The 144179-nt window shown below is 46.8% G+C and overlaps 2 protein-coding genes and 1 pseudogene across 3 annotated transcripts; 1 reads left to right on the top strand and 2 right to left on the bottom strand.

Annotated features, from left to right (window-relative positions):
* The first annotated feature begins 39594 nt into the window (after positions 1-39594).
* CCDC167 (coiled-coil domain containing 167) lies at positions 39595-55166 on the top strand. Of its 2 annotated transcripts, none has more exons than XM_027525380.1 (4): positions 39595-39689; positions 53119-53213; positions 53405-53457; positions 54816-55166. In XM_027525380.1, the coding sequence occupies exons 1-4, from the start codon at positions 39648-39650 to the stop codon at positions 54917-54919; spliced, it is 294 nt and encodes a 97-aa protein (XP_027381181.1). In that variant the 5' UTR covers positions 39595-39647; the 3' UTR covers positions 54920-55166. The 2 variants fall into 2 exon arrangements, with proteins under 2 accessions (XP_027381181.1, XP_027381182.1); XM_027525381.1 differs by having other exon boundaries at positions 39680-39744.
* A 1105-nt stretch (positions 55167-56271) lies between these two features.
* CMTR1 (cap methyltransferase 1) lies at positions 56272-109994 on the bottom strand. Its single transcript, XM_027525379.1, has 24 exons — positions 109689-109994; positions 107574-107711; positions 96903-97054; positions 95251-95409; positions 92357-92449; positions 90637-90708; positions 89459-89553; positions 89265-89337; positions 84201-84399; positions 83324-83442; positions 81306-81402; positions 80862-80994; positions 80022-80201; positions 66349-66405; positions 65522-65579; positions 65005-65073; positions 63909-64040; positions 62875-62997; positions 62098-62189; positions 61200-61268; positions 59848-59895; positions 58899-59011; positions 58252-58360; positions 56272-57630 (listed from the first exon to the last, which is right to left on the bottom strand). Exons 2-24 carry the CDS (start codon positions 107704-107706, stop codon positions 57498-57500), a joined length of 2508 nt encoding a protein of 835 aa, XP_027381180.1. The 5' UTR covers positions 107707-107711; positions 109689-109994; the 3' UTR covers positions 56272-57497.
* A 12658-nt stretch (positions 109995-122652) lies between these two features.
* Positions 122653-124549, bottom strand: LOC113882086 (annotated as a pseudogene).
* Between the last annotated feature and the right edge of the window lie 19630 nt (positions 124550-144179).

Here is a 144179-nt window from a genome sequence, read left to right as displayed (position 1 = left end):
GAGGCCGCCTGCCCAACCCGGTCCCTACCCGGGCCAACCCCGGCGTTCAGCGAGGATGAAAACCGGCCTGGGCTGCAGCCGACTCAGCTTCCAGGGACCTAGGAAGGGGCGAAGCCTGCTGTCCCTGCGTCCCCGACACTGGCGGGCACAGCCGTATCGCTGAGTCTGGCCGAGGAGGGTTAATCCTGCCGCTGCAGTTAGCCAGCCTCGGGGAGCCAGCTGCGCGTTCTGGGCGAGCCCTCGGCGGGGGTTCCCTGGACGCTCCGGAGAAGGGCTCTCCTAGGACGGCTAAGAGGGACCAAAGGTTTCTTTCTTTCGGAGCACGAGAAGCCGCAGGCTCGGCACTTCTCCCCACCCACCCACCCCCAACCTCATCGCCAGCTGCCACTGGTCCCTCTCCTGGCCTGTACTGCGGTCAGGAAAGGGTCACGCGGAGCCAGGGTGGCTGCTCCACTCCGCTCCCACCCCAGACCCCGCACCGGGCGAGCGGGGGCGGGGCTGCGGGGACGGGAAAGACCCCGCGGAGCGCTGGCGGCTCTGGTGCACGGCGCGGGCAGCCTCCTGGTAAATAATGCACGCCTCCCAGCGCCGGCTGCAGCAGGTAGTGTATCAAAGTAATATCGCGCCGCGAATTGCAGTGTAATCGCCGTAATTTAGGGCCCCGTGGGTGAGCCCGTTTCGGCAAGGCTGCGCGCCCGGACGGCCAAGGTGACTGGAGCGTCTGCTCCGGCTTTGACCTCTGGATTTCCTACAAGCTAAGTGAGGCCATAAAAAATTCAGAAGCCCAGGCTGTCTCCTAGCAAATGGGGTGTGGGCAGAGAGATTGTATTATCTATCTAGACCCAGCGAGACGGATGCACCCGCCAGGAATAAAGCGATGTCGCCGATCGCGCTTAGGAGGGCCTCCCGGGTGGTCGAGCAAGGCCCAGGCAGTGTGTTGGGGGTGTCCAGCCCAGAACAAGGAGATGGTTTTTCACTAGACTCGGGGTGCCCCTGCCGCGAGCCATCGGATCCGTCCCTCCCGCGGGCTGCGCAGCAACCAGACCCTCCCAGGACCGCCGCGGCGCTAGGGAGTCGTTCCGGCATTAATATTCCTGCCCAGGTCCTCCCAGGGGCCTGCCGCCCGCCTGCCCTCCCCCAGCCCCGTAAGGGGAAGTCTTTGTGGGCTAGAGAGATGATAACAGGAAATGCATTTGCAGGCTCCCTTCTAACTTCTTGATGGGAGCCAGTTGGAAGCGCTCGGAGCTGTGCTGTCCCTCTGAGCTCGGCTCCCGGTGACCTGGAAGGTGATAATCATGAGCTTCTCTCAGGAAAGACAAAGAAATGGAAAAACTCATCGGGCCCTGCAGCTCTGTCACATTGCGTTAGCCGAGAGCCTTGTGTCTGTGGCCCCAACTCGGTGTTGGAGGGGCTGTTTTCCGTTTTCAGGAGCTCTCCACCCCACCCCTTACTCTCGGCGCCCAGGAGTTGTCTCCTCCTCACCCCTCTCGGAATCATTTTCATCTCCCAGTGAAGAGATGTGACAGATGGCAAGCTTTCTGGAACTGACACTCTGCTGATCGTCCCCAACCCCATCCCGCCCCCCTGGTTGTTTCTCTTGCCTGGGCTGTGAACTTGGGAGCCAGGAGGGCCCTAGAAACCAGCGGTTCTGATTAAACAAGCCGTGGGGCATTCTGACAGCAGAACGTTCCACAGCCCAGCAAGAAAGAAGGAGATTTGTGTGTGAGGAAAGATGTCCAGGATATATTGTTCAATAGAAAAAGCAAGTTGCAGCACAGCATATAGCGAAATATCTCATTTGTGTTACATTTTAAATAAAGGCTATATATACTCACAGGCTTGCCTATGCGGAGAAAATGTCTGAGAAGGAAAAAAGACTGTTAATGGCTGTCCCATGGGATAAGGAGGAGAGAGGGACTTTAACCTCTCACTTTGAAATTTTTGTTTTGTTTGATTTTTTTCAAAAATGATTGCATTTACTTTCACAATTTCAATATAAATCTTTTTCCAAAAAAAAAAAGAAAGAAAAGAAAAATAAAAAGAGACCTCCAGTCTAACTTCTTCATTTGAAACAGAGCTTAGGGAGGGAAAGGCACTTTTCCAGGTTGCACTGTGCTCACAGCTTGGCCTCAGGCCCTATCCTCCGTGTCCCTTTACCAGGCTCCTTCCCAGGCGCAGCCTGGCCAGCCAGGCTCAACAGGCCCAGAAGAGAATCGGGGGCCCCCTTTCCAGAGCAGGAAGGGCCCCTAATTGGAGTGTGACCTGATGTGAGGGAGCAGTCTTTGATTCCAGAGACAAGAGTTGGGAGCGGGTTTGGACACCTGGCTGGGTGGCCGGCACTTGTGCATGACCCTGCCCTTCTCCAGGCCCCACAGGCCCAGTCTTACCAGGGGTGGGAATAGAAGGGCTATGCCTGGGGTGACCAACCATTGTGATCTGTCCGGAACTGAGGTGGTTCCCAGGATTTGATCCATGGAGTTCTCCAGGCAAGAATACTGGAGTGAGTAGCCATTCCTTTCTCCAGAGGATCTTCCCAGCCCAGGGATCGAACACAGGTCTCCTGCATTGCAGGCAGATTATTTGCTGTCTGAGCCACCAGGGATGCCCCAAATTAGAACAGTCCTAGGCAAATTGGGAAATAGTAACCCTTCTTGTGCCAGTTGTGTCTATGGCAGCCCACTGACAGTTTGGCAACTCAAGGTTGAAGATTCTAGAAGGCTGTCTCCAGGCAAGGACGGCTCATCCTTGTTCTGACTTCTCTGAAAAGTGTGAAGCTGTAAGGGTTAATTTACTTGTTGGTTATGATTTCCTCTCAGTCCAAGCATGCATAGAAGCGTGTGCACACGCGTGCACACACACACCCGCCCCACCATGCTTCCTTACCTCTCTTAGTCTGTCTAAAGGCACATCAGCCAGGGCCCAGCAATACCCGCCTCTGTCTCTTTGAGCAACATAATCCTCAAGAAATTCTGGAGCCTTTAATTACACACGGGGCTCATCGCAATTTCTCATCTCTCCCTCCCCACCTCAGGAGACAAAAAAGAAATTTCACACCCTAGTGAGCCCAGCTCATCTTTTCCTCTTTGATGCCAGCCTGGGGTTAAAAAGCAGGGACAAGCTACACACGCCTCCTCTGGGTTCTGATTCCTTTGCTGATTTTGAGATTCCAAGCATGCATCCTAAAGATCTAATCTGATTTTGCCATGCCCGCCTTACCAGCCGATGAATGGCCCCCCTGGCTTCCGCACTGCAGCACCCAGTATTCTGCAGAAGGCCAACTTCCACCACCCCTCTCACCTGCTGCTGGCCCCACCTGACAGCCCAGAGGAGAAAGGGCTAAGGTTAAGAAGGTGGTGGTTGGCAGAGGCCGGGGGGGGTGGGGGGGGGCATGGGGTGGGGTGGGTTCAAGTTTCTGTTCTGGTCACATCTAGCTGTGTGACTTTGGACAAATTGCTTCTCCCCTCTGGTTTTCTCATTCATAAAATGGAAGGGGTTGACCTAAGTGGTCTCTAAGGTCCCTTTAAATGCTGTATGTGCATAGTTGTTTAGTTGTGTCTGACTCTGCAACCCCATGGACTGCAGCCCACCAGGCTCCTCTGTCCATGGGGATTCTCCAGGCAAGAGTACTGGAGTGGGTTGCCATGCCCTCTTCCTGGGGATCTTCCCAACCCAGGGATCGAATCCAGGTCTCCCGCATTGCAAGCGGATTCTTTACCGTCTTAGCCACCAAGGGAGCCGAAGGTCCTTTTAGACCTAATAAGCCAGACTTCTTCAGTTTAAATCTTGGCTCCCCCTTCTAGCTGGGGGAACTTGAGCAAGTTACTTAACCTTTCTGTGCCTTGGTGTTTTCATCGACTTCACTGAATTGTTGTTGTTGTTCCGTAGCTAAGTTGTGTCTGACTCTTTGCGACCCCCATGGACTGCAGCACACCAGGCTTCACTGGGTTGCAGTAAGAATTAAATGAGTTCATATTTGAAGAGTGCTTAAAACAGTGCCAAGCACATGTGAAACCCCTTGTGACAGAGAGACTGGTGCCCCTGCCACACGCCCTCAACACTCTCTAGTCCCATGTGTAGCACTTGGACTTGCTCCAGCTCCAAGCACCTGTGTCTCTGTGCCTGACAGCTTTCTCCACCCACTCACCCCCTCCCAGTCTGCTTGCCCTGAGCTCCAGGCAGGCTAGAAGTGCAAGCAGTTTAAGTGCCCAGAGAAACCTTTAACCAGTGATCTTAAGGCATTTGCGTATACATACCCAGGCGAGCTTGGCCCTCGTTGAGATAACCAAGGCTTATTCTACACAGTCTCCCAGACTGGGTGGTAACTGCTCTTCAATGCAACCTTTGTTGGATTTCCACCTTCCCTGTCTCCCTTGTCCAGTGCTTCTCAAGATCACCCACCAAATAAACGACTCTGCACTCAGATCCTGGCCTCAGTTGTTACTCTGTGCTAGTGCAAAGACAGGACCTTCGCTCATTGCAACAAGCTTGTGCAGTGAGTGTGGTCATTCCATGTCACAGATATGGAAACTGAGGCCCACGGAGGCTCCGTGCCCTGCCCAAGATCACACAGTAGGCACGTGGCCCAGCTGGAAATTGAACCCCTTGGCTTATGCATCTCCACCTTCCTCCCTCCTCTCCTTCTGAGGGGCTGAATCCTGTTTCACAGTGGACACCTCATTCCTTCAGAGCCAGGGCGGTGGCAGCTCCTTCACTCCAGGAAGGGAAAAGGGGTGCAGAACCAGGCTGTCTGTGAAACTGCCTCCCTGGCAGACTTGAGAGGCCACCCAAGGACTCTTTTCCAATCACACAGACGCCCACAGACCCCTGGGGTCTGCAGTCCTGGGCAGAGCAATCAGGCTCTTGGTACCACTGCCTCAGTTTAAGTGCAAACATGTAGGGACCCTTGGAGGACAGTGGCCTCCCAAGGTGCCAGGGTGGTACTCAAACATTGCCAGTCCCGAGAGGGCCCTGTCCTTCTGGGCCTCCAACCAAGCCCCTGTCTTGGCCTCTGGAAGTGTGCACTGCCAGCAAGAGCAATGGGCCATATGCCTGAGAAAGAGGGAGCCATGCCTCACAGTCACCCCTGGCAGAGGGCCTCACTTCAGACTTGGGCTCGTTACGGTTCCTGCTGTGCTGAGTCAGGCTTTCTACTTACCAATGGCTTTTATAGGCACACAGCTCCACATTCACAAAAGCCTTCCTTCCTTCTCTGCACCCTTCTTTCCCTCCCTGGAGACAACAGCCGCTGCTGCTGATTTACTGTGGCTCCTTCCAGAGATGTTCTATGGATAGACAGGCACACATATGTAGGCGTTACAGCACATTGTTCTTTTTCCCTCCAAAACAATTTGTCTTGGAGATTCTTCTACAGGGGTATGTGAAGACCTTCCTCATTCCCTTTTACAGTTGTCTAGTATTCCATAAGCATTTACATCTCATAACCAATTTAACCAGTCCCCACTGGATGGTTATTTTGAGTTATCCTTGATCACTTGCTAATACAAACCTTGTACCTGTGTTTAGTTGCACACTTGGAAGTGTATCTATAGGAAAAATAGCTAGATGTGGGATTGCTGGGACGAGAGGTACATATATATACTTGTAATTTCGAAAGATGTTGCCCAACTGACCTCCAGTCACTTAAACTCCCACCAGTTGTGTGCCCTGCAGAGGGCTAACTGTGCCAAGTGTGTACGGACATTGTTGACTTTGCCCTCATGACAGCTGGGGAGGGTGGCATGATTATCCGTGTCTGATGAGAAAATTGAGAGAGATTCAGTTTTGCCCAAGATCACCTCCCCCCCCAAAAAAACACAAAACTTTGAGCAGTATTACCTGCCAGGCTCTAGGCTAAGTGCTTTACATTTGTTATCTTATTTAACCCTCCCAGTAACAGTATGAGGTGGTTACTCTTAGAACCACCATTCATTCAGTTGAACCAAGTGTTGGAGCTCAAAGAGACTGAGAAGCTTTCCCAGTTCCACACAGCCAGTAAGTGGCAGAGTCAGATTCGAAATTTCTCAGTGTGCCTCCAAAGTCTGGGCTTTAGCTGCTCCCAGGAGGCTCTTAGAGACTCCCTGTTTAGTGCCTATCATGTGACACCAACTTTTCTAGGCACTGTGGTGCTCAGTCGTGTCCAGCTCTTTGCAACCCCATGGACTGTAGCCCACCAGGCTCCTCTGTCCATGAGATTTCCCAGGAAAGAGTACAGGAGTGGGTTACCATTTCCTTCTCCAGGGGAATCTTCCTGACCCAGGGATCAAATCCACATCTCTTGCATCTCCTGTTTTAGCAGACGGATTCTTTACCACTAACGCCGCCACGTAGGAGGCTGAGGCACTGTGGGGGCGGGGCAACAGCCAAGTCCCCGAGAGGTGTGAGACATGTTCTTCAGTAGCCAGAGAAAAGATCAGAGGCAGAAAGGATTACAAAACTGTTTTTCAGGGACTTCCCTGGCAGTCCAATGGTTAAGATTCTATGCTTCCACTGCAGGGAGGCATGGGATCCCTGCTAAGAACCCACATGCTGCGAGGTGTGAAAAATAAATTAAAAAAAAAAAAAAGGCCAGGACTAGAAATTGCTCTGCTGACCCCCAGACTGGGGCTCCTCACTCTGAACGCTGCACGGTGCTGCCTCCTGCACACACTTAAACCAAGAGAAGCTGACCAAGCAACTTAGTGTGGCAGTGAGGAGGAGAGGGGGGCTCATTTATTAAGCACCTGCTGCATACGCATAACCATAGGTTCCACAATAACCCTTTCATCTTACAGTCCCCAGCTGAAGCGGGGTGCTAGGAGTCAAAAAGCTTGAGGGTAAGTGGAAGCAGATTTGCAAGAAGCATGAAACCCAAGCAGAGGGCTTTACATGCACTATGGCATGAACTGCTGTGAGTGAATAGGGCTGATTATAGGTTATGAACCAGGACATGATTTCTATCAAATTTATGTTTGAGGACACTGAGCCTGGTGGCAATGCTTGGCACGTGCTGTTCCTCTGGCTGGAATGCCTTTCCTGGGCTTGAAAGGTCTCTGTGACGCATTCCCTGATCCCCGCAGAGTTTGACCAGGTGCATTCACACCCCCTTTGCTAGGTGAGAAATGCCCCAAGGCAGTGGCTGGCTCTGGTCCAGTGTCAGGCACATAGTGGGAGCTCCACAAATGCTTATGGAATGAATGAATGAATGGAGCGATGAAGGCCTGCCTGAGAAAATGGCAGCAGGAAGATAGAGGAAATGTGAAGCCAAGTTGAAGGAAGATGGACAGGGCCTCGTGAGTGGTTAGATCTAAGAATAGCTTGCACTTACATGGTAATTACTGTATAATGGGCCCCATAAGGGAGGCACTATTTTTTATCCCCATTTGACAGATGGGGAAACTAAGGCTAAGTGAGATTATGCAGCCAGTAAGTGCTTGAGGTCACAGCTAGTAGGTAGGAGAGTTGAGCTTTAAACTCAGTCTGGCTGAGGGTGCAAGCTCTATTTTATAGCTCTCTCATTATTGTATACAACTTACAAGAATTAAAGCGCCAATACTTTGGGCACCTGATGCGAAGAGCCAACTCACTGGAAAAGACCCTGATGCTGGGAAAGATTGAAGGCAGGAGGAGCAGGGGACAACAGAGGATGAAATGGTTGGATGAAATTGTCACTGACTCAATGGACATGAGTTTGAGCAAACTCCGGGAAATAGTGGAAGACCAGGAAGCCTGGCATGCTGCAGTCAATGGGGTCGCAAAAAGTCAGATACGACTAAGCGACCGAACAGCAAGGGCTGAAAGAGGTGAGTAAAATCGAAATCACCCATCCTAGTAAACTGGGATGATAATGCTCAGAGACCCCAGGTATTCTGACCTGTAATCAGTTGCTTTATCCCTGCCTGCTCACCTCCTTCTCATTTATTACCTTGAACATTCCGACAGGATCCAAGCTTCCATCCCTACAGATTGAACAGCTTGGACAGAAAGGGCAGAGTCTTCTCCTTTTTGAGACCCAGAGTGCAGAAGTGGGGGCTGGGGGGCCTGGCAGAGTGCCAGCAGGAGTCAGCGCCCCGCCCAGCGGCTCCTTGCCTGCCCCAGTGGCTCTGGGCGGACAGCCAGTCCAGCCCCTGGTGCCATCTCTCTGCTGCGCCTCCTCTCTCACCAAAGTCACACTCCGCACGCTCAGGTTCCTTTGTGGTGGGTGTTTTGATTAATTTTATTCTAATTAATTCAGTAATCTCAAGCTGTTTGCAAAATCTGCACCGAACGCTGCTCCGTGATGGATCTGCAGAAGGGGCTGCAAACACACGATTCATTTCTCCGTTGGAGCTATATATATCTTATGGCTGGGAGAGGGTGGGCTGGGGAAAGAAGCAAGACCGTTCCCTGCCTGCTGGCTCTCAATGTCATTTCCCAAATGCCCTCTCTTCCCTGGGCTGGGCTTGCTGGCTGTGGTCCCGCTTATGCCTCTTCTTTTTGGTGGGGCCTGGGGTGGTTTGCTTAACCTCATCGACTTCAGCACCCTCATCTCAAAATGGAGATGAAACACCTGCCCTGGCTACCTCATAGGCCCTCAGAACCAGCTAGAGTATGGGGACAGGCTTGAGAAGCTGTAGAGAAACCTGAAGGGCTGCTGACGTCTTTAATGGAGAGACAGGAGAGTGTGATGGCTGAGATGCAAACTGGATTTTCTTGATCGACCTCTTATTAGCTGGGTACCTTGGAGAGATGACATCACCTTTCTGTACCTCAGTTTCTACATCTGTAAAATGGGAGGGAGTGAAAATAGCATCCTCCTCATAGGGTTCTTGTAAACAGTAGTGAATATGGGTTTTTAGAACAGTACTTGGCATGGAGTCAAGCGTTAAACAGAATATTATCATGGTTATCTTAGTCATCTTCATACCTTTAAAATCTTCTGCATGCAACCCAAATACTCAGTTATGCAAGAAGCCTTCTCTGACTAGCCATATGGAAACTTGTACCCCAGTCCCAAAGAATGCATCCTTCCCTCATTTCTCTGAATGTGCTGAAGTTTTCACCCATAGTCTCCATATCTTCTTTGGGTGGCTCACTTTTCTTTTAGCTCAATGGAACACCTCAAGTTACAGGGGTCATCTTAGTCCGTAACTCTTACCATGGTGGGATTAAAAGGGCTTGGCCCGTGGCTGTTTCAGAAACCCCATCTAAAGGGATTTAGAGGCAGCAAGATAATTATAAGGGAACTGGCCTTGAAGCTGGGTTTGCTAAGTACACACAGTGATTTTAATGTAAATCTAAATAAATATAGAAAGTTTTTGAAATGGAGGCAATATCAATTGTCTATATAAAGAATGATCCTCTTTTATATGGAGGGAAATTTGGAAATGATAGAGACAAATCCTTCCCCATACATCTTTGAAATCTGTTCTAGTGCTATAAAGAGAAAAACCAACCAATAAAACAACCAAACAACAAGGTAAAGGAATGAGGAGGGAAGAGTGGTCAGGGAAGGTGTCATCTGAGCCAAGCTTGAGAAATGAGAGAAAGCCCATTGTGTGACCTTCTGGGCACCAGCACTTCAGGGTGAGGGCACAGCCTTAAAAAGTCTTTGAGACAGGAATGAGCTTGGGGTATGCGATAGTGGCTGAGGGGGATGGCAGGATAAATCAGAGAGGCAAGGCCACAGGTCCAGACCAATAGGCCTTGTGGGCCAGGGAAAGAAGTTAGATTTCATCCTAAATGCACTGGCAGCCCCTGGAAGACTTTAAGCAAGAAAGTGACACAAACTTATATATATATATATATATGTATATATGTGTGTATATATGTGTACATATATATATATATATATTTTTTTTTTTTTTTCCTGGCTGCAGCATGTGAAATCTTAGTTCCCCAACCAGGGACCAAACCCATGGGCCCTACAGTGGAAGTGCAGAATCTTAACTGCTGGACCACCAGGGAAGTCCCCACAACCTTATTTAGATTTTAAAAGGTCACGGTAGCTGCCTTTCCAGAATTCATCCATCCATCCTTCCATCAATTCATTGACAACATTTACTGCACACCTACTGTGCGCCAGGCACTGGTGGTTCAGAGTTAAGCAGGACATTACCCTCCCCTCATGGAGTTCAGCTGGAGACAAAATGAGCACAGACATGCTTTAAAGGCAGGGTGGCAAGTGGCATGGTAGAGCTGCATACAGGATTATCCCTAGAGGTATGGACTAGGGGTCTGGGATTGGGAACAGGAAAAGCTACTGGTTAGAGCAGTGGTTCTCCAAATTGAGTGGCATCAGAAACCACTGAGCCCTTGTTTAAAACAGATTGCTACTGCACGCAGCCTCCTGCCACTGATTCTGATGCATTCACTCTGGAGTGGGGCCTGGGAATGTGCACTGCTAGCTACTTTCCAGGGGTACTGATGCTGCTGGTCTGGGGACTGCACTTTGAGAACCCACTGGGATAGGAGGCTGTCGGCTCCTGTGACCAAAAAAATGCTAGTTCCAGGAATCCATTTCAGAACTGGAGACTGGACAGCTCCCAGCATCTCCCTTCAGTGCTTATCTTCCGCCCACGCCCGAGACAGGAGAACCCACTGAGGACAGCCATTTACCCACCATCTCCTTCCATCCACTGCCCCCTGGATTCCACTCACAGCCCCTCTTTCCCCTCTCCCTCCTTGGGAGGCATGTCTTCAAACTTTGTCCTGAAACTGAAGGAGCAATTTCACTCTCAGTTGCCTCCATTGATTCCTTTCAGGCTGCAGAAGACCTGTTACCACTCATCCCAGCTCCCAGCCAGCCAACCAACAGCCCTCATCTCCCTCCTTCTCAGCTCAGTGCCTTGGGCTGGGGAATTCCAAGTCCCTCAGCCTTCATCTGCTTGTTGCAGCCTTATTCACCTCACACCCTAGTAATTCTGCCCCCTGCCTTTCTCTGTTCCCTGAACGTCCCCTCCTCTCCCTCACCAGCCCCCACCTCCCTCACCCCTCTGCCCATCCCATCTGTGCTAAATTTGGCAAGCTCTCCCATGGAAACCTAAACTGCCAGGTTCCTGGTAACTTCAGCCCTTAGTCCCTCAAATCGATAAGACTAAGGCTTCTAACATCAATCAGAGCCCCAAATTTCAAAATTTGCAAAAAATTCCTCAGTTGGGGGTTTTCCCAACTATCCTTCAAGACCAGGGTTCTCCTTGGATTTCCAGTAGTCAGCTGACCCTGCTCCCCACTCCCCCCACTCCCCCCACCCCCACCAGATGGTAAACGCCCCAAGAACAAGGAGCTTGGGTTGGCCACTCAACCCTGAGATAATGTGCTCAGCACAGTACTGAGTAAATGCTCAGTAAACAGCCCCGTTATCATTACCCTCGCCATGAGTGTGTTGTTGCTGTTTCTGTTGCCTCCTCCCCTTGTGCCTTGCCAAATGCCTGGCACCATAGGGTCTCAAAGTCTTCCAGCTAAACACGTAGCAGAATGCAGAGTTGTCATTCTCACCTCCCTGGTCTCACCTCCTACTGCCTCATTCATCTGTAACAGCTTCTCCCTCATTTGCCTTTTTTTTTTTTTTTTCTCACTGCCTCTGTGTTCTAAGCTGGAGCCTTTGAATGAGTTTTGTGCAATAACTCCCCACCCCCAACAGCCAGATCTTGGAGGCCTGGGAGATAAGTGTCAGGAGATTTTGGTGGGTAATGTGTTCTGGGAAGTAGAAAACGGCCCCCCTTACAGAGATGCAATTATACAGGTTACACGTCCTTAGCTTCAGACACAGCCACAGAACCCAGGAAACCTGGAGTCAGCTCAGATGGTGCATGGGACCACATTATACAGAATATTCTCCACTTGCTGTAAAGCTGTTGACAAATATACAAGAAACGAGATGGTTTTCTTTTTCTTCTTTTTTTTCCCCTCTTTTAGCCAAACACTGAAGGCCCTCGTGAGTCACAAAAGTTTTGAGAAATTACTCAGGAATGTAGGAGGAACACTCCATATTTTCCCCTGTCAAAGGTTTGGTTTTCTTATTTATTTACTAGTGTGCCACTGGGTAAATTGAACTCTGAACAACATTAAAAGGAAATAAACATATCTCTCAGCTGCTCACGGACTTGGTGCTCGCCAGGGAGTTGGGTTATCAACAAGCCTCCCCAGCCAGGGATAAACTTGCAGCCTGGAGGTGGGGTGGGGGCCTGGGAGCATACAAAGCGGGGGACCTTCCACTGCCCACTGCAGGCATGATGGAGCTCCTTTTCCATCCACCGGCTTGCAAGACCCACAACAAACATCTGCATTCAGTGCCCACAGTAGCTTGGGCAGACAGAATGATTCCCTTTTATCCCCACCTTTCTAGATCTTGTGCTTCTCACCAACGCACTACACCACACACACACACAGACACCAGCAATGACAAACGAGAACCACAGGAGGAATGTCATCTCAGAGTCACATCTGCATGGTTGAAATCAGAGGGTGGGATGCCTGCGAGCATTCTTATGACCTGTTTACAATCACCGAGAATCGATACTTACTTTTGGGAAAGAAAAAAAAAAAAAAATATATATATATATACACATACACACACATATATATTTGTGTTGGATGGATGGATCCCTCTCACTCTGAAAACCATGACAGATGAGTTTTGTTCACCTCTCTATGCATTTTAAAGGTGCCTTTAAACTCATGAAATTAGAATCTGGGTTGCTGGTGGCACCCATCCAGCCCTGACCTGGCCTCCGCTCTTTCTCAGAGGGGTGGGGGCAGCCAACTAGGGCCTCATTCAGAATTCTATCTCGCCTGACTAGTGTGACGGCTTCTCTGTCTCTCTCTCTCTCTGCTCAGTTTCCGTGATAAGAAAAGCTGGGTCCTCTCCCCAGGGGTGCAAGCGAGGCTCGGTGGGTTTACAGGGGTGAAGGCAGCATCCCCACTGTCCTGTGGTCTTCCCAGGCCCCAGTCCCACCACAGCTGTGACTCACGGCTGCTTGGGGTCAGGGCAAGCAGCCCTGCAGGCTCCAGGACTACAGAATATATTCTAACACTCATTCTCCTGCCCAAGAACATGCAGTGGCTCCCATTTACCCACAGCAACTAAGTAGGCAGTGACTGCCTGAAGCTTTGGGTTGAAAAGGACTCTAAGGCCGCTGTCAGTTTCAGCAGGGAGAGTGCAGTGATTGACTAGTAAATATCTGAAGTGAATGGAGGCAGGTTAGAGGCACTCGTGCTGAAGAGCCATCTTCCCTGGCTTACAGAATAAAGTTCAAATACCTCTACTGCTCGTCCACGTCTCTCCATTGTCAGGCTTCTCCAGCACCATTGCTTACTCCCGTCCAATAAGCCTAGTTAAGCCAGGCTTCACAGCACACCTGGCATGTGGGAGCTCGGTCCAGTCCCTGTGGCTCAAGCTGGTGGCCCTGCCCTCCTGCCCCTTCTCCATCTCTTGTGTGTATGAGTTTAATTTTTACTACTTCTTGAGGTTCAGCTCAAATCCTCCTCTCCCATTAAGGCCTCCCTCACAGGGACCACAACCCCGTTCTCCCCCTCCACCCACATTGATCACAGCTGTTCTGCCCCACCCTCCCCCATGTGGCCACCACGAATGGTGATTACAAAAATTACGGGAAAATATCTGTGGCACAGTTCAGTGCAGAAAGCAGGACACAGCACAGCATGAGCAGGAAGAGCAGCATCGTGTAAGAAACGCTGAGCGACCACATCCAGTAGAGGCTGAGGGGACAGGCTCTGAAGCCAGACTCCCTGGGTTTAAACCTGAGCTCTGTCTCTTCTACTGTACGACCTCTACAAGTCATGTAACCTTTCCATGCCTCAGCTTCCCCACCTGTAAAATAGAGATGACTAATAGAGTACCCTTTCAAGCGAGTTAATCTTCAGAAAGCATTAAACACAATGCTTCATACCACCACAGACGCCACTGGGATGCAAGCTCAGAAAGGTACAGACGTTTGTGCCTTTTATTCACTGCTTTAGCCTGGCACCTAGGATAACACCCAGCACACAGGAGGCATCAACAAGAGTGTGTGAATGAGTGAAGGGGGGATGGGGGAACAACACATGCACCAATCAGAGGCTGCCACACATCCACTCTGGGGGAACAACACATGCACCAATCAGAGGCTGCCACACATCCACTCTGGGGGAACAACACATGCACCAATCAGAGGCTGCCACACATCCACTCTGATGGGAGAGGCAAACACACACTGGGACTGTCTACACAAGTCTGTCCACAAGCACTGAGAGCTCACTGGCAGGGGCACAACACAGGGATGAAGGAGGCCAGGGCCCTGTGGCAGAGGTTGCTAGTTATCGTCCTTCCGTCCTTCCCTTCCTCTCTACTCCTGGAACTTCTGGCTGGTCACATAGTCGAACAGAATAAAGACTACATTTCCCAGACTCCCTTGCAGCTAGACAGCCCGGTGACTAAATTCTGAGGTATACAGTGTAAAGGGAGATGTCAAATGATGGCTTCCAGAATTCTCCTTAAGAGATAGCTGATATTCACTCTTGCTCCAGTCGACTGGAAAGTGATGTAATCGCTGGAATAGGAGCAGCCATGTTAGACTGTGAGGAGAACTTGGTCATGAGAGCCGCCGATCATGGAGCCACAGGACAGTGGAAGCCTGAGTCCCAGAGGACCATATGGAGCAGAGCTTTCCTATGAGCCTTGAACTCCAAAAACTCCTAATGCATAGGCCAATATTTGGGAGTTTACTATCACCTGCAGACCATCTCAGTCCTAACTGATACTGACTCCATCACTGGAAACTCAGTCAGCTGGGTGTAGCACAGAAGGAAATAGACCTACTCTGCCAAGTGTGGTGATGATGGCTCTGCACAATATACTGTAGGAAAAGTCTCAGAGGAGGGAGGACCAGGCCCAACTGGGAGGGGGATGTCAGGGAAGGGGATCCAAGAAGGCTTCCTGGAGGGAGTGACACCTACACTGAGATCCATGGAATGGGGAGGAGTTTTCAAGATGGCGGGATGTGGCGGGGGAGGGGTGAATGTGGCGAGAAGGACTTGGACAAGCCAAGGCTGGGAGGAAGGGCGTTCCTGGCTGAGGCACAGCAAGTGCAAAGTCAAAGAGGCCGTGACTGAACAGGGCTGATCTGGTGCAGTCTGAGCACAGCGTGCACAGGAATGGGATAGGAACCATGAAGGAAGGAAGATGAGTTACGGATGTTTTCATCCTTGTGTGGATGAAGGCTTGGAAGCTGGGCACAGATGCCTAGTGTGTAACGTGTATGCATGCGTGCACAGTTGCTTCAGTTGTGTCTGACTCTTTGTGACCACATGGACTGTGGTCACCCCAGGCTCCTGTGCTCACCCCATGCTCCTCTGTCTATGGAACTCTCCAGGCAAGAATACTGGAGTGGGCTGCCATGCCTTCCTCCAGGGGATCTTCCCAACCCAGGGATCGAACCTGCATCTGTTATGGCTTCTTCATTGGCAGGCGGGTTCTTTACAACTAGTGCCACCCGGGTGGCTTAACCTCACACAACTTGTGTGAGACAAGTACTCTCATAATCTCTTTTCGCAGATGCAGAACCCAGGCACAGGGAGATTAAACCTCTTGCCCCAGGCTTCACAGCAGGGAACGATGGGGCTTGGATTGGAGGCTGAGCAGTGGACTTCTCAGCCTGGTGCCCTCCTGAGCCCCTCTGCACTCTCACAGGAACATGGCTTTGCAGAAGATACTCTCAGCCCTTTCCATCTACCTGCCCTGACCCCTTTCCCCCATTTGGTATCGTCTGTGGGCAACATTAGTGCCTGGCTGGCTTACAGCAATACTGTTGCAGTGGGCTCTTGTCTAACACTCAGAAATGAATTGTCCAAAGAGACATAAGTGCTGACAAAGCAAGAAACTTTACTGGGAAGGAGCACCCAGGCGGAGAGCAGGAGGGTAAGGGAGCCCAGGAGACCTGCTCTGCCACACGGTTCACAGTCTCGGGTTTTCTGGTGATGGAGTGAGTTTCCAGGTTGTCTCTGCCCAATCATTCCGATCCAGGTCTTCCCAAGTGGTGTGCCCATCACTTAACCAAGATGGATCCCAGTAACGAAGGACTCTGGGAGGTTGGTAGGACATATGGACTGATGGCTCCTGTCTCCTTTCGACCTTCCTCGAATTCTTCCAGTTGGTGGTAGCTTATTAGTTTTGCATTCCTTAACTGATGCAGGGGGTTACTGTGGTGCCTGGACAGGGCGGGCTGTTTTGGATAGTGGTTCCCCTAACAATACCAGGAGATTTTGATCTTGGTCCTTAGGGAAAGAGAATTGAAGGGGCTCCAGGGAGCAGAGAGAAAGCCCAGAGCAGCCAAAGAAAAGGACACATCTGAAAAGGGGACCCCAGATTCATTCAGGCAGGGTCCTCCTTTCATTTTAGAGGAAAGATTTCCATCAGGAAGCTTCACATCTCTAATCCTGTGTCTATAATAAGGAGATAACCATCATCCATATATTAGTGTGTTTCTCACGTTATCTTGGGGTTTCCCCAGTGGCTCACACAGTAAAGAATCCATCAGCAATGCAGGAGACCCAGGTTCAGTCCCTGGGTTGGGAAGATCCCCTGGAGAAGGGAATGGCAACCCATGCCAGTATTCTTGCCTGGAGAACTCCATGGACTGAGAAGTCTGGAGGGCTACAGTTCATGGGGTCGCAAAGAGCCGGACACGACTGAGCGACTAAGCACCCATGCATGTATGTTATCTTATTTTTACCCTCCCACCAATCCCATGAGTTTGACACACTTACCATCATTTTACAGATGAGACAAGGCACAGAAATGCTAAGTAACTTGCCTGGCTTTGCTCAGCTCATAAATGACAGCACCGAGAACCGCCCCTGGTCCGCATGACGCCCAAGCCCACACCCACAGTGGCCTGACTCTTCCAAGTCCTCAGTCAGAGATCTTTCTCTCCATGACAGAATTCTGTTCAGACGCAGCTGCCTCTTCCCTCAGAAGCTCCCCTCCCCCTCCCATCCTGCTCCCACAATCTGTAGTCAACATATGCCTTGAAAAGGCGACAAAGCCACAGACGTCCTCAGAGGTTTTTTAAAATGTATTATTATGCAAGAGCTGAGCGAATTGTTGCTAGAAACACCCCTTGCCTTACTCAGTCCGGGCACGTTCAGAAAACCCTTCCTAAAACATGAATTTGAGCGCCTTCGGGCACCAAAGACCTTGGACTGGTTCTCCTGCATCCCCTGCCTCTGGGAAGGAGGCCTCTTAAATACTGCTCAGCTGGAGGAGGGCCTTTTCCGAGATGGAGATGTGGGCTTCCTTCCCTTTGGCCACGAGTCTGTAATAACCTCTCCACAGGCAGAGGCCATGCTGCACAACCCCATTGGGCGCCGTCCCCATCGAGCACAGCATGCTTCCGTCCCTGTGGTCAGCCCACCTCTTCAGCAACTGGCCTCAGCCTTCCAGCACCCCACTGCCCATCCCCTCAACCCTTCTGGGACGTTGTGCTGGCCTGAGGCCCACCGGCTCCAGGCCCTGCGACATCTTAAAGTCCAAACTCGAGTCTGACTGATGGCTGGATGCTGGGTAGCCCGCATGTCTGGAGTTCTTCCCAGGAGAAGCCCCAAGTACAGCCCAGTAAATCAATAAACAAATTAATAAGCAAATACTGCTGTCTGCTGAGCCGGACTGGGACTCCTGGGCGAACAGATTTCAAATCAACAACAGACAGCCACAGGGGATGCCGGGAACCGGGGCACCATTTCTTGGTGGAATTTTCAAAGCCCCCCATGGGTCCCAGGACTAGAAGCAAGGTTAGGGGGCAGGGGCCAGCAGGGAGCTGTAGGCTGTTGTCACCGAAAACGCCTTTCCATCCTCAGCGTCATCTTTCATCCTCACTTGCTCCAGTTCGCTCTTTCCTGCCGAGAGCAGGGCTCGGTGCACCGCTGGCAGGAGCTTTGATCTGGGTACCAGGAATGATGATGTGGGTGACAAAGGAGCCCCGAATCACACGAGGCACCAATTAGGGGAGTTGGCCCTTTATCGCTGACTCGCAGCTACACGGCAGTAGCAACCGCGTAGCTGCTTCTGTGCACTTCTGAGTGGGTCTGGCGGGTCGAGGGAGGCCAGTAGGGAACTGATCTCTGTGGATGCCACCTCCATCATCCCCTCAGCTCTGGGCAGCCAGCATCCGATCCTCCAGGCAGGGAGACCCTGGCAGAAACCTCCCTGCCAGCCCCCTCCACCCCTCCACCCCCTCCGGCATGCAGAGGCCCAGGGGCCAGGGTCAGATGCAAACAGAAGTGCCTGGTGGCTGAAAATAGACCCAACCGGACCTTAGGAGAATCTCCAGCCAGGAGGCCTGCGGCGCCTTTTCTGAAAGGGCCTCCTGAATGCCTGCGTCCTCTCTTTTGTGCTCACAAATGCCACCCAATCGCAGCGAGGCCGCTGAAGCTGAATAAGAAGAGAGAGAGAGTGTCTGCCTGGGGCGCTGGCCTCTGGGCTGTCTGCCAGGGCTGTCAGGCTGCCCAGACTTCAATACCAACAGAGTTAAGGGACAAGGAAACAGCTCCGGTAAAGGCTTGGAAGTCGGGGAGGGAAATGACCTCTCTTGTGAGGCAATAGAGTTCAGTTACCCAGGGCTTTCTGGCACGAGGCTGTCGCAAGGCCCCACGCAGGCAGGATCCTCTGGCGGGTGGACGCAGATGGTGCCCCCAGTCAGTGGAGCCGGCCCGTGGCCCTGCCCCGTCTGGCTGCCCAAGGCTCTCACGGCAAAGGAGCCTGGGCCCACCATTTCCTTTCTGGCCATCGGGAAGGGGGTCCTGTCAAGCTGCCACAGCTCTCAGCAAGCACATTTCAGAAACAGGGGATGGTGCCTCCCCTCCCCAAACAGCCCGGGACACCTGGAGAATTCTGATCATGAAATGCACGTGCCGAAAAACCTCTGATGACCTGCTGATGGCCCACAGAACAACATCAGGACTCACAAACATCCCTCCATTCCTTTGCTGCTTCAAACAATCCCCGGGTGCCTCTCTGTGCCAAGCCCCTTTGAGAAGGTGTCCAGCTGGTGACAGTGAGCAGGACAGATATGGTTCCTACCCTCTCTGAGCTGGCAGTGGAAAGGGAAGCCTGGCTCTCAAATTCAAAAGGTGGGCTCATGTGGGCAGGGCGGGGAGATAGATACTCCCTAGAGCAATGGTCCCCTGACTCTGGGATCTAGTGCCTGATGATCTGAGGTGGAGCTGATATAATAACTATAGAAATAAAGTGCACAATAAATCATCCCCAAACCGTCACACATACACAAACAACCAGTTTTCCATGGGAAAATTGTCTTTCACAAAACTGGTCCCTGGTGCTAAAAAGGTTGGGGACTGCTGTTCTAGAGGGAGGGTAGATTTCAACTGGGCCTGGAAGGCCAGCTAGGCTGGGGGCCAGAGTGCATTGCAGAGGGTGGGGAGGGGATATTGGCTGGGGGCATAGGTCGGGAGGACCCAGTCAGCCAGGGACGGAGAAGCGGAGGCCCGCTGACTGGAGGGCGAGGCTGGGGCAGACACGCACCACTCCCTCTTGCAGGCTGGGTGGACGTGCAGAGGGCCCTGCCCCAGGCCCCGACTCCGGCTTCTCAGGCCACTTGCTGTCAAGTGTCACCCCACCGCCAAGCCTCCCACATGACCACCGTCAGCACGTGAGAGGAAGAGAGAAGGGAGTTGGAGACAGTGAGAGAGAGAAAGAGACCAGCTCCAGGGGCACAGGCCGGGTCCACTTCCTTCCCGGCCCCAGGGAATACCTAAGAGAAGCCCCACAGCCTGGCGCCAGAGCTCAGACCCTGGGGCCACACCCCGATTCTGCCCCTTCCTAGCCGTGTGGCCTGCGGTGAATCTCTTCCACTTTTCATCCTCCTTGTGTCACTTCTCCGTTTGGAAAAAGAAGGTAAAAATAGCATCAGTGTTCTGAGGGTTGTTGTGGGGATTAAAGGAGTTAATGCATATTAAGTGGCTGGAGCAGCTCCCAGTTCCCAGCGAGAGCCCTGTAAGCGCGACTCTATTATTACCCGAGAGAACAAGGTGTCGGCCTTTGCCAGAGGGAGGTGCCCGGGCCAGGCCACTTCAGCAGCGTGGGGAACCGGGGACACGAGTGAGAGGAGAAGAAAACCCTGGAACAACAGGCCACTCTGGACTCCTGAGCAAACTGGAGAAAACTGGGGGCCCACTGGGCCCAGATGTATGTGTGCGTGGGTGTGTGTGTGTGACTTACATGCAGGCAAAGGCACTTGTCTCTAAGTGTCCAGCTTGATCAGTTTTTACACATTTCCATCACCCCAGAATGTTCCTTCAGGGACACTGGTCCTCCACACAGGCTGCATCACAGCAGGGAGCCTACACTCCATGGGGGCATGAAATAATCTTTTGGGGCTCTACTTCTATCTCTTGCATCTTATTCTTTTCAATTTGCCCTCTTGTATGTACTCTATAATATACATTAGCTCAGTTGTGTGTGTTTAGAATTTATTAATAAATAAACTTACATTTGCTGGGGTTATGAACTTACTATTTCCTGCTTGTCCCCTCAGCCCACCTTCACCCGGTCCTGAGAATCCCTGCCCTAGGGTGTCAGGGAGGATTTGGCTAATGGGAGACTTAATGGGAAGAAGAAAGTGCAGTCAGGGACTTTATTCCCACGGCTCCCTCCCTGCAGGGCCACCCCAGGTGGCTGTGTCCCTCCACGTCTGGGTGCTCCACTCTCTCCCCTCCCCTGTGGACTGAGGAGTGGTCACAGCTCTGCACCACCCCTTGTAGCTTCTCTACACCCACAGCTTTATAAAGAGGTTCTGGGGCTTTGCAGGTGCCACTAGCGGTAAAGAACCTGCCTGCCAGTGCAGGAGACATAAGAGACTTAGGTTCGATCCCTGGCTTGGGAAGATCCCCTGGAGGAGGGCACGGCAACCCACTCCAGGATTCTTGCCTGGAGAATCCCATGGACAGAGGAGCCTGGCAGGCTACAGTCCATGGGGTCGCAAAGAGTCAGACACGACTGAAGCGACTTAGCACACACGCAGGTAAATAAACTTGCTTGAATTACCCTAAATTAAACAGGACATCTGTTTCCTGCTGGGACCCTGACTGATATACAGACACATCCTCAAAAATGTTTTACCCACAGGGGTGTGTGATCAAGATATTTGGAGATCACTGTTTGCTGCACAGCGTGGTGCCTATTTGTGGATCTGGTCCCATGGAAGCCGTCTTCTCCAGGCTTGGAAGCAGCAGGCATTCAGATAATCTGCTGCGCAGGTGGAGTCGACTGGACTACCACTCATGGCTCACTGGGGGTCCCACCCTCTCAGAGACTGATGGTCGGGGGTGATGGCAGCTCCCTTTTGCTCAACTAGCCTTCTCTCTCAGTTCCCGCCATTTCCTGCTGGGGATTCAGCTGTTTCTCAAGTGGCTGCTACTTGATTAGTTCAGTGTCTTGAGAACAATGAAATGACAGCCTCACCCCGAATGACATGAGGAGAGTTTAATAAAGAGCTTGTTTGCAAAGGTGTGTAGGCAAGGCTTAGGGAAGCTGATAAGGGGTGCTTCAGTACCCAGGGCCGGCGAGTGTGGGGAGCCCCGGAGAGAGCTGCAGTGGAGGGAAGGCTGGTGGGGAACCGTGGGCAGAGGGACATGGCCAGCCCGTGACCTTGAGGGGAGGAAGCTGGGGTAATAGATTCCCCATCCTCACTGCCTCCATTCCTGAAGCCTAGCTGGAAGCCAGTGGGCAAAGGAGCCCTCGCAGGCGTCCAGAGAAGCAGCAGTCATCCGGGCCAGGGAGCCGGGCGCTGTAAACTCACATCCCCGCAGGCAGATCCGGGCAGGCAGCTAGCTAAGCCATGATGTGGCTCACCCCAGGCTCCAGCCTCATCACCGCCAAAGGGAGTCCAGGCAGGTGGTGGAAGGAGGGGTGCTCCTGCTCTCTGATTCCTTACAACCTCAAAGAGAGGAGGCGAGGGAGACAGGAGGCCGTAGATAAAAACACAGTTGCCTCCAGCAAAGCCATTTAGGAAGAGCTCCCGAGACTTTGTTCACCGCAAAACACACAGATCAGGTTCTCGCTTCCTCCGGAGCAGCAGGGGGGCAGTGCGGGGCTGAGTGAAAGAGGAGGGGTTCTCTCCCTCACCCCTGGGAAAACTCAGAATCCTCAGACCCGGCTCTGCCCGTGTCTAACTGTAGCTCCAGGCAGGATCCTGTATTTCTCTGGATCGCAGTGTCCTCCTCTGGAAAGTGGCAATAACAGCACCCACTTCCTGGGGTTTTTGGAGAAGTGAGTGTGACAACACTTGGGGAAGCGTATGTTCCTCACCAGAAGAGACGGGGGATGGCAGGCACGTGCCGTTTTATGGAATACCCAAAAGGAGTACTCGTCTTTAAATGCATCTAGTTGAAATGACAGGACCTTTCCCTCGCCCCCTAAGGGTTTACTGAACATCTTAATGGGCTCACTGCCTTGTGGGCTCCTGGAGAGAAGGAGGGGGTGGGAAATCAAACACCGACGTGAAACAACGGGAGAACTCTGGGCTAGGGTCAGGCAGAGTTTCAAGGTAGTACAAGGAATTCTGAAAGAAATATTGTCCCCCAGTCATGTCCGACTCTTTGTGACCCCATGGACTGTAGCCTCTCAGGTGGCCCTAGTGTTAAAGAACTTGCCGAAGAGACTCAGGTTTGATCCCTGGGTCAGGAAGATCCCCTGGAGGAGGCAATGGCAACCCACTCCAGTCTTCTTGCCTGGAGAATCCCAAGGACAGAGGAGCCTGGTGGCTACAGTCCATACTGTCACTTCAGTCGTGTCCGACTCTTTGTGACCCTTGCACTGTAGCCCGCCAGGCTCCTCTGTCCTTGGGATTCTCCAGGCAAGAAGACTGGAGTGGGTTGCCATTGCCTTCTCCAGGGGATCTTCCTGACCCAGGGACTGAACCCAGGTCTCTCGCGTTGCAGACATGTTCTTTACCATCTGAGCCACCAAGGAATTCTGAGCAGGGGGAAATTGGGCTTGGGAAGGCAGCTCTGGAAAAGTCAGAATTCCAGGTGAGAGGAGTCACCTGGTAGAAGCAGGAGCCTGGAACACTAACAACAGCCAAGAGGGAGGCAGGGCACGGGGTGCTCCCTGTGCTCCTCCTGTTTTTCCATCCTGCCATCCTCAATTATGTCTCCTCATGACATGAGGTGCCTGCAGCAGTTCCAAGCCTCGAATACATTCTCAACAGCTTCCCAAGTAGAACTGAAGGGGTCAGATGGAGAAAAATGTGGGTGGACTTCCCTGGTGGCTCAGATGGTAAAGTATCTGCTTGCAATGTGGGAGACCCGAGTTCAATCCCTGGATTGGAGAGATCTCCTGGAGAAGGAAATGGCAACCCACTCCAGTATTCTTGCCTGGAAAATCCCATGGACGGAGGAGCCCGGTGGGCTGCAGTCCATGGGGTCTCAAAGAGTCGGACATGACTGAGCAACTTCACTTTCACTTTTCAGTGTAAGAAGAGAGGATGACTTTCTTCTCACATAGGTCTCTTACAGAGGAAGAGAATTTCCTAGAAGTCCCTGCATATTACTTCTCATGTCTCATTGCCTTAATGAGGCCACATGCCTACCCCTAAGCCAATTACTAGAAGAGGGAGATGGATGGTCGTCATGGATTTGCACCAATCATGATTCACCTGGTGGCTAAGCACATTGACTCCTGATAGAGCTCTCCCCCACTCCAGTACTCTTGCCTGGAAAATCCCATGGACGGAGGAGCCTGGTAGGCTGCAGTCCAGGAGGTCGCTAAGAGTTGGGCACGACTGAGCGACTTCACTTTCACTTTTCATTTTCATGCATTGGAGAAGGAAATGGCAACCCGCTCCAGTATTCTTGCCTGGAGAATCCCAGGGACAGAGGAGCCTAGTGGGCTGCCATCTATAGGGTTGCACAGAGTCGGACACGACTGAAGCGACTTAGCAGTAGCAGCAGCAGCAGCAAAGGAGAAGGAATGCTGTGGGATAGGCGATGGACAGTGTCTGCCACGTCCATCCCAGCTCCCGCTGCGCCCCTGTTGCAGCACAAAGAAAACACACCACTTCAGGCTCCTTCCACCACCTGCCCGTCCTCCCACTTCATCTATCATCCTTCCAGCCGCACCCTGGAGCCCAGCGCTCAGGGCCACTGCTCCACAGAACTCACCAGCCTTCTTCCAAACTCTGCCACTCTGCTGTTGGCTCTCCTGCAGCAAACGGCAAGGCCATCCATCAGTCTGAGGCAGAAAGGTGAGTGGCTTCCTAGACTCTACCCCCTTACTCTCCGTGTTCCCTCTTCTCCTCGTTTTGCCTGCGCTGGGTCTTCGTTGTTGCGTGTGAGCTTTCTCTAGCCGTAGTGCGCTTCTCATTGCAGTGACATCTCTTGTGGAGCATAGGCTCCAGGGTGTGTGGAGTCCTCGTGTCACATGGGTTTAGTTGCCCCAGGGCATGTGTAATCCTCCCAGACCGGGGCTAGAATCCGTGTCCTTTGCATTGGTAGGAGATTTCTTAATCTCTCAACTACCAGGGAAGTCCCATATTCCCTCTTTAATCACCCCCTTCCTAGGTCTTCAAGATGTCACCCCTTCCCATCCCCGTGTGATTGCTTCGGCTCAGGCCCTGGGGCCCTGCCATCCCTGCTTAACCAGGTCCCTGCTTGCAGTTTCACCTGCTTCCAGACCAGGGCTGGCAGTAAAGTGAGGCAAGCGAGGCACCTGGGGGGCAAGATGTTGTGGGGAAGCCCTGCTCCCACTGTCCTCTACAATGCAACCAGCTGATGCTTCTAAAACACGAATCTGATTGCAATGCCATTTACGCTCAGACCTGCCCAAGAACTCCTCTCTACTTTGGTAAGGAATCAGACTCCTTAGAACGGTCTTCACCCATCTTCTGTTCTCCCCTCTTTTTTTTTTTTTTTTTTCCTTTTATGAGATATTTAAGACCTACACAAAAGGTGTAAATCATAATAAAATGAATACCCTTATATAAGCACCATCATTCAGCTTAAGAAACAAAATATTACCAACACAGTAGAAACCCCCTGGGCACTTCTCCCCAGTCACATCCACCTCCCCAGTTATGGAGATAATCACTAGCCTGCTTTTTTTTTTTTTTTTAAAGTGCGAAGTCTTAACCACTGGACTGCCAGGGAAATCCCTGCTGCTGCTACTGCTAAGTCACTTCAGTCGTGTCAGACTCTGTGCGACCCCATAGACGGCAGCCCACCAGGCTCCCCCATCCCTGAGATTTTCCAGGCAAGAACACTGGAGTGGGTTGCCATTTCCTTCTCCAATGCATGAAAGTGAAAGTGAAGTCGCTCAGTCGTGTCCGACTCTTCGAGACCCCATGGACTGCAGCCTACCAGGCTCCTCTGCCCATGGAATTTTCCAGGCAAGAGTACTGGAGTGGGGTGCCATTGCCTTCTCCAAGGGAAGTCCCTAGTCTGCTTTTTTCTTCTTTTTAATAAATCTACTTTTTAAAATAATTCTACTTATTTATTTACTTTCGGCTGTGCTGGGTCTTCGTTGCTGCGAGGGCTTTTTCTCCAGTTGCGGTGGGCAGAAGCTACTCTCTAGCTGCAGTACACAGGCCTCTCACTGCAGGGGCTTCTCTTGTTGCTGAATAGGCTCTAGGGCACTCAGACTTCAGTACTGTGGTTCCCGGCTGTAGCGCACAGGCTCAGTAGTGGAGGCACATGGGCTTAGTTGCTCCGTGGCATGTGGAATCTTCTGGGATCAGGAATGGAACTCGTGTGTCCTGATTGGCAGGCAGATACTTTACCACTGAGCCACCAGGGAAGCCCCTCAGCCTGCTTTTGATGTTTGCTATTTAAACAGCATATGTTTGAGTAGTGAAGCAATATATAGTATTATTTTGAATATTTTGCATGTTTTAAAACTTTAGGGAAATAGTATCATATGGTTTATGTTCCTCTGCAACTTGTTTTTTTCAAACATTATGTTTGTGAGATTTATCCATGTTGATGTGTGTAGCTCTAGATCAGAGGTCAGAAAACTTTTCTGGAAGAGAAAGATAATAAAATTTTAAACTTTGTGGGCTGAACAATCTGCTGCAACTACTCAGTTCTGCCACTATAATGTGAAAAAAGCCATAGACAATATGTAGATGGGCAAATGTGACTGTGTTCCTATACAACTGTAATTACAAAAACCGTAATTACAAAAACAAACAAATCAAAAAGCAGGCTGGATTGGGTGTATTTTGCTAATCCCTGCTTTAGATCATCATTGCTGTATAATTTTTCATTGTATGATACACTGCAATTTATTGATCTTTTTTCTGCTGATTGATATAAGCAATTGAATTATTTTCCCAACTCTTGCATTCATGACTACATAAAACTATTCATGCACATCCTTTGCCATGTAGAGTGGATGGAGAACCTATCCCTACCCCATTAACTTTGAGTTTGGCCTAATGGAATTTAACCAATAGAATGCTATCGAATGTGATGCAAGCATCATTTTAAATGATTTAATTTGGCCTCTTGCAGTCCTGCCATTTGTCATGAGAAGAGCTTGCTCCCAGCACACTGTTCCTCCTTCAGCCTCAGTCCCCAAATGAGAGACACAGAGAGCCGGGGCAAAGCCGGGCAGACTCACCCCGGCTAACCTGAAATCCTGCGGGCAAGGAGCACTCCCTGGGCTATGACCCGCCCACGATGAAGGAAGGAGAGCCCAACTCGGTGTTCGAGGCCATTCTGGACACTGTGGATCCAAACAGGGACAGCCACATCACCCTGCACGAGTACTTGACCTTCATGATCAGCTGTGAGAACGAGAAGGGAGACTGAGAAGCTTCGAAGGGAAGCCTTCTGTGACCAAGGGAGGAGCTGTACCAGGACCTGACTCGGGAACAAGCCGACTGCTTCGTCTCCCACGTGAAGCCCTCCATGGACAACAAGGGCTGTGAACTCCCCACTGCTTCTGACTATGTCAAGTGAACCCGCTCGCTCCTCATGAATTGATCCTCTGCTCCTAGGTTAGCCTGGCTCTCGCTGCTCACCTTGCTGCTGACTCGCTGCCTGTCATCTCATCTCTGTGCTCTTAAGAAAAATACTCCCAGACAGTGATACTTTCCAACGTAACCTTAACCTGCTTAGCTTGGGACAACATTTGATAGAAAATGGTGCTTTGATAAATTGCTTCTGGTCTAGTCACCAGGTTGCTGTGGGGACCCAATTCCTGTCTTAAAGCCAGCTGCCCCTTTTCAACTGCAGAAAAATCTAAGCGGCTGGCTGGTTCGCCTCTTGTTCTCCCTCTCCCAATTTTCTGTTTTCATGTAAAAAGCAAATGACTTGACTCCTCTCCCAAAAAAGGAAGTAAATGTTTGTTGTAAGTCACTGAGAATTGTTTGTTACACAGTATGATTACAGCAGTGGCTGATTAATACAATGGACATTTAAACTGTTTTCAAATCTTTGCTATTACAACAAAGTACACAATTGTAATATGTCAACTGACGCACCTTCAACTTTTTTAGTTAATGCTGATTTGTTTTCCATAGTTTTGTATCAACTTACACTCCACCAGGGGTGTATCAGAGTTTCCATGATTCCACATCCTTGTCAGTGCTTGGTTTTGTCAGATGTCTGCTAATCTGATGGGTGTGAAATTGTATTCCCTGTCTAACTCTTACTCATCTTTCCTTTTCTCTGAGCCTCCTTCCCTAACTCCCCAGTGTGAACTAAGCCCAACATTCTCAACAAATCCATAGCTCCTTCTGCTGCAAGACACATGGGATCTTAGTTTCTGGACCAGGGATTGAATTGTGCCCCCTGCATTGGAAATGCAGAGTCCTAACCACTGGACCACTAGAGGAGTCTCAGTCCATAGCTCCTTAAGCTTGACTCTCTCACAGTTTTGGAGCATGGCATTGTATTTATCTTTTAGCCTGTCACCACACAGTGATCCTGTGTCCCCCAGCCCCAGTATAGAGCTCACAACATAACCAGTTCAGTTCAGTCACTCAGTCGTGTCTGACTCTTTGCGACCCTACGAATCGCAGCACGCCAGGCCTCCCTGTCCATCACCAACTCCTAGAGTTTACTTAAACTCATGTCCATGGAGTCGGTGATGCCATCCAGCCATCTCATCCTCTGTCGTCCCCTTCTCCTCCTGCCCCCAATCCCTCCCAGCATCAGAGTCTTTTCCAATGAGTCAACTCTTCGCATCAGGTGGCCAAAGTACTGGAGGTACAGCTTCAGCATCAGTCCTTCCAAAGAAATCCCAGGGCTGATCTCCTTTGGAATGGACTGGTTGGATCTCCTTGCAGTCCAAGGGACTCTCAAGAGTCTTCTCCAACACCACAGTTCAAAAGCATCAATGCTTCAGTGCTCAGCCTTCTTCACAGTCCAACTCTCACATCCATACATGACCACTGGAAAAGCCATAGCCTTGACTAGCCGGACCTTTGGTGGCAAAGTAATGTCTCTGCTTTTGAATATGCTATCTAGGTTGGTCATAACTTTCCTTCCAAGGAGTAAGCGTCTGTTAATTTCATGACTGCAATCACCATCTGCAGTGATTTTGGAGCCCAAAAAAATAAAGTCTGACACTGTTTCCACTGTTTCCCCATCTATTTGCCATGAAGTGGTGGGACCAGATGCCATGATCTTCGTTTTCTGAATGTTGAGCTTTAAGCCAACTTTTTCACTCTCCTCTTTCACTTTCATCAAGAGGCTTTTGAGTTCCTCTTCACTTTCTGCCATAAGGGTGGTGTCATCTGCATATCTGAGGTTATTGATATTTCTCCTGGCAATCTTGATTCCAGCTTGTGCTTCTTCCAGCCCAGCGTTTCTCATGATGTACTCTGCATATAGGTTAAATAAACAGGGTGACAATATACAGCCTTGATGAACTCCTTTTCCTATTTGGAACCAGTCTGTTGTTCCATGTCCAGTTCTAACTGTTGCTTCCTGACCTGCATATAGGTTTCTCAAGAGGCAGGTCAGGTGGTCTGGTATTCCCATCTCTTTCAGAATTTTCCACAGTTTATTGTGATCCACACAGTCAAAGGCTTTGGCGTAGTCAATAAAGCAGAAATATATGTTTTTCTGGAACTCTCTTGCTTTTTTGATGATCCAGCGGATGTTGGCAATTTGATCTCTGGTTCCTCTGCCTTTTCTAAAACCAACTTGAACATCTGGAAGTTCATGGTTCACGTATTGCTGAAGCCTGGCTTGGAGAATTTTGAGCATTACTTTACTAGCGTGTGAGATGAGTGCAATTGTGCGGTAGTTTGAGCATTCTTTGGCATTGCCTTTCTTTGGGATTGGAATGAAAACTGCCCTTTTCCAGTCCTGTGGCCACTGCTGAGTTTTCCAAATTTGCTGGCATATTGAGTGCAGCACTTTCACAGCATTATCTTCCAGGATTTGAAATAGCTCAACTGGAATTCCATCACCTCCACTAGCTTTGTTCGTAGTGATGCTTTCTAAGGCCCACTTGACTTCACATTCCAGGGTATCTGGCTCTAGGTGAGTGATCACACCATCATTGATTATCTGGGTCATGAAGATCTTTTTTGTAGAGTTCTTCTGTGTATTCTTGCCACCTCTTCTTAATATCTTCTGCTTCTGTTAGGTCCATACAATTTCTGTCCTTTATTGAGACCATCTTTGCATGAAATGTTGTCTTGGTATCTCTAATTTTCATGAAGAGATCTCTAGTCTTTCCCATTCTGTTGTTTTCCTCTATTTCTTTGCATTGATCTCTGAAGAAGGCTTTCTTATCTCTCCTTGCTATTCTTTGGAACTCTGCATTCAGATGCTTATATCTTTCGTTTTCTCCTTTGCTTTTTGCTTCTCTTCTTTTCACAGCTATTTGTAAGGCCTCCTCAGACAGCCATTTTGCTTTTTTCATTTCTTTTCCATGGGGATGGTCTTGATCCCTGTCTCCTGTACAATGGCACAAACCTCCGTCCATAGTTCATCAGGCACTCTATCAGATCTAGTCCCTTAAATCTATTTCTCACTTCCACTGTATAATCATAAGGGATTTGATTTAGGTCATACCTGAATGGTCTAGTGGTTTTCCCTACTTTCTTCAATTTAAGTCTGAATTTGGCAATAAAGAGTTCATGATCTGAGCCACAGTCAGCTCCCGGTCTTGTTTTTGCTCACTGTATACAGCTTCTCCATCTTTGGCTGCAAAGAATATAATCAATCTGATTTCAGTGTTGACCATCTGGTGATGTCCATATGTAGAGTCTTCTCTTGTGTTGTTGGAAGAGGGTGTTTGCTATGACCAGTGCATTTTCTTGGCAAAACTCTATTAGCCTTTGCCCTGCTTCATTCCATACTCCAAGGCCAAATTTGCCTGTTACTCCAGGTGTTTCTTGACTTCCTACTTTTGCATTCCAGTCCCCTATAATGTAAAGGACATCTTTTTTGGGTGTTAGTTCTAAAAGGTCTTGTAGGTCTTCAGCTTCTTCAGCGTTACTGGTTGGGGCATAGTCTTGGATTACCGTGATATTGAATGGTTTGCCTTGGAAATGAACAGAGATCATTCTGTCATTTTTGAGATTGCATCCAAATACTGCATTTCGGACTCTTTTGTTGACCATCATGGCCACTCCATTTCTTCTAAGGGATTCCTGCCCACAGTAGTAGATATAATGGTCGTCTGAGTTAAATTCACCCATTCCAGTCCATTTTAGTTCGCTGATTCCTAGAATGTTGATGTTCACTCTTGCCATCTCCTGTTTGACCACTTCCAATTTGCCTTGATTCATGGACCTAACATTCCAGGTTCCTATGCAATATTGCTCTTTACAGCATTGGACCTTGCTTCTATCACCAGTCACATCCACAACTCGGTATTGTTTTTGCTTTGGCTCCATCCCTTCATTCTTTCTGGAGTTATTTTTCCACTGATCTCCAGTAGCATATTGGGCACTTACCGACCTGGGGAGTTCCTCTTTCAGTATCCTATCATTTTGCCTTTTCATACTGTTCATGGGGTTCTCAAGGCAAGAATACTGAAGTGGTTTGCCATTCCCTTCTGCAATAGGCACTTTATAAATAATTGTTGAATGAAGGTTTGATGAGAAACTTTAATCAGTCTGGTCAGCTCCTGTCCCAGGGGAGAGTATGAGCTGAGATAACAACTCATCACAGGTACAACACACACATCAAGGTGTGTAAAAGGTCAGAAACCAATTACTCTTCATGTGGTATCTGACTTGGGCTTTGAATGCTACTTGTTTTTATGCTAAAAATGTGATCCGACCAAGGTGGATCTCAAGGGAATAGCAGTAGCTAGAGAAGTGAGTGAAAGCTAAACCCTAAGGGTCTAGGAATGTTTTGTGAGCAAATGGAATCTAAAAAAACAGGTTGCTTGCATAGTAAATAACTAACATTTCTTGCACACTATTCCAAGTACTCTATACATATATGGAATCCTATGATAACCCCATGAGGGTGAATATCAGAGAAGGAAACTGAGAAAAGTGATTTGCCCAAGGTACACAGCTAATGAGTGGAGACCAGGATTGATTTGAACTCAGACAGTCTGGCCTCAGTGCCTGAACTTTTAATCACCATCCTCTCCTGCTGTTCTGGAAACCTTCACACACACCCCCAAGGCAATTGCTCTAGAGATCAAGGGACTAGACTTATCCCAGAAACCCCTTCTCTGAACCGTGAGAACGCCTTTGGATGGTATGGTTTTGTGTGGCATACCCAAAAGCCAGAGTTCTGAGAACTCCTTGGGAAGCATCTCCGTTGCCATTCAGTGTGACAGAAAGAACACAGGTCTGGGAGCCAGGAGACAGGTTTTAATCCAAGTTCAGCCACAGTCTTAGTTCACGTTATTTTTTGTTGCAAGAAGAAAAAAAAAAACCAATAATTTCAAAATTTCCCAAACAAAGAGGGAAGATATAAAAAATGGGCAGTGCTGATAGAACACCCACGGGTTGATCCAAGAGACAGACCGTGGATATGACCATGCATTCATTCTGTCCCTTTCTCTCTGGGCTGAGAACAGCATCACATTTCAGGGTCAGATTTCTGGGAGGTGAAATCTGATTGGCCCAGCTTCTGTCAGGTATCTGATTGTTATCTTTTCTGGCCCAATCCACTGTGACAAGGAAGGTGAAACCACATAAACTTCAGAAAAGAGGGGCTGCTATGAACTAGGCAGATAGCTCTAGGTGTCTAACAAAATTACTAACTCACTGTAGACCTTAGGGAAGCCATCTTCCTTCCTGGGACTCAGTTTTTCTCACTTGTAAAATGAGAGATTTGATCTGTATCTTGTTCACCATGACATCTACTATGCCTCACACATAGTAGATGTTTAACAAATGTTTGTTGAATAAATGAATGGACTCGAATGACCTCTACGTTACTTTCTGATTCTTGTAGTGTCTGTCTTGTAGAATTCTTATATGTGAGATATGCAGGTGCTGGGAGCTGCCAGGGAGGAAGAAGAGGAAGAGGAGTGCAGATAAGCACGTGCTGAAGGTGACCAGGGAAGCCAACTTAAGCAATCTTTTCTCTGGGCATCTTTCCAGTGCCAATCCTCTGTCCTCAGCAAGCTGTCTTCTGGACAGAATTTGGCTTCTTTAAAGGACCTTGTCCCTGGAGAGATAGTGCCCTTTACAAGCTGCTAAACTGGCTTCCTGAGAATAGCCAGCACAGAGCCATTTGGTAACAAAATCCAAAGGCGAGAACCCTGGATTTGACTCCAAGAGCTAGAATCCAGACTCTTCCACTTATTTTTTTTTAATATTTATTTATTTATTTGGCTGTGAAGAGTCTTAGTTTCAGCACACAAAATCTTCATTGCATCATGCAAAATCTTTCGCTGTGGCACACAGACTCTCTAGTTGTGGCATGTGGGCTCAGTAGCTGTGGTATGGCGGCTTAGTTGCTCCACAGCATGTGGCATCTTAGTTCCCTAACCAGGAATTAAATATGCATCCCCTGCACTGCAAGGTGGATTCTTAGCCACTGGATCACCAGGGAAGTCCTCAGACTCTTCCACTTATTAGGTGATATGAATGGATCACTTAACCCCTCCAAACATCAGAGTCTTCATCAGCCAAACAGATATGAGAATATTTGTTCTGCTTCATTCATAGGAGTTCTCAAGGCATAGTACATGTAAAATTGTCCAAAATACTTGAACCACATTTATGGTATGCTAATGAGGTATGAGGGCTACCCTGGTAGTTCAGCTGATAAAGAATCCGCCTGCAATGCAGGAGACCTAGGTTTGATACCTGAGTTGGGAAGATCCCCTAGAAGAGGGCATGGTAACCCACTCCAGGATTCTTGCCTGGAGAATCCCCATGGACAGAGGAGCCTGGCCAGCCATAGACCACGGGGTCACAAACAGTCGGACATGACTGAGCGACCAAGCACAGCACAATGAGGTATGAGGCACAGCATTATGTGCTGAAATGGATTATGTTATATAATCTTCCCAAGAATTTTATGAGATACCTACTATTTATTTTATCCTCATTTTACAGATGAGGCAACTGAGACTCAGAGGTTAAGTAACTTGTTCAAGGTCATACAGTTGGTGAGCAGCCGAGTCAGTTGCCATGCCTTGAACCACCAGTCTCTACTGCCTCTGTCTATGTTCCAGTGATAGACGCCTGACAGTGTGCTGGTAATTATTATTCTTACTTCCCAGGGCCCAGGCTCCCTCGCAGAAGCTAAACACTGAAATTTAAACATTGAGTATCCAGATGTATGAACATCCAGAGAAGCAGAACTTCAGGGTTCTCCCAGAAAAAGCAAACAAAAACACTCAGTCTACAAATTATGTGAAATACGAAATTTCTGGGCAGTAAGTGAGAGAAACACAGCTCAAACTGGCGTACTCAAAAGGGAGGATGTGTTGGCCTCCATCCTTGTTGGCCTCCATCCTGGGAGAGGCAAGAGCAAGGCAACTGGAACCTCAGGTCCAAACACCCACAAGGCACCGTCTCTCTCACAGTCTCTCACTAGCTGCTGCTTTGTGCACTCTGCCTGCCTCACCTCATACTCCACAGGAACTTCTTTCATGGAAGGCAGCACAACTAGGGGCAGTTCCAGGGTCACAGCTCTGCAACCAAAACTGAGACGAGGTTTCATTTCCCAGCTAGAGATTAAAAACCTCAGTGAAGCTCTCCTATTGGCCAAACCTGAGTCATGAGCTCTCTCCTCTGAACCAATCACTGTGGCCAAGAGCATATGATTCTATGACTGGCTACCCTGCTCAGGGAGCTACATGGCCCCCCATGTGACCAGTGGGAGTGGACTTGTTATCAAAAGGAGGGGGGCGGTAGAGATGGCAGCACAGATATGGAGTCTGGAGGAATCTCTGAAGCCAACGGTCACCCCAATTTGTGTCCCTTCCAACTTTTCCTCTTTCTCAATCCACACCTACTAGTAAAAAGTCACCTAGTGGGCTATCAGTTCCATATTCCCATCTCCTTCTTCAGAAGGGTTCAGGCCATCTTCTTTAGGGATGGAGGAGAGGGTCTGTCCTCTCCTACAGGCCATTTATCCATGGATGTACCTCAGATTCCTTGTCTGCAAAGGGAGGGTGACCGAGCCTGCCCAACCTTCCTTACAGAGCTGTGTGAGGACCACAGAGCTAATGGATGTGAAAATTTGCCTTAGAAAGAACAAAGTGCCATATTTACAAACACAGGATGTATTTATTGATTTATTTATTTTCCTTTGTATCCTAAAAAAGGATTTGAGGTAGTTTACCAAAATGTACACAATACAGTGGGATAAAAATAGATAAAGTGATAGAACAAAGGGAAAGCAAGGGTAGAAAAAGAAAATAAAGCCAAGGAGAATGCTAGTACATGAAAATCTATGCTCAAAATCCCTGAACAAGTTCAGATCTGAGCTTCGTCGTGAGCGAAATAGTGGATGTATAATCAGTTACCAAAGGTACAGTAGCCATGAGGTAAAATCCTATTAGCATGCCAGGAAGGGCACATAGCCTATCTTGATGCTAATATCTGATAGAAATCTCTTCTTATCAAGAAAACATTATGGAATTCCCTGGTAATCCCGTGGTTAAGAATCCACCTGCCGGAGTGACGCGCACTTCCGGAGTCTCCCGGCAACTTTAGTAAGCGTGGTCCGCTTACTAAAGCCAAAGAAAGAAAAAAAAAAAAAAGAATCCACCTGCCAATGCAGAGGACACAGGTTAGATCCCTGGTCAGGGAAGATTCAACCTGCTGAAGGGCAACTAACCCCTTTGCCACAACTGCTGAAGCCTGCTCACCCTGGAGCCTGCGCACCACAACTAGAGGAAGCCTGCGTTCAGCAACGAAGACCCGGCCTAGCCAAAAATAAATAAATTAGTTTTTAAAAATATTATGGAAGGACTGGTCTCCATATTCAACAAATATTTAGATTCCTGTCCTTTTATTTTCGAGATGCCCCCTGACATCTGCTTCAGGGTGTCAGGTGGGTTCATCATCTATTTATGATTTGGTTTAATTGAGCTAACATCACTGGATACCAACTAGGTAGAAAGCAAAAACCTTTTTTTTCATCTATTTTGCTTTTTTTTTCTATTTATGGGAAAATGAGGTTAGGTGCAGGAGTGGTACATGAGTTCCCCCTTAAAGTGTGGGACAAAACAGTTCGAGCATCTTGGCTTAGCTGAAACGTATAAAAATCACTAAGACATAAAACTGATCCAAGCAGGCTATAAAGACACGGCTCCCTTTGCCTCAGAACCTGGGCTATAATCTCCTGTCCTGGAACAAAATTCAAACATAAATCAGCCTCCACTGTATTTTTAACCACCTACGAAATTCTTCATTTCCTGCCTGTGATACTTCTGACAATGAAAGATTTCAATCTCCCCCACTCCCGCTCTGAGAAGGTGCCCTTAGGGCAGTGGTAGGGGTCCAGGCCTGGGCCCTCTGGGTCCAGCAAGCCCACGATGGGGCTGGGATGGAAGAATAGACTTAGGGGTCTCCATGACAAATTTGCCAGGGCTGGGGCTAGCCAAACAGTGCTTTTGTGCAGGGTTGAAAAGGGCACCCCCTGCGCAGGAAATCCTTGGGTTCCCACCTGGAGTGCCCTCTCCCATCTTCAACTTACCCAATCTCGTTTATCCTCCAAGACCCATAGCCTCCACAAAGCCACCCCGAATATGCATGGCATTCTTTTTTTACCCTGAGCTCCTAATGTATCAACAGTAAGTACCAAACAGCTGGCTTTTAATTATATGTTGTCTGGCATTCACTATTTCATGTTGTCAGTCTGTCTCTCTAACTAGATTGATGATATCTTGAGGGTAATGATTGCTTCTTATTTTACACGTCCACCTTACAATCAACGAGGGTGCCTTTTATCTGGGCACTTTACAAATAACAAGGCCGTTAAAAACATAATCCTACGGTGTCTAAGCTATCTAGTCTCCCCAGTGTGCCCATTTCATAGACAAGAAAATTGAGAGCCAAAGAAGAGGCTTGACTTGCCCAAGGTCAGAAAGTGAGAACCTGACCTGGCCAAGAGTGAATCCAGTTCTCCTGTTTGCCAGTGTGCTGCTTGATTTCCCTTAAAAATTAGCTACAAAATTCCCAAATAGACAGTTCAGGACGCTCACTGGAGAACAAAGACAGACAGACAGCTGGCCAACGGTAATCCATCTGCATATGGACAGAATTTCCGGCACAAAGCCAGGCCAAGCTGCATTAGGCTAGACAAACAGCCCCCATGGGAATCAAAGCTGGTCTTTGAACGTACCATGGGGTGAAAGGATCTCAGTGGGTTACCTGGGGTTCTTTCAATCTCCCCAGCACCCGTCTGCAATGTCTGGGCATGTGAAACCCACAGTTGATCTCAGTAGGAAGGATGAGTAGAGAGGTGAAGAGGGTGTCTCCTCTCTGAATAGAGTGTATGTGAGTGGCTGCATTTTGCAGTAAATGACACATCCTTAGTAACAGGAAATAAACCAATATTGGCCCAAAACTCCTAACAGCAGATGGTTTACAATAATATCAAAGTTGACAGAAACTAGTATCAAAATAATAGCAAAAAATACGAATGGCAACAACTGCTAAGCAAAACCCCATAATGAAAAGCTGGAAGCAGGTGCCTTAGTCTTGCTATCTCTCCTGGTCACTCACAAACCACAGTATCAACCACTTAGTATTTCTCACAACAACCCTATAAGTCTGGCATGACGAGCTTATTTTATAGTCATGGGAATCAAGGCTCAGCGAGTTTAAGTGTTTTGCCCCAAATCACACCACAGCTAAGTGGCAGAGCTGGGACTGGAATCCAAGTCAGCCTCACTCCAAAATTCCCCCTTTTACTACAACCCACGTAGGCTCTCATTCCAGCTTCAATTCAGGCATTTTGTCCCATTAGCAGGTACGTGGGACAGGCTCTGGTTTGGAAAATCCAAGGCTCACTGGGGAGAAGGATGACAGCTCACCCATCAGTTCACCGGGAGTGGGGAAGAGAGACAAGGGACTGACATGAAGCATACCCACGGCTTTTTCTTGGTGCCAAACAAACGCAGAAGGAATCACTTTTAAAAGAACACAGTGTTTTTCCTTCTCTTCTCACCTCCCCTGGGCCTGTGCCTATGATAATTGGGAAGCAGAGAGTCTGGTTTTTCTGGGATCAGAACCAAAGCTATGAAGAGTGTTCTGACAGTAAATGCTGTTGATTGACAGTTGATGGACAGTGTTCTAGAGTAAGTTTTTCCTGGGCTGAGTGTTAAGCTAAGAACTGCACTAAACAACTGCTCAACAGCCTGCTTCCTGTTCAGATAGAATTTACTACACTTTCCTGCTGTGGGCCTCAGTCAGGCAGCCAGATGAGATGGTATCTCAGGTTCCCTCCAGCTCCATCATTCAGTGACTCTATCAAGAAGAGAAAACAGATCTGAAAAGACTTTTCCCCCCAAACACTGTCAAGGTTATTATTCACACACAGAAACACAGACTCGAACAGAGAGATAACTGGTCAGAAAATAAGAAGCTGCAATGCTGTTCTCATACTCTTTGACCCAATAATTCCACTTGTGTGAATTTATCTTAAAGAAATAATTCAAAAGGACAGAGCTATGTACACTAAGATAATTGCTTTAGCATAATTTGGTGGTAACATCCTATAAAATAATACAAGAATAAGATGCGTTCACTTGGTGGCAATATACCCCACTGCAAATGTTGATTTCAAAACATGGGGAAATGGGACTTCCCTGGTGGTTCACTGGTTAAGAATCCCCCTGCCAATGCAGGGGACACAGTGGGGCAAGTAGGGGGAGGGGCGGGTTTGATTCCTGGTCCAGGAAGATTCCACATGCCATGGGGCAACTAAACCCACGTGCCACAATTACTGAAGCCTACACACCCTGAAGCCTGTGCTCTGTAACAGGAGAAACCAATGCAATGAGAAGCCTGTGCACTATAACTAGAGAAATCCTGTGCTCAGCAACAAAGACCCAGTCTAGCCAAAAATGAATATAAATTAAAAAAAAATTTTTTTTAAGCTTTAAAAAAAGCACATGGGAAAATGTCTATTTCAAATATCCATTAATGAGTCATGAAATAAACTTAATAGGTCTCCTGCCACTAGCTTTTTTCAGTTGAACAGACTGGATTAGAAGACATTTGAGTGCATCATAGGTGGTAAAGGTGTTTATTAGGGAACATTAGTTTCGGTTATATGGGTAACTGGGTTACCAGACAAAATTGGATCCCAGTCAAAGCATTTCAAAGGACATGGGTCTGCAGCATACTCTATGGACAAGACTGAAAGTGAAAAGTGAAAGTCAGCCGCTCGAGTCCAACTCTTTGTAATCCCAAGAACTGTAGCCTGCCAGGCTCCTCCGTCCATGAAAGTCTCCAGGCAAGGGTGCTGGAGTAGGTTGCCAATTCCTTCTCCAGGGGACCTTCCAGGCCCAGGGATTGAACCCGGGTCTCCTGCACTGCAGGCAAATTCTTTACCGTTTGACCCACCAGGGGGAGGTATGATAGGACTACAACAGCGTAAAATATAATGTCTGAGACCAAGCCCGGACCAGAATACACGGAAACAAAGGCAGGAACTGCACTGAGTGGTAGGATAAAGGAAGCTGCTTTTCACTTAAAAGTCTTCTGTGACGTTTGTAGGCTGTTACAATAAAACAAGAAAAATAAGAACAAGACGAAAAGGATGAATAACAACAGACCATTGTCAGTTCCCAAAGGGCCAAGGGGCTCAAGATGGGGCTTCGAGGTGAGGCAGTGCTTCAGTATGGTCTTGAAGGTCCATAGTGAAGAAATGACAGAATTGAAGGGATGGGAACTGACTTCCTCAAACAGCGCAAAGTGGTCCCTAAAAGCTTGAAGGACACAGATGACGACGTGGTGAAAAAATAGCGTCTCTTGTGCTGTAAAGTGGCTTTGGGTAAGTAAGGAAAGGCATAGCTCCACCCCTGGGCGGGGCATTGTTCCTTCCGGACCAATCCAGGTACTCTCTCCCCACCGCCTTCGACGCTAAGGCCGCAAAGAAAGGTTGCCCCTCACAAACATGGCCGCACCAAGCTGGCCACGCCCCTCAGTTAGATGGCGACCGCCGTTAGTCCCGCCTCCCGCCACCTCGGCGGCCAATGAGGGAGAAGCACGAGACTTTGCACATGCGTGGCGCCACCAGTGGGCGCGTCCAATAATGACTCCGGGAACCCGTCGAGTAACATGACTAAAAAGAAGCGGGAGAATCTGGGCGTTGCTTTAGAGGTGAGGGGAGAAACGGGGGCTGCAGCATGTCGTGAACTTCTCCCCGCGGCGGATGGTGGGTCGGCCGGGCTACTGGTTGGAGGAAGGAGTAAGAGGAGGAGATGAGGGCGACGTGGGTTTGGGAGAGGGACGCGAGGGTGAGAGACGGCCCGCTGGGAGAATCGAAGGTTGCAGGGCCCGAGGGGTCACGAGAGGTGGGAACAGAAGGTGAGGGGACTTCCAGAGGGGAAGAGACTCGCGGGTAAGGGGAGCCCCAAAGAGGGCGCGGTACGGAAATTTGGAGGCCCTGAGAGGAAACGTTTAAGTGAAAGGGGGAACCCAAAGGGGGCGGGTACTCGGAAGTAAGGGGGATCCCCAAGGGGTAGAAATCTGTAGATGAGGGGACCCCCGAAGGTCAGGGACCCCATACTGTTTAGTATATCACTGGTGGCCTGAGATGGGGAATTTTTCTTCTGGGGTACTGAAGCATGGAGCTTGAAAAGTACTTTGTGAGAATCTGTAGAGGATTCGGGAATGGTGTTCTCAAAGAGCTTAAAAAAACTGCATAAGTAAGGGAAAGAAAATTGATGCCTATTGAGCAAGTGCTATTTGTTACTTTATTTGCATTCCTGGTTAATCCTCACTACAAGCCTGTGAGATTTTTACAGATGGGGAAACAAGTTTCAAGTAGAGCCGGAGTGGAAATGGTTGAGGTGCCCAAATTCAAGCACAGGTGGTTTGCCTTCTGCTGCATCTTGTTTCTCCCGGTTTATGGTTCCCTTAGATCAGCCTTTCAGCAGTTGCAGGAAATATACTGGGCACTTGTCTTCTTGAACTTAGTCCCAGTTCAGTGGTTCTCAGTCTTAAGAATGCATTGAGGATCATCTGCCTTGTTAAAAATGGGGAGTTGAATTCTCCCCCATCCCAGGTAATTCAGTAGAACTTGGGTGTGTATTCTTAACAAAGTATCTGTATTTTTAACAAGCTCCACCCATGCTTAATGCAGGAGGTTTTAGTACCACCACTTGAGAAATATTGGCCTACTCGGTAGGGAACAAGGTTGATGGAATCTTCTTGCATTGGGATGACCAAAAATTTCATTCGAGTGTTTCTGTAAGATGTGGAAAAACACGAACAAACTTTGGGAAGACAGTTCAATCCCTGAGTCGGGAAGATCCGCTGGAGAAGGAAATGATGACTCACTCCAGTATACTTGCCTAGATAATTCCACGGACAGAGGAGCCTGGCGGGATACAGTCCATGGGGTCAGACACAACTGAGTAACTAACACACAATAAAATCAAATATAGATGCTAAAATGAGATGGCACTCTGAAATGGGAAAAGCCTAGACTTTATAGCCTATATTAGGACATGATAAGCTGCTGTAACAGAAATCCCAAAATTCGGGGTTTTGTTTGTTTATAAAGGATCAGATAGTAAATGTTTTCGGCTTTGTGGGCCATATAGTCTCTATTGCAACTACAGTTAACCCTCGTTGTTCACAGATTATGTATTGTGCATTTGTCTCCTTGCTAAAATGTGCTTGTAACCCCCAAATCAATACTTGAAACGGTTCAGTAGTAATTACCAAACTGACTGAAAGCATTGGGATTTGATTCACCTGAGGCACACATGTCCAGTTACAGTCAAACAAGGCAATAGTGTGTCTTTATTTTTCAACTCTTCTGTGAGCTATGAACTAGTGTCCTTTTTCTGGTCTATTTAGTGCCAAGTTTCCTGCATTGTTGTGCTTTTGGTTGGTGATTTTGCAGTTTAAAATGGCCCTCAAGTGTAGGCCTGAAGTGCTGTTCAGTTTTCCAAAGTGCAAGAAGGCTGAGCCATGCCTTATGGAGAAAATGTGTGTGTGAGAGTAGCTTTCTCAGGCATCATTATATAATGTGCTGTTGGATGTGCGTTCAATGTTAATTAAACAACAGTATATATTAAATAAGGTCTCTTTAGACACAAGCACACAGGGTTTTGTATTGATCAGCTGATAAAAGTGTTGTGACCGGAGGCTCTCTGGAACCTAACTTGGTTCAGTATTTGCTAATTTTTTGTTGGCAACTTTATAGAACATAACTACCAAAATAATGAGACTCAGCTATACTAAAAAATAACCAAAAACTATACTTAGCACAAAAAGCAGCCATAGGCAGTATGTAAACTAATGAGTGTTCCAATAAAACTTTATTTACAAAAGCAAGTCATACATCCAATAAAACTTTTATTTACAGAAACAAGTCGTGGACTGTATTTGACCCACAGGCCATTGTTTGCCAACTCCCGGTCTAGGGTACCAGGACAGTAGTGGTTCTGCCATATTCCTTTGGTCTTGTGGTTCTGCTGTCCCCCAGAGCCTTGTTGTCACCTCATGAATGAAGCTAGGTTGCACCACACTGAAGTGTTCACTGACAGGAAAGATAAGAGTGGAGGAAGTACACTCAGTGTCTTAAGAGTACTGGGCCCAAAGTGCCCTCTCCCCATTGGCAAAGATTGCAGCTAAGATGCAAGGCCTGTAAGGGGTGGCTCGTAAATACATTCATCACCTAGGAGACCATGTGCCCAACTAGGGCTCCATTTCTGTGGAAGAAGAAGTAAGTGTATTTTACTGGACAGCCTGTCTCCTCAGCAGACTGCATCTTACCTCACAAGGTAGTTTTGAGGATTAAATGAGAGAGTGTTTGTAAAGGAGCATGTGTGACACACAATGGATAGTCAATAAACAAGGCTTTCTCATTGGTAGCCATCCTTCCATTGTAAGTAAGTTTGGACTTTATAGTTTCCTCATTGGTAACATGAAGGATTGAACATCACCAGGGCTTGCAGACTCAGTGACTATGGTCCACATATAGATCATAGATGTTCATAGATATCTTTTGTTTGTCTGATACGGGTTTTATTTATTTGTGATAATACCTTTCCTTTTTTCATATTTTTATTTACTTTCTTTGTTTTGGCTGCTTACTTGTGACAGCTGGGATCTTACTTTGGGTCTTTCTTTTGACAAGTGGGTTTTTTTTTTTAAATTCCAGCATGTGGGATCTAGTTCCCTGACCAAGATGGAACCTGGGCTCCCTGTATTGGGAGCATGAATTCTTAGCCACTGGACCACCAGGGAAGTCCCTGATGTGAGTTTTAAAAGTGTTTTGAATATGGTGATGTGCCTGCTCTCCTAGTGCCTTATACCAATCAGTTTTGCCTGTTTTTTTTATTAACCTGTCAATGTCAATATAAGTATTTACACTGGTCATCTTGATGATTAGGTTACTTTTGTTTGGATATTCTAAGGTTTGAGCTCTGCAACTGTGTGCGTGAGAAAAAACTTGGCTTCTGGCTGTCTCTTCACCTTGCTCCTCCTTTGCCCCCTGCAGATCTGAGTATTGAATGTGCTCTGGTGTTCAGGAGCAGCAGATATTGTCCTGTTATTAAAAGTCATGTGCTCCGAGCCAATGAAGTGGTGATTTAATAAAAAATGTTTGTTAATCTGGCGAGTACGGTAAAACCCCCACAAGTGAGTGATTTCAGCACCTGCAGACAGTCTCCACTTGCTGTAATGAAGCAGTTACTGAGCAGGCAGCGCTCCCCCTGAGGGCTGGCTCGGGCCAGCTGGACTGGACAGTCACCTCCCAGGACATTAAGGCATCTCTCACCCTCCCCCACTTGTGGCTCCTTTCAAAGCCTTTTTATCCAACTCATGTGCCACCTTGTGAGATCTCAGATTTGGGGAAAAACTGGCTACCAAGTTTTATTCTGAATAACAAGAGAGAATTATAATTCAGATGAGAAATCGCCACCTCTGGTACTGATTTTCAAATTGTGTGGGAGGAGGGAAAGATTGTATTTCCTTCTAAACTGATAGAAGGATTCTGCCTGAGGGAAAGCTTGCGTTTCAGTCTCAATGGATAGGATTTTGGCTCACATAAAACCTGTTAGTTTTTTAATTTCTGATAGTAATGACCTGTTATTTGGTCATTGTACTTTCCCGCCACAACTGGACCATTCACCTTGGTGTCTTTAAATGTTTCAATAGTCTTAACAGATGTGCAGTGTCTTGGCTGACATTTAGAGAGTTGGATCTGGTGCCCAGTACAAAAAATCTATCAGTTTGGAAAACTTTTAAGCTACAAGTTACAGAAAACTGACCTCAGTGACCTAAAAAAACAAGAATACACTTTTTTTCCCCCATCACAAGAAATTTGGAGGGAGGTAGCTACTGACCTTAGTTCAAAAGGTTAGCTATGTCAGGGCTGGTGTTTCTGCTTTTTCTTAGCTGTTTCCTCTGTTCACAAGATAGCTGCCACAGCCCCAGTCATCATATTCAACTTTAAGTCAGGGAGGAAAAGAAAAAGGAACTATAACACTCTTTGTCCTTTTTGTCAGTGAAGCATAAGCTCTCTTGGGAGTCTCCCAGCTGACTTCTGGATCATCTCTTTGCTTAGAACTGGAACATGACGACTTCTGGCTGCATTGAGGCTGGAAAAGTATCTTTGAGCTTTTCTAACTTCTATGGTGGCACACAAAGGAGGAGGGGCTGGGAATCAATGTTGTGTTGACCAACTAACAGTATCTACTAGAGGGAATAAAAGTGAGTGGTAGTCATTTAAAATTCACTGGAATTCTTATCAGAGAAAGAGGCCAGGATCAGTGATGGTGAAAGACAGGTGGTAGGATGAGAGGAAAAATTGACCAAGGCAGGATGAGCACCAGGAGGAGAGGAGCCTGGACACTTGTGTTTGTGTGATGTCAGCCCCCGCTGTGAACTCCCTGAGGGCAGTGAGAGGCAGCAGCACTGAGTGTGGCTGAAGACCGTCTCGGTTCCGAAACAGGCTGTGTACAAGGCTGGTGCGAACCTACCAGCTTTCTAAGACAAAGGTTAGAAGCAGCCTAGTGGGCCATCAATAAATATTTACTGAATCGGCCTTGAGAGGCTAGAGGAGGCATTGAACCCTCACCTCTTGACTTCTGGGCCCAGTTGACTGGTTCATCGGTCAGAGGTCAGGAGCCCACAGTGGAGCAGGCATCTGGACACCGCCTTGCTGGCTGCCGCCCAGCCAGGGGCTTGGAGAAAGGCTTGAGGCCTGTGGACACAGTTCAAGGGCGACTGACCATTAAATAAGCCTCACCTGCTGCCAGGCACAAGCGACAGGTTGCCATTGGGCAGGTGATTTCTCTTGGGCAGCCTGTGTCTGGCTCCACTCCACTTGACGGGGGTCAGGAGACTAAAACCTCATTACCTAACGCGGCTGGATGTCAGCGTGTGTGGAAGTGGCTGTTTGCCAGCATCTTAATTAATGAATTCATAAGGCGCGGGGTAGATGCCAATTCTTAAAAAGGGCTCTGAGCCTTTCAGCGATGAAGAGGCTTTTGCTAATTTATCAAAAACTATATATTGGGGGCAAGAAGAGAAAACAAAGCTCAGGTGTTCTGGCCCAGGGACGACTGAAGGCTCCAGGCGCAGACTGACATGGCTCTGCTTGTGAGCTGCTCAAAGGCCAGGGGGTCTCAGAAGGCTTCAGAGCTCGTGAGGGCTTCAGCCGGGCCCCCAAGTTCCTGACCTGGGGCAGGGAGTGACTCTCCAGAGAAATGACCAGCCCCTTAGCTCTCTGCTTTTCCTGAAACTTGTTCATTGATTACAAACTGGATGGGTTTGCTGTCGTCTGCCCAGCCTAGCAGAGAAACTTCTGGTGATTTGGGAGCCGTGATGGAGGTTTCTGTTTTCTACCCTCAGAAAACAAAAGAGCCTCCTCCACGGAAAACATCCCTTAGGGGCTATCAGGGTAATCCGTCCTCTGGGGTTTGAGGCTGGTCCCCTGGAAAATCAGGGCCCGTGACCCCCACGTGAGTTGGCTGTGTGGCTTCCAGGCCCCAGATGGAAAGCCGGAGACCATCTGTGCTGGCGGGCTGGCTTCTCTCCCCATCATAATAAACGTCCTGGGGCTTCCCTGACGTGTAAGAATGAGTGGGTTTCCAAAAATCCAGTTCCTGGACTGCTGGGGCTGGAGATGAAACAGTTGACCCCACTCTTCAGGCTGTGGATTGTTAACAAGTAAGAAGAAAGGCTATGGGGAAAGAAGAGGTTTTCAGGCCCAACTAGCCCACCTTTTTCCTTCTCAGACACGTATTTGTTCTGTGCGCTTTGTCAGGGTGCTTTGGCAGCATAGGTCGTTTGGGGGAGGGTGCCTCGGATGTCTGAAGCTCAGAGTTGGAAGGTAATAATTGCCTTCAGTGTGAGGACATGCTGGGCTCCCATCTCACTGTCTCCAGGCAAACAGATTTCAGTCAGGTTCTTCCCTCACAGCAAGTATCTGTTATGTGGACAGAAACCAAGCAAAGCCCTTGTACAAGATTATTCAGAACAGAGAATCTGTTAAAGCCAGATCAACAAGCTTAGATGGGCTTCAACTGGGATGTGTAATGATTTTGTTCCACAGAACCCTTCTTTGTCATGAATGTTTTCATGAGGGATTTTGGTGAAAGAGCTTGAAGTGGTGGAAAGAGCATGAGCTCTGAAGCAGAAAAACACCGATTCAGACCCCAATTCTGCCACTTCCCAGTGCTGTGACCTAGATGGGTTTGCATAAACACACAGGAGTTTGCTCCTCTGTAAAAAGGGGAAGGTCCCTTTCTTGCAGAGTTGATGCAGACATTGGGGAGCATGTGGGAAGCTGCCTACAGACTGGCCCAGGGTGTAAGTGGAGGTTTCGCCTAAGAGCTGAAAGTGGCTCCAGGCTGGTGGCTCTGTGTGTCCCCCTGGGCTGGTGGCTCACAGCGCTGACTCCCACCACCACCCCCTCGGGTACCGGCTGTGTGACCCTGGACAGGTTACTTCATCCCCGTGGCCCAGGTTTCCTCATCTGCAGGATGTGGGTACTGACACTTCTCCTCACCGCCCAGGGTTATTGTGAGCGTCCTGTGAGGGAGCCATGTGAGGCGTTTAGAGCAGTGCCTGCCCCCAAAGTGCTGGCTGCTGCCAGTATTACTGTGGACCTTGGGCTTCCAGAGGCTGCTCTGACTGGCGCGCTGCCATCCAGACACATGTAAGTCCATGATTTGGCTTGGGCTCAGGTCCCTCGACACCGTGCTCGTTACTGGGTCTTGGTACAGGAAGGATCTGGCCAGGCCGGGGTAGGATATGTCCCGTGACCACTGCTTGACCCCTTAACTCATTCTCAGCCCCTGTCACTCATAGCCCAGAAGCTCCCAAGAGCAAGGCCGGCAAGACTGGAAACGACTTCCTAAAATCGGAAAGCACAGTGGCTTGCCTGGCAGCGCCAAGCCCCAAGTGTGCCTCTGCCCTTTTCCAGAAGAAAGTCTGGCCCTAGACAGCGGCTCCTTAGGAAGTGGGCGGGGGCCACCTCCCGGGCTGTCGGCATGTTTCTGGGAGCACCATTCAGCACCTTCAGTAGGAGAATCTTCAGTGGGAGAGCCACAGCCTGCAGCTTGTGCTTGTTAGCAGACCTGGAAATGGCCGCCCGTGGGCTTGGCCTGACCAGGATGCTGAGTGCTTATCCTTCCCTGCCCCCAAAGGGGCCCCTTCAGTACCAGGAGGCTCCACACTCCTGAAAAGATGCCCCCTGGGGATTCTGGGAGAATTTTACAGTTTCTCTTAACACAGTAGTTTTATGGCATATAGGACCCCAGGGAGACTTCCCTAAAGCTGTGAGGATAGGGTGTTATTCCCCAAGTCAGGTGGCAGAGGCGGTTTTGCTTAATACTGAACTGCCTGCAGGGAGCCCAGAGCTGCTTCTGACGGAGGGGCCCTGGCCCCGATGCCAGCCAGCAGGAGCAGTGGCCTCACTCGGCTGGGGCCGGGGCCTGTTCTGACCTTAGCGTCTGCCTTCAGAACTCCGAGATCTGCTGCAGGAAACACCCCCGCCTCTGGGGAGAATCCTTGGTCTTACACTTTTCCCCACTGAGCCTGCTCCTCTGCCCACTCTCTGAGCCACTGCCCAGCCTCCAGTCCCCTAGCCCCAGCTTGGGTAAGAAGGGCAGCAGTTCCCGTTCTGATTGGAGGAATCCCTCGTGGGCCTTTCTGGTTAAAGTATTGAGTTGGCCAGAAAGTTCGTCCAGATCTTTTCATAAGATGGTACAGAAAAACCTGAGCAAACTCTTTGGCCAACACAGTATAGACTTTCTGGCTCCCGTCTCCAGGACCTCCCCCGGGGCCCTCAGTTCCCCACTCCTTGAAAGATGCTCCCTGCCTGTCTCCTCCTCCTTCCTCCCCACACGGCTCAGACTGGCAGTCTCCATGGGTAGGTTTTAGCCACTGCTGGTCTTGGGGTCAAGAGCACACTTTACTGTCAGGACAGGCTGCCTGTTCACCACCTGTTTCCCGGCCCCCTGAGCTGCTTGCACACAAGTGTAGACAACACCTAGCGGGTGCTTGTGTGGCGTGCCAGAAGGCAAGCAGTGGTGCGGGGCTCACACCACGGCCTCACTGATTGCTCGGGCCCCTGTGCGGCCATGCTCTGCCTACGGCCTGAGACACACTCTTCATGCCCCTGTATTAAAACACACTTGGTCTTCTGAGTTTAAACGTAATGCATGGACACTTCTCTCGTCCGTGTTACTGTCCGCCAGGGGCATCCACTCTCTGCTCCCACACAGCCTGAGTGAGGGCCTGCCTCAGTGCCCACCGTAGCTGTTCCTGTACCTGTGAGAGTCACAGCCAGCAGACTGCTCCAGGGAAGTCCCAGAACTGAACCAGTGGGGCAGCCACGCTCCTCCTGCCGAATGCCTGCTCTCTAGCCTGTTGGGCAGGAGTCCCGGGAGCCTCCCTGGCCTCCAGAGTGTTATCTTCCCTTCCCGTCGGAGTTGGTCGGATCTCTGATGGAGCCTCTTTCTACCTGAAGTCCTGGGCTTTGCGTTCCTGCTCCCAGTTTAGCTGAGCACCTGGCCCCAGAGAGCCGCAGCTTCAGGAAACCTGGGCGCCAGCTGCCAGCCCCCAGCCCCCACCTGCTGTTCTGCATCTTCTCAGATGCCCGCTGGGGCTCAGACCACGCTTGAGTCTGTTCTGCCCCTAGCCGCTGCTCTTGGCCTCTTGACCTCTGCTTCCACCAGGCCCAAACTTTACAACGTGGCACTGGCTCCAGACCAGCCCAGGTTCATCCAGGGCCGGGTCATAAAATCCCCAGTGCACCGCATCCCAAGCCGGCTGGGGAGGCCGGTCTGGAGGCATGGCTGTTCTGAGGGCCGCCCTGCGGGCCCTGCTGACCCTCCGTGGACGGGACGGCCGTACCTGAGCCGAGGGGCCCCCTCCGGCTGCTGCCAGCCAGTGACCAACGGGGAGTTCACTCCATTTCACACCCCTGTTTCTTGCTCCTCTTACTCTTGCCACAAATTAACTCAATTTTCTTTTTATTCCCTAAAGATCTAGTTGAAAACCATTCTCTAATAATGATAGCAAACACTTGTTAAACCTTCACTGTGTGTGTGAGACACTGTTCTAATATTAATACCTTACGTGTATTGCTTTGTATCATCTTCACAACTCTTGGAAATAGGAAGCATTATTACCTTTGTTTTATACTCGAGTAAACTGAGGCACAGAATTAAGGAAGTCACCTAGACGTAGCAGGTGACTGGCGAGTCGCCAGAGTACAGCCCGTACTCCCTGTTACCACACTTCTCAGGAACTACAGCCCATACTCCCTGTTACCACACTTCGCAGGAACTATAGCTTCAGGCCTCCGCGCACTTGGTCTTCCAACTGCTTGCCCAGCTCTGACCCTTATGCTTCCAGAATCTTCTTGACATTTGTCTCCTTATTCTGGTCCTAACCCGTGTTTTCTGTCCTGGTCCTGGCTGTCCTGTCCTCTGTTGCCTTCAGCCTGGTGGCAGAGAGGAGGCTGATCAAAGACTATAGATTTGTTTGGGGGAATCTGCGAAGCGTGTTACCTACGTGCTTGTCACTGTTGTCTGAAAAGCCAACTAGAGGCTTATTTTAGGTCTTGTTTCCTGGGTGCCCGCCCGTATTTCAGGTTCCATCTTGCTGGGCTGGCTCTGCTCTGTGGCCATGACTCCCTGACCCCGGTCACAACGTAAAAGACGCATCTTGACCCTCCCTCCACGCCTGATTGGCAGCCAGGAGCCACCAGAAAATGTACTTACTTTTGGCTCTACTTCCTGGGTCTTCGTTGCAGTGAGCAAGGGCTACTCTTTGTTGCGATGTGCTGGCTTCTTATTGCAGTGGCTCAGTTGCCTCATGTCATGTGGAATCTTCCCAGACCAGGGATCAAACGCATGTCCCTGCATTGGCAGGCAGATTCTTAATCACTGAACCAGCAGTGAAGTCCCCAGGTCACTAGAACTTTTGCACCCATTATTATGGCTGCTTGAGAACCGGCTTCTGCTTCAGCAAGTGCTGCAGGGTGTTGGACTGCGGGGGGCACCTTCTGAGGATGGGTCTGGGGCCTGCTGAAGAGCCTCCCGCTGGCCCCAGACTGCCCTCGCTCTGCCCACAGCAGGCAGCTGGGTTTAAAGGAGAATTTGATGTTTAGAAGGGAATCAGAGAGAGCTGCAGCAGGCCATAAATATTCATGGAGGGAGGTTAGAACTTGAGTCCCTAAAACCTTGATTTGTGTTAGTCTGTTTATGCTCATTAAAAAGTGGTAAGTGAAAGTGGGGTATTCATGGAACTGCAGATAAATTGGGCTCGTTGAGATAAAGGCCTCCAGCCGCCAGCTCCACAGGCCCTGCCTAGAGCGTCACAGCAGACTGGTGTGCCCACTTGTGGTTTGCCAACCTCAATTTAAAGATTTTGCTTAGCATGATAAGTTCCTGGCCCCCGGTAGCCTTGTAGAGGTATTTAGGGATGGAAAGCCCCGAAATTCCTCCACAAAATGACATGCACACCAGGGCCTGGCCAAAGGGTGGCAGGGAGAAATCTAACCTAGCGCTAATACTTGCATGGGGTGGTCCACAAAGTATATAATCTACGTGCATGTACCACTGCTTCTCTAGCTTCTTTCCGCTTCTGTGGGCATGAGGGGAGGGTTTCAGACTCCAGGTGCTAAATGAGACCTAGCCCCGCTCATTCCTCCATGGCTACAAACACAGGGACTGCAGCAGGGCAGGCTTTGTAGTGGCCACAGAGGAGACAGATGGCCACCACGCCTTCTAGGGTAGGAGGTATACAGTCAGCCTTCCTTAGAGGCCAGGCATCACACACATAAGTGGAGTGGGTTGATCTAGGCTAGGTGTGACCCTGGGCTGCAGATTTATATCATCTACCCAAGGGGCTCCCACAGTTTGGCAAGATGAGGTTTGGACACCCACAGCTGGATGACATAATATGCGCTTGGCTTCATGAGAGAAGGATTGGCTCATCTGCCCAGGGAAGGAGGCAGTACCTCTCCAGCCAAGGGCCGCAGAAAAGGCCTCATGGAGGAGAGAGCACAGCAAGAATTAAGCTTTGTGTGGGACCCAGCATAGCATTTGGTGCCTTGATTTTGGTTTCTGCACCAGGAAATGGAAACCACAAGTCTTAGGGCCTGAGGGGCGGCTGTGTGTGTCAAGGGTGCTGCTGTGAAGGGCGGGCCTCACGGCGGCCTGTCACCTGTTCCTCTTGGCTCCGTCCCCACTAACCTTCACATCAGGCTGTTTCCGTTCCCCGAGCCTGGCTCCCCGGCGCTGGTTTCCCTACAGCGCGTGTTCAAGACGGCCTTTGGCCTCCCCAGGCAAAGGCCCATCTCCTGGCTAGGGCTGTTCCCAGGACAGCCCTCCCTTTGGTACCCACTAGCAGGAAATACGGAGAAGGCAGTGGCAACCACTCCAGTACTCTTGCCTGGAAAATCCCATGGACTGAGGAGCCTGGTAGGCTGCAGTCCATGGGGTCACTAAGAGTCGGACACACGGTGCGACTTCACTTTCACTCTTCACTTTCATGCACTGGAGAAGGAAATGGCAACCCACTCCAGTGTTCTTGCCTGGAGAATCCCAGGGACGGGGGAGCCTGGTGGGCTGCTGTCTATGGGGTCGCACAGAGTCGGACACGACTGAAGCGACTTAGCAGTAGCAGCAGCAGCAGGAAATGACACAATTAACCAAGCAATTAACTCAAGGCTCTGCAGTGGCTCCCTCCCACAGAGCCTTGCTTCCAGAGCTGGAGTTGGTGGCAGCTGGGGCTGCAGGGAAGGGGGTAGGTGGTGTGTCATTTGGGCTGAGCGTTGGGACAAGGGAAAGAGGCTGACCCAGAAGGACCAGGGTGGATACGGGCCAGGAGGAGGGGCTGAAGGCCCAGAGTCTTCAAGGGCAACTGACACTGTCCCCAGAACACTAGGGATGCTGGAATTGGTCTGCACGGTCATTGATTTCCATCTGTACAGGGGCCACTCCAGAAAGGACTGGAGCAGAGAGCTGGCTGAGACCTTTAAGGAGAGGGGCGTTCTACTTTGACTTCTCAGTAAAGTCCTCCTATCTAGGGGACCCAGTCTCCCATTTGTGAAATCAAAGTGGTATTTGCTATCCCTCCCCCGGTTGTGGTAACAGTGAGTGAGGTCATACGGAAAATCAAGCATGAGCTGGACCCAGGGCACTGTTCAGTCAGCTGCTGTGAGGGACACAGGGCCCCCTGAACTCCCACTGACTGCAGTCTAGGCTCCACCAGCAGGGCAAGAAGCAGCAGGCCCAGACCCAAAGAGGTGGCCGATAAGACACCTGGACACAGATGGACACAGGTGAACTTTGAAAGCCAAATGCGTGACACCAGGACCTTGGACGATCCAGTCTAGTACTTCATAAAGCATGTCCCCATAATTCAGATTATTTCCCCAAGAACACATCTCTGAAACTATAATCAAAATAAATGGGAGAACGGGCACCTTTGGCATGTAGCCTTTCAGGAGCTTAGCTATTTTACCACACGTTACAGCTACCTTGATGCTGGTCAATGCTTTTGCACAAAAACCAAGTCAGAAACTTTTAATCTGTACTTTTAGTAATTTTTATTGAATCTCATGGGAAAATGTGTATTATTACAACTTGGGTTATTTTAAAATGAAGTGTACCAATGTGAAGAAATGCCTCTGCTTTTTGGCCCCTAGACGTCTAATCACGCATGGAGTGCTTTGGAAAGGCAGAGGCTGCCCGTATCACCTCATTCATTCTAGGATCTGCCTGTGTAGCAGAACTTGCCACATTCAGGGCTCTGGTTGTTCCTGCTGTGGGGCCCAGCTGGGGACACAGCTGACTGAGGGGCTGCTCCTGTCTGCCCCATCCCATGTTTGGCCCGGTGGGTCAGGGCAGCTCAGAAACCCTGAGCAACATTCACAGGGCTCAGGCTGTACCATGTGGACACAGAGGACAGCAAAGCGTGGATTCGGGGTGTGGATGCTGTCCTAAGACTCCTAGAGACTCCTTCCTCCTCATCCCAGGATCCCAGCTGTCTTGAAAACTGGAAGAGTCTGCCACCCATCTCTACCTGCTGGGTGTGCTGTGTCTTTCAGATCGATGGGCTGGAGAAGAAGCTGTCACAATGTCGGAGAGACCTGGAAGTCGTGAACTCCAGGCTCTGTGGGGTGGAGCTGAGCTCAGAGGCCAGGTGATGCCCCTCCCCACGGCCCCCACCCCTTCGTATCTGTCCCTGGGTCCTGACCTTCAAATTCCACCCCTCACCTCCCCCTGCCTCCAGAGACCTGGGCCCTTTTTCCTCTTGTCCACCCTGCCCTGGCGCACCCGCTGCCCCTTGGGTGGGAAAAAAGCTTGAGCTATTTTGACCTTCCCCCCTCACAGGAGGTCTCTGGAGAAGGAGAAAAGCAGCCTGATGAACAAAGCCTCCAACTATGGTAAGAAAGCTTCCCATTGCCAGCCCCACCCTCCAGTCCCAGGATCAGGAACAGGCAGACAGCCTGGGGAGCCCACAAAGTGATGGGGGTCAAGGGTGCACTTCAGGAGGGGGCCAGCCCTCAGGAGGCCACAGGACTCCACTGAAGGCCCAGCAGCCTAGGAGAGGAGCAGGGTTGCTCTTCTGTTCCAAGGGGGACGGAGAGGCCAGAGGATCTGTTCTCCCCCTTGGGATCAAGGGGGTGGTTGGAGCCAGGCTGAGATCCCTCCCACTCCCCTGACTTGGGAGGCCTGTTCTGGCCCTCTCCTTGCAGACCTCCATTCCCTCCCAGGAAAACCTTGCGATGGGAACGATGGTAATAGGGTCTTTGGGGTCCAGGATGGACAATGAACCTCCCACGTGGGTGCCGTGAAGGGCTGCTGTGGGTGAAGCGATGCTGCCATCTTCTGGGTGCCGGGCGCCGAGCCAGGGGGAGCCCACACCGGGCCCAGAGCTGGAGGGTGGCCGCTGCCCCCCACCACCCCGCTGCCGCCCTGCCCAGTGGCCTGGGAGGTAAAGGGTCTGCAGAGGCTCCTCGGGCTCTGTTGTAGTCACCCTGGGGGGCCAGAGCTGGCCCAGAATCAGCCCTAGAGTAGTTTATACGGCAGGGAACCTCCCTGAGGAATTTGAACGAACACCGTAAGCACGGTGCGTGTCACATACCCCTGCCCGGGTCCTGTCTGGCCTGCCCAAGGCTGGTTTGCACATATCCCCACTCCCTCACAGAGGGAGAGATGAGACCTCAGTTCCCCCCTCAAAGCTGGCAGTTTTCACACAAAATTGTAGCATTTATCACTCAGTTGAGCCCTCACAGAGTACCAGCCACCTCTGTGTCATGAAAGGACACAGCATGGCTGTGGATCAGCTGGGCTGGCATCCTCCAGAGGCAGCCTGACCACCCCGTGAGCACAGACGGCCTCCGCTCACCATCACTAGTTCCTGCTTAGCTGGGCATCCAGCAGAGGGCAGACTGGAGCACTGCTTGTGTGGCCCCACCTTTTGTCTGCTCCCCAAGGGGGGCCCAGCTGCCCTCAGTCTCTGCTTGACCAGATAAGACACCCCGGAGGAAGGGGCGCCACGGGGCCACCCAGGGACGAGCCGGAGGACCCTCCTGGGGAGGCCACGCCACCACCTCACTGGGCTCTCAGGCGTAGCCCTTTTGGTGCCTCTCCCACACATGCTGTCTTCGGCTGCATTTGGAGAGAAACAGTTGAGCAGCATTGGGGCTTGGGGCTTTTTTGGGCCCAGCAGCTACAGCCACAAGGTTTTGAGGATCTGTGCTGATCGAGGACACCTGTCCACCACCTTTTTTCCTCCCAGAGAAGGAGCTGAAGTTGCTTCGGCAAGAGAACCGCAAGAACATGCTGCTGTCTGTGGCCATCTTCCTCCTGCTGACCGTCATCTACGCCTACTGGGCCCTGTGAGGCTGCGATTTCTCCGGTCAGCCCTGGCTTCCCCTCAGCTCCGTGATCATAGCTAAGCAGGCCCTTCGAGCCTGAAGAGGACCAAAGTACAAGGCTGTTTCTCCCTGACCCAGACATTGGAGCAGGGCTTCATGTTGGCCTGGCCCCTCTCACCTCCCATTCCCGCTGTGGGCTTGGGGCTCCAGAAGGACTTCGTGCTGGCTTAGCCCAGGGGAAAGGCAATAAAAGAACCTGTGTGCCGAGAAAATGTCATGACCCGATGGCAGTAGGGTGGCATTCAGGATTCAAGGGAGGAAAGGGGCTGTGAAGGTAAGCCCCCAACCCAGGTGGGGAATAAGGCGGTGACAAAGCACCTGCTCAGGCAGAACCTCAGTGGGAGCCACATCGAGAGCTTGGGCTGCTGGGCTGAGGCCGACCTGGCACCACTTGTCCCTGTGCCCTCCAGACACGGTCTGGCACCCCAGTTGGTGCCTGCCTGTGATCACAGCAGAAAAAGTGCAGCCTGGGGACTCGTGCTTGTGTGGTGGTCCCACTGGAGGGCAGAGTTAATCCAGTATCTTCAAGAGGCAGCAGGCCTGGTGAGGTGTGGCAGAGCCAGTGGGCAGCCAGGGCCACAGTCACGACCAGACAGGCTCAGGGTGAGTGGCCAGGAAACCTGGCAGAGTTTGCAGGAGGGGCAAACGCAGACCACCCCGCCCCTGCTCACAGCCTCTCCAGCATAGGCGCCGGAGGCTGGAGCAAGGCCAAGCAGGGCAAGCAGAAGGATGCAGGGGCTTGGGAGCCGAGATCACACCAGTTAAGTCAGAAAAGCCGGGAAAGGCACTGCCTGGGTGCTCAGGCCGTGGAACGTGAAGGACCCACCCAAGCAGTGTGTAGGCAGAAGGCTCTAGGGGAGGACCTGCTGGGTGACAGGACGGAGAATGCGCCTACAGCAGAGAGGGAAAGGCACCCGCGGCCTCCAGTGCAGATGCAGAGCCATGGCTCCCTCCCCATCTAGTGGCACTAATTGGTCTGACGCCTCTGTTATTTTAGTCGCACAGACTGATCCCGGGTTGTCACGGTGCCACTGGGAGTAGCTGAGTGATTCACATGAGGGGGAGGGGCCTCCTGGGCTGCGGGGTCTCTCATTCTCCAACCCCTGCTTCTCACAGGAGCCACAGCATTTTCTGACTCTTCCTTGGGCCCCTCTTGGGCAGCAAGCAGCAGCCCTGGGAGCCCTGAGCTCGGACACGGCGCTGATTAAACCAGCCCCTTCTCCCCACTTCACTGAGGCGAGCTTCCTCCCCTTCAGCTCCCAGCCCCAGACCACAAAGCACAGAGGACACACAGCAGCCCCAGCACAGAACCACACAGGCGTTAAAAATATGTCTTTAATGATCCAAGGTTCTGCAAGACACACGGATACCCAGAATTGGGTGGAAATACAGCATCTCAGCGGTGCTGCTGACAACCTGGGGGGAGGGGCTGGATGCGGGCTGGAGACCCCTGAGGTGGAGTCGATTCCAACCTCATGGGAAGCCTCCGTGCCCTCTATCTCCATGGAAACCAGTTTAGTACACGGATGGGGCCCTAGGGAGCCCCTGTGAGCATCTCCGAGAGGTATTTCCCATTAAAAACCACCACAGGTTCCCTCCCCCACCCAAAGCTACTGCCCAGCTTCCCCCTCCGCCCGCCAAGATATAGAGGACGTGGAGTGACCACATAAGGACAAACAAAAGCAACTGTGCCTCCTGTTGGGGAAGAAAACAAAGGAGCGGGGAGGGTGGCAAGGTGTCTGGGGCAACCAGGAGTGCCATGATCACCAGAGGACTGGGTGCCACCCAGCCCTGGAGGACCCTGTTACAGGGGGCCGCCACTGCTGGCCACAGAAAACGCAGCTCTTCAAGACTGCTTCCTCCCCTTCTAGAGCTGCCCAGGGTTTACACTGAGAGGGCTGGGGCACAGACAGACTCCACAACCCCAGGAAGCAGTCACACCCACTCCCAGACATGCCACCTGCATCCTATGTAGTATCAGACGGGGTCCACATGCTTCCCTTCCCGGCCTGCAGGATGGTCAGAGGTGTGGGCTGGGAAGACCAGGGCAGGGCAGGGGAGGAGGCAGTCTTCTCCAACTTGGCATCAAAACAGAACAAGTTCAAGAAAACAAAACTTTGATTTATATAGCAGCTGCTCCAGCCAGCTCACAACAGTGGGCCTCCCCTCTCGGAGTTTGCCCAATAAAAAGCTGGGCAAGGCAGGGGCACAGGCGCCCTCGGACAATGCACAGAACTCAGAAAAGTGAGTGTGTGCTACAAGAGAACAGCTGAGCCCTGCTGCCCCTGACACGTCCCCCGCTGGCCCCAGGTGCCCTGGGCCCTGACCTTGACCTGCTGCAGGAGCTGACGGAGTCCTGTCCTGGCAGGGGAGACAGTTCCCAGGCAGTGCTCCAGGGAGGAAAGTTCAGAGTGTCCCACAGAAGGAACATGTGTCCTCTAAAGGCTCCAACTGAGCTCTTCAGAGGAGCAGGAGGGGCCACCGCCCTCAAGGCCAGGCTCCGAACGACAGGGCGCTGGGCAGGGTGGGCGCGCCCCAGGCCCTCAGGCGCTGTGCGTCTGGATGAAGGAGAGGACGTCCTCCTTGGACAGCTTGTCTGGGTCCTGGGGCTTCTGGGATTCGTGCACACGGATGCCATCCCCCCACTCCCAGAAGAGCCGGCCATAGTAGCAGATGCTGGGGGGAGACAGGAGGTCAGAGGCTGCACCCAGGGGAACAGGACCAAGAGACCCCCACCAACCTGACACCTGTGACGGGAACGATTCCGTCTGGCAGCCAAAACATACCCAGTAACCCCGCTCCTCCCGCCTTCCGGAGCCCGCTTTTCCAACAACACATAGCTTCTACTGCTAACGGCATCCTACTGGATCCTCCCATTACTGATACTCGGGGCTTATCTGTCTCTGCTGCTCTAACTGAACAGTATTAGTGTGGTGACACTAATTACAGGTGCATTAGAGCTACTGCTGCTGTTGAAACCTATGACCAAGAGTCTGGCAAACAGACACTGGGTCTGAGAGCAAGGCTGTGGGCCTTGCCACATGCCTGTGCCAGGGTCGGCCCTTCACACTCAGGATGCCCACCCAACCTTCACAGCCAGTCCTGACATCACCCGCCTCTCCCTGGGCTCACCGCCCAGTCCCAGACACACCCTGCAGAGACCACCATCCCACCCACGGGGGAGGCCCCTGCCTGGGCAGCAGTGAGTCTCAGGGCGCAGGTGTGCCCCAAGAGCTGGCATCCTGGTAGGAGTTCCTGGGGCTGCTGAGGGGGCAGGCCTGGAGGAGGCCTACTTACTGAAATGGAGCAATGGCATCTGCAGGGAGGTCAAAGGTAGAGTTCTTGGTTTTCTTGTTATAGAAGAACTTCCTCTTGAAGCTTTTGCTGAATCCCATCGTCCATGGCTCTGATGGGAGGAAGGGGACAAAGGCTCAGAAAGGACACACAAGACCCTTGAGGGATGAGTCAGCCTTCCTCCCTGGCTCCTCCATGCCCTCTCCCCCAGACAGCAGCAGAGAACAGCCTGGGAGGACACAGCCCTCATCATCAGCCCAGAGCGGCTCCTGGAGGACGCCGAAGACGACGACTACTCAGCAGCCCCACCTCCCACCAGGGCTGGCAGAGGGGACAGGATTCTGTTAGCCAGAGGGAAGAAGACTCAACAGGAGATATAAATGGCCAGTCTGTCTTTCTGGATCTGCCACTGCCCGTGAGGAAGGCCCTTCTCCTGCCATAAGGACACCATATGTACAAGTTGGGCCCCACTCTCCAGCCCCAGCCCAACCCCCAGGACCACCAAAGACGCACGAGCTCAGGGAAGGCAGTCCCCCTCAATACACCTGGCTCTGCCCACCTCAGTAGGAAGCCCTGAGCTCCGGCCCAGGCGAGGTGTGGGCCAGTCGCCCTGGCTGAGGGAGGGGGTCAGGGAGGGGCTCATCACCCACCATTCACCGTCCTGACGATGTAGAGGCCGGTGGGCACGAAGTGCCGGTCGTCCCGCCCTGTGTAGCTGAGCTTCGGTGTGCCACTGGAGCCCTTAATGATCTTCATTTCTAGCCTTGATTTTCCCAAGCAGGCGTGCAAACAGGAAGTGTGTGAGAGAGTCAGTCCTGATGTTAATCTCTGACTAATGTCAAAACCAGCCAACCCAATACTTGAATCTCGGCTCAACATAAAAGAGACTGAGGCAGAGACATGAGTTGCTCCAGGTCACACAGTGGGGTGCTGGGTTTAGAACTCAGCCTCTGAACTCCCAACTGAGCAGGGGAGGCAGGGGAATGGCACATGCCTCTGCTATGTTGCTGCTGTTTGCGGGGTGTCAGGGTGACACCAGCTGGGGTGAGATGTGAAACCCCAAGTGCCACGGGGCCTTCGGCTCACCAGCCATGGTGTCAGCGTAGCCACTAAAGAGTTAATTTGGGAGCAGTGAGACCAGGTCTGGCTCCAGTGGCCCGGTGGGCACACCCAGGAAGAGACCCCCAGATCCAAGCCCCCCGCACAACGGCTGAGAGCACGAGGAGGCACCTAGCCCCTCCAAACCCCAGGCTCAACCCCTCTCGGCACCAGGGGCTTGGATTTACAGTGCTGAGGCAGCTTGCACTCTGCCTCTCGTGGGGACACTCGTAACTGTTACAGCATCAATGAGCCCGTATTTCTGCCTGACTCGCACCCGCCCTACCCCCCTCCTGACGGTGCTGAATCAGCTCAGCCAGGGGCCTCTGGCTGCCAGGCAGCCATGCAGACAAAGGAGGGGGAGTTAGAGGAGCCGTGGGGCCACTCGGCACCGCGCCCCCAACTCATCTCTACAGAAAAGCAGAGGAGGAGTCCTGGACGCTGCCACGCACCCCACCCCAACTCCTCCCAAATCCTGAGCTCCCTGGCTGAGCCACGCACCTAACAAAAATCTTCTCCATCTCCTCCAGCCGGTACACCTCCTTCACCCTGTGGAGAGAGGTGCAGAGATGACGAGGGCTTCCCGGGGCACCTGTCTGGGCAGCAGGAGGAGGCAGGAGGCTGCTCCTGCAGGCCCTGCACCACCCAGACCACCAAGAACAAGGACCGCAGCCTGGCATTGCCTCCACAGACAAGCCCTAGGGTTCACAGCTGCCAAGCACCCTGAGCCTGGCCCAGGGCAACTGGGGAGCAGAGCCATGGCTGAGGAGGGCGAGAGGGAGGGAGAGGAAGGTCTGGAAGCGATGTCCCTGTCAGTGTTCCAGCCCCACGTCCCCAGCACTAGAGGCCAGGACACTAAGGGTCAGGCTCTTGTCCAGGTCTGTCTGCATGGACTTTAGGCCTTCGGGTAGCAGAGTTACTTCCAAATCGTCCTAACAGGCCTACTTCCATCACAGGTGAGGAGACCCTTTACCCAGCCCCCCAGCCCTGAGGGCCGTTGAGCACACCTCTGGAGCCATTACTGGGTAAGGTGCCCAGAGACTGAGCAACCAGACCCCACACAACACAGACAGGGTCCCTGAAGCGGCTTCTCAGGACCTGGCAGACAGGACATTTTAAAGCATGAGAGGAAATTGCTTTTTTAGACTTTCAGAAGATTTCTATAAAGTGCATTCTTACTACTGGATTTAATTCTAAGTAAATTTGTATTAAAAAGAATAATGAAAATTATTTTTTCAGTCTGTAGACACACGAAACCCCAAAGATAATAACATCAGACCTCAGCCCAGACTGGAAAAGTCTGTTCTCCGTCTATCTGCTGACTGTTCTTATCCTCCTTGCCTCCCACAAGGTCTGCACCTTTCATATCACCTCACATGGCAACAATCCGTGGCCTTCTTCCCATGCACCAAGGATCCCATTACCTCAAACCACCCTTCTCTTTATCACATTCAAAAACTCCCATTCCCTCAGCACCCTCTTCTTACCTGAAAAAAGTGAAAAGGCCAGGATTGATATGCTAATGATACCCAAGCATGGATGTGTGGTTCACAGGTGCATCAGCGCCCTCAGAAGCACGTGTATCTGAAATGAGGACACCTGAACCCCAAGCAATGACTCTCTCTGCTGGAGGTTGGCCTGCTGTGACAGGCGGGACAGGGAGATACTCCAGGGCAAGCAGGCACCTCTCCAGGACCCCCAAGCACATCACTCATCAGGGTGGTCTGACCTCTAACACTGGCCTGGCCTGGCCTCCACTGAGCCCTCTCCCACCTCACAGGGCAGGGGGGCAGGTACTAACCAGAAAGAAGCAACGGGGGAGGAGGATATGGGGGGAGAGGTGATAGGCTCACCTGATGGGATTCATGTCAGGCCGACTGGGCTTGGAAACAGCTTTCACAAATTTCTCAGCAAGCTGAATCCTACAATCCAACAGAGTCTCTCAGAGGCAAGTAAGGGTACCTCTACCTGGACCCCTGCCCCCAGAGCATCTTCATGGCACCAGTGGGAGGACACTCCTGAATCTGCAGCAAAGCTGCTCTAAGAGGCGGCACCCGCGTGCCCCTGGACGCCCCCTCCTGCCCTTCTCCACCAACGTCTTCAGGGAGGCCCGCTCCCCCTCTCTGGATTCTGACCTCTAATTTTACTACATCTTGGTTGGTTTTCCTCAAGTGTAACTTTGGCTGTGCTCAGTCACCTCCAGCAGAACTTCAAGTATCATCTTTATTGTAAATGTCTGCGCTTTCACCCCAAACCACTGATCCACAGTGCACCCACTCAGATGAGCCAACTTAGGAGTGATGTCAGCGGCATGGCAGTTTAAGGGTGTTCTGTAACTCCCTTTAAACAACTGATTAGCATCCGTCCATGAATGAAAGTGGGAACTGGGGACCCAGGTGAACTGACTTAGGTGGGGCCACCAAGCACAAAACACATTCTTCAGGGGAGAAGACCCTCCCTCTCCCCATAAGGTCACCCTCTTGCTCAGCCTTAAAGCAAACATCTCTCCTGATCTAAACAGCAGCAAAGTGGAGTGCACTGGTATTTATGAAATCAAGGGTGAGCCCTGGTGAATGAAAGTGCCAACATCAACTTCTCACCCTGCCCTTGGAACCAGCTACCATTAGAAGAGGGAAACTAAGGATGTTCTTAAGCAGAGAAGACCTGAGTGAGGAGCCAAGCCACAGAGGCCACTGCCATAGCGCCGCCCTGGCCCACCTCCCCCTCTGTCCCCCAGGGCCCCCGTCAGACCGTTGGTTGAAGTGCTGCTCCCGCACGTCGCTGCCGTTCAGCACGAGGACATCGAGGATGTGGATCGCACTTATCTTCCGCTGGGCCTTCCCCTAGAAGGACAAGGACACTGCCCACCCTGCCAGGCACTGGCCTGGGGCCCACTCCACCCAATGTGGCCTGCTGGCCTCCGTTCTACCTAGAGCTGGGGGAAGGGAGGTGCTCTAAACACATTTCTCTCACCTCCCTCCCAGTTGATGCTTGGCCACAGACTGGCCCAGGCTTCTGAGCAGACAAGAGATCTGAGGTCCTGGACCAGCCCCCTTAAAGCTCAGACCCGGTGAGACTGCCGCCATGGTGCTCTGGGAGGAGCTGGCTTCCCACTCTGGCCCTCTGTTCCCACTGACTGTTCTGAAAGTTATGTGTGTAGTGGTAATACCCAAAGCTCAAGGGAAATAACAACTTGCTTCTTTCCCAAGGAATCCTTGGTCAGTAACAATATCTAAAAACTACACAGCAGGTTGACTAGGGCCTTTGCTACCCAGAGATGATCAAGATTTCCTGCACAGAAGGAGACTGTGAGCCTTCCTACCTGAACATACTGTGGCTTAAAGCAACTATTGGAAGAGGAATACTTACAAAGCCTTCGTTGGGCCCTGGGCCCTGCCAACAACCACACAGAGTGTAACCCAGTTAACTTGGGGTGTGTGTGGCGGGAGGCAGTGAAGGGCCAAGCCCAGCTGTGCCTCAGTTCCCTAGATGGCAGAGCCACAACACGCGAGCAGAACCACCTCTGACCTCCCCTTTCAGCTCGTGGACAATCTCCACAGAGAGCAGAGTATCCCGCGGCAGCTCCGTCTTCAGGTCCAGCTTGACCCAGCGGTCTGACTGGCGGCCATCCCACGTGTAGATCTGAGACTTCTACGGGCAAACAGAAAGGGTTACGTCAGGCAGAACAGGGACTGAGCGGTGAGAGGCCAGTTCTCAAAAAGGCTTTCAGTTGGTGGCTCCAAGCTGATGGGGCTGGAAATGCCAGAAGAGGTCTGGAGAAAGGAGCTGGTGATACTTCCTACGCGAGGAGGACAGTGTTGTCCTCCGCTGCCTCGGCGGAAGAGGAGTGCTCTGACTTGGTCCCGCCGCAGGGAACAGGCTCAGGCACCATTCAGGAGGCCTGAGTCCAAGATCAGAGGCCCTCAGGCAAGATCCAGCTTGGTGTATGTGTGAGGAGGGTTTAGTGAAGGATCCAGAGAGCAGAGCAGAGAGAGACAGTGAAGAGAGAAAAAGATAAAATGTGAGAGGACACAGAGAAAGGAAGTGAGGAAGAGAGAAAACTACACAGGAAGACCAGTCAGAGTTGGGGGGAGAGCGGTGAGGACTCTACCCAGTTCAGATACAGAACTGCCGAGGCTTTCCCTCACCTCATGTTAGATTCCAAAGGCACCAGAGTAAGGACAGGTGGTGTCTGCGAGACAGGGGTGGCAGGGGTCGGGGCAGTGCTGCAAAGACACGGCTGCCAGGGCTGGAGCCGCCGAGCCTGCTGACCGTCCTCCTAGCCCAGGAGGCACCACGCCACCAGGAGGAGGCAGTGCTCCCGGCGGCAATGCACCAAAGTGAACAAGCAAACACACGAGTAAGTGCAAGAATGAACGACACATGGGTAACTCAGAGGAGGAAAGGAAGGGAAGTTTCAAGAAATACCTTCCCTGGGGTCAAAGCGCCAGCTCCTCAGTGCCAAACAAATGCACGCCAAGTGTGGCAGGCGGCTGTCCAGATTCCCACAGACAGCACGGTTCCACCACCCAATCCGGGGAGGGAACCAGCTGCAGACTTACCCCCAGGCCGATGAGGAACTTCTGCTCGCTGCCAGACACCATGCAGCGGTAGTCGAGCACTGGGCGGATCTTCTCCAGGGTCTTGGCAGTAAGCGGCGTGGGCTTGTAGCTGAAGATGTCAATCTCAGTGCCCTGCAGCCCCGGGTCAGAGAAAACATGGCTGGGTTGGGGGAAGGGACAGGCGCTCAGTACGGGCGCCTGGGGGATTGGGGGCAGAGGGTTAGGGCAGGCTGGGGGGCAGGGGGCGGGTGGGGACAGGGAGCACTTGCTCTCTGAAACATGCCCCCTGTTCTACCTAACCAGGAACAAACTGGGATCTAATTCCATCTACTTAGAGTGTTCCTTTAGGACCTATTAGAAGAGGCTGGAAAAGGAAAGAACACCGAGTCCCTGAGTACAGATCGATTTACCAGAGCTATAAGGAAATGTCACCCGAATATAAAAGCCTCCCCTTCAATAAAATTGAAAGCAAAGACTTGCAAGCAGTTGATTTGAAAGCAGTTAGGTGATCTCTCCACCTGTTTCAGAAAAATTTACACATGCTGTTTTTTTGAGGCCATCTTGAACCTCATTCTCCAGTCCCTGACTTGCACAACAGCTCAAGATTTGGGCCAGATTTAATGAAGCCCAGGGAAAAGCTAGAATTCAGGTGGCAGGAAAACAGAGGGCAGAATTCCAGAGACCACTCACCAGAAACAGAGCTTAGGTCTGGGCCACTCCATTATGGAGCTCTCCTGGCAGCCCCTCCTGCCCCTCTGACCAGCTCCTGGCCTAAGACCACCTCACACTTCATGCCTCCCCTGCAGGCACATGGCACCCTAAACTTGCTGGGGAGTAAGAGCCAGCACCACCCTTGGGGCAGCAGGAATGCCGATCACAACACATCTCAGGCCAAGAATCTTCAGGTAGCCTGGTGGGCTCTGGGGGAACTCAACACTCTCACCAAAAGTCCCGCCTGTAGGAGGTCTCAGCCCACTCCTGAAGCCCACGTGGTACCTGCACAAGCCCCCTGGAGGCCAGGCACCTGGGGGTCTCAGTGATACCACCTCTTACCAGGCCTCTCTAACTCTTTCTTTTCACCAGACAGCAAGCTTACCTGGATGAGCTCGAAGAACTTAGATTTTGGGTCTGTGGAAGAAGGAGCAACTCGAGCCTGGTCCGGGATCTGAAACGAGAGAGCAAAGAACTTCAGTTTTCAAGCACACTTTTGATCAGGGTTGTGTGTGAGCCTACACACAGACTCAGACTGGGCAAGAAGAAATGGCACCCAAGGAAGCTGGAAAGGGGGGCTGAGGTGGCCAATTCAGTCACTGCTCCCTTTCAGGCCTTGTGGTAACACTCCTTCAGAGCCATTTACCTTTCTCGGGGCTCTCTGCGGTCAATACTGCTACCCAGGACCACCAGCAGGAAACAGGCCTGTTTACCCACCACCCTTGTCCTTGGTGACCAGTCTGTGGGGCTAAACTTGAGTGAAAGAGCCAAGGAAGTAACTCCCAACAGTGCTGAGACGTCCAACTCTTGAGTGCTGTGGGGGCCAGCCAGGCTGGGAGTCGGTCCCAGTCTTCTCGAAAGCGTCCCTGCCCTGGAGCAGAACTGGGTTGGGGGACACTCACCCCCCAGAGCCGGAGGCACTCTTTCCGGATCTCTGCCTGCCGAGGCTCGATCAGGGTCCTGGGAAAATGAAGCCAGTAAATGACTGAAACCTCTGAACAAGGAGTGTATCTCCTGCACGCCCATCAGAACCCCAGGGAGAGGGAGTCGCGTGAGGGAACGTGTGCATGCGCACATGAGGCCAAGCCGCCATTACCCAAGCTGCTTGTAACACTCACACAGCTCTGCCTCCGGGAGATGAGCGCACAGGGGCACGGGAAACGAGATGATCTCCTTGTTCAACCACAAAGGGAAGGGAGGAGCCACCCTCCTGACCACCCTGGATGGCAGGGTCCCCAAACACCCTTCTTCCAAGTACCCATCAGAACACACTGGTTCCTTCCCTGACACAGGCCACATTAAGTCCATCCCGTGGACGTCGCCATGCCCGAGAAAGCTGGACGAGCTCCTGCTCACCCCCTACCAGAGGTTTTCCTTGACCAGGCCTCCCTCTCCTAGCCTGATGACTCTTTATGTCCCCTGAACATCAGATCTTCTACACCTGCCCCCCTACATTCTCTGATGCACTGGTAACAATTTTTCCCGTATCCTTTGCCTGGGTTACTCTTATCTGTCCAAAGACAAAGTAAAGCCTTTGAGGCCGAGGTTCATGCCATATGCTTCTCTGGCATCCTTCACAGGATACGGTAAAGTATGAGATTAAAAAAGTAGGTATTTTTAAATGTTCGTAGAAATGAAGTGAAGAGCTCGGTTTGGGGTTGGGGGGTGGGGAACAAAACATAAAGGTCTTCCGTTGAAACAGGTGGATTCTGGAAAGGGCAACACTCACGTGTCTTGGACAAAGGCACGGATTTTGGCCAGAGCTTTGATCTGCAGACTACAGTGGCTGGAATTAAAAAAGAAAAGGATTTTATCTCAGAAGGATTACCAAAAAAGACAGCTTATGGTCATCAGGACAGAGAAGTTTAGAGAGCAGTGGCCATCTTATGTTTGGGGAAGGGGTTAAAGTCAAAAAAGAACCCCTTCGACCATACCCTTAAGGTACAGTTACATGGATCTGATGAAGGCTTAGGGTAAAGCAGAACTGAGTCAAACCCTCCAGACACTCAGATCCCAAGCCCAGCCAAAAGGAAGGTTCTGATCTCATTCTTAAAAATTTGAGCACTTCCCTGTGGTACAGTGGATAAGAATCCACTGGCCAATGCAGGGGACATGGGTTCGATCCCCAGCCCAGGAATATCCCACATTCCGCACAGCAGCTAAGACTTTGCGCCATAACCACCGAAGAGCCTCCAGAGTCTCAACTACGGAAACCCATGTGCCTAGAGGCCGTGCTCTGCAACAGGAGAAGCTGCCGCAATGAGAAGCCTGAGCACCTCAACAAAGAGTAGCCCCCTCTCACCACAACTAGAGAAAGCACGCTAGCAGCAACAAAGACCCAGAGCAACCAAATAAATTATTTAAAAAAAAAACCCTGAAAGCCGTAGTGAAATGATTTTTTTGGCTGCACTGTGCAGCTTGTAGGATCTTAGTTCCTCAAGCAGGGATCCCCAAACCTGCAACCTTTCAATTAGAGTCCTAACCGAGGGACCACCAGGAACTCCCTGAACTGATTCTGAATGAAGCAACAACACAGACCAGACCTAGTTCAAGTACACACTAAACTGACTCACCTGCGCTAAGAGCCGCCCTTACTACCTTAGCCTCCACGACTGTTAGAGACACGCTTTTTCATTTAAAAAGTGAGACGTGATAAAGCAAGAAAATGTGACCTACTGACAAGAGAGGGAAAACAGTCCAACAGAACAAGACCAAGAGATGATCCAAATGTTAAAATGATCAGACCAGACCTTGAAAATAACTCAAACACAGGTTAAAGCATCTAGTGAAAAAGGTATAATATACTTTAAAAGATGGAAAAATACTGGCAGAGATAGATAAAAACTGTGTTTTTCAAAAGCAAAAATTCTAGAAATTAAAAATATATTAGAAATAAATGGTATTATTTATTTAGCTGATTTACAGAAGTATAGTTGATTTACAATGTTAGTTGCAGGTATACAACACAGTAAATCAAATTTTTATATATTATACTCTATTTAAAGGTATTATAAAATACTGGCTATGTATCCCTGTAGCTTATATTTCACACATAGTAGTTTGTGCCTCTTAATCCCCCATCTCGCCCCTCCCCTCCTTCCTCTCCCCACTGGTAACCCAACAGTTTGTTCTCTAAATCTATCATGCAATTTGTTTTATTATTCATTTTTCTGATTCCACATATAATGATAACTTATCTGTTTGACTGATTTCACTAAGATCCACTGCTCTAGGTCCATCCATATTGTTGCAAATAGCAGAATTTCATTCTTTTTTTTTAATGACTGTAATATTTCAGTGTGTACTAGGGTTTCCTTTCTTCCACTTCCTCATCAATATGTGTTATCTGTAGACTTTTTGATGGTGGCCATTCTGACAGGTGCAAGGTGATCACATTTAATTTGCATTTCTGTGATTATTAGTGATGCTGAGCATTTTTTCATATACCTGCTGGCCATCTATATGTCTTCCTTGGAAAAATGTCTATTCGCGTCTTCTGCCCATTTTTTAATTGATATTGAATTATATGAATTATTTATATATTTTGCATATTAGCCCTTTATAAGTCTTATCATCTGCAAATATTTCCTCCCATTCAGTAGGTTGTCTTCATTCTGTTGGTTTCGTTTGCTATGCAAAAGTTTTTAACTTTAATTAGGTTTCATTTCTCTATTTTTGCTTTCTTTGCCTTAGGGCCTGATCTCTCCACCTCTAAAATTTCTACTCTCTATGTCAGAGTATTCTGCCCTTGTTTTCTTCTAGATTTATGGTTTCTGGTCTTACATGTAGGTCTTTAATCCATTTTGGGTTTATTTTTGTATATGGCATGAGAAAATGTTTTAATTTCCTTCTTTTACATATACCCACCCGTTTTTCCAGCATCACTTACTGTCATAGAGACACAAAGACACAGAGACTCTTTTTTCTCCAATGTATATTCTTACCTCCTGTGTCATAAATTAACTGACAAAAGATAAAGGGAAAATCTTGAAAGCAGTCAGAGGAAAAAGGACACATGACACACTGACAAAGTTTATCGCCACGGCTAGTTTATCCCCCACGGCTAGTTTATCCCCATGACTAGTTTATCACTATGGCTAGTTTATCCCCACGGCTAGTTTATCCCCATGACTAGTCTATCCCCCACGGCTAGTTTATCCCCATGACTAGTTTATCACTATGGCTAGTTTATCCCCACGGCTAGTTTATCCCCATGACTAGTTTGCGAGTTTTTAATCATGAGTAGATGTTTAATTTTGTTGAATATTCTTTCTGTATCTACCAAAATTATTATTTTTCCTCTTTATTCCTTTAACACAGTGAAGTACAAAAAATAGTTTTCAAAAGGTACACAAATCTTGCATTTTTAGATAAACTCCAGTTGATCATAAGCATTACTCTTATACATTGCTATATTTGATTTACTAATTTTTAAACAGTTTTCTTTACATTTTTGGTTGTGCTGGGTCTTTGCTGCTGTGCAGGCTTCTCTCTGGCTCCGGAGAGCAGGGGCTGCCCTCCAGTCGCGACTCCTGGGCTCTACAGGCTCTATAGTTGGGATGCACCTGCTCTGTTGCTCCATGGCTTGTGGGCTCTTCCTGAACCCATGTCTCCTCCACTGGCAGGTGGATTCTTTACCACTGAGACACGAAGGGAAGATTTTCTGTATAGGCTCATGAGGGGTATTAATCTATAAATGTGCAGTCTTTTGACGTTTTGGTGAGATGGTTGGATGGCATCCAAACTCAATGGACATGAGTTTCAGCAAACTCTGGGAGACAGTGAAGGACAAGAAAGCCTGCCATGCTGCAGTCCATGGGGATGCAGAGTCAGACATGACTGAGCGAATGAACAACAACAAATGTATATATTTAAATGCTATAAATTTCCCTTTATTAATCCTTTTTAAATTCCTTTAGAGAGAGATATATATATATATGAAGGAACATATATATTTATCTATTCATCTGTCAGTGGACATTAAAAGACATTCAAATTGGAAAGGAAAGCAAAAAATTATTTACTTGCAGAAGATATGGTTATATACGTAAAAAGTCTTAAGGAATCTACCAAACTACTAGAACTAATAAGTAAATGAAGCATTCACACAAAATATGTAGTCCATATACAAAAATCAATTGTATTTCCATAAACTAGTAATGAACAATTAGAAAATGAAAATTTTAAAACACCATTTACATACCCATAAAATTCTTAGAAATAAATTTAACAAAAGATGTGTAACATCTCTATACTGAAAACTATTAAACTGCTGAGAGACATTAAAGAACCTAAATAAAACTTCTAGATGAAACTTCTGACTGATACTCTAGTCAGAGTATTTTCATTACTTTAGTACAGTGAAAGTTTTTCAGAGAATCACCAACAAAAATAAAAAATTGATAAACTGGATTTCAGCATCAAAATTTAAAACTTCTTGGCAATCAAACTGAAAAGGAAGAAGTAAAATTATCTCAGTTTGCAGATGACATGATCTTTTATGCAAAAAATGCTAGATTTCACAAAACATTGTTATAATAATCAGTCACATTTCTACACACTAACAACAATCTGAAAATGAAGTTAACTACTCCATCTACAATAGCATCAAAAAGAATAAAATACTGAGGAATAAATTAAATCAAGAAGTGAAAGACTTGTACACTGAAAGCTGTGTAACACTGCTGAAAAAAATGAAAAGAGATATAAATGAATGGAAGGGCATGCTGTGTTCATGGACTGGATCACCTAATATTGTTAACATGACAACACTCCCCAAAGCAATCTGCAGATTCAATGCAATCTCTACCAAAACCCCAATGGCAGTTTTTGCAGAAATAGAAAAACTCATCCTAAAAATCATATGGAAACTCAGGGGACCCCAAATAGCCAAAACAATACGGCAAATGAAGAACAAACCTGGGGGCCTCATATCCTGAGTTCAAAAAAACTCACTACAACACCACAGTAAAAAGTATGGTACTGGCATCAAGACCAATGGAACAGAATAGAGAGCTCAGAAATAAACCCTCACATGTATGATCAAATGATTTTCAAAAAGAGTGCCAAGATTATGCCATGGGGAATGCATATAGATACTCTTCAACAAAAAATGTTGGGAAAACTCAATATCCACATGCAAAACAATAGTTAGACACTTACGTCACATTACCTACAAAAATCAATTCAAAATGGATCAAAGACCTAAACATAAGAAATAAAACTATAAAACTTCTTTCTCTCAAAAGAAAACACAGAGAAAAGCTTCACCACACTGGATTTAGCGATGGATTTCTTGAATGACACCAGAAGCACAGGCAATAAAAGAAAAAACAGATAAACTGGACTATATCAAAATATAAAACTTCTGTGCAAAGGGCATAATCAATACAGTAAAAAAAACAAAACCCCACAGAATACAAGAAGATATTTTTAATCATATATCTGATTAAGAAATTAATACCCAGAATGTATTAATAATTTCTATAACTAAACAACAAAAATCAAGCAAATCAATTTAACAATGGGCAAAGGCAGGTCTGTCAAAGATGGCACAGTAAGACCCTGAGCTCACCTCTTCACATGGGACATCAAAATTACAGCACAGGAGCCTGAAATGTCAGGTCCACGAATCAAGGCAGATTGGAAGTGGTCAAACAGGAGATGGCAAGAGTGAATGTCGACATTCTAGGAATCAGCGAACTAAGATGGACTGGAATGGGTGAATTTAACTCAGATGACCATTATATCTACTACTGCGGGCAGGAATCCCTCAGAAGAAATGGAGTGGCCATCATGGTCAACAAAAGAGTCTGAAATGCAGTATTTGGATGCAATCTCAAAAATGACAGAATGATCTCTGTTCGTTTCCAAGGCAAACCATTCAAAAACACGGTGATCCAAGCCTATGCCCCAACCAGTAATGCTGAAGAAGCTGAAGTTGAACGGTTCTATGAAGACCTACAAGACCTTTTAGAACTAACACCCAAAAAAGATGTCCTTTACATTATAGGGGACTGGAATGCAAAAGTAGGAAGTCAAGAAACACCTGGAGTAACAGGCAAATTTGGCCTTGGAGTACAGAATGAAGCAGGGCAAAGGCTCATAGAGTTTTGCCAAGAGAACACACTGATCATCGCAAACACCCTCTTCCAACAACACAAGAGAAGACTCTACACATGGACATCACCAGATGGTCAATACCAAAATCAGACTGATTATATTCTTTGCAGCCAAAGATGGAGAAGCTCTATACAGTCAACAAAAACAAGACCAGGACTATGGCACAGACCATGAACTCCTTATTGCCAAATTCAGACTTAAATTGAAGAAAGTAGGGAAAACCACTAGACCATTCAGGTATGACTTAAATCTAATCCCTTATGATTATACAGTAGAAGTGAGAAATAGATTTAAGGGACTAGATCTAATAGACAGAATTCCTGATGAACTATGGACAGAGGTTCGTGACATTGTACAGGAGACAGGGATCAAGATCATCCCCATGGAAAAGAAATGAAAAAAGCAAAATGGCTATCTGAGGAGGCCTTACAAATAGCTATGAAAAGAAGAGAAGCAAAAAGCCAAAGAGAAAAGGAAAGACACCCATTTGAATGCAGAGTTCCAAAGAAGAGCAAGGAGAGATAAGAAAGGCTTCCTCAGAGGTAAGTGCAAAGAAATAGAGAAAAACAATAGAATGGGAAAAACTAGAGATCTTTACAAGAAAATTAGAGATATCAAGGGAACATTTCATGCAAACATGGGCTCAATAAAGGACAGAAATGGTATGGACCTAACAGAAGCAGAAGATATTAAGAAGAGGTGGCAAGAATACACAGAAGAACTCTACAAAAAAGATCTTCACGACCCAAATAATCACGATGGTGTGATCACTCACCTAGAGCCAGACATCCTGGAATGTGAAGTCCAGGAGACCTTAGGAAGCATCACTACGAACAAAGCTAGTGGAGGTGATGGAATTCCAGTTGAGCTCTTTCAAATCCTAAAAGATGATGCGGTGAAAGTGCTGCCCTCAATATGCCAGCACATTTGGAAAACTCAGCAGCCACAGGACTGGAAAAGGGCAGTTTTCATTCCAATCCCAAAGAAAGGCAATGCCAAAGAATGCTCAAACTACCGCACAATTGCACTCATCTCACGCACTAGTAAACTAATGCTCAAAATTCTCCAAGCCAGGCTTCAGCAATACGTGAACCATGAACTTCCAGATGCTCAAGCTGGTTTTAGAAAAGGCAGAGGAACCAGAGATCAAATTGCCAACATCTGCTGGATCATCGAAAAAGCAAGAGAGTTCCAGAAAAACATCTATTTCTGCTTTATTGACTATGCCAAAGCCTTTGACTGTGTGGATCACAATAAACTGTGGAAAATTCTGAAAGAGATGGGAATACCAGACCACCTGACCTGCCTCTTGAGAAACCTATATGCAGGTCAGGAAGCAACAGTTAGAACTGGACATGGAACAACAGACTGGTTCCAAATAGGAAAAGGAGTACATCGAGGCTGTATATTGTCACCCTGCTTATTTACCTTCTATGCAGAGTACATCAAGAGAAATGCTGTGCTGGATGAAGCACAAGCTGGAATCAAGATTGCCAGGAGAAATATCAATAACCTCAGATATACAGATGACACCACCCTTATGGCAGAAAGTGAAGAAGAACTGAAGAGCCTCTTGATGAAAGTGAAAGAGGAGAGTGAAAAAGTTGGCTTAAAGCTCAACATTCAGAAAACAAAAATCATGGCATCCAGTCCCATCACTTCATGGCAAATAGATGGGGAAACAGTGGCAGACTTTATGTTTTTGGGCTCCAAAATCACTGCAGATGGTGACTGCAGCCATAAAATTAAAAGACGCTTACTCCTTGGGAGGAAAGTTATGACCAACCTAGACAGCTTATTAAAAAGCAGAGACGTTACTTTGCCAACATATGTCCGTCTCATCAAAGCTATGGTTTTTCCAGTAGTCACGTGTGGATGTGAGAGTTGGACTATAAATAAAGCTGAGAGCCAAAGAACTGATGCTTTTGAACTATGGTGTTGGAAAAGACTCTTGAGAGTCCCTTGGACTGCAAAGAGATCCAACCAGTCCATTCTAAACGAAATCAGTCCTTAGTATTCATTGGAAGGACTGATGCTGAAGCTAAAACTCCAATACGTTGGCCACCTGATGTGAAGAGCTGACTCATTTGAAAAGACCCTGATGCTGGGAAAGATTGAAGGCAGGAGGAAAAGGGGATGACAGAGGATGAGATGGCTGGATGGCATCACGGACTCAATGGGCATGAGTTTGAGTAAAATCCATGAGTTGGTGATGGACAGGGAGTCCTGGTGTGCTGCAGTCCATGGGGTTGCAAAGAGTCGGACACGACTGAGTGACTGAACTAAACTGAACAGACCATCTGTCTATGAGAACCATGTGAAAACTAGCAGAAAAGATTTTTCAGATATAAAGAAGAAATCACCATGAGATGGGTAGGAGGGGCAGAGATGAGGTATAGACAACACCCAAAACCCTGTGTGGGTAACTCACAAATGGAAAGAGAGCCACAACTGCAGGGGTTCTCCCCAAGGACTGAGGCATCCAAGCTCCGGATGGGACTCCCCCACCCAGGGACTTCGCAGAAGAGAGCTGGAGGGCTGTAGGAAACAGACCCCTAAGGGGTACCTGCAAACTCTCACATACTCTCAAGTCCCAGCACTCAGATAGTAATTTGAGAGGAGTCTGGGTGAGACCCACCTGCTGATCTTTAAATTAGAGAGCCTCCCTGAGACAGGAGGCCACTGGGGCTCCTCCTGGGGACATATGGTTGGGGAACTAAGATCCCATATGCCATGAGGTGCGGCAAAAAAAAAAAGCAAAATTAATAAACTGAAATCTGCTGCATTTCCATACACTAACAACAAACTATCAGAAAAAGAAATTAAGAAAACAATACCATTTACAACTGCATCAAAAAGATAAAATACCTACAAATAAATCTAACTTAAGAGGTAAACCAAGAGGTAAAAGACATGTACTCATAAAACTGTAAGACACTGATTCATTCAAGAAACTGAAGATAACAAAAACAAATGGAAAGACATACTGGAAGATACCGGAAGAATACTGTTAAAATGACCACACTACCTAAGGCAATCTACAGTCAATGCAAACCCTATCAAAATACCAATGGCAATTTTTACAGAACTAGAACAAATAATTCTAAAATCTGTGTGAAACCATAAAAGACCCCAAATAACCAAAATAATCTTCAGAAGAAGAACAAAGCTGGAAGTGTCATGCTCCCTAATTTCAAACTAGGAAATATGGGCAATTAAGCTATGACCAAGGAGGCAAGAATATACACCGGGGAAAAGACAGCTTCTTCAATAAATGGCGTTGGGAAAACGGAGAGCTACATGCGAAAGAATCAAAACTGGCCTACTTTCTCACTCCTTATACAAAAATAAACCCAGAATGGATTTAAGGCTTAAATATAAGTAATACTTGAAACCATAAAACTTCCAGAAGAAAACCCAGGTAGTATGCTCTTTGATACCAGTCTCAGCAATTTTGGGGGGACATATTTCCTTAGAGAAGGGAAACAAAAAACTAAACAGTTGGTACTACATCAAAAGCTAAAAAGCTTTTGCACAGCAAAGGAGACTAGCAACAAAACAAAAAGGCAGCGGACTGAACCGGAGGGAGATAGCTGCAAACAATGTATCTGATAAGGGGTTACAATACAAAACATAAAAAGAACTCATACAACTCAACATAAAAAAAACACATAGATAAATGAAGAAGATGTGGTGTGTGCGTACACACACACATAATGCAGTATCAGTCACAAAAAAGAATGCAATAGGGCTTCCCAGTGGCTCAATAGTAAAGAATCTGCCTACCAATGCAGGAGATATGGATTCAACCCCTGGTCCAGGAAGAACCCAAATCCTGCGGAGCAACAAAGCCCATGCGCCCAGCTCCTAAGCCTGTGCTCTGGAGCCTGTGCAACTACGGAAGCCTGCACGCCCCAGAGCCCTGTGCTCTGCAACAAGAGTAGCCACCGCAGTAAGCAGCCCACACACCGCAGTGAAGAGTAGCCCCCCTCACCACAAGGAGAAGAGCCCACGCTACAACAAAGACCTAGCACAGCCAAAAATAAATACATTTTTTTAATTATTAAAAAAAAACACGTGGAAGGGAGAGGCTTCCCACACCAAGGGATTCTCTGTAGACAACTTTAAAGAAGAATGAAATAATGCTATTTGCAACAACATGAATGGACCTAGAGATTATCATACTAAGTGAAGAAAGAGAGACACAAATATCACACAATATTACTTTGATGTAGAAACTAAAAAAATGATGCACAGGTACTTATTTACAAAATAGACTAATAGAAACTGACTCACAGTCACTGAAAACAAACATGGTTACCAAGGGGCAAGAGGCAGAGAGTGATAAATCAGGAGTTTGGGATTACCAAATACAAGCTGCTACATATAAAACAGATAAGCAATAAAGTCCTACTCTATAGCACAGGCAAGTATATTCAATACCTTGTAATAACGGAAAAGAATCTGAAAAGTAACACATATACATACATAAACTGAATCACTTTGCTGTACACTAGAAACTAACACAACATTGGAAATCAACTATATTTCAACTTAAAAAACACTTGATTAAACTATAGTTTTAAAAAACTGATTAAAGAATAGGCAGAGGATTTAAATATTTTTCTGTGGAAGACATACAGATGGTCAATAAACACATGAAAAGATGTTCAACATCACTAATCTAATCAGGAAAATGCAAATCAAAACCACAATATCACCTCCCCCTGTCAGAATCAGTTCAGTTCAGTCGCTCAGTCATGTCTGACTCTTTGCGACCCCATGAATCACAGCATGCCAGGCCTCCCTGTCCATCACCAACTCCTGGAGTTCACTCAAACTCATGTCCATCGAGTTGGTGATGCCATCCAGCCATCCCAAAAAGACAACAAATAACTGTTGGCAAGGATATGGAGAAAAAGGAACTCTCATGCAGTGTTGGTAGGGATGTAAACTGGTACAGCTACCATAGAAAACAGTATAAAGGTTCCTCAAAAAATTAAAAATAGAACTACCATGCGCTAGTCACTTCAGTCGTGTCTGACTTTGCAATCCTATGGACTATAGCCCACCAGGCTCCTCTGTCCATGGGGATTCTCCAGGCAAGAATCCTGCAGTGGGTTGCCATGCCCTCCTCCAGGGGATCTTCCCAACCCAGGGATTGAATTCAGGTCTCGACCTTGCAGGTCTGAGCCACAAGGGAAGCCAAAGAATACTGGAGTGGGTAACCAGCCTATCCCTTCTCCAGGGGATCTTCCCAATCCAGGAATCAAACTGGGGTCTCCTGCATTGCAGGCGGATTCTTTACCAGCTAAGCGGTATACCAAGGAAGCCAGAATTACCATATGATCTAGCAATTCCATTTCTGGCTATTTTTCTGACAAAAATAAGATATATGCATCCCAATGTTCACTTCAGTATTGTTTACGATAGCCAATATATGGAAGCAATCTAAGTGTCCATCAATAGATAAACAAAGAAGATGTAGTATATATATACACAAAGGAATATTACTGAGCTATAAAAAAGAATGAAATCTTGCCATTTACAACAATGTGAATGGACCTAGACAGTATTATGCTAAGTAAAATAAGTCGGAGAAAGATACATACTATACAACTTCACTTATATGTGGAATCTAAAAACAAAACAAATGAACAAACATTAACAGAAGAAACAGATTCTTGGATATAGAGAACTAACTGGTGGTTGCCAGAGGGGAGGGGAATGGGGAGTATGAGTGAAATGACAGAGGGAGATTAAGAAGTACAGACCTCAAGTTATAAAATAGGTAAGTCACCAGGATGTAATGTACAGTACAGGGAATACAGTTAATAATATCTTAATAACTTTTTATGGTGATGGATGGTAAGCAGACTTTGGTGAACATTTTCTAACGTATAAAAATATCAAATCGGACTTTCTGGTAGTCAAGTGGTTAAGAATCCAACTGCCAATGCAGGGCACAAGGGTTCAATCCCCAGCCCGGGAAGATTCCACATGCCTTGGGGCAACTCAGCCTGTGGGCCACAATTGCGGCCTGAGAGTCCTAGAGCCTGTGCTCCACAACTAGAGAAGCCGCCGAAACTAGAGGCCTGAGCACCCCAATTAGCCTCTGCTCACTGCAATTAGAGGAAAGCCCATGTGTAGCAATGAAGACCCAGCACAGCTGAAAATAAATAAATAATTAAAAAAAAAATCAAATCATTATGCTGTATACCAAAAACTAATATGATACTGTAAGTCAATTATACTTCAATAAAAAAAAAATTTAAAAAAAATGGGCAAAGGACTTGAATATATTTCTTCAAAAAAGATATACAAATAGCCAATTTGCATATGAAAACATATTCAACATTATTAGTCATTAGAGAAATGGAAACCAAAACTACAATGAGAGCCAGTTCAGACCTACTAGAATGGCTATTATGGAAAAAAAAAAATCAAAAAATAACAAGTGTTGGTGAAGATGTGGAGAAATTGGAACCCTGATGCACTGCTGGTCGGAATGTAAAGTAGTGCAGCAATCCCACTTCCAGATGTATACCCGGATGACGTGAAGGGACGGACACAGTTACTTTTCACACCAACATTCACAGCAGCGTTATTCTCAATAGCTGAAACGTGAGGAAGATCCAAATGTTCTCAACAGCTGAATGGATAAACAAAATGTAGTATGCACATATAATGGATTATTACTTAGCCTTAAAAAAGGAATGAAACCCTGACACATACTACAACATGATGAATCTTAAAAGCATTATGCCAAGTGAAACAGCCAGAGGCAAAAGAACAAATGCTGTATGAATGCACTTATATGAGGTACATGCAATAAGCAAGTTCACAGAGAGAAAATAACAGAGGGTGCCAATGGCTGGGGATGGGGGAACAGGAGTCGTCATCTCCCGGGTATAGAGTTTCCACTTTGGATGATTAAAAAGCTCTGGAAATGCATTGTGGTGATGGTTGCAGAACAGTGTGAATATATTTAATGCCACTAAATTTCACATTTTAAAAAAGGTTAAAATGAAAAAAAAAGTTAAAATGATAAATTCTGTTACGTGTATTTTACAATTTAAAAATGGACTCAAAAAAATTTTAACTTCTGCTTATCAAAAGACATCATTAAGACAATGAATAGGCAAACCACAGATTGGGAAAAACATTCCCAATATACCAGACACAAATCAATTTACCAGGCTGCTTAAACACTCTGCAACTGGGAGCTCTGAGAAGACCAGTTCTGCCATGCATCCACGCACACCCGTATGAAACTGCAGCACGGCTCAACAAAAAGAAGTCCAGAACTGTGACAAAGCCTTGGCTTTGCTGATTTCCGGTCCCGGGCCTGCTTCCTCATCTACAACACGCTGAAACTTAGTACCAGCTCCACCTTGGTGCCAATTCTTACATCAAGATGAGAGAGCTTATGTAGCAGTACCACAGAATGGAAAGTTAAAATACTGAGAGAAGATGGATAAAGACTTCCTCTCCTCCTATGTTTCCCTAGGGCCACCCATACATTCAACCTTCTCTGGGAGACTTGGGGTTCCACTTAGAAATTACCTTTCCAGTACATGTTTGGCCCCCTAAGCAAGCACTTCTATTGATTCATTGCTACTATACAACTCTCCAAGCTTCCTCAGAAAACTGTTCAATGAGGTTTGCCCACTTAGAAAACTGAGCCAACCGGCACAACTTTAAATTATCACCACTAACAAGGAGGGGAAAACAATTAATGAAGGTTAAAACAAAAACAAAACCAGCATTCAGATGGCCTATTTGAGACACTCATGGTCTGGCAAAAGTTTTGATACCAGAAACTTCCAAAAGCATGCTATATACTTGCTTTCCAGCCATCTCTTGCTTCCAACTAAGGGACTTCATGGGACAGCAAACTATGATGGCCTTCTACAAATGGAAGCAATTAAAGGGAGATTATTCCTTCCTCCAAGGACACAAAACAAGTCTGCCCTCTAGCTTCACTATCATACTCAGGCTCTCACGGGCAGGGCTATGCCAGCCAGGCTCCCACCAGCCGCCCTCTGACAAGGCATGGGAGCAGGATGAAAGTCCTCAAGGTACTCAAAGTCCTAGGGAGCCCTGGAGCGAGCAAACCGATCTCAGCTACCAGTTTTTCAAAACGGACAAAGTGATACCAAGAGCCAGTCATTCAGTTCTTCATTCTCTTCATCCCTAGGGCTTTCCTGATACCCTGGGGATGCAAGCAAACAACAACAACAAAAAGAAACGAAGGAAAAAACACACTGGTCTGCTTACCCCTCGTTGGACCGTATCATGTAGTCAGTAAATTCATGGTCTCCCTTGATCACCTCCAAGGGGACCACAAGGTTGACGTCAGAATCAGTGTTCCGCAGCTGGTTCAGTTTAATGTTGACTGAGAAGAGGTAATCCCGCACTTCGTCTATGCCCACCTTCAGGCCCTTGCACACCACATACCTGAGAGGAGAGACCCTGTCACTCCACTGAGCAAGGGCTTCCCCGGTATAATTCCTCCTCCCTGAACCTCCTGCTGAGTCACAAAACCCCTGTCTACATACCAAGAACAGAGTGCTGCAAAGTTCACCTCAAATCCTTCCTTCTTATGTTGGGCTGTGTTTCTACTCTCTATGGCAGTAGTTTCCAATTACCCTGTGCCAGGCTGGCTGAATCACCATCAGCTGGGGAAGTCTGCTAAGGGCAATGACTCTCCAGGGATGGGGCCCAGAAATCTGTGTTTTTAACAAGCCACCTAGCAATTCGGACTGGCTGCCTCTTCTCTCACAAGATGCACGGGCACTGCGTCCCATCTGGGATGCACACAGTGACTCTGGTTTGTGGCCCACTTGTCCTTCAGGTAATCCTTCCTTGGTCTCCTTCACCCTCCTGGGCCAAGCCAAGGATCGCCCACAAAAATGTGGTGAACAAGGTTGGTGGAGGAGGCAGAGGCTGAACAGTACGTCAGAGAACCAAGAAAATCCAAGTCCTCTTGGCTCCAATCACTTTTTTAAATCAGGGTTTTTTAATGTAGCTTGAGTTGCTCATGCCAGAGATGCACCAGGTTTTCCTGTTCTGACATTTAGCCAACTAGTCCGATTCAAAGGGAGAGGAAAGCCTCACCTCTCTGAGTTGGCAGGACGGCTGGTAATCGGCTTAAAGAGACAGACTCGTTCAAAGCAGCAGTACAGCAGGTAGATGAGCCCCACGCTGAACGGTGTGAAGAGGTCAAAGGTTTTACAGATAAAGTGGCCTCCTAGGTTAAGAGAAAACACCAACGATAGTCAGCAGCTTCCACTCCAGGAAATGAGTTGGGTCATCTCAGGGACTATGACAAAGTCAGGGCCCAGATACCTGGGCCCATTAAAAGTCACAGGCCACAGAAGGGAAAGAGTTGTAGAGGGGACTTTGGGGATTCCATAGCACTTTCCCCCCTAAAGTCCTCATTCCACCATGTGTCATCTCATACAAGCAGACCATTAGCTAACTTTCAAGCCAACCCCAACACATGTTCTTGTACAACAGGGCCTCTGGTGGGTCCTGGGTGGGGAGACGGCAAAGTGTCACCTGTCCGGACAACAGACAGCGCCATGAGGAACTGACAGAGCAGCAGCTGTTTGCTGAGGATCTCCTGCAGGTTCTCCTGTCCCTCCACTGAGAAACCCTGAAACGAGAACGCAAGGATCAGAGCAGAAAAGAGAAGTGACGAGGACTGAAGGGTGCTCCGACCTCATCTTCCCTGAACCTTCTTCAGGTGTCTCCACTGGTCTCCACCAGCTGACTGACACAGATACAGTCTGGTGTTTAGATTCTCTGGCGTGGTCGTATGGCTCCCTGTGGTAAAGACAGCACCTGGGACCCAGGCCTGCCTACTGAGCCAGTGCTGTTTTCCTGCTGTATCGCTCCTGGGGATCTGCTCCTCCAAGGAGATGGTCCAGAAAATTTTAAAACTCATGCTGGAATCCAAGGGAAGGATACGGCAGAACAGAGGCAAAATACGCTGGTCACAAGCCAACTACAAGTCAGGAAACTGAATGCCCTGGTGAGTCCAGTGAGACCCAGGGAGCACGTGTGGCTAAATCTGTATGGGCTCCCTCAGTCCTGGGCTGACCACTGAAGAGGCCCCAGTCTGGTGACAGGAGAAACTCTGCCTAACTCTGATAGTCACAAGAATCTTCCTTTCTCTGCTGACCACAGATTTACTCACAAAACCCCCCCTCCTGTCCCAGGACCATGGAGCCTCTTCCTCCAGCTGGCAGAGTCTCTGGGCAGGCTGTTTGTATGAAGAATGTATGTTGCTGTTCTTGGAGTGGTCTCCCTCCCTGTGAGATCCCAGCAAGGAGCAGAGAGCCAAGCTCACAGGGGAGTGAGGGACGCCAGGGGCTATGATGGGAAAAGAGGCAAGTTATTGTTTAATGGGCATAGCATTTCAATTTTGTAAAATGGAATAAGTTTTGGAGATCTGTTTCATGAAAGCATGATTATAATTAACATAACTGAACTGTAAACTTAAAAATGGCTGCAACAGTACATTTTATGTTATGTGATTTTTATCACAATAATTAAGAGAAGCAAAGAGGCTGGCCTCCATTTAACTGGCCCCAGCCTGGTCTCCAGAAGTAAAAATGTTCAGTAATGTCTTCCAGATTTACAGATGCTTCTTAAAATGCACAGCTGTTTATAGGGAGAGGGGAAAAAAAACACACACAAAAAATCCCATGTGGGTCACCAGTCTATGTTGGCTAAGTCAGAGGGACAATCCTTGAGTTTGCCACTCGAGCTGATGCCCTGCACGGCTGCCTCCCCAGCGTATCAGACCCCGACAGGCTCAGTGGAAGCGGCCCCTCCCTCCACCCAAGCCTATCTGATGTCCCCTGCTAGGCACCAATCTTTGGGGACTGAGGGCACGCTCGGCTCCTGTGCTGACATCTTAAACATTTCTTCACCTCTCCACACAGCTACTGCTTAAGAGGCTGCCCAGGGGGCTCCAGAAGCTTTTTGCAACTCTGGCCATGTGACCCTGGATTAACTGCCGCATTCTCTGACCTTTCTCTACACTAAGCTGTGGCTCACAACTTTTCTGGTAGTCCAGAGAAGACTACCGGCAGCGTCAGATTACTAGGGGAGAAAGCTGCAGGGGTGCCTCTACGCCTCAGGCAGCTGCCCAAGAAATGGGCAACCTGAGTATCTTCTTCAACCCAGCCACTGACACAGCCTCTTGCAGAGTCTTAATATGGAGTCTTAATTAACATGGAGTGGCTGCGTTTGGTTACGTGGTCACCTATCAGCTGCTCCTGAGGCTTAGGAGTGGCCGTGTACAGACAGCCTCTCCAAGAGCAGCGCCTGGGTGACAAACGATGGAAACGTCCTTCCTGTCGGCTCTGCCGAGTTCGTCTTAGTCACGGTGCCCCCTCACCAGGCCTCCACCCTCACCAGAGGCCTGTTGAGGAAGTGAGCTGGGCAGATCCGCCTGCCCCAAGCAAAGATGACCATAACAGCAGAGCCTTGACAAAGTTACAAATGGAAAAGATGTACAAAAAGAATAAAAACATACATCATCACCCCATGAAGAGCAGGTTACCTACCCCATCAGCCATCAGAAAGTGGACGCCCTTGTGATCGGTGTTATCCAGGACGAAATTCCTAAAAGCATTGATGTTCTCAGGGCGGGTGATGTCTCCGTCTCCATCGATCCCACCCTCACCTGACAGACAGGACACAAGGTTCACATTTAGCTCGTCCGCCCTGTGCCTCCCTGGCAGCGGGACACAACCTCGCCAGGGCTGTGAACACAGGTACCAGGCAGGCCTCAAGGCCCAGGAGAAGAGCTCTGTGAGGAGCAGCTCAGTGAAGGACCCGTCACACAAGGCTGCCCTGCAGTGATGGGCCAGGAGGCAGAAACAGGGCCCTGCTACAGTAGAGGAGAGCTCAAGAGGAGTCAACCAGCCGTGAGCCATCAACTGAAACAGGTCTTCATGTTCAAGATCAAACGTGTGTTTAAAGCACTTACATTTAGGAAGCAATATCAACTTCTTCATAAGTTCTGTTAACAAAGGACTTGGAATTTCCTGCCAAGTCACAAGAAGCAAGACAGAGTGGAGGGAACTGCTAGGCGGTTGCTGAGCATCTGGCATACAAGGCTGGGGATGGGTGTGGGTTTGTATTTGTTAATAACCCTGCCAGTTCTCAGCCAGAGATCAAACAGTTTTATTATCTCCTGTCACCACAAGAGAAGGAAGGAGAAATTAACATGGATCTGCTGCAAGTTTGCCTACTGGAGGGTTAACCTGGATCCCACAGGCCTGGGGTAAAAGGCATAGTCAAAAGGAGACTGAGACCTCATGACATGGGCTGGGAACCCCAGGCTGAGAGCCCCGGGACAGAAAACATGGCACGTGGACAGTAACTCCTCCTGATAAGACTTGTCCCTCTGGGTCCCTGGGGCCTCCTCCGTGTCCCTACCGTAGTAGGGCTCGAAGAGCTCGCTGGAAGCGGAGTAGAAGTCCTCCAGCTTGAAGTCGTGAGGGCCCTTCAGAGTCAGCCCGAAGCCCTTGGCGTGCCACCTCTTCCTCCACAGCACGTACTCCGAGAAGCCGCCCGGGCCCGCACAGACGTCGGCAAAGTACAGAAGCTCCGCTTCCCGGTCCTTCACCAGCGGCTTCTGCAGAGGTAAGTGGAAGCCAGGGGAGGAAGAGGGGAAAAATGCCTCAGTGGGGAGCAGGAAAGAGAAAGCAGGGGAGTAAAATAAGCCTTTCAGCAAGCACAGTGCAGAGTTCCTGCCAGAGCCACAACCACCAGGCAAGTGTCCTCTAAGACCACTGCCTTCAGTCACCCATCCCCACCTCAAAACACCCCTGATGCCTTTCACACCACCATACCCAGCTCAGACTCCTAATAAAACACCCTAATGGGCACCCAAGTGTGCATGTTTTATTTCTCAGCATCTTTTCCCAACCATATCCTGCCTTACAAAAGTCCCAACGAGTGGGGTAGATGTTCTAGCCCCCCACATGACAGACAGGGAAAGAGAAACGCCGAGACACAAATCGACCTGTTCACAGTCTGCAGCACTGCTTAGTCAGCATCCCGTCAGCCTGAGCAGGAGACGCAGGCTTCCTGTCCAACCAGAGTCTGAGGGGCTCTCACATCACTTCCTCCCAGCCCAGGGCCTCACCTTCCAGATGACAGTCTCTGCGTCCCTTTGTCCCTTCCTCCTAGACGCTACCTTTTTTTTCCCCTCCAATTAAGTTTTTATCATGGAATAATTTTAGACGTACAGGTAAGTTGCGAGGACAACGTTCGCACATGTCCTTCACCCCGCTTTAGTAACATCTTACACGGTCAGCTGTAAAAATTAATAAACTGACATCACGGGTATATTTCTATGAACTACAGCCCAGACATGCTTCAGACCTCACCAGACCCCTCGTTCGTTCCACGACTCCATCCAAGACCCCACAGTGCCCTGTGCGTCCTCCTTTTTTGCACACCCCCGCTCCTGCCTTTGCCCCTCTGCTGACCAGGGCCTGCGCAGGGCAGAGCTGGAAGCTGGTTAGATTGGGAGAACAGGAGCCACTGACCTAGGCAGCCATCAGAGCATCCAGCCACCTAAAGAATGACTGAATTACACTATCATCATTTGTATTTGATGATTAGTTCTGGCCACTTAAGTGGCTTTAAATTCTTAATATAAAATGCTGGGCGTTCCCTGGCGGCCTAGTGGTTAGGATACTGGGCTTTCACTGCTGTGGCCCAGGTTCCATCCCTGAACTGAGATCTCACAAGCCGCACAGCTTGGCCAAATTAATTAAATTTAATGTATGCTGAATGCAGATCTAGACTGTGTTTACACTTCTCTTCTACACACCTGGGCCCTCAAGGGTGAATTCCACTTGTCTCAAGCCTCCAGGGCAGAGACGTGCCATCTGCACTGGTGACAAGAGGCTGAGCTCCAGAGGGGTGACCGCAGGGGACCCTGATGAACATCCAGCAGAAGGGCTACGACAGCGCAGCCTTCTCTCCCTCAAAGTCTGGCACGGCTGGGTGCTTGTCCAGAGCTCTCTAACTGCCAGATAAAGATCAGAAGGCTTCAGGGGAAACAGTTATAGGAAAGAAATGGAAATACTAATGCTCACAGTCCAGTCACTTGTGAGGTGACAAGGGCTCTGCATCTGATGATGGTTATCTAGCTTGATCACAACAGTAGAAAAAGTCTCTGGAGAAAGGGACTGTAGCTAAAAATACACTTCATCACCCTGTGGCAAGCCCACTCAGTGTGCTGGGCCACATCAGTTCCTTCTCCCTTCCCTCTGCTCCACCACCCTAACATTCTTTGTTCCTGAGCCATCAATTATTCATATTTTCTTATTGTATTCATTTGCACACTAAAAAAGACCTAATGGCATACGCCAAGAATATTATGCAGCACTTCCCAGGCTGCAAAGCGGTAGTGAGGCAGGCGTCACAAGTTTAAGGCCTGCACACACTGCAAAGAGTGAACACACTGTTCCTCATCACAGGCCAAGCCCTAGCCCCAGGCGCCAGCTTCTCCATGTGAGAAGACTGTGAGAAGAAAGGAGAATGAATCAATGAAAGCACCTCACCTCCAAAAAGACAGCATAAATATGATCTGTTCTGTAATTTCAAGACGTGTCACCCTCGCAGGCCGCGGCCAGCGCTCCTTTCACAGAAAGGACGGCCAGGGTTCTCACCTCTGCCACTTACTGACTGTGCAGTCAAAGGCAAGAACACGATTTATGTCTTTAAGCTTGAGCTTCCTCAACGACAAACTGGAACTAATGTAGGTTATTTCTTAAGGCTATTGTAGGATTAAACAAAGTACCTTATGTCGAAGACCCTTAAAAACTGTACGATACTGAACAAATGTTAAGACGACACGAAGTTCAACTCGATCAGCCAGCTCCCTGAGAGTCAGGCCCTTGTCCCTCCCCTCCTTTTCTCTCTGCAGAGTCTGGCGCAGTGCTCCACAGGCAGCGGGGACTTTGTAAGTGCTGTCTAATTTCTTCTAAGACAGCGCTGAAACTTAAAGATCTACATTCAGCTTTTGTATCCTGTTATGCTTCATAGCCAATGCTTTCTTACCACAACGATAACCGCAGGCACACAAGTCCCTCATGTAACGTTTATATATAATACGCTTCCATATACCCAAAGAATCTAAACGCCCTTCTCTTCCTGGCCCCTTCCAATTCTTGCTTATGATCTCTTTATTTCCCTAGCCTCTTTTTTCCTTTTACCACAACCTGTAGAAGCAGAAACATGCTGAAAAACCTCAAAGAGCCTCCCCCCAGCTTCCCATCTCCAACCTCCTCACACTTTGCTAGGCTTCACATTGTCTGCACTCTTACTCTAAGTTCCCTGATCCAAGAGCCACTGAGACTCTAGCAAACCTGGGCGTGTGCCTGGGGCTTCTGCCACTCCCACGTCTGCTGGGACTGCTCTAAACACAACAAGCCTGCTGGGCTTGGCGGTCACTCCAGTCCTTGGGAGGAAACAGGGGTGAACAGACAGAAGCAAACACTAGGAGCTGAAGAGAAATCACTTTTATAGTGGAGCGTAGAAGAACTTCTCTGGAAGGGCAATTCTCCATGGCCACTATCAATCAATGCAAGTCAAGAAGCTGCCTGAAGCATCGCAAACACAGCCACCTTTTCCTATGTAACATCTCCACCCTCCACCTGAATGGTACGACCCTGATGCCTACTTCATTTTCCTGACAGCAAAAGACAATAACCAGATCCCAGCTGCTGGAGGCGTTTACATTCAAAAGCCCAAAATGACGCTGTGATTTCCCATCAACCTGACAGTTCCTCTGCCAGGCAGGGATTTAAGGGAAATCATTCGGAGCTCAGAAAATTAAATCAACACTATATCAATGTAATTTTCTCAAGATGCTAATTCCAAGAGCCGTTTCGTACAGCTTGCTGGTACTGTAAGGTGGGAGGGAGACCTGGGAGAGAGAAGTAACTACAGGCTGGAGGGGTCCACCTGCCATTCTGCCAGCATGGAGGAGACAACCAGGCAGGTGAAGCTGAAGCAGTGAAGAACTTGGAAAACAAATTTCTTTAAGCAGTGGATAATCGGGGGCCTACCAGGAGGAGGCTGAGTGAGGCAGAAACTGGACTGGGAACAGCCGGCTCCTGGCCCCTGCACTGTCAGAGAACGAACCTTCTAGGACAGGGTGAAAATGCTTTGAAACTCTGAAGGGAAAGCTAGAATGAAATGTCCTTTTTTCTTTCTCTATCATATGGAGGGTCTGTGTTCAGAAAAATGAGAGTAGTAAAGTAGAAAATCATTCCGATCCACCACCTGTAATTAGGATCCCACACGAAGCTTGTTCACAGAAGCAAAAAGGGAAAGTGGCCACGTGTGAGGCACAGATTTCAGAGCTGGAGCAAACCTTTAGAGCCTCTTGGTTCTCCTGGTTCTCGGGCAGGTTAGTAGGGCTGATTTCAGAGATGAGGTAGCTGAGAGGCAAAGAAGGTGTGACCCTGAGTGACACCACCTGTGACTAAATGCTGCACTTCCTACCTGCCCCCGACCTTCAGACACGATACTGATTGTAAACAGACCAGTGAAAGAACCCAGATGCCCACATTTCATTCAACACTCAGACATTTCCCAGAGTACTGCCCTCTCATACCAGAAACAGCAGCAACCAAATCAGATGATGTCACAAGTTTCAATCTGGAACATTAACTCACTGTAAGGACTGCTCACAGTCGTCCCTCAGTATTGACAGGGGATTGGTTTCAGGTCCCCCCACAGACACCAGAATCTGCAGGTGCTTGAGTCCTTTACATAAAGTGGCGGTGTACAGCCGGCCCTCTGTATCGCAGAGTCAACAGACACAGAGGGCTGACTGCACTCAGACTCCACCCGACCCTGTAAGAGGCAGGCTCAAGCTTCCTGGTGGCAACTGGCCTCTACACGTCGACGAGCATGGAGAGGCTCTACACACATCCAACCCTCACCCTTACCTGCTCTCAGGTCCCCAGAATGCCCAGAACCTAGCACCATGGGGAAAGGGAGCACATCCATGTATTCCTGGTGTGTAGCACTGTGCCCGGCACAACGCAGGGGCTGGATAAACACATGTTTAATCAGCGCAGCAGGGAGGCCTATGCACTAACTTGTGTCCTCACCTCCCTGCTCCCTTGGCCTATGCAGGCCACACCTGCTGATCTGGTCAGGAATGCCCCTCCTCCACTGCTGCAAGCCTTGCACTCCTCCACCTGGAGTGAAGAGCAGGCTCTGCAGAGTCGGGAGCTGGGACTCCGGGCCTGAAGCCCTAGAGATAACTGCTTACTAGGGCACTCCTGGGACCACAGGAAGCACTGTGGAACCCTAGCTGAAGAGCTCAAAACAAAACATATCTCATCACAGAATGCATCTCCATCACCCAGCAGGAACACTCTCCTAGCATTGTGCAAATGGCAATTTCTGAGCCACTGAAGCTGAAGCCTATTTAGCACTATGAATTCAGAAGCAAAATCTTGTTCTCACCCCATAAGAGTCCCTTGGATTTGTAAACATGCGATCGAACACAAAATCCATGTTAGCCATCTTCATTGCTGCCCTGCAACAAAGCGAGACAGAAAAGCATACTCAGTACCAGACAGATGGGAGAGCTGAGGCTCAAATGGGAACATCGACCAGTGTGCATCGGGGGAGGGGAGGGGAGGGAAATGCCAGCAAACCTGTTGAGGAAGAAGACTCCTCGGATCATTTCGTAGGGATTGGCCCGGGTCCGAGCTCGCCGCATCTCCTCCCCATCCAGAACATCAAACACACTCTGCCCGGAGAGAATCAGAACCACAAGGTGAGCAGCATCACCCTCAGGATGGAGCTTGAGGAGCCGGATTCACAGCCCTCTGAAAAGCTAGGCCTCTGCTGCATCCCAGCTCTGAAATGACCAGATGTGTGACCCCAGACAGGCAGCTCGATCACTCTCCCTCTCAACTACCTCACTTGTAAAATGGCACAAAATAGAAGGGAAGCAAGCACGTGCCTGCCACATGGTAAGTGGTATTAATCCTTCTGGCACTGCTAACCCTCGCTGCAAGCCTGCTTCTCCACTCCAGCAGCAACTCGGCAGGGACCAGAGTTTTGCTATGAAGGGTGTACCCAGAAAGAGGGTAGGCAAACCAAGATCAGGCTTTTCTGAGGGCACCTACCTCCCAGCAAGGAACCCTTCTCTTTCTTCTAATTCTCTCTGGAAAAAGAAAGCCCCACTTTACCTGAGGATATTTCCAACTCTCTACCTGCCAGAAAAATAAGCTCCGTGAGGCTCGTCTCAGGCCTTGCTTCTCCTCCCACTCATTTTCTCCTCAGTTTCCCTGGCTCACCCTGCCCCAGGCAATGCACCTCCTGACCAAAGTCAGGTCAGGTCAGAAGATGTCAAGGGGAGAGTAACACCGACTATCTCTTTTAACTCTAACAACACGGAGTATTTTTTTCTTCCCAATTTAAAGATAAGGAAACTCAAACTCAGAAAAGCTAAAGCAAATGGTCCAAGGTCACTCAGCAAAGAAAAAAAAGCCGCAAAATTAGGATTTGAATTCAGCTCTGATACTGAACAATGATTCCAAAACTTCCACTACGCCAGCCCCCCTTCAGGGTTACGATGAACCCACCCACTGAAATTAAGTGGTTCCCTCCCTGGCTACTGACCACAGGGACAGAACAACACTGCAGGGCAGGGGAGTCACCAGGAAAAAGGATGCTCACAGAAACACGCCAAACTGACATCTGCTCTCCAGGAAAAAAATCTTAGCTAAATTTCAGGTTCCCCACAACCGACTCAAAAGAATAAGAAAAACCCAGCACAGCCCCTCACACAAAATCTTCAGCGCCAGCTCTAGCCATGAGGCCTTACCTTACACTTCAACACACTGCGAAGCAGGCCTTCCCCACAAAACTCTGTTTCATCTTCAATAATCATCTTTCTCTACAGGAAGAAGAAAACAATCCATAATGACCACATGTGACTGCATTTGGGGGGAATCTAGGGTTCTGAGTGAGCAGAGCAAAAGGGGGCTTGAGTCCCTGCCAGAGAACATCAACCCCTGAGGGACGGGAAAGAGAAAAGCCTAAATCCCCCTGGCTCGGCTCCAGACGGCTGCGAGAAGGAGCAGCCCCCTGGGGGCTCCCACGAAAGCACCATATGGATACAAGACTTGTGAATGCTGAGGCTGAGAAAAGCAAACAGGGAGGAGACACCCAAGCTGTCTGTCCCTAGAGTGTGGCGGGGCAGAAGGATGGGGGATATCTGGGAACACCCAAAATGACAGAGGCTGTCCTTTAGCCAGGAAGCCTCTTGCTCCTTGGTGAGTATGAAGGCAGGACCTCAGGCACTGACTTGGCAGCGTCACAGAAAACAAGGGCGTGGGAGCCTCATGGGGATGTTGAGTTCAGCGTCATGTACGAGTGAGGCTGCCTCTAAATCAGCGGTGCTCAAACTCGGTATTCTCAGGTTTTACGCTCTTTAAGATCACTGAGGATCCTAAACAGCTTTTGTTTCTGTGGGAGATAGACGTGTATATGTGTGTGTGTGTGTATTTATATACCTTATTATTAGAAATTAAAACAGAGATGTTTAAATATTTAGTAAGAAATATTTACACACTCAGTCGTGTCCGACTCTTTGCGACCCCATGGACTGTAGCCTACCAGGCTCCTCCCTCCATGGGATTCTCCAGGCAAGAGTACTGGAGTGGGTTGCCATTTCCTTCTCCAGGGGATCTTCCCAACCCAGGGATTGAACCCGGGTCTCCGACATTCCAGGCAGATGCTTTAACCTCTGAGCCACCAGGGAAGCCCAAGTTTAAAATGTTATATTAATATCAATAAATGTGTACGGAAACTATATTCCGGAAAAAAATGATTGGGAAGAGTGGCACTGTTTTCCCTGTTTGCAAAGCTCAGCACCCAGCTTACACAAGGCAGAGAGTCTCCTGCCCACATGTGCATTCAGCATGTGCTATCACGTGTCATAGCTTCTGGAAGACTTCTCAGGACACTTGCAAGAGAATGAGAATGAAAAAGGCAAATAACTGTTCAGAATTATGAAAATAACTGACCTTGTAGACCCTCTGAAAGGGTCATGGAGATCCCTCAAGTCCCTATACTTTGAGAACTGCTCTCTGGAACATGCTGATCTGGTAAAACTATATACTTAATTCTTACAATTTTTCAGAAAGAGAATAAACAAATTCCTTTTGTAACAGCTCTCTCATTCCTTTCTGAGGACAGGGGTAGTCTTTTTTATCTACCTGGAACAGTGCCCAGTAGTGACCAGAATATACACAGGTGTATAATAAGCTACTCTAAAAAGCAGCCAAGAGGAAGACAGAAGTTATGCATTTTGTGCTGCCTTGCAAGGTAAATGACTAGGAGGGAAAAAGCCCAGCATGCCACATCTTCCAGGGGCATATCCGTGAAGCTCTTGACACCCTCTTGACGTAGCTTTATTCCTGCTAGAAAGCTCAAATTCACACTTTTCTTAAACTGTGAGTATACAGATACACACACCTGATTTGAGGAGGAGAAATGTCAGAAGTGTCAAGAATTCAGAGTACATTTTCCGCAACTCCTACCTTCCCCACAACCATCCAATCGCTCATTTCCTGAGTGTCAGGAATTTCAGTGGTACATTCTGGGAACCATGACACCTGCTCACAGGCACTGGGCTACAAACAAAAGAGAGGCAAGTAAGTCAGGTAAGGCAGACCCTCAGGGCCAAGCCCCAGCTCACCAGGGCTTTCCCCAAAACGATCAAGAGGGGCTCAGAGTGAGAAGTGTCCAGGAAACTGAGGCCAACGGCAGTGTCAGACCTAAAAACAGAGCCAGACTTCTGAAGTTCAGCTTCTAAAGGCCAGGGCCAATTCTGGTTTGAATTCTAAGAAACTTCTCCAACTTTCAAAGTTTCTTTCATTTGTTCCAGTATTATTTGATGAACACCTACTGTGGACTAAAAGCTCAGTACACAGAGGTAAAAAGACATAGTCTTTAACTCAGGTGGCCTATAGTCAGAGCAGTGGGGACAGAGAGAAGAATATAAGTCTATAAGGTAATTACATCAGGAAGACAGTGCAATAAGCCTCACTTACTGATGCCTTTTATTGCAAGACACAGTAGAAACTGGCTTCTCTAGTGCTGCTTCCTCTTAATTTTTCAGTCACTTTCCTTACCAAGCTAAAACTGTGGTTTTCATCCTGGCCACACTAAGATTATCTGTAGACCTTTTAAAAAGTACTGATGCCTGGGCCCCACCCTCAGAATATATGATTCTGTTGGTCTCAGAGGGATTGGGTATAAGGACATTTTTTTAGAGGTCGCCAGGTGATTCTAATGTGCATCCAGAACTAAGTTCACAGGGCTGAGGAGACAACGATTATAAAACCTAACTAGGTGGCTAACCTGCATTGGCAGCTCCACATTTTCCCTCCAAGCAAGTGTGGAGAAGAGATTCAGCATTGCGAATTGAAGCAATGAGATTAAAGGTAATATTACATGCTCTGAAAGGCATAAAATGGTATCTCAATGCAAGGTCTTGAGGGCAAGCCAACTACCATCAACAGAGAAAAAGTTTAAAAGAAAAATTACTGAAAACTTTGTCAATGAATCTAGCAGTGAATCATGGCTTCTCCTCCTGGTCAAATCCAGTCCCTTTAGGTATAAAAGTTGTGAATTATAACCTGTAAAAAGAAGCCCATACACAATATGGATGCTCCTTTGGAGAGGAACAGCAGATTCAACCTCCCCCGGAAGTGTGAACATCACAGCTACCTACAAAGTGAGCTCTGTCTAAAGCTCCACACCTTACACTCCGTATTCCTGGACAGCGGTGCCACTGGAGCATTCTCCATGCGGTGACTCCAGGAGTCGGATGTTCACCTCAGGCCGCCCAGACCAACTACCTTAAAGGGGTGGGGCTTCCCTGATGCTCCGGTGGTTAAGACGCTGTGCTTCCACTGTAGGGGGCACAGGTTCAATTCCTAGTTGGGAAACTAAGATCCCACATGAGCTGGCATGGTCAAAAATAAGCAAACAATTAAATTTTAAAACAAAAACAAAAAACAACCACAACCACACACACACAAAAAGAAGTGGCCACCAACAAATAGTTGAGGCCAACTCTTAACCAAAAGATTATCTTTAAGGAAAAAAAGTGAATTATGGTAAATGGTGATTAAGTCAGTCTTGCCTCAAAAAAATTATTCATGGAATTCCCTGGTGGTCTAGTGGTTAAGACTTGGAGCTTTCATTGGCATAGCCAGGGTTTAATCCCCAGTCAGGGAACTAAGATCTCACAAGCTATGTGACAAGGCCAAAAAACCCCCTTTTTCTTCAACAGCCTGTCTCTATTAAAAACAGATTTTATGAGCCAATTTCAGATTCCAAGTTTAGCAAAGTTCTAATTCTGCCCCATTGAGAGGGTAGGGACTTTTCACTCACTTTAGATAAATGAGGACATGGAAAGTACCAAGGAATTTGGAGGTAGAAACCTACATCTAGCCCCAATTATAAATATTTGCCTATTTTGCATTGTTGAGTCTCCGTACAACTACAAGGCAACACAGCAGGACCACTCTCAGAATCCAGCAACTCCTGGTTTGTTAGCGTCTTACTCTGACACTTTATTAGGCTTTTATCATGCACAGGTTCACAGAACTTCTTTGCTGAACTGGAACATCAGGGAGACAAATAAAATATCAATTTTACAGAGTTCAGAGCAACATCTGAAGCTCAACTTACACCAACTGTATAGGCTAGGCATTTGTGTTTTACCTTCTCTAGTTTCAACTCTATAATGGTAACATTTTACCATTATTTTTAGGTACTTTTATTATACCCACTTCAAATCCTCTGTGGACTAAGGTAGGGCATAAGTAAATGAATAAAAATAAAATCTCAACATTATCTATGCCATCAAAAGGGAATCTCTTTAGATATTCAGGATTAAAACAAACTCACACCCAAGGAGATAAGCAGAATAAACCCACAAGAGAAAAGCTATTTGGCATAAACAAACACCTATTTAATATCAGGATATCATAAACCTGAGGAGGTGCAAGGACCTTGGCGGGCACCTGATCTTTTACTCACACAGTAGGAGAGTGGCCCTCATTTGGCTCACATGAATCCTTTCAGCAGAGGGCGCTCACTACCTCCTTAGGCATGTTCATCACTGGTGAAAAGCTGTTATCTATTTATACAAGTTCTTTGTGAGAGACACACTCTGCCTTTCTGTATCTTCTACCCACTGGTCTTAGACCCAGTCTTATATGAAGCAACAGGAAACAAATCCATATCCCACCGTATCTCCCCCAGGCTCCTCTTTTCCATTTTGGACACCCCCATATCTTCCATGTAAGTAGTTCCAATCCCCACCAACCACCCTGATCATACTGCCTCTGGGGACTTCTGGTTTGTTAATACGGTTTCATAAAGACATAAATGGCCTTCCATCTCCTCGCTACACAGGTACCTCTGGCTCATCTCGCCAGTTCACATTCAGCTCTTGGTCAAAGCCTTGCAGTGTCAGACCCAAGCCTCGTCGACCTTTCTGATTAGAGGCCTCAACGATGTCCTTCCGACCCTGGCTGTATTTACCCAATCCTTCACCTTCCTTGAAGCCCATCTTGGCCTGAAAAAGAGAAGTAAATGGTGCATTTATATGAGCAAACAGAAGTGGAGCACTTACATAAATAAGACATTTATTCAGTCTTTCTACTGTGTCAGACACTGTATTAAATTGAGAAATACAAACGAGTAAGGCCTAAAGTTTTCCTTCTAGCCTAATAACTGCAATTTGATTGTGAGCCCCGTGGCTGTCTATTCTGGAGGTGAAAGTCTAGGGCAACCAGAAGTTGGATAAATGAGAAGGACCTCATAGCTGTAATTAAAGGCACCAAGAGTACATAATGAATCTCACTGGACATTTGCACAACTACCCTTCCAGCTAATTTGTCTGATTAAGTGAGAAGTAAATCTAGAGCAGAGCTGATAAAGAGAACATAATTTAAAATGGAACTGCTTCCAGCGGCAACTTCTAAACCTTACCCTTAACCAGTCAAATGGCCTTACTAAGGAAGGACAATGAGGGCTTGTAGGAGCCCACTTAATCAAGAGATTAATTGAAAAATCACTTCATGTAAAACTGAGGTACGGAAGGTACTGTAAGACTGGACAGAAACATCTTTTTAAATGTCACAACTAACTAAAAAGCTTACACTAACCTCTAGAGTCCTGGGCCCAGTTACATATCCCTAAAACCAGAGACCCCAAACCCACATACCTTTGTCTAATAAAAGAACTCCAACCTAAAGACCTGTTTCCTCTAGAGGCCTGTATTTCCTGTGGAAGGGGCACTGCAGGCTCAGCAGCTGGATGAAATTCCTACAGTAGCCACAAACCTTTCCCCAGGTCGGAGTCTGAGTCACCAACCCTCCCATCTCCCACTTTCCCGAAGTTTTTGGCCCCCAAATCAGAATCCTGACTACGACTTCAGAAGTGGCAGTTCTCATTCTCAAATGACTCCAACAGAAAATGGAGACGTCAACTATATTTGTGAAGCTAGACAGAAGACAAACTTGGATTTCCCTGACCTTTGCACATATACTGAAGTCTGGTAAGAGAAGTATGCAAGTCTTTTCTTCCACCTTCCTCCTGTGGTATATCAACAGGGTACCAAAGCTGGAAAGGAAAACTGGGCCCTCCTTTGGAAGTTAACACAGAAGACAGCTCTACTCCCATTTAGGAACCTGGGAGTGAGCAGGATTTTAGTCTTTTTTTTTTTTTTTTTAAGATCACTCACTAGAGCAAAAATCTCAGCATGAAGCCTCCTTATCCACCAACACACATCTGTGTGCTCACATCTGCTCATAAGAACTCACTACTAAGGAGACCAAAGGCTGCCCCAGCTCTGGACAGGAGAAGCAGGCCTGAACAGCCGCTTCCCAGGGATGATTCAATGTGATACATGTATCAGGAAGGGGTCACGCCCTCTCTACTGAACTACAGCAGCTGGGAAGCAGAGGGAAAACTTACGCCCTCGCTTTGCTGCTTCTCCTACCAACAGTTTCCCTCCTCTCATTCTGCTGGTAGAGCTTTAGAAACCCAACCCAAGTGCTGACATACCATGAGCTTCTGGGACACACTGTTATACATGGAGTAGCGGGAGGAAGTTCCCTCCACAAGAGAGTCTGCTTTGAATGCATCGTCGAAAGAGTCCGAGCTGCGTTGCTTCCCCTCAGTCTCGCTGTCAGACCCACTAAGGCTGGTAGCAGATGCTAGAAAAGAAAAAAAGAAAATGTTTTAGTGTGTTTATGGCACAATATAGCCTCTAAAAGTTCAAGTTTCATTTATACAACTAGTGTTCGGTATATGCATTGCACACACACAGTTCATTAAGTGACCCAGGTCAAATGTATTCTCTCCCTCGTCTAAACTGTGTAATCTTGGGCAAGGCCACTGAAGGCTCCTAAGGGTATCTGACACACAATGGGAGTTCAAAATCCAGTTTTCCTTTCCCATCTCTTACAAAACTGGGATGATACCTTCCTCATAGAGTTGTTTGAAGATTAAGTGAAAAAATATATTTGGGAGTGCAGTGTCAAATAAAAAATTTATTAACAATATGATTATTATTTCTGCTGCTGCTATTTATTAGTTGAACATCCCTTTCTAAACACTGATACCTGTTTTCATTTTCAACAATTCTATCATGGGGACTACTAGTTTGCGATTGTCTAACCTAGCTTTCTGTTTTCATGGCCCTTCAAACTTGTGGCTGAGAGGGGGGTGTCTACAGCACAGCCTCAAAGAGCTGGCTCACAGACTGAAAGTGGGGGAAGAGAAAGGAAGAAGTGAAGGGGGAGGTGGGGACAGGAAAGGAAGAGGAGGAGGAGAGAGAAGACCGGGGTCCAAGCAGCTGAACTGAGGCGGGGAATAGAGGAGCTGCAACTAAAGACTCCAGGAGGGAGCTGCCGGCCTGGGGGAGTCAAGCCATTAGCTCATTTGTTAGCAATTTTGTTGCCAAAAGACTCCAAATAAGACCCACCTCAGCAGCTACTAGAAGTGGTGGGTTACTTGTCTCCCGGCCAAAGGTGGGATAAGCCACAGTCTAGATAATCACTATAACTGCATCTTTCCTTCTCTTTGATAGATATGTGAATCTCTTAGATTTTAAGGAATTCCCTGGCAATCTAGTAGTTAGGACTCAGTGCTTTCATTGCCAGGTCCCTTAGATCCCTGGTCAGGGAACTAAGATCCAGCAAGCTGCATGGCATGGCCAAAAAAAAAGAATAAGATATCCCAACCCAATATAGTTTTATTCAAGTCGTTTCTTAGGCAAACCCACCCAAATTTGGAAATAAATTCTATCTCAAAGATCAGTTAAACAGGGGACTTCTTTGGTGGTCCAGTGGTTAAGACTCCATGCTTCCACTGCAGGGGGCGGGGGTTCGATCCCTGATCAGGGAATGCAGATCTCCCGTGGTGCACAGAGTGAGCAAAGAAAAAAAAAATCTGGTAAAACAATTTCTGCATATTACCACTGAAAATGGTATAAACCACAAGCCAGGAGGAATGCAGAACAGGAAATTACAGTGGCAGTGTTCAACCTGATCCCAAGGTTAAAGAAGCTGTACAGTGCTCAGGAGTACACAAACCTCATTAATAGGCAACTGTGTTTGTTCTTTGGTGGAATAGTAGTTAAGACTCCCTCTGCCAATGCAGGGGTCACAGGTTCAATTTCTGATCTGGGAAAATTCCAAATGGTGCCGGAAAACTAAGCCCCTTCATCCCAGAGCCTGTGCTCTGCAACGAGAGAAGCCACTGCAGGGAAAAGCCCTTGCACTGCAAGGAAGACTGGCTCCTACACGTCACAACTAGAGAAAACCTGCAAGCAGCAACGAAGATCCAGTGCAGCTCACAATAAAAATTTTTTAAAAGAATGAAGTTTTTTAGTTTCTTCAATTTATGAATATTATTCTTGCAAACATCTGGTAGTTATTAGGATATAAATGCTTGCTATTTAGACCTAAATACTAACAAACCTGTTAGGTATTTCTTTTGTTATTTTAAAGGCATAGTGAAAAAAGTTAAGGCAACACTAAGAGTGTCAAGAACCAAGAAAACTTGGGAACCTCCACTCCATGTATTGAAATGATGAGACCACCAAGAAACATTGTCAACTGGATAACAGAAGACTGAGACCATATCCATGAGCATGGCATCCTAACTTTAATGTTCTCAAAAAGGACAATAAGAATAAAATAGAATAAAATTTTTATTTCTTGTAATTACAAAAAGAGCTTTTGGAAGGCAAGATATACAAGACCAATAAAAGTGATTAGCCATACATGTGCGGTCGAGGCAGAGAGAAGATACCAAAACGATTCCTTGGAACAAGTGGGAAAAGTGAAGCCTGATTTCTATTTTTATATCACTAGAGTTTATAGTGGCTATCTTTTTATATTTCTTGATTTATGAACCATGTGAATATATTAGCTATCAAAATTTTAAATAAATGTTAAAAAAAAAACCCCTAACTTAGCAACATAGCACAATTCTTTTAAGAAAGAAAGGAGGTCCTTGAGAAGAGACGTTGACTCAAAGTCTGGCTGCTTGTGGGAAGCATTTGAGGAAAGGCACAAAAGACAGCCATTTAAAAAAAATTCTCTATACACTCAAAATGGGCTTTATACAGATATTCATAACTTGAGGATTACATTCTAATTCTAAAGCCTGTCTGCACTGATCCATCCATCTCCTTGTGAGAACACGGATTCGCAAAGGGTTGACATTCAGAGAAGAGCAAAGTCTTCCCTAGCACAAAGGCCTGACTTTCCCTTCCACAGAGCTCCAACAGCACCAGTATTCACACCATTAGCACAGCATTCATCACACTGCCTGAGAGGCAGTTGCCACATGCCACCCCACTGGACACAGTCACTCCTAGGGAGCAAAGACTGTGCCACAATTAACCTTCTATCTCTAACACTTGAACTGAGGCTTTGCATTAAAACAAATAAACTAGGTACTCACTGTAGTGAATTTAAAGAACTGACATCCAGTTGTCATCTCTGCTAAGCATCTAGTGAGTGTACAACTCCTTAGGACATTCCCTCTTACAATACCTCAAACATGTGGTGTAAGACATCCAGCCCCCAGAAATACAGGGAAGGATACATGTCATTATATATTAGGTTGGGGCAAAAGTGATTATGGTATTGGATTGTGAATTTTAAAACCATTATTAACTAGGCTCAGTTCAGTTCAGTCTCTCAGTCGTGTCCAACTCTTTGCGACCCCATGAATCGCAGCACACCAGGCCTCCCTGTCCATCACCAACTCCTGGAGTTCACCCAGACTCACGTCCATCGAGTCAGTGATGCCATCCAGCCATCTCATCCTCTGTCGTCCCCTTCTCCTCCTGCCCCCAATCCCTCCCAGCGTCAGAGTCTTTTCCAATGAGTCAACTCTTTGCATGAGGTGGCCAAAGTACTGGAGTTTCAGCTTCAGCATCATTCCTTCCAAAGAAATCCCAGGGCTGATCTCCTTCGGAATGGACTGGATGGATCTCCTTGCAGTCCACGGGACTCTCAAGAGTTCAACACCACAGTTCAACACCACAGTTCAAAAGCATCAATTCTTCGGCGCTCAGCTTTCTTCACAGTCCAACTCTCACATCCATATGTGACCACAGGAAAAACCATAGCCTTGACTAGATGAACCTTTGTTGGCAAAGTAATGTGTCTGCTTTTGAATATGCTATATAGGTTGGTCATAACTTTCCTTCCAAGGAGTAAGCGTCTTTTAATTTCATGGCTGCAGTCACCATCTGCAGACACATCTTTATTCATCAAAATACAAACTATTACAATCAACACATTTTTGCCAATAAGAAGTAAGTTGGTTTATTCCTGTAGCATAAAAATCCATGTTTGGGGTTCAACAAACTCTTGCAAAGCATTTTCTGCCTCCCACTGGTTGTGGAAGCATTTTCCCTGCAAAAAGTCATTGAGATGCTTGAAGAAGGGGTATGGTGGATGAGGCAAAACTTGGTAGCCCAATGTGTTCAACTTTTGAATCGTTGGTTGTGTGACATATGGTCAGGTGTTGTCGTGGAGAAGCACTGGGCCCCTTCTGTTGACCAATACTGATTGCAAGCGTTGCAGTTTTCAGTGCATTTCATTGATTTGCTGAGCATACTTCTCAGATATAATGGTTTCACTGGGATTCAGAAAGCTGTAGTAGATCAGATGGGCAGCAGACCACGAAACAGTGACTATGAGATTTTTTTGGATGCAGTTTGGCTTTGGGAAGTGCTTTAGAGCTTCTCAGTCCAACCACTGAGTTGGTTATCGCTGTCATATAAAATCCATTTTTCATCATACATCACAATCTGATCAAGAAATGGTTCATTGCTGTTGCATAGAATAAGAGAAGATGACACTTCAAAATGACAATTTTTTTGATTTGCTGTCAGCTCATGAGGCACTCACTCACCGAGCTTTTGTACCTTTCCAATTTGCTTCAAATACCAAATGACCATAGAATGGTGGACGCTAGGTTCTTTGACAACTTGTGTAGTTGTAAGAGGATCAGCGTTGATGACTGTTCTCAGATGTCATTATCAATTTTCAATGGCCAGCCACTATGATCCTCATCTTCAAAGCTCGTCTCCTTTGCACAACTTCTTGAACTACCACTGCACTGTACGTTCACTAGCAGTTTCTAGGCTAAATGAGTTGTTGATGTTGCAAATTGGCGCCACTGCTTTATGACTTCAAGCTCAAGAAAATGGCTCAAATTTGCTTTTCATCTAACATCATTTCCATAGTCCAAAAAGTAAAGATAAACAGAAAGTAAAAAGACATTAGCAGGAAAAAAAAAAACAAAAAAAGGCGAGAAATGTGCATTAAAATGACGTATAATATCACATTCATTAAGAATGTATTCCAGTATCAAATGGCAAATTTCAACAATACAAAAACTGCAATTACGTTTGCACCAATCTAGTATTTGTCCAAATACACAGAGTGTGCAACATCAAGAGTGAACCGTAATGTTGTATCAGCATAGGTTCATCAATTTTAACAAATACAGCACTCCAGAGACAGATGTTGCTAATGGAGGAGGCTGTACACACAGGGGCAGGGGTGTAGGAGGTCCCTTTCTACTTTCAATTTTGTTGTGAAACAAACGCTCTAAAAAAAATAAAATGAAGTCTTAAAAAAATTTTTTAAGGTTCAACAAACAATTTAAGCATGAAGATGGAAGATCTATATCCTAACAGAGAACTGTGTCCCCTTGGACTACTCTTTAGCACCCTGTACCAAGGCCAAAAAAGGACACCTTATACTGTTTAATACATCAGGCAACAACTTTGGTTCAGGACCTGTTTTTATAAACGGTCCATGTTGTATACAATGGAGTACTATCCAAAAGTATCAGTCCTACTCCCAGAGAGCTTAAAAATCCAACAGCTAAGATAAATATGCGTTTTTCAGTATATATGACGTTCTGCAAAAGAAAAACAGGTCAGCATGTGTGAAAAAATCAGAATAAACTTAAAACCAAAATTCTGGCTTCTGAGGAGGAATGTTGGCTGAGACAATCCCTGAATGAGAGGCACCAAATTGGCCTTCATCCTCTTAAGGTGACCCTCCAATTCCCTCAACAAGGAGCCGATGTGCTTACATGGGCCAATGTGGCACACATCACAGAGTGCTACTCAGAAGGACAGACCCAGAACGTTAACAATGAGTAACCATGGAAACTGAGAGGTATGGTGATATTTATTTTCTGTCTTGCCTTTCCTGCATTTTCTGTGTGAGAAATAAGAATATATTAGTTTCAAAATTAGGGTTTAAGAAAGAAAAAAAAACGATAAAGAAATAAAGTCTCATTCAATAAGCCTTGTGCAGAATTTGTTTCCAGAGTAATCTTCAGAGGACAGCAGATATGAGGGAAAAGACCTGAGTAGCTCAAGACTAAGCCTGGGCCTCTCATCGCCCATGCAGAGGAGAGATGTGCGCTCAACAGAGCTCCCACGCGCTGAAGAGCTGTGCTTCCCAAGGTGCAGCGTCTTTCTCCTCAGTTGCTCCTGACTCTAACCTGTACTGCTCAGTAGGGGGCAGCTCCCTGGGCACAGCCCTAAAGTTTCTCAGGGAAGCCCAGGGATCCTGCCACCGGACTAGCCTAGAACTTAGCATGTTACATCAGTTGTTATTTCTTTCACCAGCTATCTGAAGACTCACACATCTGTCTATACAAAGGTTAGGAAAGCTTGGAATCCTTCTCACAGGACAATGTGCCCTTGATCCAGCTCTAGGGAGCTGCCAGGCTGTTAGGTTTGCTTAAGGATCCATCAGTGGGCACCCATCAAAAATATGATTACCATTCCTGGGCATGTAGGGTTGCTGCCACCGTCAGATCCCAGAGAGAGAGAGATCTTTTGTTTTGTCTTCGTAACATTTTTGGACCAAAATGACAGAGAGAACCAAATGTGGGTGCGAGGCTCACTGGGCAAATCCTTGGTGGCTCAGGTGCAATACTCCTGGACTGGACTCTTACACAAAGATCTTTCCACTCCATTCCTCTTTCCAAGGTGTCACCAAGAGTACAGCTGTCCCGCCCAGGGTCTGAGAATGAGGCTGATGGGAGCTAAAATATCCGACTAGGCTTTTCTTTGTGAGATGGAGAAGTGTGCTGGATTAGCAGATAAGCCTTATTTCTCCATTTCACGTGCTATTTAAAGCCTGTTCTTAGCCTGACACCATTGAAGCCAAGTGCCCTGGAACAGTCTTGATGGCCACAGACTGCCACGGCCACTCTTTTCAGATGAAAAGAAGACACCTGTCTCTGCTGCAGCAAGAGCTAAAGAGAAAGTTTAGCCTCCCAAGACTGATAAGAATTAGCAAATATTGAGCAGACAATCTTATAATGAGGATATAAATTAACAGGAGTAATAAGGTTGGTCTATTAAAATCATGAGTTTCATTAAGAACTTGCCAAAGCTGGGTGGCATTCCCATTTACACCCCAGGAGCTTCCCTTCTAAAACCTACCGGAGAGCCCAGCTACTGACAGAATTGTTCACAATAGAACAGTAGGTCAAACACGTCAGGATTAAAAACGAGAGTGACCACACACAAGGCGGGGCAGTGCTGACCATGAACGGCCACGGCGAGCAGCACACAGACGCAGGAGAATAAACTACGCGCTGCAATAAACACCACATCCTGCCCAACCACTGCTGCGGAGCACACTCATTCCTGTTTAGAGACTCAATTTCTCCTTCATGCCGGACAAATGGTAACTCGTTAGAGCAATTTAAACAGATACCGATAAAGGAAGTTTTTGATTAAGGCCATGAATCTGGGCTGACAGGAAAACGACGGTGTTTCAGGGAAAAGAGCCTATTTAGGGAAGAATTAAAACCTGGTGGAGAGAAGGCACTTTCGGCTGAAGGAGCCCGGCGACTTCCAGAGCAACACGCTGTGGGAAGGCTGGGAGCCCACACGGGATGTGCAGCTGAGGAGAAAAGGAAATCGTCTCGGGGTCTAGACCAACCTATCCTGTGACAAACAACCAAAAAGAACAAAATGACTGCCATCTGCCGTTCCTTGCTTAATTTCCAAGAGTATATTTAGGCTTGAAAATGCCTTCAAACCCCTCTTAAAATACTCAAAAGAACACACGATGACCCAGTGGCCATGACAACATCCCTTTTCTTCTTTAGTCTGGTCAGATGTCAGTCTCAGACTGGCAATGCAGCTACCCTGTCAATAATGCAAAATAAACAAACTGATTAAACTAAATAGACCTATTAATGAGTCACCACATTGATCTAGCAAAGGAAGCACAAACAAGGCCCAGACAGACAGACACAGCAACTACTCATGTTTTGTTTTTCTATCTGCACTCCCTAAAGAGCATTTTTCAATCATCTATTCAACAGTGTGTCCAGGTAGCAGTGGCTGGAGAGGAAACACATCTGCTTTAATGCAGTGTGCTGAGCAGCAAAGTCACACAGAGCTCTCAGCAGATATGCAGTTTCTGGGGAGACAGAAAACTACCAGAGCACACTGTCCAGGGGATGCCTGAGAGAAGTCACCACAGAAGGAGATGACAGGGACGCAAGGCACTTAATGAAATGATCCTCTGCAGACTGGAGGAGGGGTGGCACAATCAAAGAGGTGAAGCATTTTAAGGCTCTTAGAAAAGATACCCCTGTTGCCTTCCATCAGTTCTATTCAGTAAATATTTTAGTTCAGTTCAGTCGCTCAGTCATGTCCGACTCTTTGTGACCCCATGAACTGCAGCATGCCAGGCCTCCCTGTCCATCACCAACTCCCGGAGTTTACTCAAATTCATGTCCACTGAGTCGGTGATGCCATCCAACCATCTCATCCTCTGTCGTCCCCACTTACTGTGCCATTTATTCCATGCCAGGCATGGGGCTTCAGGGGGAGGGGCACAGACAGCAGTCTTGCTGATGAAGACACCAGACCCTCATCCTCAGAGCCTTCTGTGGAGCAGCTGCTGCTGCTGCTAAGTCCCTTCAGTCGTGTCCGACTCTGTGCGACCCCATAGACGGCAGCCCACCAGGCTCCCCCGTCCCTGGGATTCTTCAGGCAAGAACACTGGAGTGGGTTGCCATTTCCTCCTCCAATGCATGAAAGTGAAAAGTGAAAGTGAAGTCACTCAGTCGTGTCTGACTCTTAGCGACCCCATGGACTGCAGCCCACCAGGCTCCTCCGTCCACCGGATTCTCCAGGCAAGAGTACTGGAGTGGGTGCCATTGCCTTCTCCCTCTGTGGAGCTGCCCCTTCCTAAAACTAGCTGACCCAGGAAGTTAACAGTGTTTGCCTCTGCCTCATTTTTCTGCCAATCAAAGGGACCAAACAGCCTATTGCCAGACATATACAATGTACTGGCCACCTCTAGATTTCCATTCTGTACACACAACAGGAACAGTCAAACCTGACTGAGTCATATGGTACTACTTCTGAAAAGGTTAAAGCCATTTGCCAGAATTAAGGGGAGTTTGTGGGAGAATGGGAGGGAGGGGGGATAATCTCCACAGTTACATTTTTAAAAGCTTGAAATTTAAATTAGACTGGTTCCCTTGAAAGAGTCTTAAGTATACACCTTTATCTCCTGGGAGTCATTCTCTTGAGAGCAAATGTCCCCTGAGATTCGCTTAGGACCAGATACCTCCACCACCTAAGTATTCCCCTAGGCACACACTCCCCTTCTCCCTTGCAGGCCATTTCTCCTGCTCAAGACTGAAGATTCTACCTTCAAGTTGCTCAAATCCCAGGTGATAAGCAAAATTCCCTTCCTCAACACTTGCCAGAACCGACTCACCCAATATATTTTTGCCTTCCCAAATTAGCAACCTCAATGACATAAACCCTTTCCCACCCACCCTAAAATCCATTGTGACAACTTTAAAGCCGCACCTATCCCCACACAGAAGGTTATAAGAAGAGTCTCTTATCTAGCGGGGATCATGGCCACACCAAATGCTTCATTAGCTGTCTGCAAGGTCTGTCAAGTTCCTCCCTTCTGGACCAGCAATTCAGTACACCTGATGAGTTACCGCCCTTCAATTAGCCAGCCTCTTGAGAATAAACTGTATTTTTTTCTATCACCCTCAAGGGAATGCTTTACACTATCTCAGTCACCAATCAGTCACCAAATTTCATTCCAATTTACCACTGATCCAGCACAGGATACAAAATCCAAAACTGCTGGGGGTATTGGGTGTCCAAAATGTCATATCCACCCAGCACTGGGAACATGGCATTTGGAAACAGGGTCTCTACAGATGTAATCAAATTAAGATGAGGTCATACTGGATTAGGGTGGGCCCTCATCCAATGACTGCTATCCCTCCTAAGAAAAGGGAAATTTGAACACAGACACACACAGAGGCAAAGACTGGAGTTATGCTGCTGCAAGAACACCAGGAATCGCCAGCAACTAGCAGAAATGAAGACAGGCAGGGCAGGATTCTTTCTTAAAGCCTTGGGAGGCAGCATGGCCCTGCTGTAACCTTCGTTTTAGACTTCTAGCTTCCAGAAGTCTGGAGAATATATTTCTGTTGTTTTAAGCTACGTAGTTCACGGTACTGTTAGGAAATTAATACAGCTGGCAATTCAAAGAAAATGCAAACAGAGCTACTTCTAATTGTTTGGTATTTCAGGCAAGCTCCAAGACAGAAAGCTCCACAGAAAGCACCTGTGGAAACTGTGAACATCTGTCACCCTAGAAAATAAGCAAAGTAAAATGCTAGGTTCAACCAGATCAGTGAAATCCTTAAAGCTTAATGCAAACAGCGAACACAGGGATGCTCCAATTCCTTCGGGTGTTTCTGACCATAACTGCCAAGGGAACTGAGAAAACAGAATGCGAAAACCTGAGGGAAATTAAGCCAGATCACCACAGCAAAGAGTCCAGCCCTGTGAAAGAGCCCCTGGATCACTAACAGCTGAGAGCAAGGGGCACTCAAGGCTCACCACTATGTCTACCTGGCTGAAGGCAGCAAAGAGTGCCACTCACTGGAGGACCACAACAGAACCAAGGCACGCCTGTAGAAAGGCCAGCATTTTAGTTACAACACATTCCCAACCCCCAACAGGAGAATGGCAAAAGAGAAAGTCTACAGCCGATACATCTCGGTAGAATTTGCCGAATTTTCCTCATGGGGCAGTGGGCTGTATTCTGCCCAACTGAGGCATCAGGGATTCAAGCAGCCAGATGGTCAGTGGTCTCTGACCAGAGGCAGGCTTACCTTTTGCTGCATGATTGACAGAGGAAGGAGGCTCATCATCAGATGTGGAGCTGAGGCTCAGGGCAAGCTCAGCAACTCTTTTCTTCTGTTTCTTGAGAGGGGCAGTGCATTCTGAATCATTTCTCCTCTTCATTGTTACTGCAACCATAAATCCAGATAGTCAGCTGCCCTGGTCAGAGACACTAGGATCACAGCAGGGAATTCCAGAGAGTAAACCATTAATGGGATGAAAGCTGGCAACTCCAAACAGCTCCCAGTGCCAGTGCTTGAACAGCTTCTTCCTCAGAATGATACCCAGGAAGGCTAGCCAAGCTCTGGTTTTCAATAAGAGCTGTCAGTTTGACTGGAAAATGTGGTGCTCACCGACCCAGAGGTCTCTGGGCCACTGGTGTCAAATGCTAAAAAGTCATGGATCAACTCCACAAGCCACAAGGGAAAAAAAGGCCTTAGGTACTTGCTAGTCTATAGTTTTGATGCAACAAGGGACACGTGTGATGATAAGGTACACTGGAAATCAATCATGAAACCTAATGAATATCAACAAATATTTTCAAGGTGAAAAGACTATCCCAGAAAGGCTACTCCATCGCCATTATTATTTCACCAGGAAAATTAAAAGATTACACAGTATGATACAAATACTGGTTTTTGGTTTACTTCAGGATGTTTGAAAACATGGGAGAATTGGGAAAGTTTTTAAATGGAGTAAGGAATGGAAGCAGTGGTTGACTTGACTGAAAAAATGGAAGAGTGGGAAAGTTAGCAGGACCAGACATTATATCATAGGACTCAGGTACAAAAACAGAAATTTTAAGAACAAGAACCCGCCTCCAGAAAAAGAGAATGGAAGGAGGCGAGGCACGGTGTCACCATCATCCATGCCCATGTGTAAGCATGAGAGGCAAACATGAGGGGGGGAAATGAGATGGAATGAAGTAATAATGAGATTCCTGAAATCATTCCTCAAGGAGTGATTAAATTGAAAAACAAGAGTAGGTGAAAACAGAGTGGCTATAAGAGGACTCAGAAAAGAGAAAGTACTCAAAAATAAGAGCAAACACTTGGGTGCTCAGCTGGCCTGCAACTGCTTGGGGAAGGGGAGCTGCAGGGACACAAGAGCAGGCGAACAGCATGGGTCAGGGCAGCAGTGCTGAAATCCAAAGATATCACTGATCCCTCATGATTCAAACATGAATCACGTGTCACTTCTCTCTAGCTCAAGGATGAGCCAGCCAACCCAACACACAATCTCCTCCTTTCTAAGGAGGCAGCCTCTTAACTAGGCACAGCCAGGAGCTATCCTAAGAAGGAAGAACAGGAGAAGCTGAACAAACAGAAAACAAAACCAAGCTGAGCTACATTTAACTTTAAAGTACGGTCTTAAAAATCCGCCCCCTCCCCGTCCCCGCAACCACCACCAGCTCCAAGGCCCATAACCTAAGCAAAAAGGGCCCTCTGATTCCTAGCACGTCTGGGGGAGGCTGGAAGCACAGGAAACTCAAGAACTGTGTGAGATGGATGCAGGAAAAGGAGTGGAAATAGTGTGCGAAAGGCAGGAGATGCTGGTGCTCCGCCCCTACACATCCTAGATCTGGACCTTCCAAACCACCTCATCCAACCCTCTTTTCCTTTGCCACTGCAAGGAACTGAGGCCCGAGAGGGGAAGGCCGCGCAGCCAACCGACCACAGCTCAAGTGACCTACACATCCAAAAGAATGTGCCCTGGCAGGGAACTCTTCGACTCGCTGCTCTCCCAGGGAAGGGGTTCAGATCCCCTCTCCATCTCCCCAGGCCTGGGTTTCGCACCGCCACCCGTTATCACAAGAAGCAAGAGATGAGCTCGCGTCCCTCCCGGCCAGCCTTCTCATTTGTAGACAACGTGAGTGTGTGAAGAATATGTGCGCAGAGACGTGTGTCAGCAGCGGCTGGTGGACTGGAGACAGGGCGCGGGGGAAGAGACGAGGGATATAAGGGAGGAGGGGAGAGAGAAGGGGCGGCAAGGGTCACGACCGCCAGCGCGGGGGCCGAGGCGGCGGCGGCGGACGTGAGGATGCTGAGCCCCGCGTGCCCGCCCGCTCGCCGCCCCCCCACCCGGGGCCGCGCGTCGGCACTCACGCTGAGGGAAGAGGGCGACCTGCCAAGGAGCGGAGAGGGGGGGCGGTCAGGCCGCCGATGCCGCCGCCACCAGGCCTGGCCCAGCCGCTGCCAGAGCCGCCGCCTCCTCCCTCAGTTTCGCTTCCCCACTAGCCCGCCCCGGTCCGCGGGCCGCCTAGTCGCGCTCGGGTCCCGCCCTGCGGGCTGCGCAGCCTGATGACGTCAGGGCAGCCGGCTTCCCCCACCCCTCGCGGGCCCTGGCCCCGGGGAAGACCTGCTCGGCTTCGGGGCCGCCTCAGCCCCACCCTGCCCCGGGCCTGTCCAGGGCGCCTGCGCAGAAGACCCGACGCGGAAGGACTATAAAATCGAGAGCAAGCAGGTCTCTTGTTTTCTGGCACTAGAGGACGAGAAACAAACGTGGAAAACAGAAAAGGCAAAGTGGCATCACATCAACTCCTCTCTCAATCAATTGTTTTAATTTTACAGATTAAGAACAAGTTTAGAGAGGTAAAGGATAAAATGGTTTGAAGGCACACACACCCAACCTTGTTGTTCACTGCTGTTATCTCCAACATAGAGAAACAGTGCAACCTCTACATATACTGAAGTAAATCTGGAAGAAAGAAGGAGAGCTGTCTATGGCCTCTTACCGTATGGACACATAGGGCTTCCCTTGCCAACTCCTCTTCTGATCTTCAGACCAATGGGGCCAGAAGTTTGCTGAGCGTCCTCGGTGTCACCTTGTTCCTGGAGTCCAAGCTTGTTCTGCTCTCCCGGGACAGGCCAATGACTGGAGACCAGGGCTTGAGGCAAGGAATACAACTTCATTCTGAGAGCTGATTGACTGAGAAGCTGACAGACTATATCTCAAAATAACTATCTTGCCAGGTTTTTTTTAATAGATCAGCTATGGGGGGGATGTGAGGAAAACAAAGTAAAAAGGCCATTGATCTTGCAAAGATCTCCTAGAATAGAGAGTCTCAGGCAGGGGATGTGTTAATTTCTCACATCTTGCCATCTACAGGTGGACAGGGCTCTGAACAAAGGCGCTTTAACAGTCAGGCAGAGGAGCAGGATTCTCTGAGGCAGGGCTTACAAGTGATTATAATAACAAAAGCAATGAAAAGCAAGTCTAAGAAACACCTCCAACATGGAGTCAGAATGGGCCTGCAACAACTTCACACCCATAAACTCAAGTCTGACCTTCAGTTCAGTTCAGTTGCTCGGTCGTGTCCGACTTCGAGACCCCATGAATCGCAGCACGCCAGGCCTCCCTGTCCACCACCAACTCCCGGAGTTCACCCAGACTCACGTCCATCGAGTCAGTGATGCCATCCAGCCATCTCATCCTCTGTCGTCCCCTTCTCCTCCTGCCTCCAGTCCCTCCCAGCATCAGAGTCTTTTCCAATGAGTCAACTCTTCGTATCAGGTGGCCAAAGTACTGGAGTTTCAGCTTTAGCATCATTCCTTCCAAAGAAATCCCAGGGCTGATCTCCTTCAGAATGGACTGGTTGGATCTCCTTGCAGTCCAAGGGACTCTCAAGAGTCTTCTCCAACACCACACTTCAAAAGCATCAATTCTTCGGCGCTCAACCTTCTTCACAGTCCAACTCTCACATCCATACATGACCACAGGAAAAACCATAGCCTTGACTAGACGAACCTTTGTTGGCAAAGTAATGTGTCTGCTTTTGAATATGCTATCTAGGTTGGTCATAACTTTCCTTCCAAGGAGTAATTCTTTTAAGTTCATGGCTGCAGTCACCATCTGCAGTGATTTTGGAGCCCCAAAAAAATAAAGTCTGACACTGTTTCCACTCTTTCCCCATCTATTTCCCATGAAGTGATGGAACCAGATGCCATGATCTTCGTTTTCTGAATGTTGAGCTTTAAGCCAACTTTTTCACTCTCCACTTTCACTTTCATCAAGAGGCTTTTGAGTTCCTCTTCACTTTCTGCCATAAGGGTGGTGTCATCTGCATATCTGAGGTTATTGATATTTCTCCCAGCAATCTTGATTCCAGCTTGTGTTTCTTCCAGCCCAGCGTTTCTCATGATGTACTCTGCATAGAAGTTAAATAAGCAGGGTGACAATATACAGCCTTGACGTACTCCTTTTCCTATTTGGAACCAGTCTGTTGTTCCATGTCCAGTTCTAGCTGTTGCTTCCTGACCTGCATACAGATTTCTCAAGAGGCAGGTCAGGTGGTCTGGTATTCCCATCTCTTTCAGAATTTTCCACAGTTTATTGTGATCCACACAGTCAAAGGCTTTGGCATAGTCAATAAAGCAGAAATAGATGTTTTTCTGGAACTCTGTTTCTGTTTCCATGATCCAGTGGATGTTGGCAATTTGATCTCTGGTTCCTCTGCCTTTTCTAAAACCAGCTTGAACATCAGGAAGTTCACGGTTCACGTATTGCTGAAGCCTGGCTTGGAGAATTTTGAGCATTACTTTACTAGCATGTGTTCTCCCATAAGCCTGCTCTTTTTCCAGTGAATGGCACTGAGGTAGGAGATGGATGGGCCCCTCGGCTGGACAGCTGGTGTTTTTCAACTGGAGTAAAATTGAAGTTTTGCTTTCCCCAGACACTCCAAGGACAGAAGCTGAGCTGTGCTGAAATAAGGAGATAAAATGACCTCTCCTGAAATCAAGGAAGACTTCCCTGTCTGCACATGGGCAGTAAGGCTCCTTAGGGGTCAAAAAGGGAGGGGGCGCCACCCCATAGTAAGTGTGGGCAAACCCCCTACAGGTTTCTGTGGTGGAATCCATATTAGCAAAAAGTTGTGCACGCATGTTGGGGAGGGTTCTAGAACAGGTCAAGTGTGGGAAAAGAAATGAGATAACGGACCAAAGATTTAAAAAAAAAAAATGGGAAAGGACTTCCCTGGTGGTCCAGTTGGCTAAGACTCCATGCTCCCAATGCAAGAGGCCTGAGTTGCATTTCTGGTCAGGGAACTAGGTCCCACAAGCCGCAACTAAGACTTCACAAACTCCAACTCCTGCGTGATGCAGTGAAGACCAAAGATCTGCATGCCGCAACTAAGACCTGGTGCACCCAAATAAATAAAAATGAAATTAAATATTTTTTAAAAGATTTATTTTTGCAAATGGAATGAAACCTTCAACAATTTTTTTGAATCAAGGCAAGAATAATGCTTTTTCAAGGAATACTAGAATTCTTCCAGTATGTTTGAGTTAAAACTTCAATTGTAGTTTTTTGTTCTAAGATGAATGAATTCATCTTTGGTTAGATCAACATCTTAATCTCTTTGATTCAGTTTATTTAAGAAAGAAATGGACTGCATATCTGTGGTTCGACTTAGAAGCCATAAGATAGAAATAACTTTTGAAAGACTTCTAAAGTGTTGTAGAAATTTGCAGATTTCTCTTTCCAAAGAAATTTGACAGAATTGTATATTACAACTCTGTCTTAGAAAAGCATATCTTCCAGTTTCTTCCTTATTAATCACTTAACTGAAAATGTTTTTTTAATTTTTTAGGAAGTATTTATAACATTGACCTCATAACATTGAATTGAAAGGTTTAACTCATTCACATGATCAAAAGTATATGTCAGGTAAGCCATACATGAAAAGCAAAACTCTCATAATGTCCCAAGAGTGGATTTTCTTTTCCTTCTTTGTTTTTAAACTTTCTGTTCCAGTAAAACTTCTGCCCTTAGTTTGAAAATGTGCTTGAAGGCATATCTTTATGAAAACCAGCAAACTTCCATGTGGTACAGAAGGAATTTATATTTTGCTCTCATCTCTTTACAAAAAAAATTTTAAATGCATTTGACTCAAAGATCTGCCTCTGATAAAGTTGATGGCATTTATGACTATTGACAAAACCTCTTTTTGAGGGCTGTTAGAAAAATTTTTTTGCCAGTGCTTGTCTACGTAGAAAGATAATGAGTGATGTGAAGAGTTTCCCTTCTTATGAAAGTAGTAAAATGAGATGCTTTACCAAGCATCTCAGGGGCTCCGTCTGTGCAGAATACAAAGTTTTCTTCCCAAAAGTTTTATTTGGTAAACACTATGTTTACTTTTTTCAAAATGTTCATAGCCTTTGTAGTTTCCAAAAGGACTCACAAGATAAGAATTCTTCCTTGATGACATCAGTATGAGTACAAGATACAAAAAGAGGAAGCTGGTGACACTGAGAGCTGCATCTTGCTTAGATGCCCTTTTAGGCTGGGAAAATGTAAGATGCTCTTTCAATTTTGCTTACATTACACTTCAGTTCACATTCATTTTTACACATGCACACACACCATTTGTGTTCTAACACATTGGATAATTCAAGTAAAACAATATAATACAAGGCTGTCATCATCAATTACTTTTCCTTGACATTTCATTTTAAACTGGCTTTGTGAAAAATAGCTGGCTTGAAATTCAACAATAAAAAAACTAAGATCATGGTATCTGGTCCCATCACTTCATGGCAAATATAAGGGAAAAAAGTGGAAGCAGTGGCAGATTTTATTTTCTTGGGCTCCAAAATCACTGCTCATGGTGCCTGCAGCCATGAAATTAAAAGACACTTATTCCTTGAAAGGAAAGGTATGCCACACCTAGACAGCGTATTAAAAAGCAGAGACAGCACTTTGCCAAAAAAGTCCCTATAATCAAAGCTATGGTTTTTCCAGTAGTCATGTACAGATGTGAGAGTCGGACTGTAAGGAAGGTTGAGTGCAGAGCTGATGCTTTCGAACTGTGGTGCTAGAGAAGATGTGATAGTCCCTTAGACAGCAAGGAAATCAAACCAGTCAATCCTAAAGGAAATCAACCCTGACTATTCATTGGAAGGACTGATTCTGAAACTAAATTCCAATATGTTGGCCACTGATGCAAAGAGCCGACTTACTGGAAAAGACCCTGACCCTTTCTGTGAGAAAGACTGAAGGCAAAAGGAGAAGAGGGTTACAGAGGATGAGATGGCTGGATGGCATCACTAATTCAATGGACATGAACTTGGGCAAACTCCGGGAGATGGTGAGGGACAGGGAAGTCTGGCATGCAGCAGTCCATGGGGTGGGATAGTTGGACAGGACTTAGTGACTGAACAATTGAAAACAATATAAACACATTGTTTTTATGAACCATTTGAAGTAAATTATATAGGCATGATACCTCTTGATCCCTAAATACTTAAGTGTTTATGTCACAAGAATAAGGATATTCTCTTCCTTAACCATAGTATAATTATCAAAATCAGGAAGTTAACACTGATACGATATTTTAATCTCCAGATCTTATTTATATTTCACCAATTGTCCCATAATGTACTTTGTAGTAAATAATTTTTTGGATAAATGAGTAAAGAAAATGTGGTATATTAGAGAACAAACTTATCATTGCTAGGGGGAAGGGATAGTTAGGGAGTTTGGGATGGACATGTACACACTGTTATATTTAAAATGGATAACCAACAAACACCTACTATATAGAACATGAAACTGTGTACAAAGTTATGTAGCAGCCTGGATGGGAGGGGGGTTTGGGGAAGAATGGATACATGTATGTGTATGGCTGAGTCCCTTTGCTGTTCACCTGAAAATATCACAACATTGTTAATCGGCTGTACCCCAAATCAAAATAAAAAGTTAAAAAAAAAAAGATAGAAAATGTGGTATTTACTTACATAATGGGATAAAGAAATCCTGTCATTTGCAGCAACATAGGTATAACTAGAAGGCGTCATGCTAAGTGAAATAAGCCAGATAGACAAAGAAATACTATATGGTATTACTTATATCAGGAATCTGGGGGTTGGGGGGCGGTCGATCTCATGGAAACAGAGAGTAGAAAAGTGATTGCCAGGGGCTGGGAGGTGTGGGGTGGGGAATATAAGCAGAGGTTGGTAAAAGTGTACGCAAACTGCCATTTTTAATATGATAAGGTCTGGGGATCTAATGTATAACATGGTGACTATAGTTGATAATATTATATTGTATAATTGAAATCTGCCAAAACAGTAAAACTAAAATTTTTTCACCAAAAATAAGAGGGTAAATATATGAGGGGACAGATGTGTTAATTTCATGGGGAGGGCAACTCATTCACAATGCACACATAAATCATCACACTGCACACTTTAAATAGCTGAAATTTAATTTGTCAATGATACCTCAATAAGCTGGAAATTTTTTTCTGGTCCAGGGACCTACCCAGTATCATACATCAAATTATGTAATGTCTCTTTAGTTCTCTTTAATATGGAACAGTTTCTAAAAGTTTCTAGTTTATAACCTTGACATTTTTTAAAAGCTGTTTCGTGAAATGCCCCCAAATTGGAATATAATGTTTCCTCATGATTAAACTGGAATCATGTACTCTTGGCAAGGATAGTATAGAAATGATATTGTGTTCCTTTTATGGCAGGGGAGGGGCATGATGTCTCTCTGTACCATTACTAGTGACAGTAATGTTGACCACCTGTTCAGCTGTTGAAGGGGGTGTCTAAGTTTCTGTACCATGCCATTACTATTTCTTCATTTTCCATTAACAAGTATTTTGAAACTATCTGCATGTTCTGTTCCTCATCAAACCTTTACCAACAAGTTTTAGCTTTTGAGGATGACTCCTGCCCAAATCAATTTTCACTGTATAATCTACTAAATGGTAGCCTTCTAACTCCATCATTCTTTCTGACTTCAATGGTCGGCATTCTATTGTAAGTTTTCCTCCTCCCTAATGTATGCATGTATATATGTATGTGGTTATAATAGCATTAGATCATTATACATTACTATTGTTATTTATTTTAATGCTCCAAGTGACATTTTTTGAAAGAATTTTTGTATGGTTTTTAAATAAATTGCTTTTATGAACCTATAGCTAAACAAGTAATTTGTGTGTTAAGTAAAATGATGTTCAAGAAATATGTGTAGTAAGTTGTAGAAGATGGCAAGTTTTACACTTTATCTGGTTTCATCACCGTTAATGACTTTTAATCCTGAGACACAGATTATACAGTAGTAGCTCAAAAATTGAGAGATTGGTTCAAGACGGCAGAGTAGAAGGACACGTACCCACCTCTTCTCATGGGAGCAGTGAAATCACAGCTGCTAAACAACCATTAACAGGAAGACGCTGGAACCCACCAAAAGAGATACCACACTTCCAAAAACAAAGGAGAAGCCACAGTGAGATGGCAGGAGGAGTAGGAATCCCCAGGGAATGTGACTTTGAAGGCCAGTGGGATTTGATTACAAGACTTCCACAGGACTGGAGGAAACAGAGACTCCACTCTTGGAGGGCACACACAAACTCCTGTGCACACCAGGACCCGGGGGAAAGGAGCAGTGACCCCACAGGAGACTGAGCCAGACCTACTTGCTAGTGTCAGAGGGTTTTGTTACCGAAAGCTTGGCCTCTCTATCACTGGTCCTGAATCAAATCCCGGAGACAGAGTTTTAGATGAAGTAGAAAAGGATAACTTCATTGTTTTGCCCGGCAAGGGAGGCTTCTGCTATGTCTCAACCCCAGAGGATATGATGAAGGGTTTTACAACAGTGGTTCAGAGGTGGGCTCTGTAACAAGATTAGGGTGTAAGCAGGGTTTACAGTCTCAATCTACAATCCCATGGATGGAGGAGCCTCGTAGCCTTATTAATCTCAGGTGACCATTTCCTAATCTTGATAAACTTCTCTGGTCCCTTTAAGAGAGTCCCTTGGACTACAAGGAGATCAAAAGGAGATGGACTACAGTCCATCCTAAAGGAAATCAACCCTGAATATTCATTGGAAGGACTGATGCTGAACCTGAAGCTCCAATACTTTGGCCACCTGATGTGAAGAGCTGACTCATTGGAAAAGACCCTGATGCTGGGAAAGATGGAAGGCACGAGGAGAAGGGGATGACAGAGGATGAGATGGTTGGATGGCATCACCAAATCAATGGACATGAGTTTGAGCAAGCTCCTGGAGATGGTGAAGAACAGGGAAGCCTGGTGTGCTGCAGTCCATGGGGTCGCAGAGTAGGACAAGACTGAGCAAGTGAACAGCAACAATCTCAGGTAGTCATTTCCTAGTCTTGATACGCTTCTCTGGTCCTTTAATCTTGACTAGGGTGGTTTCTTGGCTGCCCCTATTTTTTTTTAATTAAATATTTATTTATTTTTAGCTGGGTCTTCATTGCTGTGTACAGGCCTTCTCTAGTTTCAGTGTGCTGGCTTCTCATTACGGTGGTTTCAACTCCAGAAGATGGTCAAGGACAGGGAAACCTGGTGTGCTGCAGTCCCTGGGGTAGCAAAAGTTGGACATGACTGAGTGAACAACAACAATTCTTGTTGAGGAGCACAGGCTCTAGGGCATGAGGGCTTTCAGTTCAGTTCAGTCGCTCAGCCGTGTCTGACCCTTTGCGACCCCATGAATCGCAGAACACCAGGCCTCCCTGTCCATCACCAACTCCTGGAGTTCACTCAGACTCATGTCCATCGAGTCAGTGATGCCATCCAGCCATCTCATCCTCTGTCGTCCCCTTCTCCTCCTGCCCCCAATCCCTCCCAGCATCAGAGTCTTTTCCAATGAGTCAACTCTTCGCATCAGGTGGCCAAAGTACTGGAGTTTCAGCCTTAGCATCATTCCTTCCAAAGAAATCCCAGGGCTGATCTCCTTCAGAATGGACTGGATGGATCTCCTTGCAGTCCAAGGGACTCTCAAGAGTCTTCTCCAACACCACAGTTCAAAAGCATCGATTCTTTGGCGCTCAGCCTTCTTCACAGTCCAACTCTCACATCCATACATGACCACAGGAAAAAGCATAGCCTTGACTAGACGGACCTTTGTTGGCAAAGTAATGTCTGCTTTTGAATATGCTATCTAGGTTGGTCATAACTTTCCTTCCAAGGAGTAAGCGTCTTTTAATTTCATGGCTGCAGTCACCATCTCCAGTGATTTTGGAGCCCAAAAAAATAAAGTCTGACGCTGTTTCCCCATCTATTTCCCAGGAAGTGATGGGACCGGATGCCATGATCTTCGTTTTCTGAATGTTGAGCTTTAAGCCAACTTTTTCACTCTCCACTTTCACTTTCATCAAGAGGCTTTTGAGTTCCTCTTCACTTTCTGCCATAAGGGTGGTGTCATCTGCATATCTGAGGTTATTGATATTTCTCCTGGCAATCTTGATTCCAGCTTGTGTTTCCTGCAGTCCAGCGTTTCTCATGATGTACTCTGCATAGAAGTTAAATAAGCAGGGTGACAATATACAGCCTTGACGTACTCCTTTTCCTATTTGGAACCAGTCTGTTGTTCCATGTCCAGTTCTAACTGTTGCTTCCTGACCTGCATACAGATTTCTCAAGAGGCAGGTCAGGCGGTCTGGTATTCCCAGCTCTTGAAGAATTTTCCACAGTTTATTGTGATCCACATAGTCAAAGGCTTTGTCATAGTCAGTAAAGCAGAAATAGATGTTTTTCTGGAACTCTCTTGCTGTTTCCATGATCCAGTGGATATTGGCAATTTGATCTCTGGTTCCTCTGCCTTTTCTAAAACCAGCTTGAACATCAGGAAGTTCACGGTTCACGTATTGCTGAAGCCTGGCTTGGAGAATTTTGAGCATTACTTTACTAGTGTGTGAGATAAGAGCAATTGTGCGGTAGTTTGAGCATTTAGTAGTTGTGAAATTATAATTGTTGCACACTGTCTTGAACGGTTTTCTGTCCCTTCCTAGAAATACTGGTTCTTATTTTTTTACATCATTCACAATTTTCTCACAAAGTTTTTATCATATATATCACATAGTAATACAGTGTTATAATCTTGTGGTTTTTAGGATAGTTAAGAAAAGAAGGAAAAATACAGTCTTTCATATTAACCCACGTATACACAAATTCTGGTGCTCCTCATTTTTAGCTATGGATTTGGGTCATTTTCTGGTATCATTTCCTTTCAGCCTAAATTATTTCCTTTAGTCTATCTTATAACAGAGCATAGCAATGCTTCCTGTTTTTACCTAGTATTGTCTTTATTTTGGTTTCGTTTTTGAAGGACAGTTTTGCTGGATATAGAATTCTTCATTCAGCACGCTGCATATGTCAACCCACTGTTTTCTCCCTTGTTTTGGATGAGATTCAGCCAACAGTTGTATTAATTAATGCTCTCTTTATGTGGGGTCATTTTTCTCTTGCTACTTTCAGATTTTCTCTTTGTCTTTGAACACTAGACTAGGATGTGTCTAGGAGTGGATCTCTTTGTATTAATCTTACTTAAGGTTTGTTGCATTCTTGGATATATAGATTCATGTTTTCATCAGATTTGGGAAGTTTATGCCCATTATTTAAAAAAAGTTCTGCCCCTTATTCTCTCAACTCCCCTTTGGATACAACCATTAGACACATGTTGTATGTCTAATGTCTGTAGGATGTTGTCCCACAGGTCTTTGACCACCGATTATTGTTTTCAGTTAAAAAAAAAACTTCAGATTGGGTAATTTCTATGAATTTATATTTGAGTTCAATGATTCTTTTTCCTGCCATCTAGAATCTGCTGCTAAGCCCCTCTAATGAATTTTTCATTTAGTTATTATACTTTTTGTGGTAACTCATATCTGCTGCTGCTGTTGCTAAGTTGCTTCAGTCATGTCTGACCTTGTGCTACCCCACAGACGGCAGCCCATCAGGCTCCACCATCCCTGGGATTCTCCAGGCAAGAGCACTGGAGCGGGTTGCCATGTCCTTCTCCAATGCATGAAAGTGAAAAGTGAAAGTGAAGTCGCTCAGTCGTGTCTGACTCTTAGCGACCCCATGGACTGCAGCCTACCAGGCTCCTCCATCCATGGGATTTTCCAGGCAAGAGTACTGGAGTGGGGTGCTATTGCCTTCTCCAGGTAACTCATATATTACATATAATTTACCATTTCTAAAGGTATATAATTCAGTGGCATTAAGTACATTCATATTGTTGTGCAACCTTCACCACTATTCATCTCTAGAACATTTTCATCCTCCCAAAATTGTTATCATTAAACAGTAACTCCTATTCCTCCTCTCCCCTTAGTCCTTGGAAACCACCATACTTCTTTCTATCTGTATGAACTTGTATTCTAAGTATTGCATATAAGTGGAATCATACAATATTTGTCCTTTTGTGACTCTCTTTGCTTAGCATAATGTCTTCAAAGTTCATCCATGTTGTAGCATGTGTCAGAATTTCCTTCCTTTTTAAGGTTGAATAATATCCCATTATATATATATATATAATCAAATATATATATAATCAAAATGTGATATATATATATATCACATTTTGATTATTCATTAATCCATCAGTGGGTGCTTACATTGCTTCTACCTTTTGGTTATCATGAATAGATTTCTTGGAAAATGAGTATACAAGTATCTGCTTGTGTCCCTGCTTTCAATTCTCTTGGGTATATATCCAGAAATGGAATTACTGGATCATATGCTAATTCTATACTTGATATTTTTAGAAAATGCTATAGTATTTTCCATAGCAGCTGCACCATTTTACATCCCCACTATCAATGCACAAAGGTTCCAATTTCTCCACATCTCCACCAACACTTGTTATTTTCTGGGGATTTTTAGTGGGTTTTTTTTTTTTTTTTTTTTCATAATATCTATATTAATGGGGGTGATAATGAAGTGACACTGCAATCTCATTATAGTTTTTATTTGCATTTTCCTAATGACTGGGGGCTTCCCTGGTGGCTCAAACAGTAAAAGAATCTGCCTGCAATGCAGGAGATCCAGGTTTGATCCCTTGGTCAGGAAGATCCCTTGGAGAAGGGAATGGCTCCCCACTCCAGTGTTCTTGCCTGGAGAATTCCATGGACAGAGGAGCCTGGAGGGCTACAGAGCATGGGCTAACAAAGGGTCGGCCACGACTGAGGGACTGAGTGACTCACAATGATTAGTGATGTTGAGCATCTTTTCATGTGCTTATGAGTCATTTACATATCTTCTTTGGAGAAATGCCTATTGAAGTCCTTTGCCCATTTTTCAGTGGGTCTTTGGGGGTTTTACTGAATTATGGGAGCTCTTTATATATTCCAGATACTAATTCTTCATTAGATATATGATTTGCAAATATTTTCTCTCATTCCACAGGCCACCTTTTCATCCTTTGATGAATTACATTTTTTAATTTTTTTTTTTTTTTTTTTTTAGCTTCTGGCATCTTTTAATTTCCTAGAATCTGTATACAATTAACTCCAGCAGGGCAGTACTCAATACTGTTTAAGCCTCACATTTTAGATTAACTATTTAATATTATAAATGTGAATGCACATCCTCATAACTGGGAAACTAAATGACATAGATTTACTCATTATTTATGTAACCATACAAAATTTTATATGCAATGGGAGCTCTTATACCATGGAATCTGACCTTATAAATTATGCTATGCTAAGCTAAGTCACCTCAGCCGTGTCCAACTCTGTGCGACCCCATAGACGGCAGCCCACCAGGCTCCCCCGTCCCTGGGATTCTCCAGGCAAGAACACTGGAGTGGGCTGCCATTTCCTTCTCCAATGCATGAAAGTGAAAAGTGAAAGTGAAGTCTCTCAGTCGTGTCTGACTCTTAGCGACCCCATGGATTGCAGCCTACCAGGCTCCTCCGTCCATGGGATTTTCCAGGCAAGAGTACTGGAGTGGGGTGCCATTGCCTTCTCTGGACCTTACAAACTAGCTTACATATAAAACACAGTTACTCTTTGCTCATCTGTCCTAACTTAGAAAGTGTTGCACCAATGCTTAAGATGTGATTAAAACAGATGCGTTCTCAACACAAGGTTAACAAACCTTGAGCTCCACCCTAGAAATACAAACCTATAAATCAAAAATTGTTTCACCAGAAATAGGTTATGAGCAACTCTTACCAAAGTAGTACTATAGGGAGTTACAATGTTGACCAAAAGAAGACACAGGTTTCTCACTGAACTTTTTTTAATGGGTCTCAAATTTTGTAACAGATTTTTGGTCAAGTTGTTTTCATTAAAAAGTAGTGATTTTAAAAACTAATAACTTAAACTGCCACACACAAAACATAGGGTCCACAAAAACATTCTCCTTTCTTTCTGAAGGTTTTACGATGCATTGTTGTCATTAACCGGTCTTTTACTATTAAACTTAAATGGCCAATTGAGACAAACTGTCTGAGATCGTTCTTTCACTGCTGATTAAGACTGAGGTGGCAGTTATTGGGGATAGTATTCATTTAGCCTTCTGAACTTTCTGGGCAGACTTGGTGACCTTGCCAGCTCCAGGTGCCTTCTTGTCCACTGCTTTGACACCACAACGACTGTCTGTCTCATATCACGCACAGCAAAATGGCCCAGGGGAGGACAGTCAGCGAAGCTCTCGACACACATGGGCTTGCCAGGAACCATATCAATGATGGCAGCATCACCAGATTTCAAGAATTTAGGGCCATCTTCCAGCTTTCTCCCAGAACGATGATCAGTCTTCTCGTTCAACTCAGCAAACTTGCAAGCAATGTGAGCTGTGTGACAACCCAGCACAGGTGCATATCCAGCACTGATTTGGCCTGGATGGTTCAAAATAAGCACCCGAGCTGTGAAGCCAGCTGCTTCCATTGGTGGGTCATTTTTGCTGTCACCAGCCACATTGCCACAACGAACATCTTTGACAGACACATTCTTGACATTGAAGCCCACATTGTCCCCAGGAAGGGCTTCACTCGGTGCTTCATGGTGCATTTCTACAGACTTCACTTCAGTTGCCACATTGACTGGAGCAAAGGTGACCACCATGCCAGGTTTGAGAACACCAGTCTCCACACGACTCACAGGGACAGTACCAATACCACTGATTTTACAGACATCCTGGAGGGGGAAATGCAAGGGTTTGTCAGCTGGGCGAGTTGGTGGCAGGATGCAATCCAGAGCTTCAAGCAGGGTGGTTCCACTGGCACTGCCGTCCTTTCAGGTGGCTTTCCGTCCCTTGAACCACGACGTGTTAGCACTTGGCTCCAGCACGTTGTCACCACCCCATCCAGAAACTGGCACAGATGCTACTGTGTCGGGGTTGTAGCCGATTTTCTTAATGTAGGTGCTGACTTCCTTAACAATTTCCTTGTATCTCTTCTGGCTGTAGGGTGGCTCAGTGGAATCCATTTTGTTAACTCCAACAATTAGTTGTTTCACACCCAGAGTGTAAGCCAGAAGGGCATGCTCACGGGTCTGTGCGTTCTTGCAGATACCGGCTTCAAATTCACCAGCACCAGCAGCAACAATCAGGACAGCACAGTCAGCCTGGGATGCGCCTGTGATCATGTTTTTGATGAAGTCTCTGTGTCCTGGAGCATCAATGATGGTAACATAGTACTTGCTGGTCTCAAACTTCCACAGGGAGATATCAATGGTGATACCACGCTCACGTTGGGCTTTAAGTTTGTCCAAGACCCAGGCATATTTCAAGGAGCGCTTTCCCATCTCGGCAGCCTCCTCCTTGAACTTTTCAACTGTTCTGTTGTCGATCCCGCCACATTTGTAGATCCGATGGCCAGTCGTGGTGGACTTTCCTGAATCTACATGCCCAGTGACAACGATGTTGATATGGGTCTTTTCCTTCCCCATTTTTGCTTAGGTTTAATGGTGGTTTTCACGACACATGTGTCCTGGCAGCAAACCCGTTGTAAAAAAGCTCAAGTTTTTAATTGTGATGAAGTCCAATTTATCTATTTTCTCTTTTGTTGCCTGTATTTCTGACATCATATCCAAATAATTATTGCCAGGTATAATGACATGAAGATTCTCTCCTATATTGTAATATTTTGAGTTTTATAGTTTTACTCTTCCACTTAGGTCTTGAATCCATTTTGAGTCCATTGTTGTAGGTGATGTAAAGGTCCAACCTCCTCTTCTTGCGTATGGATATTCAGTTTTGCCAACACCACTTGTTTTTTTTTTAAGATTTATTTATTTATTTTTATTTTTTTGGCTGTGGTGAGTCTTATTGCTGCACGTGGGCTTTCTCTAGTTGCAGGACGTGGGGGCTACTCTCTAGGTACGTGTGTGGGCTTCTCATTGCAGTGGCTTCTCTCAGTGGAGCACGGACTCTAGCTGCGTGAGCTTCAGTAGTTGTAGCACGTGGGATCAGTATCTGTGGCTCCTGGGCTCCCAAGCACAGGCTCAGTAGTTGTGGCACACAGGCTTAGTTGCCCCATGGCATGTGGGGTCTTCCCAGACCAGGGATCAAATTGGTGTCCCTTGCATTGCAAGGTAGATTCTTAATCACTGGACCACCAGGGAAGCCTTCCAACACCACTTGTTCAGAAGACTGTCCTTTTCCCGTTGAGGTCCTTGCATCTTTGTCAAAAATCATTTACAATCACTTGACCATGGAGACTTCCCTGGTGATCCAATGGTTAAGACTCCATGCTTCCACTTTGGGGGACAGGGGTTCAATCCCTGGTCAGGAAACTAAGATCCCACATGCTGTGCGATGCAGCCAACAATTAAAAGAAAAAAATTTTTTTAAGTCACTTGACCATATGGGTTTATTTCTGGGTTCTCCATTGCAGGGGTCCCCAATCCCTGGGCCACAGACCAGTACTGTTTTGAAGTCTGTTAGGAACGGGACCACACAGCGGGAGGTGAGTGGCAGGCAAGTGAACAAAGCTTCATCTGCCACTCCCCATAGTTCACATCACCGCCTGAACCATATCCCCCTCATTCCATGGAAAAAATGTTTTTCATGAAACTCATCCCTCGTGTCAAAAATGTTAGACACCACTGCTCTATTCTATTCCATTGGTTGATATGTCTGTCTTTATGCCAGCACCACACCGTGTTGATTGCTAGAGATTCCATATGAATTTTAGGATAGATATTTCTGTTTCTGCAAAAAAAAAAAAAAATTAATGTTGTTGGCATTTGGATAGGGATTGCATTGGTTTTATAGATTATTTTGAGCTGTTACTGTATTCTTCAACTCCAGAATATCCTTGGGTTCTTATTATTTCTATCTCCTTATTGAAAATCTCTATTATTGATTCATTGTGATCATAATTGCTTTGAATTCTTTAAATATAATTTCCTTTAGTTCTTTGAACATCCTTATAACAGCCTCTTTGAAGTCGTTGTCTGCTAAATTCAGTATCAATAGTCACTCAGAGTCAATTTATATTAACTGTTCTTTTCCAAGTATGGGTCATACATTTCCATTTCTTTGTGTGTCTTATAATTTGTTGTTGCTGTTCTTGTTGTAAATTGGACATTTTAGATATCTTGTAGTGAGTCTGAATTCTAATTCCCCCCTGCAGGTTACTGTTATTTCTATTTGTTTATCTGTTTATTGTTTCTCTGACTAGTAACTTGTCTGGGCTAAATCCATGAAATCTGTCTCTCCAGCAGAATACAGCTACAACTTCTGTCATTTTTAAGTTATTTTTATTTCTGTCTTCCTGAAGTACTTACCTCATGTACTTCACAACTGAGTGACTAGCCACTGATCAAACAGAGCTTTTGTCCAACCACCTCAAGCCACTAAACAATCTTCTGTCCTCTACTGACAGGTCTGTGTATGGGGGGGAGTGTATTCATAGTTTAGGCCACCATTTTCACTCTTAAAATTATGACCAACCTAGATAGCATATTCAAAAGCAGAGACATTACTTTGCCAACAAAGGTCCGTCTAGTCAAGGCTATGGTTTTTCCAGTGGTCATGTATGGATGTGAGAGTTGGACTGTGAAGAAAGCTGAGTGCCAAAGAATTGATGCTTTTGAAGTGTGGTGTTGGAGAAGACTCTTGAGAGTCCCTTGGACTGCAAGGAGATCCAACCAGTCAATCCTAAAGGAGATCAGTCCTGGGTGTTCATTGAAAGGACTGATGCTAAAGCTGAAACTCCAATACTTTGGCCACCTGATGTGAAGAGGTGACTCATTGGAAAAGACTCTGATGCTGGGAGGGATTAGGGGCAGGAGGAGAAGGGGACGACAGAGGATGAGATGGCTGGATGGCATCACCAACTTGATGGACAAGAGTTTGGGTGAAATCCAGGAGTTGGTGATGGACAGGGAGGCCTGGCATGCTGCAATTCATGGGGTTGCAAAGAGTCGGATACGACTGAGCAACTGAACTGAACTGAACTTTCACTCTTATCCAGCTTTTACTTATTGTTATGCCCTTCTATATTTCCTCTGCACATACACAAAACTTCAGGGTTGGCCAGGAGCATGTAGCTGATCGGGCCCTCTCTTATCTCTGTGCATGCATGCAGCTTCATCCTGGAAGCTTGCCCCAACCAAGGCTACAACCTTAAGATGGTAGAGCCACTGGCCCTCCTCACTGCTACCTCTGAGACTGTCCCTTCATCAACAACACTGTTGGGTGTTTTTGATCACTATCCTCTGTCCCCACTGACCAGAGCAGAGAAGGTGCTGGTCCTGACTGTCTTAAAATTCAGAACCTCTGTATCAAATAGCTGAGGGAGAGAGTGATGGAGCAGCCTCAGGCCAGAAAACCACAGATTCCCACTCTTCTTACCTGAAGTTCAGCAGTTTTTCAAGCATAAATGCTTCTCAGATTGTTGTATGATTTTGTTTCGTTTCTGGGGAAATGAAATGGGTGTTTTGTCACTTTTTTCTTTATGTCAACTATTGCTTTTGTCCCAGTTTCTTTTGGGGTCGATGAGATGCCGATCTCTTCACTTGGCCATACCTGAACATCTTGCCTCCAGTTTCCTTAAATGCTCAGGAAACTCCTTGGTGGCCCAGTGGTTAGGACTCTGAGCTCCCACTACAGGGGGCACTGGTTTGATCCACGGTCAGAGAACTAAGATCCCACAAGCCACACAGATAGGCCAAACAAATAAACAAAAGACCTCTCAGTATTTTCCAAGGAAAATTAATATGCAAATACAGCCTGTACAAATACTATGTGTTCGTTTATACCTTTACTTCAAAACACAGACAATGTACAAAGAGAGTTTACAGCGCAAAAAAGCACCTGTGCTACTTGCAGAGTGTGTAACTCTATACGTGGCCTATGTTGTGTTAACACTACTAAATTATCTTACATAATATCCAGTAGCAGTTACTTCAACCATTAGACAGGTTTGAAAACAACACACTTCTTGACTGCACACTTGCTCACATTACCAAAGGCCAAGCTGCCTTATGGAGTGTTGCTGCTGCTACGTCACTTCAGTCGTGTCCGACTCTGTGCGACCCCATAGACGGCAGCCCACCAGGCTCCCCCGTCCCTGGGATTCTCCAGGCAAGAACACTGGAGTGGGTTGCCATTTCCTTCTCCAATGCATGAAGGTGAAAAGTGAAAGTGAAGTCGCTCAGTCGTGTCTGACTCTTAGCGACCCTGTGGACTGCAGCCTACCAGGCTCCTCCGTCCACGGGATTTTCCAGGCAAGAGCACTGGAGTGGGGTGAAGGATTCTCATTTGGACTATCTGGTTTGCAAAACCTGAACCAACAATGGAAACAACTTACCTCCTCTGTTTGATCTTGTTTGATCAACAAATAATTTTTGATAGAAATTCCTCAAAAGCAACAAAGATATCAGAGTTATCAGTGTGAGAAACACATTGATCCCTAGGTCCAGAGTTGCCCAGTAGCTGGCCAACTACATAACACAAAAACACAAGACCGTAATCATGTATTGTTGTCATTCTTCAGTCGCTAAGTTGTGTCCAACTCTTTCTGATCCCATAAACTGCAACATGCCAGACTTCCATGTTCTTTACTATCTCCTGGAGCTTGCTCAAACTCATGTCCATTGAGTAGATGATGCCATCCAACCATCTCATCCTCTGTTGCCCCCTTTTCCTCCTGCCCTCAGTCTTTCCCAGCATTAGGGTATTTGTCCAGTGAGTCAGCTGTTTGCATCAGGTGGCCAAAGTATTAGAGCTAAAGCTTCAGCATCAGTCCTTCCGTAAATATTCAAGGTTGATTTCCTTTACGATTGAATGACTCCTAAAGAAAATGGTGTATTATCTAATAGTATATCTAATAATACTGTAATTCTGAAGGAAGGATGAGTAGAAATAATATTTTAAAATATCTACAGCAACTTAAATATATTTAAACAGCTATGGTTTCTATTGGTGACAAAGATAATCTAATATTCTGTGGCTTGTTGTCAATTGTATTAGTTATTGATTGCTACATAACAAATTGCCCCAATGTTTAGTACCTTAAAACAACACAATCTCACACCATTTCTGAGGGTGAGGCATCTAGGAGCCAACTTAGCTCAGTAATACAGGTTTCTCATGAGGTTGAAGTCAAGCCATTGGCCATCTGAAGGCTTGACTGGGCTGGAAGATCTACCTCCAAGCTCATTTATATAGTTGTTGGTAAAATGACTTGAGGAACACTATTTCATTCTGAGTGGCAATTTGTCCAGCTGAAAAACTTTAATGCTTGTTTCCCTTGCAGCTAGATGTGACTTTATACTACATGCTGGCCAATGATGTGTAATTAGAAGTTGTTGGGTGGAAATTCCAGGAAGTCTTAAAACTTTTGCTGTCATGGGCTCCTAGGCAACCCTCAAGGATGGTGAAGGATAGAGATAGGAAGAACTTGAGTCCTTAGTAACAACTGAGCCTCCCTTCAGCATTTATGGGGGTAGGGGTAATGGCTTGTTTAGGGCCCTCTATTAGCCTAACCTAATTCTGAAATGCATATACTATCTCATTTCACCCTCACAGAAACCCTGAGTGGAAGGATTTTTATTATCCTCATTTCATGGAAAGGAAATGAGGAGAGGTAACCTGACTTGCCCAAGCTCATATGAATAGTAAGCCAGCTGTGTCTGACTCCCTGGCGAGCGCTCACGACCACTGGACCAGACAGCTGTGTACCCCGGGCAATAACGGTAGTAATAGCAATAGCTAACACAGGAACTCTTGCTGTGTTCCAGGCACTACGCTCCAGGCTACATACTTACCATTTCATTTAGTCTTCACAACAACCCCCATGACACAGGTATTACCATCCTTATTTTATGGATGAGAAAACTGAGGCTTGGAGAATGTAATTCATTTGCCCATGACTCAAAGAGACACACGGGGCCAATACATGACCTCATGTATACTTTAGAAAGCCATCTTGGGATAAGGTATGGGGCATGGATTAGAACAGAAAAGAGCAAAGACTAGGCACTTATTTAGAAAGCTCATCGAAGGATTTTGAGAAGCGAAGAGGAAGGGCTGAGCATGGTGCACTCTGTCCCAGGACCTGGCATTTAAGATGCGAAGTATGTTGGCTGAGGAAGCTCCTTGTAAGAAGCCATATGCAAGAGGATAACGTTAAGGACACATATGTCTCTCCTCTTGAACTTTTAGGAAGTTCCTTCCATTCCCCTTAGTCTCTCATCGCCTTTAACTTCCAGAATGTCCACTGTCCCAGTCTCACCCAATGTTTTTGAAGGGAAGATGATGAATGGAAGAGAAGAGGTGATAAATCTATTTGCTTTATAATGTTCAGTTCAGTTCAGTCATTCAGTCGTGTCCGACTCTTTGCGACCCCATGAATTGCAGCACACCAGGCCTCCCTGTCCATCACCAACTCCCGGAGTTCACTCAAACTCACGTCCATCAAGTCGGTGATGCCATCCAGCCATCTCATCCTCTGTCGTCCCCTTCTCCTCCTGCCCCCAATCCCTCCCACCATCAGAGTCTTTTCCAATGAGTCAACTCTTCGCATGAGGTGGCCAAAGTACTGGAGTTTCAGCTTTAGCATCATTCCTTCCAAAGAAATCCCAGGGCTGATCTCCTTCAGAATGGACTGGATGGATCTCCTTGCAGTCCAAGGGACTCTCAAGAGTCTTCTCCAACACCACAGTTCAAAAGCATCGATTCTTCAGTGCTCAGCCTTCTTCACAGTCCAACTCTCACATCCATACGTGACCACAGGAAAAACCATAGCCTTGACTAGACGAACCTTTGTTGGCAAAGTAATGTCTCTGCTTTTGAATATGCTATCTAGGTTGGTCATAACTTTCCTTCCAAGGAGTAAGCGTCTTTTAATTTCATGGCTGCAGTCACCATCTGTAGTGATTTTGGAGCCCCCCAAAATAAAGTCTGACACTGTTTCCACTGTTTCCCCATCTATTTCCCACGAAGTGATGGGACCTGCCGGAGTCCAGCTCCAGCAGCCAGGGATTCAACCTGAAGGGGTGAGCGGTGTCAGCGAGAAACTGAGGCAGCCTCTCAGTTTCCTTGGACTGCCTCTTTATTTCAAGCTTATGATCCTCTTTTATACTTTTACAAAAGCATTAGGTCAGAGGTTTGATATTTTCAGTTCCCACTGACCCAGATTTGTTGTCTCCATAAATCATTGTTGCCCCTCAAAAGGAGTTTCTGCCTCAGCGATTTTCTTATCTACTTTTTCTCATGTGTCCTTGTGAATACACTGTAACTCATGCTAATGTCTGGGCTGCATACCACATTCCTCAGTTTATTTCTTATCTTTCTAAGTCCTGTTTGCCCCTAGTATCCTAAGCTCACTATTTCTTAGAAAGGGATTCTAGCTAATAATATCTCTAGAGTCCCTAATTTCTATAAGCTATAATGCATAGTTCCAAAGAATAGCAAGAAGAGATAAGAAAGCCTTCTTCAGCGATCAATGCAAAGAAATAGAGGAAAACAACAGAATGGGAAAGACTAGGGATCTCTTCAAGAAAATCAGAGATACCAAAGGAACATTTCATGCAAAGATGAGCTCGATAAAGGACAGAAATGGTATGGACCTAACAGAAGCAGAAGATATTAAGAAGAGATGGCAAGAATACACAGAAGAACTGTACAAAAAAGATCTTCACGACCCAGATAATCACGATGGTGTGATCACTGACCTAGAGCCAGATATCCTGGAATGTGAAGTCAAGTGGGCCTTAGAAAGTATCACTACGAACAAAGCTAGTGGAGGTGATGGAATTCCAGTTGAGCTGTTTCAAATCCTGAAGGATGCTGCTGTGAAAGTGCTGCCCTCAATATGCCAGCAAATTTGGAAAACTCAGCAGTGGCCACAGGACTGGAAAAGGTCAGTTTTCATTCCAATCCCAAAGAAAGGCAATTCCAAAGAATGCTCAAACCACCGCACAACTGCACTCATCTCACACGCTAGTAAAGTAATGCTCAAAATTCTCCAAGCCAGGCTTCAGCAATATGTGAACCGTGAACTTCCTGATGTTCAAGCTGGTTTTAGAAAAGGCAGAGGAACCAGAGATCAAATTGCCAACATCTGCTGGATCATCGAAAAAGCAAGAGAGTTCCAGAAAAACATCTACTTCTGCTTTATTGACTATGACAAAGCCTTTGACTGTGTGGATCACAATAAACTGTGGAAAATTCAAGAGATGGGAATACCAGACCACCTGACCTGCCTCTTGAGAAACCTATATGCAGGTCAGGAAGCAATAGTTAGAACTGGACATGGAACAACAGACTGGTTCCAAATAGGAAAAGGAGTTCGTCAAGGCTGTATATTGTCACCTTGTTTATTTAACTTCTATGCAGAGTACATCATGAGAAACGCTGGGCTGGAAGAAGCACAAGCTGGAATCAAATTGCCAGGAGAAATATCAATAACCTCAGATATGCAGATGACACCACCCTTATGGCAGAAAGTGATAGAGGAACTAAAAACCTCTTGATGAAAGTGAAAGTGGAGAGTGAAGAAGTTGGCTTAAAGCTCAACATTCAGAAAACGAAGATCATGGCATCCGGTCCCACCACTTCATGGGAAATAGATGGGGAAACAGTGGAAACAGTGTCAGACTTTATTTTTGGGGGGCTCCAAAATCACTACAGATGGTGACTGCAGCCATGAAATTAAAAGACGCTTACTCCTTGGAAGGAAAGTTATGACCAACCTAGATAGCATATTCAAAAGCAGAGACATTACTTTGCCAACAAAGGTTCGTCTAGTCAAGGCTGTGGTTTTTCCTGTGGTCATGTATGGATGTGAGAGTTGGACTGTGAAGAAGGCTGAGCACTGAAGAATCGATGCTTTTGAACTGTGGTGTTGGAGAAGACTCTTGAGAGTCCCTTGGACTGCAAGGAGATCCATCCAGTCCATTCTGAAGGAGATCAGCCCTGGGATTTCTTTGGAAGGAATGATGCTAAAGCTGAAACTCCAGTACTTTGGCCACTTCATGCAAAGAGTTGACTCATTGGAAAAGACTCTGATGGTGGGAGGGATTGGGGGCAGGAGGAGAAGGGAACGACAGAGGATGAGATGGCTGGATGGCATCACTGACTTGATGGACGTGAGTTTGAGTGAACTCCGGGAGTTGGTGATGGACAGGGAGGCCTGGTGTGCTGCGATTCATGGGGTTGCAAAGAGTCGGACACGACTGAGCGACTGATCTGATCTGATCTGATAGTAGAATATGCTAACATTACAGCAATCCTTAAATCTTTAGCTTCTATCTATTTTAATTATTCCTAAGCCCTAAATTCAGCAAACTCCTTTGCCATAAATGCTTTTCTCACAGATGAGCTTCAGATAGCAATCCCTCCCATGACCTCAAGCTGCGGCCTGCGTGCTTACCCTGGAACAGTCTTTTGCAACAGTCCTTGAACAAATGTCAGTGATTAACTTTATGAATTATTCTCTGAGCACAGCTGCAGAAGGCTTTGTGCCTTCTTAAGCTCCTCTCAAAAACAATAAGCACCTTAATATTCTTTTCAGTCAACTCAGCCGAGGAAAGGACAAAACAAGTCAGAATCACAAGGCCTAACTCCTTCATCCCAGGACCGTGCCTGTGGAATGAGGAGAGGGGGCTGGGGCTGTGCCTCCATTTTGTCAGTAATGCCTAACGCGGCTCCCGACATCTCCCCCTTTTTTATTTTTTAGAGCATAGGTATGAAATTCAGTAGATAGAGCAGAAACTCTTCGGTTGAGTATTCTGAAAAGGCACGGGGCTATTACACAAATCAGAACTAACAGGCATAAGCACATGGCTGCATTAATCATTATTGTAGAAAAGGATCCATGGGAAAAATACCCCTTCAGATTTTCACAGAGGGAATTAGAAAGCCACTGAGAGGAAAAGTCAGACTCTGCCTGCTTCATATTCTGAATATCCTGATGTAACTTAGAAATATCTAAGAAATATCTAAGATGTAACTTAGAAATAATACTAAAATCTGAATGATTCCAGATGCCTAAAATATGATTCCTAATGCATTCCCAAGAGTGCATGGACTCATTCACTTGTAGAGGGGTAACGCACATCCATTTTAAATTCAGCATGGCATCTTAAGGATAATTTAATTTTTAAGTTTGTAATTTCTTGCCCCATAAGTAGAACTGCTTCTTCTAAAGCACTGACCTTATTTTCTATTTTCTTATCTATAATTTCCTGTGTAGTAAGAGCTACGGAGACATTTTTGGACAGCTGATCGACAAATGAGGCCTTATGTACTTCTTTTGACAGGACAACAGCAGAAACCGTGACTGATGCAATTATGGCAATCAAGGCAGTTATTCCCACAACCAGAGCTGCAATGAATCTCTTAGGTCGAGAAATTAAGCCATTAAATTCATATAAAACTTTCTTTTTTTTCATATAAAACTTTCAATGCATAATCATCAAACCATTATCCCTCTAATTTTACAGGAACCATCAAATATGGTGGTTGTTTTACAATCATCACAGCCTTATAATTATTATAATCATTCCCATCAACATAATTTGATATAGAACAATTCACACATATAACATTGTAGACAGTTTCTCCTTCAGAAACTTCCAAATCACTCCGATTTTTGGCCAATAAAAAGGCTTAGGGAGAATGTACACAGGCCCGTACAATGTATCTTTGTTCTTTTAAAGGTCTATGTAAAATCACAGGTGCCATAGCAGCCAATGCTTTCCATAACTCAGACTGCATGGGACCCGTTCCATTGAAGCTCACTAAAGGAGGAACCCATCCATTAGCATGCCACCTAGTAATTACTAAAGGCATAGGGAGAAATGAATTATTCCATGTGGACCTATAAGGTTCTACATAAATCAAGCCCCATCATTGATTCGAAAGATAGGGGCACCCCCATTCGGTCAGAAAATGTCTGGTGGCAACAATGGGAATAGGTGACCTTAGGGCATACAAGCATTTTTTCCAACGAGGAAAGCCAGAAGTTCTGCTTATGCTTTCGCAGACCTGGAGTCCTTGTTCATCAGACTCCGGAGTGGGGAGTGCACAGCTCAGATAGTCCTTTAAATGAGGGGCTGCATTTTTTAAGGCATCAAATAGTCTTTCTTGCGCTCCCGGCATCAGCAGCTGTAAAGACCAAAAGTCTTTCTTGCCATCGCTCTCTCGGAGAATCAGTAACCATGATGTTTAAAGAAGTGCTAACGCATCCTGAGCAACTGATCTGATCTGATCTGAACGTGTCCATTCAAAACCGGAGATGATCCTTGTAAGGAGGAAGGTATGGCAAAGCAAATAGGTGGATAAATGAACACGCCTTAAAAATTGAAGGGAGTGCTGACCACTGTTTTAACATTATCAGGATAGATAGAAGCCCCGCCCAAAAGAAGAGCATCATTAACAAAAATATGAATGGGCTCATTCATCCAATCAACAGGCTGGAAAGAAGGTGGATTAGGCAAATAGGCCCAATGAACCTTTTCTGCCTTGGCTGACAAGCCAACACAGCAAGCACAGCCACAAACATTACCATAGGAGTGGATGCCATGATCTTAGTTTTCTGAATGTTGAGCTTTAAGCCAACTTTTTCACTCTCCTCTTCCACTTTCATCAAGAGGCTTTTGAGTTCCTCTTCACTTTCTGCCATAAGGGTGGTGTCATCTGCATATCTGAGGTTATTGATATTTCTCTCGGCAATCTTGATTGCAGCTTGTGCTTCTTCCAGCCCAGCATTTCTCATGATGTACTCTGCATATAAGTTAAATAAGCAGGGTGACAATATACAGTCTTGACGTACTCCTTTTCCTATTTGGAACCAGTCTGTCGTTCCATGTCCAGTTCTAACTGTTGCTTCCTGACCTGCATATAGGTTTCTCAAGAGGCAGGTCAGGTGGTCTGGTATTCCCATCTCTTGAAGAATTTTCCACAGTTTATTGTGATCCACACAGTCAAAGGCTTTGTCATAGTCAATAAAGCAGAAATAGATGTTTTTCTGGAACTTTCTTGCTTTTTCCATGATCCAGCAGATGCTAGCAATTTGATCTCTGGTTCCTCTGCCTTTTCTAAAACCAGCTTGAACATCTGGAAGTTAGAGTGGTTATGAACTTAAAATAGAAGCTTCCAGGGATCTCCCTGGTGGTCCGGTGGTTAAGAATCCACCTTTCAATGTTGGGGACATGGGGGTCCATCCCTGGTCAGGGAATTAAGATCCCACATGCCAGGAGGCAACAAGGCCCATAACCCACAGCTCCTGAGCCTGATCATGCCAGAGAAAGCCTGTGTTCCACAACAGAGACCCAGCACAGCCAAGATAAAATTTAAAAGAAAAGACAGAGAGAGAGAACCTTCCACAGGCAGGGGGGAGGGGTGGCATCAACAATGAGCAGTTCAAGCTATCCCTCATACTCAGCACAGACCTTTGAGGGAGAGGTCACCCAAATCCTATAATCAGAGCAGGTCAGAAGGAAGTGCCCTCTTATCTTTTAGAGCTAGTAACTGAGACTTCCGCTTCATTGACTATGCTAAGACTTTAACTGTGTGGATCACAACAAACTGTGGAAAATTCTTAAAGAGATGGGAATACCAGACCACCTTACCTGCCTCCTGAGAAACCTGTATGCAGGTCAAGAAGCAACAGTTAGAATCAGACAGGGAACAATGGACTGGTTGCAAATTGGGAAAGGACTACATCAAGGTTGTATATTGTCACCCTGCTTATTTAACTCCTATGCAGAGTACATCATGGGAAATGCCAGGCTGGATGAAGCAGAAGCTAGAATCAAGATTTCTGGGAGAAATATCAGTAACCTCAGATACGCAGATGACACAACACTTACGGCAGAAAGTGAAGAGGAACTAAAGAGCCTCTTGATGAAGGTGAAATCGGAGAGTGAAAAAGCTGGCTTAAAACTCAGCATTCAAAAAACGGAGATCATGGCATCCAGTCCCATCACTTCATGGCAAATAGATAGGGAAACAATGGAAACAGTGACAGACCTTATTTTTTTTGGCTCCAAAATCACTGCAGATGGCATGTGCAGCTGTGAAATTAAAAGATGCTTGCTCCTTGTAAAAAAAGCTATGGCAAACTTAGTGTATTAAAAAGCAGAGACATCACATAGCAGAGACATCATAGTCACTGCTGTGGTTTTAAGTGGTCATGTATGGATGTGAGAGTTGGACCATAAAGAAGGCTGAAGGCCAAAGAACTGATGCTTTAGAACTGTGGTGTTGGAGAAGACTCTTGGGAGTCCCTTGGCCAACAAGGGGATCAAACCAGTCAATCCTAAAGGAAATCAACCCTGAATATTCACTGGAAGGACAGATGCTGAAGTTGAAGCTCCAGTACTTTGGCCACCTGATGCAAAGAGCTGACTCATTTGAAAAGACCCTGATGCTGGGAAAGATTGAAGGCAAGAGAAGGGGGCAGCAGAGGATGAAATGGTTAGACAGCATCACCAACTTAATGGGCATCAGTCTGAGCAGGCTCCGGGAGTTGGTGATGGACAGGCAGGCCTGGCATGCTGCAGTCCAGGGGGTCGCAAAGAGTCAGACCCAACTAAGCGATTGAACAACAACAACTGAGACCCACAGAAGTTGGGTAACTGGCTAACGGTCACAGAGCAAGTAAAAGGTAGACTCGAAGCTCATACTCTTCCCCATCACATCTGCCACCCACACAAGTAATAGAACCTGATGCAGCCAAGTCAAACCAAAAGAAAATGTTTTGGAAGGATACAGGCCAGCTCACAGGACTAAGGCACAGCTGGACCAGGCTGTGCCAGTCTTCTGACTCAGGTGTACACCACAGAAATGACTGCTGGGTACAGTAATTAGAAAAAGAATATATTGAAAGGATTACAAGGATGTATCAGCAAGAGGTTTAGCAGCTACAGCTAGTAGTAACACCCAAAATTGTGCCACAGAGCCAGTTTGGTGGTTCTATAGTCACTACTGCCCCCAGCACCTGGGCACACACACCAGAGCTTATATGGCAGATGCCCTTGACCAGGGACCATCCTGCAAGCGCCACTGTCACGACTGCTTCTAGAAATGACTTATCAGCCACCTCTCCCACAGAACATGATTCTGCTGGGCCCAGCATCTTTAAATCCCATTCCCAGTTCACAGGTTGAGAGTGCCAAATTAAGGCATCCTTGTTCTGTATGTTGGCGAAAGCAATGGCACCCCACTCCAGTACTCTTGCCTGGAAAATCCCATGGATGGAGGAGCCTGGTGGGCTGCAGTCCATGGGGTCGCTAAGAGTCAGACACGACTGAGCGACTTCACTTTCACTTTTCACTTTCATGCATTGGAGAAGGACATGGCAACCCACTCCAGTGTTCTTGCCTGGAGAATCCCAGGGACGGGGGAGCCTGGTGGGCTGCTGTCTATGGGGTCGCACAGAGTCGGACACGACCGAAGTGACTTAGCAGCAGCAGCAGTTCTGTATGTAGCTCTAGCCACAAGGAATTCTTTGGGAAAGCAAGTACTTTCAGCTTCTTTGTGGGGAAGAGGGCTTTGCTTCATAAGGAAGGGAATTAGTTATTAATATGAAAGTAGTCTGGGTGATGAATAGTCAAAAAAGACAAATGTAGGTGAGATAGATGCAAGAAAAGGACAGGAACCGAAGATTTTTGTAACAGCATCTTAAAATAATGCTTAATTTGTTTTGACTGTTGCAGCTGGAGATTAAGGTGGAAAAGAAAATGGGTGATAAAGAATTAAAGTAAAAATATATCCTCAAAAATGAAGCTCTTACATATTATTTAAAAATATGCTATCTTCAAATGAATATATGTAAAAGAACATATCCATAAGAACAATGTATCAACATATAATATAGAAATATTTAATAAATTATAATTTTTATTAAATAAATTTATTGTATAAATAAAACAATAGTAATTATATTAATAAAATACATATGGTCTGTATAATTAAAGGGGCTTCCCTCGTGGCTCAGATAGTAAAGAACCTGCCTGTAATGTGAGAGATCCAGGTACGATCCCTGGGTTGGGAAGATTCCCTGGAGAAGGGATGGCAACCTACTCCCGTATTCTTGCCTGTGAAATTCCATGGACAGAGGAGCCTGGTGGCTACAGTCCATGGAGTCACAGAGTTGGACACGACTGAGTGACTAACACACATGTATAATTAAAACAAATGAGGTTACTTTCATGAAGGAGAGTGCTCATCAAGCAAAGCCTCATCATTTTGAGATTAAAAACATCATTGTTTGGTTGTAGAACTATTCCAGTCTTTAAATACTAAATCCACACATCAGTTCTCCAACTCCCAGCTCTCTCTTTCAGATACTGTTCTTTGATCCTGTGGTACCTCCTGCAGGCCCTGGACTCATCTATAGTCTAATTATCACCTCCCTCCTGTCTTCATTTTCCACCCTAACCAGGCTTGAATCCAAGCTCCATCACTTCAACCCCTCTGCACCTCCACAGGACCCCCTTATCCAAAATCCCATTTCTGGAAATGTGTGGATGAAGGCACACCCACTATGCTGGCTTTTAGGTAGGCAGCACTGCTAAACCACTTCCAGAGGATCTGATAAACCTTTGTGGCAAGCTTGTGATCTTTTGACTCTTTACTAGAATGTAGCTTACAATGGCTTTTTTTCTTTTGTTTGGGGCATAAACACCTAGAGCAGGACCTAGTAAAAAATGGGCATCCAACAACTAATGCTGAATTGAATTGCAGACATCCAGAATTCAATAAGCGACTAGATGACTGAGAAGTCACTCAAGATTCGAGTATTCACAGGTCCTGGGGAAGATGGACCGCAGGGAGGGTGGGTCTGGAAATTGGACTTGACGTGGGGATCCAGATTAGACTCTGGTAAAGCAACAAGCTTGCTTGGAAATCAAATTGATGAGCTCGGGTAACCCCTGGTGGGCACACTGTTTGGGGATGCTGCAGACAAAGGAATTCCAGCATCTGTGTCTTTATCGTGCAGGATTCATAGGCTCATCTAAAATGAAAGAATCAGATAAGACAGTTCATTACTTTTCATCAACACAAGGTCCCATCTTCTCCTCGGGAGCTCCTACAGCTTCAACCCCCATTGATGGAAACAGTTCAAAGAGTTGACCAGCTGGGAAGTTTTCTGGTGTTCAGAAGAACAAGCGCTTGGCCTCCAGTTACCAGCGGCAGCATTCTGCTCAGATCAGGCCCTGCCGCTGTTAACAAGACTGCTTTTCTGGGTAAGAGACAGAGATACTAGGATTTTAACCATCTTAGACTCTTCTTAGGTTAGGACCACAGTGCAAGTTAGACATTCCTTCCTTTAATTTCTATGTCAAATAGATTAATTGTAGACTTTTTTTTTAGAAGCCTAGGGGAATGAGTTGTTGAGACAGACAAACCTAGGGCACGCCTGATTTATCTTCAGATAGGAAGTGAGGAGATTCTACACAGAGTCAGGCTATAAAAAGCCAAACAGGCAGTTGGAGAGAGGTGCCCATCCCAGGCGCTCTTGGAGCTGTGGTGACTGCCTGGATGGTTGTTCACAGAGCAGAAAGTACTTGAGAGAGAAGGGCTGGAGATAACGAGGGGATTTAGGTCCTTCTATAAAAACAGCAGTTTCCAATCAGAAAATCAGATAACAGGTATCCAGCTATCCAACCCACAAAGGGCAAAGTCCCCCGCCCTGGCAGAGTCTGATTGCTGGCATGAAGACTGGCTAGAGGTAGAGTGAGCCCTTTCTAGGTTAACATAATCAGATGGACACAGGACACCTGCCACTCACTGCAAAGCGCTTCACAGAGCTTGCTGGCTGCATTCATCTGCTTAATAAAGCCAGAATCCGAAACAAACCCTCTTTACCCAGTTTCTCAGAGCCCTGTTGCAGAGAACATGCCTTTAATTAGAGCCAGAATGCACAGTGGTGGGGTTCAGCTGTACTGTGGTTTGGCGCTGCAAGGCAAAAAAGTTACCACGTATCTTCCCAGGCAAGCAAAATGGAGATGGTGTTTCATATCAGGTATCGCTTTGGGAAAAGAACGTATTGTGGCTGAGAGAAACGATGTGAAAGTTTGGGTTAATTTTTGGTTTGTGTCCTTTAATAACAGAACATTTAAGTTTGTTTCTGAGCAGTGCAATAATTGGAATATTTAGACCTCACAATAACAGATCAGGGTATTTTAGATATGAAGAAACTGAGGCTCAGGGAGGTTGAGTAACTTGCCCAAGGTCACACAGTTACAAATAGCAGGACTGGGGATTCAAACCCAAGTTTTTAAAGTCTTTTTTTTATTTAAGAACTCATTGTCTGAACTTGTGTGCACCCTTGAAACATGTGTTTTGGAAGGAGAGGTTGCAAGTCACTGTGTCCAACAGCCAAGGAAGAGAAGAAAAGGATCATGCTGTGAGATCAGTCTCTGCAGACAGCCTTTAGGCTCTTGAGTTAAGAGGTGTCTCTTCTGAGGATCTTTCCTCCAGTGATGTATAAGGCTGTTCCCTGCAGCACTGTTTTAAAACAGAGTAAAAAGAGGGAAGCTACTTGTCCCCAACATGGTAAAAAAAAAAAAAAGTGAAAGTGTTAGTCACTCGGTCGTGTCCAATTCTTTGTGAACCCCTGGACTGTACTTCTGTCCATGGAATTCTCCAGCATGGTAACCACCTGACCATTTAAGAACCAGTTAACTATAGTTTTAACTATACAGCTCATTTGCAGTCACCCAACACAATTATATAGCATGCAACATAAATTATAAGGATTTTAGTGGCAATGACACAAATCTTACTAGAAATGAAACTGATTTTCTCAAGCCTAGATCTTGTCAGAATGTAAATGGCTATTCATACCAAATGATATCTTTTTCTTGGTTGGTTGGGAGCAGACTGATTTTACCATGGATACTCTGCCTTGGTTTTACTGAAGTTTTGTACTGTAGGGTTTGGTGGAATTGGGAGCCTAATAGATTCTGTTCTTATTTCAATGTAGATTATTGGAATTGCAGATAGAAGTAGTCAGATTACTATGGAACCAGATTTACTAGACCATTACTAACATTTAGAAAAAGCTATATCCATAATTTTTTTTTTTTTTTAAGATTACAACTCTTTGATTTTAATAAAGAACTCCCACTAGGTGAATTTCCAGATTTCCTTTTTTTCATTCTTCATATACCACTTTATGGGGTCTATGTCATTTTTATTGCCATTATTTTTTGTTTGTTTGTTTTAGTTGAAAGTATATATTCTGAGATCTATTTAATAGGACTTTGAGAGTTGTATGAACAACGAGTAAAGGGTTTAAAGCAACTTAGATTTAAAAAGAGAAAAACTGGAAAAACAAATTCATGGTGCAAACACGTAACAGAGTACTAGGCAGCTGTGACACAGAAAGAGAAGATTCCACATGTTCTGACACGGACCAGTCATCAAAATGTGACTGGAAACAGCAAGGTGCAAAGCAGTGTGCAGTTTGTTACCATCTGTGGGAAAGAAGGCCTACATGTATGTTTTGCTTGTACAGACAGAGAACATCTCTGGAAGAACATAGGAGGAAGCAGCACCACTCGTCACCTCTGTGCAGGGAAGTGCCACTGGGGCACAAAGGTGACAGGCTTTTCACCCTAGGTCCTTTCGTACCTTCCGATTTCAAAACATGCAACCATATTACCAGATGATTTCAAAACATGTGACCCTATTACCAGATGATTATATGCAGATGACATGATTTTTTTTAAACATTCATTTATTGATCTATTTTTGGCTACACTGGGTTGTTGTTGCTGCGTGTGGGCTTTCTCTAGTTGTGGCAAAGAGAGGTCACTCTTTGGCTGTGAGGGCTTCTCTGTTGCAGAGCGTGGGCTCAAGAGCGTGGGCTCAGTAGTTGTGGCGCACAGGCTTAGCTGCTCCAAGGCACCCAGGGATCTTCCTGGACCAGGGATTGAACCGGTGTCCTTGGCATTGTGACATGAATTCTTAACCACTGGACCACCCGGGAAGCCCGGCACGATTCTGTACATAGAACACCCTAATGACTCTATAGAAAATTACCAGAACTTATAAATGAATTCAGCAAGGAAGGATACAAGATTAACACACAGAAATCATCTGCATTTCTTTACACGACTAGTGAAATATCACAAAAGTGATGTAAGAAAAAAAACAATACCTTTCAAAAGTCACACTCCAAAAAATAAAATACTTAGGAATAAACCTGACCAAGGAGGTGAAAGACTTCTACACTGAGAACTATAAAACATTAATAAAGGAAACTGAAGATGACTCAAAAGAAATGGAAAGATATCCCATACTCTTGGATTGGAAGAATTAACATTGTTAAAGTGGCCATACTACCCAGATCAATCTACACATTTAATGCAATCTTTATCAAATTACTCATGACATTTTTCACAGAACTAAAACAAATAGTCCTAAAATTTTATATGAAGCTGTAAAAGACCCAGAATTGCCAAAGAGATCTTGAAGAAAAAGCAGCAAGCAGGAGGCATAACCTTCTCAACTTCAGACAATACTACAGTAAATTAAAACGGTGCAGTATCTGCACAAAAAAACAGACATGTGAGGCTCAGTGGAACAGAACAGAGAGCCCAGAAATAAACACACACACCTACAGTCAATTAATCTTTGACAAAGGAGGCGAGACTACACAAGCGGAAAAAGTCTCTTCAGCAAGTGGTATCAGGAAACTTGGAGACCCACATGTAAACTGATGAAGTTAGAACACACCCTCTTACTATACACAAAAGTAAACTCAAAATGGCTTAAAGACTTAAACATAAGACATAACACCATTTAGGACTTCCCTGATGGCTCAGAGGGTAAAGTGTCTATCTACAATGCGGGAGACCTGGGTTCGAGCCCTGAGTTGGGAAGATCCCCTGGAGAAGGAAATGGCAACCCACTCCAGTACTCTTACCTGGAAAAATCCCATGGATGGAGGAACCTGGTAGGCTACAGTCCATGGGGTCACAAGGAGTCGGACACGACTGAGTGACTTCACTTTCACTTTCATACACCATTAAACACCCAGAAGAGATCACAGGCAAAACATTCTCTGACATAAATTGTACCAATGTTTTCTTAGGTCAGTCTCCCAAGGCAACAGAAATAAAAATGATGCAACCAGTAAGGGGTTAACTTTCAAAATATACAAACAGCTTATACAATTCAACAACAAAAACCCCCAAACAATTCAATCAAAAAATGGACAGAAGACTTAGACGTTTCTCCGAAGAAAAAATACAAATGGCCAATAGGTACATGACAAGATGCTCAACATTGCTAATTATTGGAGAAAGGCAAATCAAAATTACAATGAGGAACCACCTCGCACCGGGGTCAGAATGGTCATTATTAAAAACTCTACAAATAACATGTAAGAGAAGATGTGCAGAAAAAGGAACCCTCCTA

Source organism: Bos indicus x Bos taurus, chromosome 23 (genome assembly GCF_003369695.1).
Source record: "Bos indicus x Bos taurus breed Angus x Brahman F1 hybrid chromosome 23, Bos_hybrid_MaternalHap_v2.0, whole genome shotgun sequence".
Lineage (NCBI taxonomy): Eukaryota > Metazoa > Chordata > Mammalia > Artiodactyla > Bovidae > Bos > Bos indicus x Bos taurus.
Note: the sequence above shows the minus strand (reverse complement) of the source record. Positions and strands in the feature narration are given on the sequence as shown.

Coding starts and splice junctions, on each gene's coding strand:
- CMTR1 (XM_027525379.1), bottom strand. CDS start 107,706: ATGAAGAGGAGAAATGATTCAGAATGCACTGCCCCTCTCAAGAAACAG. Junction 80,995..81,305: donor GCTGTCTGTTGTCCGGACAG/GTGACACTTTGC, acceptor CTCTTAACCTAG/GAGGCCACTTTATCTGTAAA. Junction 59,896..61,199: donor CCTGACATGAATCCCATCAG/GTGAGCCTATCA, acceptor CTCTCTCCACAG/GGTGAAGGAGGTGTACCGGC.
- CCDC167 (XM_027525380.1), top strand. CDS start 39,648: ATGACTAAAAAGAAGCGGGAGAATCTGGGCGTTGCTTTAGAG. Junction 39,690..53,118: donor ATCTGGGCGTTGCTTTAGAG/GTGAGGGGAGAA, acceptor TGTGTCTTTCAG/ATCGATGGGCTGGAGAAGAA. Junction 53,458..54,815: donor GAACAAAGCCTCCAACTATG/GTAAGAAAGCTT, acceptor TTTTCCTCCCAG/AGAAGGAGCTGAAGTTGCTT.